This window comes from Leucopleurus acutus, assembly GCF_964270905.1.
Source record: "Leucopleurus acutus genome assembly, chromosome: 13".
Lineage (NCBI taxonomy): Eukaryota > Metazoa > Chordata > Mammalia > Artiodactyla > Delphinidae > Leucopleurus > Leucopleurus acutus.
Window position 1 is genome coordinate 63,373,786 of NC_139155.1, and position 105,183 is coordinate 63,478,968.

Below are 105,183 nucleotides of genomic sequence, written 5' to 3' on the forward strand. Positions count from 1 at the left end.
TGGTAAAAGCAACTCCAAACGCTTGAAAGAAGGTGAAAAATGTTAAAAGCAACCAAGAGCTGACAAGGTGGCGCAGGATTTAGCCAACATCTCAGAGAACACAGGAACCCAGAGAGGAAAGAGAGCAGAGTACAGCAGCGGCTCCTGCCTCAGGGCACTGGCCCATGGGGCAAACCGGGCTCTGGTGGCCTCAGGGGTGAGGGAGACAGAAGACACGGCCCAGAGCCGCCCCAGGACAGGGACCTAGGGTGGGGGGGTTGTATCCACAGCCACACCAGGACCGCAGGGGAGGCGCACAGAAGTGGGGGTGGTCCATGAGAAGCCCCATGTGCAGAGCTAGGCCACACCAGGGGTCCAGGGACTTGGTCTGATGGGTGCTTGCACTGGCAGTGCCCCTGGGCACCAGGCAAACCAAAGTTTTCCTCTTCATCACAGACTTCCGAGAAGTCTCACAAATAATTTCAAGAACAAAAAGCAGTACAATAGAAAGAACCACATAAAACAAAGCACCACAGCAAGAACCAGCAGTAGTCCCCACACGTCCCAAAAACCAGCCACTGAGTGCAGGAGAAAGGAGCTCAGGAATATCTGCAGGGAAAGGACATGATAAAGAGTAAACGGGGGGTCCACCCAGCTCCAGAAAGACCCTTTAGAAACAGAAGCCCCAGGAAGTACGACTTAAAACTTGGCAGGCAATGTTGGAGCAGATTAGGCACAGAGAATGAGAACCACCCAGAACGCAGTGCAGGGTGATGGGAAGCACCCTGGGCGTCACAGGGCCGGGTCATCCCACCCGTCCTGTGTAGCTGGCGGGGCTCCCAGCACCTGCCACATGACCAGAGTCCAGCGCAGAAGACACAGGTCCCCCACCCTGAAGGGGCTGGTCTCTCCCAGACACAAGGATGCTCCAGGCAAGGTGTCATCTGTGGCAACCAGGCTGGCCGAGGTCAATGGGAGAAGCCCTGCTGAGATCCCACCTACCCCGGCCCCTCCAGGACAGAGGGCTGCCTCACCAGGAACACACTACTCTGGGCCGTCAAAGGAGGCCAGCATGCCTGCCATCCCCCCCACGCCCAGCCCAGGCTGCATGACTGGCACTGGGTGAGGTCGTCGGCCACCGCTGCTCACAGGCCAGATGCAGAGCCCCCAACTCGGCTGCAGCACCCTGCCACCCTAGCTGGCCCAGGTGGGTGGCAGACAAGCCCTCCAGAAGGTGGTGGCAAGAAGGGCTCCGTGGTCAGAGGAAGGCTGCCGAGAGGTCTCCGGGCAGCTTGCTGCCAGAAGTGTGGGCGCGGAACCCAGGGCTGCGGCCTCAGTGAAGAGTGAAGACGCGGTCATTGGGAGGGAAGGACCAGAGGAAAGCCAGCCCCTGGGGAGGAGACCATCAGGAACTGCCTTTCTCTCCAATCCCTCACCCCCCACTCGAGCCAGGCCCGCTGCCAACTGGCCCCTCCCCTTCCCGCTTCACTCCCACCACCCCCAGCACCCTCCTTCGCAGGTCCTGTGGGTGCAGGGCCCTTCTCCCATCCTGCCCCCACCCAGGCCGAACTCCAACACCCTCTTCGGGGCCTGGCGAATCCTCCCTGACACCCCTGTGACTTTCGGGGCTCCCAGAGCAAGCCCTGGACACACCACTGCTGTCCCACCACTGCACTGCAGCGGGGCACTAACTGGGGTATCCTGCCTGGGGCGCTCCGCTGCTGGGAAACGCTCCCCTCCTGGGAAACGCTCCCCTCCGCTCCCAAGGCTTCCAAGGCCATGGAGTGGGAAGGTGAGGTGGGGGGAGCAGTTCAACAGGTCCCACTGCTCCAGGTAAACTCAGCGCTCCTCCTCACCAGGTGACACCTAAGCCTGTCAGGAGGAAGTCACCCTGAAGAGCACCTGGGCTGGCAGGTGCCGAGGAAGGGGGGTCGACCGGGGCAGAAGCGCGCCGGCTTTCTAACGCCATCCCCGCCCCGCCTGTCTCCACCTGGAGCCCGGGGTGTCCACACGCCGTCAGAGCTCTTTGGCTGCTGGGGCCGCCATGAGGGCCGGGTGGCCAGAGGCAGAGGCAGAGGCAGAGGTGGGCAGGAAGGTCCTGGGGCCTGATGAGGAGTTTCACCCATGGGCCTCAGCGACCACAGGGAGGATGCCGCCTGGAGGTGGGCAAAGCCTGCGGCTTCAAGCGATACAGGAAGCAGTGCCGGCCCAACGGCTGTGGAGGCCGCTAAGGTGACGCACACACCCTGCCAGGTGTGCGGATGGCAGTCGGATGCCACACGCCTGCCCTCTGCAGGTGAGGGGGCTCCCTCCCTCCCCCTCGCTTGGCCCCATGGCAAGCAGGATGGCAGTGGGGGACCCAGGCCAGGCGGGCAGGGCCCCCACCCGATGGGGCAGGTGACACACTGACCTGGAGGAGGCCAGGCTCCAGTGCCACGGGGCAGGGGAGGGACAGATGGGGACCCACTTCCCAGGTCGGGCACATCCTGGGCAGGCTCCTCTCTCACCAAGAGTTCAGGTGGTGCCAGAGGCCACACGGGGGCTCTGGGGGATGGGGGTGCCTGCTGGCTGCACTCGGGGTGATAGTGTGGGCACACGTGGGGTCTCCTGACCCCTGTACATGCTCTCAGGATGCCCCGGGCATTGGACCTGCCCATCTGCACCCCCTGGCACACAAACGAGCTGCTCCAGCCATGTCATGGAAATGCTCGGAAGCCAGCGTGCCCCTGAGCATCCCTGCTGACCCTCCCCAGGTGCGAGCAGCCCCCAGGAAAGCTCACAGTGGGGCAACCGGCTCCGTCCTGGCCACAGTCCTGGAATCACTGTGCCCATGTGTATCTCGCTGGGGGGCTGCCTTACAACTGCCTTGCATACAGGGGTGCAGCCAGGCTTCAGACGGGCCCCCACGGAAGGAAGACCCCAGACGGTGGCCTGGGCTGAGGGGAAGCCTCATGGGCAGCAGTCTTGAGGGGGCCTCCCGGGACCGGAGCATGCAGGCTGTGAGATGGCCGAACATCCTGACAAATGCCCGGGGTGCCCACGTGCCATGGCAGTGGGTCCCTGGGCCTGGTGGCAGAGAGAAGCCATCTTTGTCACCACTAGGGTTGGGGGGCATGTCATTTTGTGCTCACTGCAAGGCCCCGAAGGAAGGCCCCTGCCCATGGCTCCACGTACTCCACAGATGTATGCTCCATCACACGCAAGGACCCCGCCACCCTGTCTTCTTGCCACTTGGCCGTGCAGTTCGCCCACGCCCGGGGTAGCGGCGTCCCCCACCTGCCTGCTGCTGCCCAGGGCACGTGTGCCTTCTATCCACTCTTGCCATCCAGCTTCCACTCATGCAGAGCAACACAGCAGGGCCCGGCACGCATGTTCTACAAACAGGCTGAGGACCTTCCCGACAGGTGCCTTCCTGTCTCCCAGGCAGACACCCAGGAGGCGGAATCACTGGGCAGGGGGTGACGCTCTTAGATGAGCATGCCTGGCCGACTCCCTCCAACGTCTGGCGCAGGGGCGTCCAGCACGAGGGTACCCGCCACTGCTCCCCCAACCCTCACCACAGTGGCAGGAGATGCTCAGGTGGTCTGCTGGCATCCCCCAGCAGCCACTGGCACACCGTGCCAGGATCCAGGGCCTCTGTCCCACAGTGCGGTGGCATTGGGGTGGGGTGGCCCATCCCTCTGCCTGTGCTGCCTCCATTGGAACCCATCTGTCCTTCCACAGCAAGTCCCCCCACTTGTACTGCATGGCTCTTGCCCTCCTCATCCCAAAGCAAGAGCCCCTTTCTCTTGATTTCCGTGCGTGGTTGCGTTTGGGCTTTGTTCTAGGATGTATCCAGGGTCTGCCTATGTGGGAGGTGTGAGCCACGGACCCCCATGCTTCCCAGCAGACGGGCATGCTGTCTGCCACCACCTGGGCCACGCCCTGGACACCCCACCACTCGGCCCCTCAGCCCCTGAGCTTCAGCACATGCTGTGGTATCTGGAAGGTGAGTCTCCCTCTTGGCTTTTCACAGAAGCTTCTAAAACTCCGACTGATCAGGGCACCCGTGGGGCACCCTGTGGGGCACCCGTGTCCATGAAGTGACACAGACAAGGAAGTCCACAGCCTGGAGCTGGAAGCCAGGCTGTCTGTCCATAGCGGTGTCCACCTGCCTGAGCAGCATGGGGCAGAGCGGGACCCCACCCATCAGAGCACACCACTCGGTGCTTGTACGAGGCAAGGAAGAAGCAAGACTCATGCGTGGGTACAGAAGCAGGGCAGGCCACCTGGCCAGGGGACAATGGAGACCTGCAGGGAGACGTCTGGGTGCTAGTGACGGTGTCCACACCCTGATCTGGATGGCGGCTGCATGCTGGGCTCACTCTGCACCATCCCTGGAGCTGGACGCTGCACACTTCCGGTAGGGAAAACAGGATCATCCACCTGGAAAGCTGCCCATGAGGAGAACATGGACAGACCCTGCCCTCCTTCCCCGCTGGCTTTGAGTTGCTACTCTGGGTGGGGGGCACTGAGGGGCGAGGCAGGAAGAGCAATTCTCGGGAGACCGGGCAAGGCGGATCCAGTCCCAGCTCAGAGCTCCTCAGAACAGGATGGAGCGGCCAGGCTGCCCTGAGTTCTGCACAAGGACCCACACACTCAGGTGACCGCCGGGTGGGGTGGGGGCCTGTGCCCTCGGGGAGCACTTCCCTCTGTCAGACAGGGGAGCACGCTGGCCAGAGGCAGCGAGGAACGCAGGGACACGTGCGAGCAAGCAGGAACAAGGGGGCCTGGGCCAGCGGGACAGTGAGGCCCCGGGTCCCAGCAATCAGTCTCCTCTGGCTGTTCCTTAGGGCTCTGGGCAGGGGTGACGGAGCCCTAGAGTTGGCGGCCCCACTCCTTATGCCCAGCACCGCACACATGTGGAGGAACGCGGTCAAGGCTAGCCAGCCTGTCCATCTGCCCTTGAGCAGAGGAGCTGGGCACCCCACCCACCCTGCACAGGGCAGAGCAGGACAGCAGGAGCTGCTCTTTACAAGTGACGTGTGACGTCCCCCCAGGCTGCCAGCAGAGGAGGTAAACACATGGGAACACATTGTCGCTGTTCGGAGCCTTCGCTGAGAAAGCCTTGCCATCCTAATCATTCCAAGCAGCCCGCCGCCACCCCCCAAACACCACGCCCTCCTCCCCGCCCACGACCTAGAACTCCACAATCTACGCTCTGTCATCTGGCTGATAAGTAGCATTTCACCATGACACATTTTCTATGGCAACACTCTTTCCTGAGATCTTCAAGATGTCTTAGGAGCACTAATTCAGCCTCATACCAAGTATCATTGTCCCTTCAAGGTTCAAAAGGGCAACACAGATGAGGGATACAGTGAGCCACGGCGAGCTCTGGATGCTCCGCACCCCGGCCCCTCCTGGCAGGAACAGCTTCCCCACAAGGCGGGGGCCAGCCCGGCCTTATGGCGGCCCCTATAGCTCACATGGTTAATAGGGGAGGAAGGGGGCATTCCCACCAGCCCCTTGAAAGAGGGTGGAAGCAAATACTTATAGTAGGCATGGTCCTGAAGACCCAGCAGAGCCGCCCTGAGTACCAGGAGGTGGGGGCTGGCCTCTTTACTTTTAAGCGTGTATCCATTATTTCTGCAACCTAAAAAAAAAAGTTGAGAGGGAAAAAAAAAAAAGGCTTCATCAATACCCTGAAAAGGGAACTCAGTGGTCCAGGGGTGACCTCATTCTCTCAGAGCCCATCACCAAACCCCGAGGTCCAGACCAACAAACTGTCCTCAACACCGGCTGACATGTTGCCAAAGGATGGACCCAGTCCTCACACATCTGGGTTGTCAGTGACGAGTGTGGCCCTATTTGTAGCAGCCCGCCTACCTCCCTGCCCTGGGCTACTGACATCCTCAGAAGCAGCAGCATCCACGGACAGGCGAGTGGGACTGGGAGGCGCCTTCTAGAGCAGCAGCCAGCACAGGAATAAGTCCCCACAACACCACATGTGACTACACCCAGGGTAAACATGATCAAAGTGACAGCCCAGAAATGAAAACACAAAGAAAGCGTGAGGCAGTAATACGGCTCAGGGGCTGGGCAGCAGGGCAGAGCTGACAGCTAGTGGCCTGGTCTGAGGGGCCTACATTCTGCAGACACACCAGTAACACACAGCCACAGGACTGCAGGACACATGCTTTTGAAGTGAATGGTCAGGGGTCCAAGGGGGTGGGAGCACCAGGGCAACATGCTCCGCCCACTGGGAGCCCTGGGAACCTGGAGAGGGGGGAACAGAAGCTCTGCTGTGTCCACCTGCCAACACAGCCACCCTCCTGCAGCCCCACCCCACACGAAAGGTCACCCGACACAGGAAGGTTCTTGGGAGAGGGGCTCAGGAGGAGAGGCCAACCCTGGCTCTTACTGACCTTGGGAACACCATTGGCCCTCAGCCTGAGTTTTCTTTGTTGTGAACGGTATCTGGCCAACAAACACTTGCCGTGAAAGGGTGCCCAGAAGACTAAGGAACAAGCAGCAAAAAGCGATTCCCAAGAACTACCAGCTGCAGGCGCCCCATACAGCAAGCACCATTACTGCACAGCTGCCGCATGGAAACAGCAACAGCAAAACATCAGTGGGCAGGTCCGCAGCAGGATGGCAGCGGCAGGCCTGGCTGACCATGTGACATCCCCAGTGGAGGACAGACGGGGGCTTGAGCCTCAGGGACCGGTCCAAGGCCAGAAGGCCCACGTCCAATCTGTGGCCCAGAGGCGAGCATGGTAGCTGCTGGGCGGGAAGGCATCTTAAAGCCCAGAGGCTACAAGGCCTTGCCCAGCGTGCAGCCCTGACCAGTCCCCTCCCCTGACGCCCTGGGGGGAAGATCTGAGTACTGAGCCACCCCAGGAAGACCGTGTCCAGACGCACAGATGACCTGGCACTTGCTGCCTCCCCGGAGAGACATCAGCTGTCACCCGCAGCAGGGCGCAGGGAGGGAGCAGCGTGACTCAGGGCTCTGGGGCCGTCAGCCGCGTAGCCCACCCACCCTCGCCCCGCGGTGACCGCGCAGCTCCCGGCCGGCCAGTATGCCCCACCGAGGGACACCGGCCCTGCCTGCGGGGCCCACGCCCCACCCAGGCGGGGACACTGAAAACGCCTTCCAGGAATGGGAGGAACGCTCCTTCGGCCGGGGTTGGCTTGGTCTCCCCGGATCGGCCGCTGGATTTGCATTCACCGCCTCGAGAAGGGGAAACTGAGGCAGGGCGGGCTGTACGGCCGCTTCCAACTCCGCGCCCCACTTCCCGAGACCCGCTTCCCGACTCCAAGCCCCGAGCACCGCGGGGAACGCAGCCGGCCACCCGCCGCCGGCCACCCGCCGCCCGTAGTCCACCGCGTACTCACCGCCTCCGCCGCCGCCGCCGCCGCCGACTTCCGGGTGCTGCGCCCGCGCGCCGCCGCCACCGCCCAGGCCCCGCCCACACACAGTCTGCGCGCTCCCAATGGGCAGCGTGGCTAGGGGCGGGGCGGCGCGCCGCGAGCCGGAGCACAGTTGGCTGCGCGTACTATCGCTCCGGGCTGCACCTCCCGGCGCCCCGCCCCCGGGGCTGCGCCAAGCGCCCGGCTGCGCCTCGTGACCCCTGCAGCCTTCGCAGCTCGTCTGGTTCAGACACCGGCCCTGGGCCCTGCCCTCGAGGACATGTCACCTGCCCGCCCAGCGTCCCGCGCTGCACTGGGCCCTGCTGGAGGCTCTGCGGGGATGCTCACTGGTGGGGCCCTGCTTGCCCCCTCCATGCCTCTGAACTGGCCATCTTCCTCATTGCACCCCTAACCCGACATCCCTGCCAAACTCAGGACAGACCCTGGACCGGCCACTGCAGCCTTTAACCCACCTCGAGGCTGTTCTGCAGGGCCGGCCCCAGGATGAAGGGCTGCCGGCTCGATCTGCACCGGGTTACAAGTGAGCAAGAGGCTGGGAAGGGGCACTGACCCGGGCCCTTGCAAGAGGACAGAGTCGTTCACTGGGCTCCCTGCGCACATTTGCCTCTGGGCTGTGTCTGGGGTCTGAGTGCAGAGAAGGTGGGGAGTCAGAGGCCCAGGGCTTGCTCCAAAGTGGGCCCTCAGCAAATAGTTATATTAAGGTTAATAACAATGTGCTAAGTGCTCTAAACCCAGAGTTGCAGGACACAGCTCTCATTTATCCCATTTTACAGATGCAAACATCGAGGCTCAGAGCAGTATGTATGTCACTTGCTTGAAGTCAAAAGAAGATGGCAAGTAGCAGTGGCTGGATTAGCTCCACAGCCCTGTGTTGAGGTTTTAGGTGCCCTGATCCTTCCTTGGAGCACTGACGCCCTGTGAAAACTGGGGCTCAGAGAGGGCAAGGGCCTGGCTGGTAGTAAACAGAGACAAGAGTAAAACCCAAACCTGCATGACACCCCCAAAGGCCCATTCCACCCCACTCTCTTGCCATCTCATCTATGTTCCTCCCGGAACTCAACAAAAGCCCTTTACAGGTACGGAAGCCAAGGACTCCCGACGTCCAAGGACTCCCGACGTCCAAGGACTCCTGGCCAGCAGGCAGCAGACCCAGTGAGACACTCAGTCCTCCCTCCTGCCATCTGGCAAGAGAGTCATGCTGGGTGGGTGCCAGTGACCCCCTCCTGGCAGCTGGATCATGCAGTCCAGCCAAGAGATAGTAGTGTTGAATAAGCAGGACCTGGGGGCCTTGGAGGCGAGTGACCATGCCCTGGGGGATGGGGCAGCAACTGCAGTGGTCTGCCCCAAATCACTGGGCCAATGCCTTAGAGGGGTGGGACACAGACTGGTCAAGCCCTCCTGAGCAGTGCCTTCCCATTACCTGCAAAGGGGGATGCAGCCATGCTTGGGTTCCGTGGAGCTTTAAATCCCACCTTGCCATCGCCCAATGAGATGCATCTGGGTGGGGGTGGTCTCAGGACTACAAGGGGTTCACTGCTACCCCACCTCTAAATACATACATCCAGGGGCTTCCCTGGTGGTCCAGTGGTTAAGACTTCACCATCCAATGCAGGGGGTGCAGGTTCGATCCTTGGTCAGGGAGCTAACAAATTCAATAAAGACTTTAAAAATGGTCCACGTTAAAAAAAATCTAAAAAAAAATACATAAATACATACATAGATACATCCTTAGATGGGGAGCTCATTACCTTGTGTGGTCACCCTTTTGATCTCATGCATCTGCAACTGTTGGGAAGTTCCTCCTAATATCTGGCTGAAACCTTTTTCTCCCTGCAGCTTTCCTCACATGCCCCAGGTATGTCCCTACAGAGTTGGCCAGAAGCCAGGTAGAGAGGGCAAAATGGAGGAGACCAGGCTACTGGGCCCTGTGGCAGTGGTCTAGGGGTAGAGACCATCTCTTCTGCACTCTGTTTCTGACCCCCATCTGCAGCCTGGGTCATGGTGGGTCCTCGTGGAACTGGCACTGCCTGCCCTGACCCTCCGTGCAGCTGGTGAGCCAGCTTGACAGCAGACAGGTCTCTGGAAGCCTGTCAGGAGAGGTGGGGGTAGGGATGAGGGTGGATGGAGGGAGTCCTCACTTGGGCCGATCTTGGTACACAATTCTCCCCTTTGCCCTCTCAGCAGAGATCTGTCCAGCCCCTCTTGCCACCATCAGCAAGTGTGTGGGAAAGGGGTGGTGCTGGGCCACAAGGTCATTATGAGAGGAGGGGCTGCAGGAGGACCAGGGCCCAATGCCCTTGGAGAGATCCACAGAGAACTTTGGGCTAATTAAATCCACTCCTAAATACAGGAAAGGGTCTGCCATGTTCTGGAGAGGGACCCTTCATTCTGCCCACCCAGAGCTTCAAGCAATATCCCTGTGCCAGGGTGCCAAATGGCTGTCACTTCTAGTGCTGGTGACACCTCCAGTGCCAATTCCAGTCAGTTGGCTGTGGCTGCCTGGCTCTGAGTGGCTGCTGGGGGTTGATTTGTCATGTATGCCAGGGTACAGCGGAACCCAATGTGGTACCAGTGGTGAATTCTAGCCCCAAATCATTTCCATTTCTTCGTTCTGACCAAGGAACTTCTGGGTGAACACAGTGGACCCCTGATGTGGGTGGATAAGACATGAATGTCTCTCCCCCCCCGTCCCCCCAATTAGCACTGTGGTGGGCCATGTGGCTCTGTGCAGCCTTGGGGAATACGGTGAGCTGAGGATCTGGTCATCTCCAGGTGCAACCAGAGCAAGAACGGCTTAGAACCACGCACGAGCCAGGGTCACTGGTCAGGGACCCCCTGAAACAAGCCCCATTGGGCAGCATCCACACTGGTGCCCCCTGCACCCCAAAGTTACCTGGAGCTGGCCTAGGGCTGTGGTCCCATTTGTGGTCATGTGTGTGCCCTGTGTCACTGCAGGGACCAGGCGGCTGCTCTCCACCTGGCAGGGAAATGTAACCTGTGCTAAACCCAACTCGGGTGGCTGAGCCCCACAGGGATCCTGCATGACCCCAGGTAGGGTGGAGGAAATGGACACCAGAAAGCGGGGAAAATGCACACACAAACTTCTCCTCCCCAGGCCCAGACCTGTGGCCTTTCGGTGAGCCGCGTGAGGGAGGCCAGTCCCTGGGGCCCTGCAGGATGGGCTGAGCCCACGGTGTCTGTCGAGTTATCCCTGACTGAGGAGGAAAACCGCTGTTCACCGAGGGGTCCCTTTCTACCCTTGAAAAACTGCCAGCCCCACCCACTCCGGCCTCCACAGTGGGAACCCTGGGGCAATGAGAGTGGGAGAGCGCCCAGGCCCCGGAGTCAGATGGACTGGGTTGGAGCCCCGGTGACCTAAAGCTAGTGAGAACCTCTCTGAGCCTCAGTTTCCCGTCTGTAAAATGGGAGGGCAGCAGAACGCTCCCTCGCGGATAGTGGGGAGTACACACAACTGACGCTGAAGGGAGGGCGTGGCGCCCAGCGCCGGGCCAACAGCAGGCGCTGGAGCAGGATACCTGGGAACTGGGGGTGGTGAGAGAGGCGACCCGGCCCGAGTCCGGCGATGGGGCGTCGGGCCTGCTCCCTTCCCCGCTCGGGGCAGACGGTCCGGGGACGTCCTCCAAGGCGACCGGGAGGGGGCGACCCGCCGGAAGGGGCGGCCCGCGCCCGGGCCTCAGCCGCAGAGGTCCCGGCAGGTGCCCCGGCCTCCGCTACTCCACGAGGGGCCGTGGTCGGCAGAGACGGACAGCCGGAGCGCCCAGTGGCAAGCCGGTGTCTCCCCGCGCCCGTCCAATCGGTGCCGGCTGCCGGGCCTCCCGACCAATGGAAACACTGGCGGCGGCGGGGCGGGGCGAGGGTCGCCGCGCCGGCAGGCCCTCTTTGCGCACGGGCCGCGAGAGGGGCGGAGGGCTGCCACGGGCTGCACTGGCCTCGGGGAGTGAGTCCTGCACCGGTGCGAGCGGAGGCCCCGGGACAGTCACTTGCGCCCGACCGGGGACGCCGCGCGCCGAGGGACCCGGGGACGCCCGTCTGGGGCGGGGGCCGCGCTGCGGCGCCGCCCACGCCGCGCTCCAGGTAGGCTCGGGCCGGGGACCGGGGTCGGGGCCAGGATCGGGGCTGCGGGATGGGCAGGGGCCCGAATCGAGGTCCGGGCAGGGGTCAAGGTCGGGGGGTCCAGACCGGCTCTGCTTCACCCGCACCGAGCCCGCGCCGCGGTGCGCAAGACCCCGGACCGACGGGGGCGGGTCCCTTTGTGCGCAGCCTCGGGTCCTGCCTGACCGGCCGTGCGCTTCGGTCCGCGCGCCCCTCAGACCGCGGCCCAACATGAGCCGTGTCCTGCCCCTGCTCGACCGGGCGCCTGGAGCTGGCGCCGCTCAGCCACGGAAACTTTCCATCGGCCGGAGGGGCCCGGGGCAGGGGAACTTTCCTGGGGCGGCGCGCCGCCGGGAAGCACCGGCACGGCCGGGCCGAGGGATGTCCCGGCGCCGCGCTGCTCCCGCCGCCCAGAGGACGAGGGAGGGAACGCTGCCTGGGGTTCCTGCCCGGAGCCCCAACCTGGGTTCCCCTCCTCGCCACCCCTGCGCCCTGTCCCCTGGCTGAGGCGTGTCCCCTCCACTCGTAGTGGGACTCGGCCCAGGTTTGCCGTGGTGTTACCCTGGGCGGGCAGCCGGAGATCCCCAACCTTCCTATTTTAATCTTAAATAATTAAATATTGGGTTATTACAGTATGTCACCGTTTCTAACGTCTGTATAACGTGTCCCAGTGGAAACGGAACTTGGGGACTCCAGCGGCCTTTCCCTTTAGACCCAGGCGTGTTTAGGAACAAGAAAAAGAAAAGAACTGCCCCAAGGGTTTCATTCTTTAGAATCGATTCATTTTATAACCCCTCACTCACACCCCTTTCCCGAGTCACCGAGCAGGGCACACGGCGAGTCAGGGTTTATGAACCCAGGGGGTTGGATGGTGACCGGCTTAGCACCTGTGGGGCAACCTCCCCCGTGAGGACACACACAGGGCTGCACTGGGAACCTCCACTCCCAGGTCCAGGCTGCCAGAGGTCTGCCCACCCCAAGCAGGTCCCACCTGTCCTGGGCTCAGTGTATCTGGATCTGAGACAGTGCTGGACCCACAGCAGTTCCCGAGCTGGACCTGGGGTCTGGCCACAGCGTGTGGGGCTGTGAATTGGGCACTCGTGCTTCCCCCCAGCCTTGCCTTGTCCCATCCACAGTACTCTGTCTGTTCCCTGCCGCCCCATACCCCCAACTCTGAGGTCCACAGGCACCTAGCACAGGGCTGGGCACAGAGCACTTGCTGTGCTCAGGACTCTGGTCCTGGCCTGGGGAGGAGGTCACATAAGCACAACCCGGCCAGCCGTCACCCCATTCTCCTCATGGGCAGAAGTGCCTGTTGACCAGGTGCCTCCTGTGTGAGCTGGGCCAGCCCTCAGTCCTGCCAGGTTAGAGATGCCCCCCAATCTGGGCTGTGTGCCTCCCCCAGGGTGGCCTCTCAGGGCTCCCTTTGCATCTCCCAGTTTCCATGGGGGCTGCACCTCCATCCCTCTTTGTGCTGCACAAGGATTCAGGGGGGTTCACTCCCCTTCATCCCAGGAGACAGGCCTGGGACCACGAGCAGTGGGATCCTGCACTTCCAAGAGTAGCCAAGAACTGTAGCGCAGAGGGGGGTGGGGACACCAGGCCCAACAGAGCCTCGGCCAGCCCCTAGCATGTGCCCTGGGCTGGCGTCAGCAGAGGGAGGGAGGGGGCAGAGCTGGGGTGCTGTGGGATGCCAGGGAGGCAGCGAGGGGTTCTGGGACCTTCCCCAGCAGTGGCTCGGGTTGGGGAAGACATCTGTTCCCTTGCTGCCAGCTTCCATCAAGACTAGGATGAGGCCTCAGCCACTCTGCAGGAGCCCCAGAATCAGAGAGTAACCAAGAGAGACTCAGGGTCAGGAATTCCTTCCTGGGGCTTCCCGAATGGGAGAGCTGCACAGCTCAGCCTATTTCACAGGTCGGAAAGAAGAGCCCAGAGCTGGTGGACATCTACATCACCTACAGGGCCCCCAGCCCGGGCTGTGTGTGTGTGAGGCACAGCGCTTACCACTGCCCCAGTGGACCCTGAGGGGCCAGCGGCCTCTAGCAAAGCAGCAACAAGCTGAGTGCAGCCACCAGAGGGCACCCAGGACTGCCATGGCCAGCAAGACTGGCTCCACCCAGCTTCCCCCAGAGGTGGGACCCTTCCCAAGGCACCCGCCAAGGCATCCGCTGGGAGGCTGGAGTTCTGCTTTCTCCAGGCCCCCTGTTCAGGGTGGGGAGCTGGAGAGGGGCAAGGACCCTGGGCAACGCCCCTCAGTACCCTGTGCCCTCACCGCCTCAGTACAGCAGAGGGAGGCCGAGGGCTGGGTGACGGGGTTGTTGAGCACAGGCTCCAGCAGGGACCGTGGAGGTGGGGTCCTCCTTCGGGCGTGTGCCCTAGGCGCCTCCCTGGCCCCCATAGGCCATCTTGCCACTGCCCAGTGGTCCGGGCAAGGTCTCTGCGTCTGCCACTCAGCACAGGGCTGTGCCTCTCTCTGCCTCAGTGTCCTCTGTAAAACAAGGGTGCAGCCAAAGTGGTGCCTTTTCAAGATGTGCACAGAGTGACCAGCGGCCTGGAAGGGCACGTCAGGATTTGCTGTGGTGGAGCAGGACTCAAGGCTCGAGTGCAGAGCGAGCTCTCAGTCAGGCCGGCCTGACCCTCACCCGGGCTCCTCACCACCCACTGCGGCCCTGAGCTGCCTGCCCAGCATCCCCCCAGCCTGGGCCCTGTCCCTCCGCCAGACTTGGTTTGTACACATGGGGGCTGCCTCATGCTGTCAGACATCTGTGGTCTGTGCTGTTCTGACTCTTGGCCAGCCCTTGCAGAAGCCTCCTGCCCCAGTCGGGGACACAGCAGGCCTTTTCAAGGCTGGGGGTGGGTCCCTTGGCCCCGAGGCTCTTGGTGCAGGGTCCTTGGCCAGGACCACCTCTGAGGGATGCTAGAAAGGGCTCCCTGAGACAGGTACCCCCACCCTCTTGGCACAAATCCCATCAATGCTTCTACCTTCATATCTCAGACCTGTCCGTCTGTCTCTCCATGGCCCCAGGGCTCTTATGAGGTTCTGTTCCCCCCACCCCCCATCTGTACAGTGCTGCTGAGATGAGGCACCCTGGGGACACAGACTCCACCTCAGGTCCCACCACCACCCTGCATCTCCAGACCCTCCCTGCCCCCCTGCTCCCACCCTCCTGCAGGAAGCTCCCTCGGGCCCCCTCCCCACCTGCAGCCCTGCAGATGCCCTCCCACCCCCCACACTGGCATTGGCTCCCAGCCCTCCTCTGCATTTGTGGAGTTATTGGCCTGCTGGAGTCCCACGAGGCGGGAACCACGTTCTTCCTGTGGCTGGATTGGGGGGAGTGTGTCCTAGGGGCAGGAAGACCTGAGTTCAAATCCTGGCCCAGCACTGCCTTGCCTGGACCTGGTTTCCCCATCTGTAAAATGGTGTCCTGGGCTGACCCCAGGCCCCTAGTGAGAGTCACCGAGATGATGGGGCACAGCCAGCACTGGGGAGAGGCTGGCGATTATTAGGACTGATAAGAAAAGCACGTGGTTCTCCATGGAACAAGGTCTATGTGAACGTTTAAGCCAAAAGCAGACGTGCCCCAGAAGCATCACATTCTAAGCAAAAGCTGATCCCTGAGCCTCAGACCTCAGGGTGGGAGCAGCAGGTCCTGCTGTGGGTGGGGAGGGTGCAGCGGGTGGGTAGACTCCCAACCACGCCTCCCCTCCCAGGTGCTCACTCACACACGTGTACACGCATGCACACACACGCCTGTCTTGAGCTCCCCGTTCTTCCTTGCCTCTGGCCCTGGCATCTTGATCTCCCCCCATGATCCCACCCTGACTTGAAGCCCCTCCCCGTGATGAAGGGGCTACTGTGAGGCAGAGAGACCCACCTGCAGGCCCGCAAATGAGCCATGTCCACAAAGGAAGGTTGGACAGAAGCTTGGAAAAACCTGGTAAACACTGCAGAGCCAAGGGGAGAGAGCTTCTGCCACTGTGATCTGCCGGAGGTGGCCTCCAGCCTGTCTGTGGTGCCCTGTTTTTCATTTTTACAACACAAACACTTTGGCAACATCCCCAGACCTAGACACAAGGAGAGGGAACGTGTCCCCAGACCACTGGCCGAGACAGGAAGCTGCATGGTCCTTGGTCCAGGACTGGGAGGCTGGCTGCTGGCCTAGGAGGGACATGGATGGCGGCTGGCCTCGGGGAGCTTCAGGAGAGGCAGGCAGCCTGTGCCCCAGGGCAAGTGAGGGGGGCAGACCCCTGGGGGCCATGACCCGCTGAACAGGCCAGTGGGATCCTGGTGTGGGAGTTTATCACAGCAGAGCACACCCAACCTCTGGAGAAGGGAGACATTATCATCGGCTCAAAATGGTCAGGGTTTTGAAGGATAGTTAACAGCATAAGAAACGCCCAGGAGGGACCATGGCAGCCAATGCCAACTGTAGACGTGACAGTCCCAGTGGGGTGGGGGTGAGAACACGCACGGTCATGTGGGAGCGAGTCTGTGTTGGAGCACCACCAGACGCCCTTGGGTCAGGGATGACAGTGTCCAGCTGGGGCTCTGGCCCCATGCAGAAGGGACTTAACCCCGCTGGTTGGCTTCACCAGGTGCCCTCTGGTTCCCTGCAGGATGTGGAGCCAGCCGGATGGGTGTCTGAACATGCTGACCTCCTCCAGGGACGTCCCCTCCTCACACGGGTGGTGGGCCGGTGGGTGTGGTCCATGGAGGGATGGACTGTGGCCTGAGTGGTGTGTGCTTCCGGCCAGCCTCAACCCGGGTGGGCACAGGGCCCTGGGCTGGACAAGGCTGGACATGGGGCCTCCTGCCACCCCTACTTGAATTCACCGATGGCCTGGGTATGGACCACAGATACCGGCTTGAGGGACGTCTGGCTTGATGGACAAGCGTGCACTGGGGACAGCCCACCAGGACATTAGCTGGACTGGTCCACACCCTCCTTGACTTGGATGCCTGGCACGGCAGTGTCTGGTGTCGCACAGGCTGTCAGATTCGCTCCCGGCTCAGGGTAGTCCCTGCTGCACCAGGGAGGTTGGAGCTGCCAGCCAGGACAGGCAATGGGCCCACATGCTGCGGCTCCTAGAGGAGGGCACTGAGGCCGGGAGGAGGCTTTGTCTGAAAGGGCCAGATGGCCTCTGGCACACACAGCCACCCTGGGCCACCGTTGGAGTGGGGAGGGGCCGTGACTGCTGTGATCATGGCGAGGGCACGGGTGCTGGCCCTGCTGCGTGGGCTTCTCTGCTCATCACAGCTCCAGGGGCACGAGGCATGGTGCCCAGGAAGTATAGGAGGGACGGAGGCTGAGTGGTCCCTGTGGTCCCCAGGACCCTGTGTGGTGGGAAGTGAGCCCTGCTGGTACCACTCTGTCAGTTTGCTGTGTTGCCTGATTTGCAGAGTGTGGTGGCCACTTGTGCTGCCCCAGTGCGGGAGCCCAGGCCCCAGCCCGGCCCTCTGCCCCTGCCCCGCCCAGCCCCGTCTCCGTAGGAGGCTCAGCCCACCCAGCCTGTGGATTCTCAGTGTCCCTGGGTGTCCAGCGCGGATGGCCTGGCCCAGCCAGCACCTTACTTGGGTGGTGGTGAGAAGGCAGTGGCTACAGACTCAGGAGCCTCCAGACGCCTGAGTGTCCTGTGCTGAGGGCTGTAAGACAGGAGAGGGCAGGGGACCTGCTCCTTCCTCTTGTGTTCCACAGGACCTTGGGTGTGGCAACCTGCCAGCCAGGCAGGTGGGAGGACCAAGATCTGGCCAAGCATCTCAGTGGCCAGACTGCTGGGCCACATGGGGGCTTGTGGATTGGGATGAAGAGGCTCAGCCTGTGTCCAGGGCTTGCTGGGCCAGAGCACCAGGCCTTGGGACGTGGTGTTGCTGGTGGCACAGGTGGCATGGCATCTGGGGCTTAGGGTGGTAGGTGCTTGCCCCCACCCCCTAAGCTTCTGATGGACCACCGTGCCTCAGATTGGCAGGCCAACCAGACACCAAATGGCAGGTAATGAGGTCTGTGGGAGGCTGCCCACCGCCTCGCCTGCTGTGCCTGCTCTTGCTGCTCTTTTCCTGTCCCTGTTTCTCCCTCCTCCCTCGTGCTCCTCGTTTTCTCCCTGTTTCTCTCTGTCCCTCTCTCTCTGTCTCTTCCTGTTACCCCATCTCCTGCGCTTCTCGAGTCTGGTAACGGACTCTTCGTGTCTGCCGCAGGCACTTAGGCACAGCCTCGCGGGCACTGGTTCCACCAGCCTCACCCGGGCTGAGGGAGGCTGGGCCTCTGTGGCCGCGGCCCCTGTGGGGCCTCTTGGGGTCGCAGTTGCGCACAGAGTGGGTCCTGCCTTCATCCGTCTTTCTTCAGCCTTTTAATTTTTGCTTATGATGGCTTTCGTGTTCAAAAACTGTTCAAAGTTTTCACGTTTTGGTGGAATCTGTGGAATTCTTCCTCCTTCAATCCTTCTGTTGTTCCATGCGTTGTCTAGCACGTGGCCAGATAAACACACATCTGTCTTCTCCTGTCGGTGTTTCCAGGTCAGCGTCTACACTTGAGATTTCATCCGTCTAGAATTTACTGTGACATAAATGTGAGGCAAGGGCTGAACTGTGTTGATATGGTTGTATCTGAACAGTTTCTTGACTGATGTTTTCTATCACCAGGAACTATAAATGTGACATACCGCATCCTCAGGTTCGAGGTGCCTGTGGCCCTGTTAGAAGATCAGGTCGGGGCCTCCCCTTGACCAGTCTCTGTTCTGAAAAGTCACGGGCGGCCTCGCGCTTGCCCTGCAGATGCAAGTTGGTCCACACAGTCGGGGCCTCCTCCCCGGGACCCCTGGTGTGCTGGCCTGTGCGCGTGTGCATCCCGCTCTGGTTTCCCCAGGTCTCCAGCCCCCCTGAGCCTCCTTGGTTACCGAGAACAGGTCCCTGCTGTGGGAAGGCCCCTCAGAAGCCCCCACAGTGATCTGGGCCCCTTTGCAGCATCCGGCCTGTGAATGTGTGACTCCCTGTGGCTGGGAGGGCATGGGCTGTCCCATGCCCGAGTGGCTTTGTCATGCTGTGGGGGGTGAACGGGCCTCTTCCTCTAGGGTCACGGGCTTGGCACCCCCAGGGCCTCCAGTGGCAGCACCACTGGGCCAGGCACACGCATGCCTGTTTGTGTCTCAGTTCGGGTTGGGTTGGCCGGTCCACCTGCCTCGCAAGCATCTTGCCTGCGTTGCCAGAGAGCGAGGTGCTGGCCCTCGCCTGCGGGCGGCTCTCAGCCAGGCATCCAGGGGTCTCTGTGATTGGACTCGTGGGTCATTCCCCGGGTGGGGGGGCTCAACATGAGAGGCAGGAGTGAAGACCATGGCCCCAGGGACGCCCCCAGCCCCTTCCCACTCTGGAGCACATGCTTCTCAGGAGTAACATTCTACGAGGCGGAACTTGGGTTCAGACCTGGCTCCGCTTGCCCTGTGGGGCTCGCACAGGTGGCACTTCGCGCTGGCCGCTGTGTTGCTGTGCCAGAGCCATGCCAGCTTCTGGCTGTGCCATTCCTTGCTCAGGGTGCCTCCCGGCTGGTGGTGTGACTGCGCTGCGGGGCCCAGGCCGCCAGGAGGGACAGTGCCACGCCAGCCGTGCTGGCTGGTCTGTGCAAGCCTGAGGTGGCCACTGGCCTAGTGGCTCTTGGAGCAGCCCCTGCCCCTCAGCTCACCCCTGGGGCCTCTCCCTGCCACGCCAGCCACAGTCGGCTTCTGGCTGTTCCCTGGCTTGCTGTGCTTTGTTCTGCTGCCTGGACTGGACTGTCAGGCCGCTGAGGGGCCTTTCTTCCCCAGGCCCTGGGCGTCCGTCTCCGTCCCTGCGTGACCTTCCACCGGGGCACCCAGAGTCGTCAGTTCCGCCCTGAGTTAGGTCTTGTTCTGTGGGGACACCCCCCTGCAGCTCTGATTTGGGTAGGCTGAGGCCCAGTTTCTTTCGCCCACAGGGAAGGCTGCCCATTGTCAGGTGGAGAGAAGGAGACACTCCGCCCCACTGGCACATCTTGCCAGGTTGTCGTTTGCAATTGATGAGTTTGGTATTTCAAATATGCCTTTAGTTAAACTTTTTCTTTTCAAAATATTTTCACTCTCCATGAAATCCTAATTAGGCCATTCATTCGTTTGAATGTACTTGCTGCTCTCTGCATTTTGCAAGATAACGAGGCTTCGAGCGGGCTGCCAGCCAGTCCTCCAGGGCCTTTGCTCTGTGCCCTGCAGGGAAGGGAGAGGCTGGCGCCCTGTGACACCTGCACCCATGAGCCCTGGGCCGCAGTGCCTGCGGGACACCGAGTGTGCAGATGGGGACACTGAGGCCTGGGGTGGCAAATCGTCTCTGACAGCCCGGGAACTTTGCACGATGTTTCCTTAAGGAAGTACAGAGCTGGGTTTACTCTTTCAAGATCCCAAGTTAAGGAAGAAAGGGAAGCACCCTGTTAACAAAGCTGTCAGCTGGTCCTCGCTGTAGAAGAGCTTCTGCAAACAAGAGACGATAGCTGGGCAGCAGGGTCCTGCAGCTGACATCTGTGCCTGGATAACGTTCAGCCCCTCTGGGATGTGGGCAGCTTGGTGGCAGCGTGGACCCTCCTCAGTGCCGCCTTGGGTGTGTCCGGTGCGGGCCAGGCCAGGCGGCCTCCTTCCTGCCCTGTGGAGGGACAGCAGCCTGGAGGCTGGGGCACAGAGCCCAGGGAGAGCGAGTCGTAAAGGCTAGGGTTGACATGACTGCAGTCTGCTCAGCTTCTTTCTGGGCAGAAAGCTCAGACCCCAACCCGACCCCGACAGCCCTGCTGGAGGCCTCTGTTGGGGGTGGCTCCTGGCCATTTGTGGGGTCCCTCGGGGACCTCCTGTGCCAGGGGAATTTGTTCCCAGGATCCATTTTCCACCACTCCTGTCTTCCCTCTTGACACCTTTGTGTCCTTTTCTGCCCGTTTGGCAGGTCTGCCTTGGGTTTGCATCCTGCAGCCTGGGGACAGCGTCCCGGCTGCTGTTTAGCTTCCGCCATGTTTTTCTTCAAATCCCCACAGGATCCTCATCACCCATGATCGGTCCTTCTCCTTATAGTTTGTTCCCAGCTCATCAGTTCAAGGCCATCTTTAACCTTTTGAGGGCACATCAGCTGTTCCCTGATGTTTGTGCTGGTAAACGGCAGCTCTCCTGGGTCCCCGGGGGGCAGCAGGGTCTGCCCTGGGCCCTGGGGGCTGGGGCAGGTCTGTGCAGCCTCGGCGTTTCTGTCCTGGGTCCTGGCCCGGCCGTGGTCCCCACTCCTGTCACAGAGACACTTTGGTGTGGACTGAGGCTGGGCACCTTCAGGCTGTGGAGCCAGGGCAGGCCTGGCCTCACAGGTCTTGGCGGGGGCAGCCTTGCCAGGTGTTCAGGACAGGAATGCAGTCTGCCCAGAACGCTGACCCCCAGGAGCCTGAGTCCTACCTCCCCCAGCACAAGGACCTGTCAGGAGTGTCAGGTCACCTACCATCCATTTTCTGGGGCAGGTGAGGCCCCACAGGGCAGCCTGGGTGCCTCTGGGGTGTGTGTGCATGACTTTGTGGGTGGCTGCATGCGTGAGCCTGCGGGTGGATTTAAGGAGGTCCCCAAATTGTCAGCATACCAGCTGCAGTGTTCTGCATCCTGGCGGGGGCAGGGCACACAGACAAGTCCGATTCCCAGCAGGCTGTCATGGTATGTGGTGTGGGGGGGTGGGGAGCCAGGCAGGGACACTGTGGGGCCCAGAGTCTGCACTGGGTAGGGGTGGGGTGAAGCCCCCTGCCCAGTTCCACTGGGTCATCATTTGCATATAAAAGGCAGGACTTTGCTGTCTGATGGAGGCTGGTGGTGTCTGGACCTGTGTGCCATGGGCACTCCCGGGCTTCAGGAGCACTGAGTTGGCTCCCAGGCAGGTGAGGGGTTCTGGAGCAGAGAGACTGGCATCCAGCTCAGCTTCTGGGAGAGAATGGGAGTTCCCAGGGGCCCTGGGAGGAGCCAGTGCTGGAGGCCACACAGGACCCTGGGCAAGGGCAGACCAGAGGGGACCTGGCTCTTTGATGCTGTGGCTCAGGAGCAACGATGGAACCTCCCTCCACAGGGCATGCTCTGGTCTCTTCCCTGCACTCCCCTTTGATCCATCCAGGGCCAGGTGGCCACAGCTGCCCTGCCTCTACCCTTGGCAGCTGGAGGGTCTTCCTGACACCTGTCACCCCCTGGGCTGTGGGTACTGTGCCTGCAGGGCCTGGAGTCTCCCTGCTGGACCCCAGTGTTGTTCCCGATGAGGGAACAAGGGACCAGTTTCTCACTCTCACACTTCCCAGGGAACCTCCTTCTGGAAGCTGAGCCCCAGGCCCCATCTTCCTGGATGGCGAAGGCCCAGGCTGGGCTCTGTGGGGAGGTGGACCTGGTATTGCTGACGATAGTCTGTGCAGGCCCGTCCCAGTGCCCAGAAGTGTCAGCAGCTTGCAGGAATGCTGACGGGGAGGCAGGCGGGCGGGGTGTGGGGGCGTGAGACGGGGCCTCCGTGGGGTGCAGGGGTATCTCATCTGCTGACCACGAGGGGCACTGCCATGTCAGGGTTGGCCCCTTGGCAGCCCCCCACCCCCGGGCCCTGCGTGGATCTGCCCACAAAGAGGCAGATCTCTCCTGGGGCCTGCTGTGCCTCGTGCTGCCACCCGGGGGCTGTGACCCCCAGCCTGGGGGCTTAGTTAGCAAAGCCGCAGTGGGTCACATTGAGGTCACTTGGGGAGGGCTGCCCGGCAGGGCGCCCAGCATGTGAGGGCACTGCAACGTGCCTGGTCAGCAGTGGCCAGAGTGGCATGGGCCCGCAGACTGGGATGGGAAGGGGCTCCATGGCTGCGGTGAGCCTCCCTGACTGCGGGGCCGGGGCACAGATAGGGCAACACTCTGCGGTGGGGGCAGGGAGCTCTGCGTTCGGTCCCTGTCACTGTGCCCTGGACCCACATTGCCCTCAGGGTCCCATCTCCCAACCCCTGGAGTGAGCCCAGCCACAGCGAGGTTCCTTCTTGCCCAAACCTGTCCTGAGGTCCTGGCTGCAGCAAGGCTACCCCAGGCCACCCAGCTGGCTGGCTGTTTTCCCCCAGGGCAGGCAGGCGAAGATGGGGGGCCCTGCAGCAGGGCAAGGCAGGCCCAGATACATGGGCAGCCCCTCAGCAGGCCTGATGCCAGGCCGCGCCATCTGACCCACTTGCCTCCTGAGGGCTCCCTGTGCCTGCTTCCCACCCAGTCCTGAGTCTGGTTTCCCATCTGGCAGGGAGTTTCCCCACAGCCAGTGCCTCTTCCACTTATCTAGGGAGAGCATGTTTCTTGTCAAATGGCGGAAAGGCTGTGGGAAGTCCTCAGACCCCCACAGAGAGCCTCTCCTGGGGCCCTGGGGCTCATCCCAGAGACCCTTCCGTGGGCAGCTGGGCAGGTGGTGCTGGGGTGGGTGTCTCAGCCCCTAACCACCAGGCTCTCCTGCTTCATCTTTCTTGGCTCTGCAACCTTGGTGGGGGCTGGGCTGACGAGCCACGTCTTGCCCCCCAGAGACTTACTGGCCACAGGCTCCCAGGGGCTGAACCCCCACTGCCCCTCAAAGGGGCTTTGTGCCACCACAAAGAGGCTCTGTCCCTCAGAGAAGCTTGGGTGTTACCATGGTGACAGAGGGGGCCTGGGAAGAAGGGGTCCAGCGTCTTGAGGGAGAAAGGGTGTTCCAGGCAGACGGCACTGGTGCACACAGGCCACCGGCCCTCAGCCTGACCGGACAGCTGCCCCACCTGTGCCTTCGGTGGGGGGGTGGTCCTCGGGGTCTCATGGACCCCTTGGCCCCTGGGTAGGAGCTGGGCTCCCAGGCCCCGGTGCCAGTTGGATCCGTCGGGTTTGGTCCCAGCCTGGCTGTGAGCCTCAGGCTCCGCCTCAGGAACGCCTTGGCTCCTGTGCCCACCCCAGAGCACGGTGGGGTGGGGCTCTGAGCCTGGGCCCTCAGAACTGCCCCCTCGCTGCTCTGCTCTCCCTGAGATGGAATGGGGGGTTGGGGAAGCCACCTCCCAAAGGGACCCTAGGGGGAGGTATGGAGGCAACAGGCCAGCCCACCCCACACAGTGGGGCACCTTGGGGTTCCCCAGCCTTATGCCCGGGCTCCCCTATTGTGGCCAGGCTGGAGTGGGTAGGCTGCTGGTGTAGGCAGAGGGACCACCAGCCCCAGCCCTCCCTGCCCTGCCCTTGGGGTGCCCCTGGCCTGGCTGCTGCTGTAGAGACTGTGGAGGAGGTGGGTCCTCGCTGCCCAGACCCCACACTTGGAGCCTGTCAGGCATTGCCCTCTGGCTGCAGCTGCAGCTGGAATCTGGATCAGGTGCAGGAGGGGCAGCCTAGGGCTGGGGGACTGCTGTCCATTGCCATCCCACAGGTCCACCCAGAGAGGCAGGGAACCCGGAGACTTGGAGCAAGTGTCTGTGACCTGCCCTGGCAGGAATCTCAGACTGAGACCCTTTGGGGGCCTCTGGTGGGGGCTCCCTGTGGCTCAACCCCCCCACTGAGGAGGGGCAGCAGCTGGATGCTCACCTACACCTGGCCCACCCTCCTGCCAGGGCGAGGCCTCCTCTGCCATGTCCAGCCTGTAGTTACCTGGCCGTTTCCCAGCCCTGGCCCTGGGCCCGGCCCCAGGCCCTTGGCTCCCAAGACCTCGGGCTCCGTGGGCTCCCAGAAGTGTCCCTGCCTTGACCTGGCTCCGAGCCTCCTGCATCAGCCTCCCCATAGCCCCTGGTCCTCCTGGACCACCAGTCCAGCGGCTCCTGCCCTGGGGCTGACCAGTGCTGCCAGGGACCTGGCTCTCCCTTAGCCCAGGGCGCCCCATCAGTGCAGGGCAAGAGCCCCTTGGGAAGAACCGCCCAGACCGTTCCCCCTGCACAGAGTAGTTGTACTCTGTGTGGTCAGTGGGTGCTGCTGGGTGTCCACAGGGACGGTTTGGGGGCAGGAGGAGGTCACTGAGGGGCCATCTCTGTCCACCTCCCACCTCCATGGTGTCGGGTCCAGGTGGCGATAGGGTCACCTCCTCTGCTAGGGAAACCCAGTTTCCAGGCTGAATTCTGTTACAGTTCTCCCAGCTCCCTGAAAACCTAGCTGCTTCCCTCAGGTGGCGGGCGGCAACGCCCAAGCCCCTGGGGAGAGTTCCCTGGCCTCGCGCTCACTTGCCTGGCCTGCTGGGGTGGGGGAGGGGCACCTGCTTTCCCATTTCTTACTTGCCTCTCGCGAAGGCAGTAGCTCTTAGAACATGGGTACGTGCAGAACTTCGGACCTGCTGCAACCTGTGGGCCAGGAGCCCTCTACCCAGAGCACCGCTGCAGCCAACACGCCCTCTTTCCAGTGCGTGTGTATATGTGTGTGTGTGCGCGCGCGCGCGCGTGACCATTTCCACACTCATCCTTCGCACCTCATCTCTGGGCCACATGCCTTTTTGATGACCTTTTCCCACCTCAAGTTGGGGTTCGGTTTTTCCTACTGACTTATATAATCACCGTATAGGTGAAGGATATCACTTTTCTACTGGATGTTGTGAAGACGATCCCAGTACGTTGACAGTATTTTCGTTTTCTTTGTCGTTTTCTCCTACTTCCCATATCATGGAAAATTGCAAACACAACAGTGGAGAGTAGTGTGACGTGTCCCCACGTGCCCACGCATCTTCCGCAGCAGTGGAGCCGTGTCTGCATGTACAGTCCCACTTGTTGTCTGTCTGAAACGCTCGCTACACTTGAGAAGCAAGCCACAACCACAGCACGTGGCGCTCTTTCTGGATGTTTAGAAATGTTTCATTCTCACAAAGGCAAGCTGGTCCTTTTTCCTTGGCAGTTCCTTCCACTGCTTTAAGGTCAAGAACGGACTCTTCCCATCCAAGCCCCCCCTCACCCTGCGACCCCCGCATTACACCAACTACGGGTGACCCTGTGGTCCTGGCCGTGGCACAGTGCCCGTCCTCGTGGGCTTGGCCAGAAGCTGTCCCCGTGGCTGTGGGCACCATCCAACCACAGCAGGGGCGGTAGGGTAAAGATGGGCACTTGCAAGGCCTGAACAGTGCTGGGAGCATGGGGGGGACACCGTGCATTCCCAGGTGGGTGGCCTTCAGCACCCCTGCTGCCTACTTTCCTCCCCATCAAGTGGGTGGGGCCAGGGGTGTGAAAGGAGGCTCCACCCGTAGCCAGTCCCCTCCCTCCCCTTGTGAAGGTTGGGGCAGTGGGCGGTGTACCAACAAATGGCCGGCGAGGGGTCAGCACTGGAGCCCAGGCCTCCTGCCAGCCTGACCCGTAGGAAATTCCTCTAATTCCTCAACCCAGATTGGACTCTGTCCCCATAATTTCTGGAGCAGGGTTTGGCTGGACTCCTTCTGAGGAGGAGCGGCTGATTTAGCAGGAAGACGCTGAGTGTGGGCATGGTTTCGGGGGAGGGTGGGCATCTCCTCAGTTCCTCCGTGTGCCTGCACCCTCATGGGGGAGCAGGCGCTGGTCACAGTGGTGCCCCAGCGGGTTTGGGAGCCCCTTCCCAGGAGTGTTTCTCAGCCTCACCCTTGCTCACCCATTCATCCACCCAACTACCCGTCCACTCATTCCTCCTGCCCGCCTCCCATTCTCCCCCCACCCTGCTGCCTCCGTACCCACCCACCCTCCCATGCAGCCCCCTCCTGGCAGCCTCCATACGTCCCCTCACTGTTCATCTGTGTCCCTTTCCACCCGGTCTCCTGCCCTTCCATCCCTCCATCCACCCAACATCCACCCACCTGGGGCCACTCCTGGGGTGCCTAGGCCTGGACACGTGCCCCAGGACAGGCTGCCTGTGTCTGCATGGCACATGTGTCCCTGTCCTCTTCCTAAATCCACCCCATGGGTGACGGGCAAGCGTGGTGAGGAGCGGCCTCCACCGAGGACTCAGGAAGCTGGTGGCTTGGTCTGGGCAGGGGCGGGAGGGGCCTGCCCAGCAGGCAGTGTGGGGCCCTCGCAGGGGAACAGAGGCTGGGAAGGCATTGGCCAGAGAGGAGAGTGAGGGTCATTGAGGTCCCGCACATGGTACTTCCCTGGCGGCCCCCAGGCCTCCCGGGACAGCAGAGGAAGCAAGTCTGGAGCCGACCTCTACCCAGGATCAGCTGGGTAAAGCATCTTTGAAGTCTCATGGTCCATCTCAAAAATTCATGCATATTTTGCCTTCCATGTTATCACGTGGGTCTGCAGCCAGCCCACCACCCCCGTGCTGACCACCACCTCTCCCAGCAGGAATTCAGTTCGTTGCTGTTTCATTTGTGTGACAGGTGCTGGGGAAGTGGAGCCCAGCCCTGGACCCATGCTGGTCTCTTTCCTCAATGGGCCTTGATTTCCCCAGCTGTTGCGGGTGCTGAGGGAGTCTCTGTGCTGTCCTTTCACCTTGAAGTGCACCCGCACCCCTGGCCCAGCTGGCACTGGTATGGCCAAGCCCAGCGCTGACCCTTCCTTTCCAGGGCTCTGTCCTTGCGGCCGGTTCCCCAGGGGCCCATGAGCAGCAGAGCTGACCCTTCAGGGGTACTGCCAGCCATGCCCAGGCCCCATGTTGGTATGGCCTTGGCGGGCTGGCCTGGGTCAGGCTTTGTGCTGCACATGGAGCCCCCGCGTGGCCTGCGCCCCACCCGCTGCCATGCCAAGAGCCTGGGTCTGAGCACACATACTTCTGCTGCTCTTTGCCCACAAAAAGCAAACATGCTGGTCAGCCAGGGAGCAACTGGTAAGGAAAAGCACTGGCTCTGGCTCGTCTTTGCAGCTGCCAAGCTCCCACTGCCCCCACCCGCTCCCCGGGGGCCCACAGGGGCAGCGCTGGGCTGGGGCCCAGGCAGGCCTGACTCTCTCCAGACGCTGGGCCTCAGGCGCCCAGGCCCCTGCCCTCAGCCTCCTTCGGGGTCAGGCGTCAGGCACATGGGCCACTTCTGGACACGGAATCTCAGCCAGGCTGTATGCATGGGGTAGACACCGCCCTTGCTCCCAGCCAGCGTGGCTGGGAGTGGAGGTGGGACCACTGGTCTGCAGGCCCGCGTCATCCCCGCACCTGCCTAGGTGGCCAGGCACCCAGTGGCTGTGGAGCAACTTCTCACTCCCTGCCAACTAGTGTGCCAGCTCTGCCGTGCGAGCTGTGTGGCTACAGACAGGTCCCCCACCCTCTCTGGGCCCCAGCGCCCACCTCAGTGAGATGGGCCTGTGCTGGTGCCATGAGGGTGGGGTGAACTGGCATGTGCTTTGGACAGCAGAGGGCCTGGGAGGTCTGAGAGCTGGTCACACCAGCTCTTTCTTTCCTTCCCTTCCCTCCCCTTCCCTTCCCTCCCCAGCAGGCTCTGGGACACCCATGGTCCGAGGTTCTGCTGGGCCTGGCAGGAAGCAGGGAGCCCGGGTCAGAGCCCCACACACCACAGGGAGGGAGCCGGCTGCTTCCGGCCAGCCTTGGATTAATGGCTTTTAATTTAGAATTTAATCAATGTGGCTTCTCTCCAGAGAGCTGGATGCTGTGGTCTGGGAGTGAGTCATGTGATCTGTGAGTGGGGTGGGCAGGGGGCCCACGACGGCCTCTCCAGTCCCCCGCCCTGGCCCCACCCTGACTTGCTCTGCTTTGCCTGCAGTCAGCCAGCATCCTGGTCATGGAGGACTGCAACGTGCACTCGGCTGCCAGCATCCTGGCCTCAGTGAAGGAGCAGGAGGCCCGCTTCGAGCGGCTGACACGGGCATTGGAGCAGGAACGGCGCCATGTTGCCCTGCAGCTGGAGCGTGCCCAGCAGCCTGGCATGGGCAGCAGTGGCGTGGGCAGTGGGCAGCCCTTGTCGATGGCCTGGCAACAGCTTGTCCTGCAGGTAACAGCCCAGGGACTCAGGAAGGGTGAAAATGGCCAAGTGGGGAAAAAATCAAGGGGCCTAGGTGGACCACAAGCCAGCATGCAGTGGCTTATTGCACGACCTGGGGCCTCTGGGGAGGGAAAGAAAGTGGGATTCCAACCCCCTTGGGTATGCAGGGCATCATGTGACAAATGGGCAGGACACAGCCCAACCCTCAGAACAGCACTTTCCACTTGTGTGAGCCCTCAGGGCCCAGACAGCTGGGCAGGGTCTGTTCTGGGAGGCTCAGCAGTCAGCCTGGTGACACTGAGGGTTTTGCTTCCATGGAGTCTCTCTGCCTTCGTTGCCTGCATCAGTCAGTGGGTCAGCCCTGGGGGAGGCTTGAGCAGGGCTGAGGCTCTGCCTGCAGCCCAGCAGGTGACTGGCCATTGCCCCTGCTCAGCCCCAGGAGGTGTAGAGCCCAGTCTGCTCTTGGCCAGGCCCTGAGAACTCTGAAGTTGGGATGTACAGTGAGGTCAGGAGGCCTCGTGGGGTCCTCCCGACACGAGCTGTGCCCCAGTACCGAACCTTCAGATGGGGCAATAGCGCCTGGCTCCTGGGGTGCTGGTGGGGGAGGAGGGAGTTTGCTGTGATTGTTGCAGTTCCTGTGATTGACTGAGATGCAGGGCAGGGCACGGGCAGAGCTCCAGGGAGCCGGATGGGCTGCTGGCTGTGGGGCCCCGGCACATATGTGCTGGCGGCTTGGGGCGGCCTGGACCTCTGTGGCTGGAGAGAAAAGGAGGGGGTTACGGGTCTTGGTAGAGACTGGCCCAGTGCGCTAGCTTCATCTAGCCTGGGCGTTTGGGGCTCAGAAGCAGTGGTCTGTGTCAAGCTGGGGGACCTGGCCAGTAACTGCCCCCAAGCCTTGATGTCCTCATCTACCAGTGGGTGATCCATACGCACGGCCCAGCATGGTCCACAGTCAGAGCTGAAGGCGCATCTTCAGTGGGCCCATACACACTGGGTAGCTGTCTTTCCAAGCCAGCTGGTGCTGAGGTGGCCGCACAGCCAGTTCATGGGAGGCTGGAACTGAGGCCAGGTGGATCTACGTATGAGGGCCACCCCTGTGGCCCCCTGGACCCCAGGCACTCCAAAGGGTGAGGCCTGCACCCCCAAATTTGGGGAGCAGAACAGCCCGCTGAGCCACACAGGGACAGTGGCAGCCCATGACCCCAAGGCCACTCTTTAGGCTCCAGGCCCTCTTTCCAGCCCTCCCAGGCCGGAAAGGGCTCTGGCTTCCAGCCCAGAGGGTGCTGCTGAGGGTCAACGCCCCTGTGGGAAGACATTCCCATAGCCTGGAGCTGCCCTGGCCTCCTGAGGGCTGCAGCCTGAAGATCAGGCCACCACCCTCCCTGCCCACTACCCCTCCCCACCCAAGGCCCTCCAAGACCTGCCCTTGGTTTTCTCTCTTGGGAGGAGATGGTTTCTCAGGCTGAGATCAGAGAGAGTGTGTTCCCAGGGCTGTGGCTGGACTAGCGGGGCTGATGGGGAGGCAGCCACATCCAGCGGGCCAGGCCTGGCAGCCTCCATGCCAAACCTGCTTCCCAGACCCATCTCAGCAGGAGGTGCCTAGTGACCCACCTGTGAGCCACGGCTGCCTGGACCTGGTCCTCGGTGTCAGAGCCTGGATCTGTGCAGCTTGGAGGCTGGTGGCAAGGCAGGTAGCTGGGGCTGGGGAGTCGAGAGTCTTGGGGTGCTGCTCCACAGTGCTGGCTGCCTGCCCTTCATCCTCTAGCAGAAAGGGTCGCCTCCTCCAGACACCTGGAGCAGGCTGGCTGGAGCAGGACTGACCCTCAAGCAATGTATGTGTGTGTGTGGAGGCGGGGGACACCTTTAGGGACCTGGCCAACTTTGGGCTGGGCCAAGAGGGAGATGAGCCTAGGGCAGTAACAGATGGTGAAATTTGGGAGAAGACAGAAATGACTCACATGTAAGCATCCAGGCCAAGTTCTCTCAGGGCAGCGGTACAGTCTTCTGCTCCTGCCCCAGGTAGCTCCACGGACGGAAGTTACAGGGGGTCCAGTGGTAAGGACAACTCAAGGGAAACTGAGACTCAGAGGAACATGCAGTGGGCACCCAGAGTGCTTGAGCATGCTGGTTGCATGGCCTATGTGCATGGAGTGTCCTAGAAGAGGAGTGGGGTCTGGGGAGAAGCAGGTGGGAAGCAGAAAGCCAAGGCTAAGGCCCCCTCTCTTGCCCAGCCTGCTGAACCTTTGTGGGCCGGCCCAGCTCTGTTCAATCCAGAGCATAAGTCTCTTGTTCTTGGTGTGAGAGCCGTTGGCTTGCGTTTGCGGGGTATGACCCGAGAGGGCCCCAGCCCAGACCCTTCCCTGTGTCTACGCTTCCCTTTGGCCAAGCCAGACCCCCAGGGTGGCTGCACCTCCATGCCAGGCTGCTGGGGGTGGGGAGTGCACCATAGTAGGAGAAGCCCTGATTAACCGTCCCCTCTAGCTACCACTTCCCAATAGGTCAGAGACATGGAAGGGAGAGGATCTGAGGCCAGCTGGGCCCCACAAGCTTTCGCCCAGGGTCACCCAAGAGTTGTGCTCCCTCCCCTCCCTTTGATCTGCTCTGACACCTCTCAGAGGATGGGGGACCCCTGTGCCTCTGTGACTTGATGGGGAGAACGCAAGAGAAAGTGGGTCAGTGCAGGCCCGGGTTGAGCTCTGTGGGGACGCTTACTGGGGAGGTGCTGGAGGGTTGGCAAGAGCCTGGAGCCAGATCTAGGAAACCTGAGCGACATCGCCGTCAATACTCTTATAGGCCACCATTTCACAGCTAGGGGAAACTGAGTCGCAGCCGGGATGGGCAGCTTGTGCCAGGAGGGTGGTCTTGCAGGATGCCTTAGCCACACTGGCCCCTGCATTGCCAGAACTGTTTCCTCAACTGCAGGGGTTGGGCTGTGGGCTCTTTTACTGGGGGTAAACCGAGGCCTGGGAAGGAGGACTCGGCGGGAAAATGCTACCTCCGTGGTACGGGGGTGGGGAAGCCCTGACTGACCTGATCGCAGGGGCAGAGGGCGACCCCGGCCCAAGGCTGCAGGCAAGACCCGCTCCGCGCCGGTCGGGGCGGGGCTTTGCCCCGCCCAATTGGCCTCCCGCCGCCCCGCCCCTCCCGGGTGAGGCCCCAGCCGATTGGCTGCTATCCACCCCGCCCCAGCTTGGCCCCTCCCGATTGGCTGCTCGCCTCACCGTCCCGCCCCTCCCGATTGGCCGCTGGTCGCGCCTAGCCAGGTCGGCCCCGCGGGGAGCGAGTCCGCCTAACCCGAGCTGAGCGGCCGAGGCACCGCAGCTGAACCCAGTCCAGCCGCCGCCACCGCCGGCTCGCGTCCCCCGCGCCCGGCCCGATGCCGGCCGAACTCAGACAGGTTGGAGGGAACTTGGTCCCGGGCGGGGGCACTGTCCCAGGGGCCGGTGGCGGAGGGCGGGGCGCCGGCCCTCCGGGAGGACCCGCTTTTGTTCGTGGAGCCGCCGGCCGGAGGTGGCTATTGTCTGCGCCCCCGGGCCGGGGCCGGGCGGGGCGGCGAAGTGAGCGCGCCACCGGGGGTGCGGGGAGCGGGTGGAGGGGTGGGAGCGGGCGCACCCGGGCCAGCGCCCGGGACAGGTGCCTGGGACGGGGTGGTGGGCAGGGCCTTCCCGAGCAGACCCTCTGCGCAGGTGGGAGGCCGAATCTGGAGAGGGCGGCGCGACTAGGCCTCCCCCAAATTCACAGGGCCCCGGCTCTGGGGGCCGCGCAGGAGCTTCGGAGCTTTAATGCAAGCCGGGTCTGCCGCTGCAGCGCACGTGGGGAGAGGGCTGGGGGACTGCCCTGCCCACGTGCGGAGGCGGAGGGGGGCTTCCTCCCAGCACCAGCATGGGGGAAGGCTCGCGGGCAGCCTGCACTCTTGCTCAGAGGGGCGGGGTCCCCTAACAGGCGGGGAAACTGAGGCAGAGTGGAGGAGCAAGAGGTAGGTCTCCTACACACCTGCTCACCTGGACAGCTAGGTGCCTGCCTGCCCCAGAGATGGAGAGGCCAGTTCAGGGGAGCTGGGGGAATGTGGGGCCACTGTGTGCCTGATGGGTGTGGGCTGGGCTTGGGAAAGCTAGGGTGGGTGATGGCCTACCTTGCCGTCGCCCACAAGCTTGCTCCCCCAGTCTGCTGGGCACCTACTGCCCCTTGGCCTCTTGGCCATTCATCCTGGGTCTGCGCCCTTGCAGGTGGACTGCTGCTGTGGAGCGGGGAGCTCCCGGTCAGCCAGGGCTGGGTTCGCCACTGTGGGCACCAAGGGAGAGGACGTCTGTAATGGCCAAGGACTTGCTCCCTGGTGGGAGATGCTTGCCTGGCTTGGCCTGGACTTCATCCAGGATGGCCGCTCTGGATGGGGGGCTGGTATTCCTCCACCCCTCGGTTCATTCATCCAGAAGCAGCCGTCTCGTGCTCTCTGAGAGCCTCGACAGGGGGTTGTGGGAGCCAGGGGTGGGATCCCACCTTAATCTATCCCTTGCGTGTGCTGGTGGGGCTGTGGACAGGGTGGGACAACCACCCCACATCTTGTTCTTCGTGATCCAGACCATGGGTGCTCATCTCTCAAGGGCAGACATTGCAGGTGGATCCATGCCTCTGGGACCCCAGTCCAGCTCCCCACCAGTGGTGACTTGGCTTGTTTCCTCTGTCCCCTCCTTCCGCCATTCCCACATGCGCCCCCAGAGGCTGCTGTGGGCTTTTGCCCAGGGGTGGCCCCTCTGTGTCTTGTCCCATGTCTCAGTTTTCTGAGCCTCACACACCTTAGATCTGGTCACAAAGTCAGGACTGGCACTATCCCACCTGTCCTGTGGCCTGGACACCCCGGGTCCTTCTTGTCTTCATACAAGAAAGCTGAGCCTAGGTGTGTGACAGGGCCAGAGCCCTCCAGCTCTGGGCCTCTGGAGACCCTCTTGAGAGCAGTGGTTGGGTCCACCTTTCTGGGATACTGGTCACTCCCGCCCCTGCTTGGAGTCCTGGGCTCGGCCCCTCCCACAAGTTCACAGGAGCTCATGGGAAACTCCAGAAGTGTACAGCAGCCCCTTGCTGGTCCAGACCCAGGGCCCCTGGACCAAGTGGACCATGGATGGGAGGACCATGGGACAGATTTGGGCCCTGGGGAGAGCTGATGGGAGGCTGGACAGTCATCCCAGCGAGAGAGGCAAGGATGGTGCCAGGGCAGAGGGAGGGTAAGGCAGTTGACAGGACTTGGCGGAATTTGGGGTGTGGGGGAGGCTGCAGGTGTTGTTCATGTCTAGGGTATGAGGGAAATCTGGGACTGCAGGGCTGGGGGTTCCTGAGGTGGGCCAGCCTGGGTAGGTGGCCATGGGACATGGGGCCCTAGAGCAGGGCCTTGAGGCCAGACGAGGATCCAGGCAGCCTGGTCAGCAGCCTCTGTTTAGAGCTGACTGTGTCCTGGTCAGTCAGTCTGTGACCCCATGTTCTCACCCCAAAGACATTTCAGAGGCCCAAGGCAGGGGTCGACCTTGGGCTCCTTCTACCCTAGGCCTTGGATCCCCCACCTGCCAGCTCTGAGACTCCCATGGTAGATGCTGCATAGGTGGTTGAGGAAGTCTGGACACGCAGGTAGAAGGCAGGAGGGGATGTCGGTGCTGGGTGCTGTCGGGAGAGCCTGTGAACTGACGTGCCTGGGCTGGGGAGCTGGGATGGGTGTTCGTGCACATGTGTGTCCAGGTCCCTTTCTGCATGTGTGTGCCCAGGCGTGTGTAACGGGGGCCGGGCCTCCCTGTGATCGCCGGCTGACTCACGCTCCCGCCTCCCTGCCCACCGGGGTGAAGTCATCACCATTTTTAGCTCCCTGAGGTCATTTGCCAGTCAGGGCTCTTGGGGCCTTGGGATCCCGCTGCCGGGCTGCCTGGGCTGGGTGTTGGTGGCTGATGCTGCAGGGTTGCCAGGCCTTGTTGGGCCCCTGGCTCTCCTGGACCCCCATCCCCTCTTCCCCCCAATTCTGCATTGTGTCTGCAGGCTGGAGTGAGAAGCAGCAGCCAGGCCCCCCTGGCACTGAGATCCAAGATGTGCACCCCCTGTGCCACCCTCTAGCAGCCCAAGCCTGGCCAGGGGGTAGTGGCTCTTCTCGGAGAGGGTTAAATGTATGCAAATGTATGCATACCTACTAAGGGGTTCGTACTCCTGGCAGTGTCCTGGACAACCTGGTCTCCTCCTGTCAGTCCTGCTCCCTGCACTCCCTGTTCCCTGTGCTTTGTAGCCATGGGGCCTTGCTGCTCCCCCGCTTCCCCGGCTGAGCAGAGAGCTCACTGCCAGCCACACTTTTGCTCCCACAGTTGCCAAGTGCAGATGGGGCGGCCGAGGCCCCAGCAGGGGCATGCTGTCCCTGAACCTATGCTCCAGAACCGCCCCAGCTCCCCAGTGCCCTCAGAGAAGGGCCAGGCCACCCTGCCCAGCCGCATACCAGCGTGTCCCCACCCCAGGCCTCAGTTTACTTCTCTTTCCCAAGGAACAGCATCCTTCCTTCCTGGCCAGGTCCCCGACAGGCATACTACTTGCATTCTAGGACTGAGAAGGCGGCAGCCAAGGCTGTCGCCCCAGAGGGGTGACATGTGACTGAAAGCCCTTCCCTGTGGATGCCTGAAATCCCCCGTTAGCAGTTTGTGCAGTTCTGGGTAGTCCTTTCTCCTCTGTCAGGCCTCAGTTTCTCTTTTTCATAAAATCACACATTGTCCTCTGAAGCCCTGCTTCTGGGGGAGGGGGCACATTCTGTGACCTCTTCCTCTGTCACCAGAGCCTGAGGGATGCTCCCAGCAGGTTGGTGCAGGCTTCTGGGACCCCTGAAGAGGCTGCAGGGGCCCAGAACCTTAGCACTGTGTGTATTTGGGGGGACATGCATTCCTTTAGGACAGGACCCCAACCTGGGGAGACTTCACACCCGAGGCCCTCGGGAGGTAGGCCCCGAGGGCAGCCCTGGGCACCTTGCCTTGCATGCTCCTGGGCCCGGGGACGGGAGCAGAGCAGGGCTCTGGTGCCAGGCAGATGCAGGTTGAGCTGCTGGCCTTTCCTGGGCCTCAGCTCCCTGTCTGTGCAGGCTTCAGGGGCCTGGGGCCCAGGCGGGGACCCATCCCACAAGGCACGGGCCTGGGCCCTGGAGCAGGACCTGTCCTCCTGCTGACCCGGCCCTGGCTGCCCGGGAATGTGCTCCCCCGCGCCCGCCCACTGCAGCTTGGGTTTCAGCTCCTACCCGTCCTGGCCAGACGCTGATCCTGGGATGTTGGCATGGTGGGGGGGGACCCAGGTGGTCAGAGGCCTGGGGTCCCCATGCCACTCAGCATAGCAGGGGTCCAGCCCAGCTGTGCTGTGGGCTGGCCTGTCCTCTCTGAGCCTCAGTTTCCCCACTGGTGAATCTGGCCAGTAGGCCTGTGGGCTTTAGAAGAGCCTCTCTCCAGCACCATCTTGCCTGTGGGGATGTTGGCAAGGGGGGCTGAGAGCTGAGGGCCAAGGCTGGGGAGACCCGGGGGTGTGTGGGGGAGGGGACACCAGGGTTCCCATCAAGGATCAGCTGGGCCCACATTGGCCTGAATCCACCCTCTCTGGGCTCTCTGATATGACACCCAGGGCCTCAGTGAGGGGTACCAGCCACTGGCCCGAGTGAGATAGGGCCAGGCCCTGCCCACTCAGCACCCCAAGAGTATCTGGGCCGGAAGGGGCAAGGGTATTTTGGTGTTCTGAGTGCGCAGGGCATTCTGGGAGTTGGGTATTTCTGTCCTGCGAGGGTGTCTAGCTGGCCTTGGGGATGGTGGGAGCCTCCGTGTGGCCACAGGGTGAACAATGCTGAAATTGCCACCCCCTGCACCCAAGGTTTCTGGGGTGGGCAGGGAGGAGGCACAGGAAAGAGCCATCCTTTAGGGAGGGCACAGGCAGGGGTGATGAGTGACGTCAGGAGAGCGTCCTGTGGGTGCTTGGGCCTCCAGGAGCTGTGGCAGCTGGGCTTACAGCTCAGACAGGGCTGCCCAAGACTGCGCCGCTGGGCCCAGGGCCTTATCCACTAGATCAGCCCGAGGAGGACCTGGGGTGGGGCCCAGCCCCTCGGCTTTCAGAGGCAAGAATGTGCTGCTGTCCTCACCAGCCGGGGCTGAGACAGGCCCTGGGGCAGGGGAAGAAGGCCCTCCTGGCGTCCAGGCCAGCACGAGCTTCCTTGCCCCAGGGCTGCTGAGCACGGGGTCCTCCCACCAACACCTGCCCCCTTGCCCAGGAGCAGAGCCCGGGCAGCCAGGCCTCTTTGGCCATGATGCCGGAGGCGCCTGAGGTGCTGGAGGAGACAGTGACGGTGGAGGAGGACCCTGGCACCCCCACCTCCCATGTGTCCATCGTCACATCGGAAGATGGCACCACTCGTCGCACTGAGACCAAGGTACACCTCGCCCTGGCCTCCTGCAGGCCACCCATTATTCAGGTGGAGGGCTGAGGCCACCCTGGCCTTTCAGGCTGCCAGCCCACAGGCTGCCCCCTCACCCACCAGGTCACCAAGACAGTCAAGACGGTGACCACTCGAACAGTGCGCCAGGTGCCCGTGGGCCCTGATGGCCTCCCCCTGCTGGACGGTGGCCACCCACTGGGCCCCTTCACCGATGGCCCCCTGGACCGACACTTCCTGCTGCGCGGGGGTGGCCCGGCGGCCACTCTCTCCCGCACCTGCCTTGGCAGCGGAGGCGGCTTTCCTGACGAGCCCCGCGACGTCCCCAGCTATGGCAGCCTGTCCCGCGGGCTGGGTGTGCGGCCTCCGCGCGGAGGCCCCCTGGGCCCAGGCCCTGGTGATGGCTGCTTCACGCTGCCCAGCCGCCGGGAGGCCTTCCCCGCGGGCCCTGAGCCTGGGCCACCAGCCGGCCGCTCCCAGCCCGAGCGGTTCCAGGCAGAGCCGTATGGCTTGGAGGACGACACTCGCAGCCTGGCTGCTGAGGACGAGGGGGGCCCGGAGCTGGAGGCTGACTGTGGCACAGCCGCACGGAGGAGGCCAGACTGTGGGCGGGGCCTGCGCACCAGGTGAGCCCCCATGCGCTCTCACTGCCTCCGGGAAGCCTGCCTTCCACTCCTTGCAGAGTACCACACGGGTAGTCTCGCTGCGGTGCTGTGTTAATAACGCACACGTTAGTTTGAATTGGCCTTGGCTCTTCTCAGGGACAGCGGCAAGGGCGGGCTCTGGGCTGTGGGATTGCACTGGGCATCCTCCCTGTGGGTCTGGAGCAAGAGAATCTGGTGATGCGCCCATGCCTGCTGCCCCTGCTCCAGCCAGATGGCCCGGAAGACACAAGCCCAAGGGACCCAGGGCATTTTTCTGAGCTTGGGCCCCAGCCCCTTCCCCATCACAGGAGCACCCAGAACCCAGGCCCTCGGTCCTTCCCTTCCCTCTGCAGCCTTTGGTTCTGTCTCCCCTGCCCTCAGCTTCTCTGTCTGTCAGGTGGGAACATGACCACTGCCTGGGTCTGGATTATGCTTTGTGGCCACAGGCGAGACACTCGCCCACCCCCAGCCCCAATCCCTCACCTAGGAAGTGGGTTTGACATCTTGTGCCCTGGAGAACTGGTGGCCTGAGGCCCCTCAGATGGTCCTACCAGGCTGGCTATGTGCAAGGGGTGCACTAGCCAGACATGGCCTCATGGGGAGGTGGGACCCCAGTCACAGACAGATGTTTCGTAGACACACATTTAGCTGGGAGTCAGGGAAACTGCCTGGTGATGGGAGTGAGTGAGCTCCCATCTGGGAGGGATACAAGTTCTGATGACATTGGCTGGGGTTTGGCTCTGTCACTGGCTGTGAGTTAGTTCTTGCTGGGTCGGGTATGACCCTCAGCACCGACGATGCTCTAGGCTCAGCCCTGCCCCATGGGTTCATGGTCCCCCGGAGAATGTGTGATGGGGCCGCTTGGGGGCAAGGCCAGCCAGCAGCCGCGAGAAGACGGTCATGCACCGTGCTCACCTGCACAGGGCCTACGAGGACGTGGCGGACGATGGCGGTGAGCTGATGGAGGAGCGGCCCCCCTTCCCAGCCACGACGGCGCCCCTGGCCCAGCCGGAACATGGCAGCCTGGGCAGCCTGGACCGGGCAGTGCGGCGCTCACCCTCGGTGGACAGTGCCCGCAAGGAGCCGCGCTGGCGGGACCCCGAGCTGCCCGAGGTGCTGGCCATGCTGCGGCACCCCGTGGACCCCGTGAAGGCCAACGCGGCCGCCTACCTGCAGCACCTGTGCTTTGAGAACGAGAGTGTCAAGCGCCGCGTGCGGCAGCTGCGGGGGCTGCCGCTGCTTGTGGCCCTGCTGGACCACCCGCGGGCGGAGGTGCGGCGCCGGGCCTGTGGGGCACTGCGGAACCTCTCGTATGGCAGGGATGCTGACAACAAGGCCGCCATCCGGGACTGCGGCGGTGTGCCTGCCCTGGTGCGCCTGCTGCGGGCTGCCCGGGACAGCGAGGTCCGCGAGCTCGTCACAGGTGAGGCGCCCGGCCGCCTGCGTCGCGGTTCAGTCGGGAGTCAGGCTTAGGCACTGTGTCAGGTCTCTACCGCTGGACTTGGCCGCCACAGGTGGGGCTGGCACTGGCCCCCTCCCCGCCAGCTCCCATGTCCCCACCATGACTACTCTGGGTCCTGCCTCTCTGGCCCCCCCAGCAGGGCAGTGGTGGGGACCATGGCTGGTCAGGGTCATGTGATGATCCCCTCTTGGCGTGGCCCCAGGAGCATAGTCCCACCTGCCTGGGTGGCTGGGAAGGGGTGGGGAAAAGAAGGCACATGCCAGCTCCAGGCTCCCTGCCAGCCCCTCCTATGTGTCCTGGCCTCTAGGGGGCTCCTTCCCCGCCCCGGGGAGCCCCCTCTCGGTGTGGCGTGTGCATCTCACCCACACCAGAGCAGCACCCAGGGCCTCTTGTGGCTTTTGTCACTCCTGTCTTCCGGCGTGAGCTGGGGCCCGAAGAGGGCAGGGTGGGTCCTGAGCTGGTCCTGTGGGGACAGTGCCTGTGGTCAGCACTGGCGGGTCGATGGCACCCTGCAGGCACACTCTGGAACCTGTCGTCCTACGAACCCCTGAAGATGGTCATCATTGACCACGGCCTGCAGACGCTGACCCATGAGGTCATTGTGCCACACTCGGGCTGGGAGCCAGAGCCCAACGAAGACTCCAAGCCACGGGATGCTGAGTGGACGACTGTCTTCAAGAACACATCAGGCTGCTTGAGGTGTGCGTGGGGCCTTGCTCAGGTGCCCCTCGAAGCCTCCCAGGGCTGTTCCCACCCGAGGAGGCAGGAGCCAGGCACCAGAGCCTGCATGCACACCTGGGGACAGCTGTCCTAGGAATAGCCACGTCCCTGTGTCCCAGATAACATGGAAGACAGCTAGCCACCCAGGCCTCGGCGTCAGAGCCAGGGCACAGTTTCTGCCCGAGTCCCGAGAATGTGCCTGATGGGGCTGTACTCACCCCCACAGGCAGCCTCTGGATGTCTGCCACCCTCCCATGTACCCCTGCTCCATCCCTGCCCAGCTTCGACCCATCCCTGTGACACCCAGGGAAGGGGAGCTAGGATCCTCCTCTCCAGTCTACCTCAGAGGCCTCATCCCACCTCCTTGTGACCCCTGCCCTCCCCCCACCACCCTTGGAGGCCCTGCAGAGACCCCACAGGCAGTCCTGCGTCCCCTCGGTCCTGCCTGTCCATCAGGATATGCCCCCATGGCCCTCTGGGGTCCTTAGCACAGGGTGGAGCCCTGAACTGCACAGATTCAGGCGTCTGGATCCACTTCTGTTCCTTTGCAGTTCAGCTGAGAGTCAGGGGACCCCCCACCCCACACAGATGCCAGGCCAGGGCCCCCTCCTGGGGTCTCAGCAGTCAGGCCATTGCTGCTTCACCTTCACTGCTAGCCTCTTGTCATCTGCTAGCAGCCCTAACGGCATGGCACAGAGCACGTTCCGCAGATAAGATGAGACCCCGGAGCTGGAGCTGGGGTCACAGGGCTTGCTCTTGGCCACACAGGAATGTGAGCTCAGATGGTGCAGAGGCCCGGCGGCGACTCCGTGAGTGTGAGGGGCTGGTGGACGCACTCCTGCACGCCCTGCAGTCGGCCGTGGGCAGGAAGGACACGGACAACAAGGTAGGCAGGGAGGCCCTGGCAGGCCCCAGGCAGGGTCAGTATCGCAGCCTCCCATGAAGGGTCGGGGAACGGAGCAGGAGCCCTGGACTATCCAGGCGGCACAGGGGACGGGTGTGTGGTGCGGGGCAGCAGGTGTGCCCTGAAGCCCTGGACCAGGTCCCGCGTGTGGTAGGTGCTCCCCCCTCCTTCCTCAGCCCCTCCCTGCGTTTCCCCCGAGCGGGCCCCTAACCCAGGCCTCCCCATCCTACACCCGGTCCCTTCTGCACTCATGAGCTGTGGCACCTTCCTTGGGGGAGCGGTCAGTGTCCCGTGCCCCCCAGCGGTACCCTAGCCCCCTCTCCCTGCAGTCAGTGGAGAACTGCGTGTGCATCGTGCGGAACCTCTCCTACCACGTGCACAAGGAGGTGCCGGGGGCTGACAGGTACCAGGAGGCTGAGCCCAGGCCCCCGGGCAGTGCCATGGGTGCCCAGCGCCGGAGGAGGGAGGACGCCGGCTGCTTTGGTGGCAAGAAGGCCAAAGGTGTGTGGGTGGGACTGGGGTACTGCTCTAGGACCCCCGACCCTGCCAAGCCGAAGGCCCTCCACACCCACCGGGGACACATTCAGGGAGCCAAGGAGGGTGCCCAGGACCACCTGTGCAGTGGTCCCCCCTGGTGCCCGGACCCAGGCCCTCAGCTCCAGGAAGGGCCTGGGGGCCCAAGTTTGGAAGTGCCGAGGACAGCGCCGCCTCCTGGCATTGGCAGGACACCCGAGGACCCTGGGGAGCCCAGGGGGCAGCACCCCACCTGCCTCACGCCGTCCCTACCTCGGGTGCAGCTGCCAGGGGGTCTGTACACTGCCTTCACCTGCCCCACTGCGTTGGCCTTTTCTGATCCCCGTCCCACTTGTGGGCACTCAGCCCCCAAAAGTAATCGGGGTGAGAGTCCCCGTCCCTCTGCCCTACATTTCCTGGGAGGGAATGGGGGTGCTGCCCGCTCAGCCTCCTCTCCTCTCTCCTGTGCTTCCTCCGGCCGCCCAGAAGAGTGGTTCCATGAAGGTAAGTCCCTGTTTGTCCTGCCGTGCAGGCCTGGCGGGTGCAGTGGGCACCAGGGACCCCTCCCCGCCCCCATTGCTCAGGCAGTCATCTCCATGACAACTGCAGGACCTTTCATCCTTGGGAAGTCCCGATCCCAGATCCTTCTCTAGGCAGCCATCTCCATGGCAACTGTGTGGACATGACAACTGCAGGAATGTCAGCCTGGGGCTGGTTGGGAGGCCGAGGGGCTGTCCCTCTGTAACCTCAGAGCCGAGGGTGGATAGGGCCTGGCCATGTCCATTCCCAGGGGCACTGGGGAGCAGGGTCTGCCCCTCTGATGGGATGGGCCAGGTGTGGCTCAGATGGAGGGACCATGCAAATGCCCCAGGAGGCTGGGTAGGGCAGGCCCCTGATTGTCTGAACTCAGCTCTGCCTTCCAGGAAAGGGAAGGTTCCTCATCTGAACGGGAGGGCAGCCAGGAGGTGGTGAGCTGGCTCTCACGGAGGTGTGCAGGCCGAGGCTGACGGGTGTTAGGTGGGGCTGCTGCAGGGGCCTGCGAGTGGGGGGGTCTCCTGGCCAGCAGAGCCCAGGGCTGGGTCCTGGCCCCAGACAGGGGCCAGTTTCCCCATGAGTGGGATTCTTGGCTCCAGCCCCGCCTCACTGTGCAGCCAGGCAAGTCCTGTCCCTGCCAGCCCTTGGCTTCCCTGTCTGCACCTCCCTGCCCCAGCCTGGGCTCCTGGGCCCCTCAGTTCACACACATGGTGGGCCCAAGGAGCCCATCGGGAGGATCTGTAGTGCAGCTCCCAGCACCCGATGGAGGATGAGTCCTGGCAGCTCAGGCAGGGCTCGGACCTCCCTAGGCCTAACTGCCACCACTGCCCTTTGGGCAGAGCTGCCTGCCTGACTCAGAGCAGTGCTCTGTTCCCAGGCCTCTTGGTGCCCAGTCTTGGATGTGGGGGTGCTGTCCCCGCCCCTCCTGACACATACTTGCACCCTGCAGGGTCCACCTCACCTCCCACTGCCCTTCTGTTCCAGGGAAGAGGGATGGTGAGATGGACCGGAACTTTGACACTCTGGACCTACCCAAGCGGACTGAGGCTGCCAAAGGTGAGCAGTGGGAGGTGGAATCCAGGCCGAGGCCTGTCCAGGAGTTAAGCTTTGTACCACCAAGCGGCTGAAGGGCCTTGGGGATCTCGTGGGGAAACTGAGGCCTACAGGTGTGGGGTTCCTCGGAGGACTGTGCAGTCCCTGGGCACCTGCTCAGGGCTCAGAATCAGGGTCTGTGCCACAGGTCATTTCAGGCAGGGTGTGGGCGCAGAGGCAGGGAGGAGCCAGGCACTTGCCAGGTCACATAGCACATGAGAGGCTGGCAGGGATTGGAGTGAGGGCTAGCTGGGCAGGGCCTCCTGTGCCAGACGAGGAGCCTGGGTTCACTCCTAGGGATTTTGGAGCCCCGAGGTGCAGTCAGATCCAGTTGGGAGGCTGGGCAAGATCACCCAGGTCATGTGGGGGAGCGGTTCAAGCTTCTCGCTCCCTGTGTCCATCGGAGCCCCACTCTGTGTGGCACTTCTCTGTGCACTGGGAATCCAGCCTGGGCGAGAGAGGTCTGCCCTGCAAGCCCAGATGCCCAAGAGCAGGGTGCAGCAGCGCAGCCGTGGAGGTCTGGGGGGAAGCATCACAGGCAGAGGGACCAGCCCATGCAAATGCCCTGCAGGGGCAAGTGCTTGGAGCATTTGGGGGACAGGAGGCTGGAGTGGAGGGAATATGGGACATGAGAACTGGAGAAGGAGTGATGACACGTGGGGCGTGCGGGGGAGGGGAGGAAATGTCCAGGGACACAGAAGCCTAAATGTGGGGGCAGACTTGGAAGGCTGCTCCGCCCTCCTCTCTGGAGCACTGTGGGGTGGCTCTGCTGCCAGGCTGGAGCCTCAATTGATGAGGAACGAGGAGTGGTTGAGTGGCTCTGACAGGGAGGGTGGGCCTTATATATGGGTGGGGGGGCTGTTGCTAGGGAGTCTGAGTCCTGTTGCTAGGGGAGCAGCTGTGGTTACTGCCTCCCTCCCCACCCCAGGCCTCCCGGAAGCTCCAGCATCAGGCAGGTCCCATTTCTTTGGCAGTGGAGTCAAGGAAGAATGACCTCGCCTAAACCCACTGCTACCTCAGAGCTTGGGTTGATTGCCTTGTGAAGTGGGAAGGCTTTTTACTCTTCGGTGGCTAAGGGGTGAACATGTTGCTGCTAAACATTCCTGATGATGCCACAGCCATCCTGGGCCACAGCTCGCCCTTCCCTGGGAGGGCTGAGGAGGGGGTAGGGGGTGATGGGGCGGCCTGGGTGACTGTGGGCTGCGGGTGCTCCGTGCGCAGGCTTCGAGCTGCTGTACCAGCCCGAGGTAGTGCGTCTCTACCTGTCCCTCCTGACGGAGAGTCGGAACTTCAACACTCTGGAGGCCGCAGCCGGTGCCCTGCAGAACCTCAGTGCCGGCAACTGGGTGGTGAGAGGCCAAGCCTGGCAGGGAGGAGGCCGAGGGAATCCCAGGAGCATTCCTGGTGGAGATGCTGGGGGAGCTGCTGGGGGAGGGCTTTGTCAGGCGGGGGAGAAGAACAGTCCAGCCGGAGGAGCGGTCAGGGCTCAGGTAGGCGAGTGTCTGGTGTGTGCGGCGCGGCCAGCACTGAGCACACCTCGCACCCCCACCGCAGTGGGCCACGTACATCCGCGCCACAGTGCGCAAGGAGCGCGGGCTGCCGGTGCTGGTGGAGCTGCTGCAGTCGGAGACCGACAAGGTGGTGCGCGCCGTCGCCATCGCCCTGCGCAACCTCTCGCTGGACCGGCGCAACAAGGACCTCATCGGTGAGGGCGGGGACGGGGGTCTGGGGCCCGGGCCACCCGCTCCTCGCGGCCCCCCTCCTGCCGGCACCGGAGTGTCCTTACAGCCCCTGCCTGCAGGGAGCTACGCCATGGCCGAGCTCGTGCGAAATGTGCGCAGCGCGCAGGCACCTGCGCGGCCCGGGGCCTGTCTGGAGGAGGACACAGTGGTGGCCGTGCTCAACACCATCCACGAGATCGTGTCTGACAGCCTGGACAACGCGCGCTCGCTGCTGCAGGCCCGCGGCGTGCCTGCGCTGGTGGCACTTGGCGCCTCCAGGTGGGTGGGTAGGGCTTAGGTGGGCAGGAGGTGCCCCCAGGTGGGCGGGGCGGGGCCTAGGTGGGGCCAGAGCAGGGCCGTCTTGGCCAGACACTGACCCCAGCCCGGACCGCAGCCAATCGGTGCGTGAGGCGAAGGCCGCATCCCACGTGCTGCAGACGGTGTGGAGTTACAAGGAGCTGCGTGGTGCTCTGCAGAGGGACGGCTGGACCAAGGCGCGCTTCCAGGTTCGGCCCACCCGGCCCTTCTCTCTCACTTCGCCCAGGCTGGGTACCCCGTGGGAGCACCCCGACCCACCCCGTCTGTTATGTGCCCTCCTCCCCCTAGTCGGGTTCTGCTAATGCCAAGGGCCCCAAGGCACCACCGAGTCCTGGAGGCTTGGACGATAGCACACTGCCGCTGGTGGACAAGAGCCTGGGTGAGTATGAGGCAGGGGTCCATCCTGAGGTTCAGGAGTGTCCTTCCACCCTGCTGAGGGGTAGAGGGAGGCCGACCTTCCTCCAGGAAGATGGCCCCCTCCTTTCCCCTCCCCAATCCTCTCCACCCGTGGTGTTCACCTTGGCACCAGGCTGAGGCCAGCCCTGGTCCCCTGCCACCGCTGCAACCAGCCAGCCACCCGCTCGTACCTTGCAGACGGTGAGAAGCCAGGCAGCCGGGACGTGATCCCCATGGAGGCACTTGGCCCAGGTGAGGGCAGGTGCAGGTACAGGCTGCTTATAGTCTGTGTGGGGAGGACCTTCCGAGGAGGTGTGGTTGGAAAAAAGATTTGGTTTAGGGGTGCTCAGGGGTGAGGGGTGGGGCAGCCAGGGAGGGGTCACTGCCCAGCCAGGGTGTCCTGTCTGGCAGCTGAGGGGGCAGCTGGAGGGTTCTGAGTTGCTGGTGGGGAACAGGGGAGAGGCTGCAAGGCCCACCGCACGGGAGGGGCCGTGAGAAGGCCTGGCTCAGAGTGGGCTAGGTGGGGGCCCTCTCCAGATGCATCCTGGGCTGAGAGGGAGATCCATGCCTGGTGCCTGCCTCAGAGTCCTCTCCTGCCTCCATCCCACAGATGGATACTCCACCGTTGACCGGAGGGAGTGCAGGGCTCGAGGAGGTGACCCTGCAGGGGAGGCCTCTGAGAAGGAATCGTTGAAAGTGAGTGGCTGTGGGCAGGTGTCCAGGGAGGTGGTGTGTCCGGGGGTCACCTGGAGAGGGGCCCAGGCAAGGTTTGGTCTGGGGCCTGGGGTGGGGCTCACCTGCAGGGCAGTTGGGCTAGGAGACCCGTTCGGGGTGTGGCCCTTCTGCCTCGGGAACCTCACGTCAGAGCCAGCCTGTGGGTGCAGGTGGTTAAAAACTCGCACCCACTGGGAGGGAGGGGGCCCGGGACAGAGGGCGCATCTGCACCCTCCTTTGCATGGTCTTGCCTCCAGGGCAGCCCCTGCCATCTGCTCTGTGCCAACCCTGCCTCTCCGAGCCCCGCTGGTTCAGCTCCCCCGGCCCTCAGGCCTCTCCTCGCGTGCACCCCGGCTCTCACCCTGCCCTGCTGACCAGCCCAGCCCCAACTCACCAGCTCGGACTAACCTGCTCTGTTCTGCCTCTAACGCCCTCCTGCCCACCGCCCTGCAGCCCGACCCCGGCAGGAAGGTTCCTCCTCCCGGGCCCAGCAGACCCGCAGTCAGGCTGGTGGACGCCGTGGGGGACGCTAAGCCTCAGCCTGTTGACTCCTGGGTCTAGCTTGCATGCCTGGTACGTTCTTGTTCTCATCTGGTGTTCGTCCTCTGGGTGGGGCCTTCTCTCCATCCCATCTGCCTGCCTGCCTGCTCCACTCTCCGCACGCTCCCCGCAGGGCCACCTCGAGCTCAGCAGGCCTGAAGGCCCAGCGGAGGGATGCCCAGGCTGGGGGCTGAGGGAGGGGCCCCCTGGCCTGCAGCCTGGCTCAGGCTCTGTGCCATCAGGGCCTGGAGGTCACGGGGTGAGAACAGGGGTGGTCCACACCTTCCAATGCCCCCAGCACAGGGCCCCCCGAGGACCACCCGAGGCTGCCGCCTTCACCCACGCGTCCATCGCCCTGCTACCAGGCCTGCTCAGCCTTCCCCTCTTCCTCCTCAGGGCCTGGGCCCAGCCGTTTGCTCTTAGGGTCGGATCTCGGAAGAAGGGACCTCGGGGAAAGGACCTCCAGGCGGCCTGCGCAGACCCCGCCGTGGAGCTGGGAGCCCCTGGTGGCGGGGGTAGGCAGCTCCTCTTTCCCTGGAGCTGTGGGTTCTGGACACGCCTGCCCTCCCGCCCTCGCTCCCCCCTTCTAACTCCCAGGCGAGTTAGTTTACTGATATGGTGCTGTGTGCCAGTGGGAGCCCGGTGGGGCCCAGGGCCGGGCACCTGGCTTTGCTTTGGGGCTGGCGGGGCCCCTGAGGAGCTGGGTGGGGGTGGGCCCCTGGGGCCCCGCAGCCAGGCAGGGAGGGGGCTCAGTGAAGGGAGTCTGAACCCAAGGGTGGAGGGGCTTCCCTGGGTCCTGAGTGGGGGGCGACCCACAGAGAGGCTTTGGAGGGCCCCGCCCAGCCCCGGATGCCTGGAGCGCCTTCCCTGCTCGGCTCTGGCCCCTGAGTAGCGCCTCTGGGACTGACCTTTGGCAGCAGCAGTGGGGGACTGCTGTTCAGTGCCTGCTGTTTGTGACTTAAAAACAAGAAAAACACTAATGAAAACAATTAAAAACAAAACCAAAATAAGACTATGGGTAAACATCTAAATTTTTGTAAGAAAAATTAAAAATTAAAAAAAACAACAAAGGAACCTCCTGTCTTCCGAGGCTCAGCTCTCTCCGTGAGCTGCTCCCATCGTTTGCTGGGTGTCAGAGGTGGCCCTCGGTGTGTCTGCTGTGTCCAGCAGGGTTTCAGCTCCGAGTCCCCAGGGTTGTTTTCCCACACAAAGAGGAGTGGGCTTGATCCTGGGTGGTTAGCTGGGTCCTGAGGCCTGGGGTGGAGTCCTGGCCAGTGGCTGGTCTTGGGCACAGGTGGGCCTCAACCAGGAGGGGTGATCCTGGGGTCTAGGACCCCACCCTCTGCTGGGGCCCAAGGGAGCCTCCGAGGTGGCCAGAGGTCCAACCACTTGGGGGCCTTGGGGCTGGAGCACCAGGTCAGAGCTGGGGGCACCTGTGGATTTAGGTGGATGCAAACCAACTCTGCTTCATCCCTTGCCAGCTGGGCACATGCAGAAGTGCTGCAGCTGGTCTGAGTCTACTCTCTCTTCCCCAAACAAGGCCGAGTGGGACTGGGGACGGTGCTTCCCCTCAGAGCCACACACGGGCCCCAAAAGGCTGGGCACTGGACAGACCACATCTGGCACTGCTGTAGGGCCGTGTCCACCTTCCCCAGCACCTGCTTGGTCAGAGATGGACCTGCAGGCGGGCTGACTGCCTGGTTCCGGTTTCCCAGGTGGGGGTCACCCCAGCCTGCAGACATCCCCATGGGGCTGTAACAGGTGCCCTCGGCCTGGCCACGGGAGCAGTACTGAGCAAGGCCGACCTCCGGCACTGCTGCGGCCAGTCTGCAGTGTTAGCATCTGGCCAAGGGGAGCAGCTTGTGTTTGGTGCAAAGCTGGAGGACGCCAGGGGAAAGCAGCAGCATCACAGTGGCTGAAAAGAAGCACTCAGTTCATCTCTTACCTAAATATTTAGATCTTTAATTTCTATTTTACTATCTTTTAAACATGATATTGGTATATAAGATTGTTAACAGATGATTTTAGTAAAGAAGTGGCATTTCGGGCTTCCCTGGTGGCGCAGTGGTTGCGAGTCCGCCTGCCGATGCAGGGGACACGGGTTCGTGCCCCGGTCCAGGAAGATCCCATATGCCGCGGAGCGGCTGGGCCCGTGAGCCATGGCCGCTGAGCGTGCGCGTCCGGAGCCTGTGCTCCGCAACGGGAGAGGCCACAGCAGTGAGAGGCCCGCGTACCGCTAAGAAAGAAAAAAAAAAAAAAAAAAAAAGAAAAAAAAAAGAAGTGGCATTTCATTCTTAAAAAGGAAGTGAAAGAACTCAGGAGTCCGAAGTGTGGGGTGAGTTGTTGGTTATGGTGCCATCACTGAGGCATTGCTGCCACCTGGTGACGGCAGACCTCAAGGGCAGGCTGTGTGAGTGCACAGCCCCAGTTCCCTGACTTCTGACTTCCTGAATCAGAAGACTGACGAATGCTGGGGGGTGGGGGTGGGGGTGTGACACTGTCATGGACACCACCTGCCTGAGCTGGCCTTTACAGTCAGATACTTTTCCAGATTTACTGTAGTGATTTTGCAAGGTGAGCTGGTAGCGCTTGGGGTGGACCCACATGCAGGGGCCAGCGCGGGCAGGCCTGGGCCTCGCAGGCCTTGAGGGTGTTGCACTGAGGACAGATGCACACATTGCAGACACGGGGCAGCTAGGAGTAGGGCCACCACACCCTTCAGAATCCAGCTTGGCCAGGGAGCTGGGGCAGGGTGGGCGGTCAAGGCTGTGGAGGGCTGCCCGGGCCCTTGTAGACGACCTTCTCCAGGCCATCCACCACCTGTGAGTACTCAAGGAACGAGCTGAAGTGCGTGCACTCGAAGCGGCTGTTCCCACGCACGTACTCCAGGAACTCTGGTGTCCCCGGACAGATGACGTTGTCGGCCAGCAACACTGTCCCCTTCCGCAGCAGGCCACACTCCTGCAGGGACAGACGGACGGTTGGAGGAGGTGAGGGTGGCCTAACCTTGGGTCAGCCCTGTACCAGCTCCTCACTGGCAGCAGCCACAGCAGGAAATGGCTGTGCTGGGCCGGGGTCTCCTTGCTCCTCCTGCATCCTCAGTACAGCAGGTGCTTACTAAGCACTAGCTGGAAGTGTGAGTGGAGGAGGTGACGGGGCCAGGATTGGGAAAGCCACAGTGGTGACTGAGGCCAGTGGGTCCCTTGGTCACCGGGTGCCAGGAACACGGGGCTCCTCCAGGTCAGATGCCTGGTGCCCAGTGTGTGGGCTGCTGTCAGCGGTCACTGGAGGTTCAATCCGCCCTGACCAGGGTGACTGTTGGGGGGCAGAGATGGGGCACACCTCCCCACCCACCCACAAGCCTGGCCCTTGGGTCCACTCTGAGGCACCCCATTTCCACCAGCGCCTGGGGCCTGGGCAGCTGGCCAGTGTTCCGGGCCTGGGCTCTGCAGAGGGAGGAGCGGCTGGACCTCCCGGGTCCCTCTGCAGTCTCTCTAAGCTGGGGGAGGAGATGCTTAGATTACATCAAAAATCAAAAGAGGAAATACCTCGAGAGGAAATGTTTGTCTGGGGGAGGGGGTGAAGGGACAGCCCAGTTGTTCTGTTGGTAGCTCAGAGTTTTCTTTACATGATCATTAAATAAAAGTGAGAAAAAAAAAAAGCAATCCCAAACACAGAAAGCAAAATCAAGCAAGGGCCCCAGGTGTGTCTTAAGTTGCCAGTTGCCAGCCGGACCACAGGGACAGACGGGCACCCCCTGGTGACTTAGGAATGCGAGGTCCACTGTGCAGCCCTCGAGTCTCCCTGGTGGTGGCTGCCTCCCTTCCGGCCCATGGGCTGAGGGGGAGGCCAAGGTCCCTCAGGCCAGAATGGAAAACACAGCTGTGAGATCAGTGAGGCTGGGACAACCCATGAGCCAGAATTTGAACAAAGTACCTCTATTGAATCATGGAGCATTTCTCTTAGAAAAAGAAAAGGAACTTCCCAGCAATCTTGATGAGAAAGGGCAGCCTGGGAACAGGCGCCCCCCCACCCCCGCCCTGCCCAGCCCCAGGAGGGCATCTCAGGTCTGGGCAGGAAACGCCCAAGGCGAGCTGGAGCTCGTTCTGAAGGACGCAGGTGGACAAGGTAGGCTCAACAAGTCAGGCGCTAAACCCACAGGTTACAGAGGAGGGATGCAAAAGCCGGGCCGCCCGCCTGGGGACAGAGCCCTGGAGAGTTCTGGCCAGAAGCCCACATCCGAGTAAGACTGTGTGCTGGCAGCAGGGAGGGAACGGCACTCAGAGGACCAGAGCCAGGTCCACTGTTCCCTGACCCTCCCTCCTTCCGCCCAGGGTGTGGGCTGGGCTGAGACTCTGGCCACTGTGTGGCTTCTGTCTGTCTCTGGCTCTGGGGGAAGCCAGCTGCCCTGCTGGGAGGACACCCAAGCAGCCTGTGGAGAGGCCCGAGCAATGGGGGACCGAGGTTGCCTCGAAGCAGGTCCTGGTCTGAACGGCCACCTTCCCTGCCAGCCCCTCACCCCAACCCAGGGGGAGCAGCCAGGAAGAGCCCAGCTGCAGGGCTTCAGAGTGCACGTTCCCAATTCACAACTTTTCTTCTTTTGAGATAATTACCAGCTTTGAACAAGTGGCACTGAGAAAACTATTAGTTTCCTAGTTACTAAGGGCAATATTTGCTGCTTTTCTATCAATGCAGGCCCCGTAATTATCACACACCCCAAAGCTGCTGAAACCTCCCCTCCCGGTGACGCAGGCCCAGCTGCTCAGTTGCCCAGATGTGCTCCCTGCAGCCGCCCCCGCTCTGGCTCGAGGGCCTCTGTGCCAGCCCCCCCACTGCCACCTGTTCTCAGCCAGCACAGGTCCCCGTGCAGCTCCTGGTCTGGGTCCCCTGCACCGCCACCCCTCCCCACTCCACACAGCCAACAGGATCTCTCCGGAAGACAGGTCTAGCCTGCCCTCACCTGCCTGAAGCCCTCCTCCGTGCCCTGCCTGTGTGGTCAAGCCCTCCACACACAGCCCTGGCCCACTGCCCCCATCCTGCCCAGTCCCAGACCATCCTGCACCCTCTCACACACCCCCAGCCAGGGCTGGTTCCTTCTCACCACGTCCAGGCACCAGGCCCACCACACCCACGCCAACACCACTGGTGCAAGGTCCTGCCTGGCCCCAGCTATGGCTCAAGCAGCCGTGCCCCCCACGCCCACAGTCCCCCTGTGCCGGGTGATGCCCGGCCTGTGGGGGAGCTGAGGTGGGCGAGCAGGGGACTGACAAGGGTCAGCCCCATGTGGCTGCCGGGCTGGAGGCCGTGGTGGGGCAGAGCGTCCCCAGCTGCTGTGTCCCCTTGACCGCCCGGGAGGGACAAGGTGGTGGTCATCAATATTGAGCTCCACTCACCTGGCTGCGAGGCAGCCCCCTGGCTACCATGTGGTGCCGGAGGAGCAGCTGGCACTGAGGCTGGACAGCCTGGGGGTGGGCACGGGGGGGGGGGGCCGGGGACGCAGGGGGCGTACAACAAGGAGTCTGGGGAGGAAGGTGGGCAGGAGACGCGTCTTTCCCTGGCCAGCACCTGCCACCCAGTCAGGAGAGCCACGTGGCCACTAGGCTGCCTCCCTCTTGCCTCCCCAGCCCAAGCCCTTGCAGCCCCAGGTGTTCACCCCTCCCAGCCACCCCGGCACAGGCTGCCCTGCAGGGATCCCCCTTCCTCCAGTCTCCACCCCACCCAGGGCCCCGCACTCCCCTCCATGTCCTAAATGCAGGCAGGCTGGCCCAAGCCCCCTGGGCCCCCAGGGCTGCCCTTGGCAGGGCCCATTCCGGCCAGGCGGGTGCAAGGCTCCTGTCAACTATGAATTGGCATTTTCCATTGGCACTTACCATCTACCTCTACAAGGATTAAATCATTTACTGCTGCAGCTGCTGACTGTCAACACCCCCTGAAAGGAGTTCAGGTAGAGAGCTAAAATAAGGCACTCTGTGCTCTGGGAAAAACTGGCAGAACAGGTCTTCAGATAGATATTTTCAGGAGAAGATTTTATGAGCCCAATTCTTGTATCTCCTTGTATCCAGAAAAACACTAAAATCCTTCATGGTGATGACTGCTCCTCGTGACTAGCAGAAACATTTGGCAAAAAAATATGCACTCGATTGCATGTACTCCCCCTTCACCAAAATCACATATATACTGACCTTCCCCCCCTACCTCTTTGGAACAGTTTCTCAGAGCTATCGGGGGTCCTGTCTCCCAGGCTGCAGCTCTCATGTAGCCCCAAATAAAACTTAACTTGCTACTCTCACATTGTCCAATTTTTTTTAAGTAGACACTCACCTCCAGGAGGAGCATGTCTGGCAGGTACCGGTCCTTCCAGTGATCGAGGAAGACCATGTCCACAGTGTCCACGTCATATTTCTTCTTCAGTTGGGGGATGATGTCCTCGGATGCCCCGACGACAACGGTCACCTGAAACAACAGACCCCCACCCGGACCCCTGAGAGTCCAAGTGGCTTCTGGGAGACAGGTTCCTGCTCTGCCCCTCCCTCTGGGGGCCTTGGGAGTCTCCTGCTCTGTGGACTGGGGCTGTGGGCCAGCTGGGTAAATGTGGCCTTGAGCCGCCGGGGTGTGGCCCAGGCCCTTCCTGCCCTCCTGGCCCCTGGAAACTGTGTCCACATCTGTCACCCTAGGAATGGTGCCGCACCCTGTCCTGCAGGCCTGCGAAGTCCACCATCTGCTGGGTGATGGCGGCGTAGTCAGGGTTGAGCTCAATGGTGAGCAGCCGGGCGCCGGGCAGCAGCAGGCGGGCCATTCGCACGGCCGAGTAGCCACAGTAGGCACCCAGCTCCAGCAGCACCGAGGGACGCTGCTCCCTCAACACGGCGTCCACGATCTGGCCTACGGAGGGGAGTGGGGTGAGCAGGCAGGGGGTGACCCACCCCAGTCCTGGCCCATCTCCTTCCTGACTGAGCAGCAGCCCCTCCCAGTGCCTGGCCCCTCAGGCCTCTGCTTTTGTACACGCTGCTTCCTCTCTTTTCCACCATTCCTCCCTGCCCCCAACTTGTCCTAACCCAGAGCTGCCCTCTGTGGAAGCCCCCAGACGTGACAGACGTGACAACCACTGTCCAGCCCCCACTCTGCCCCCAGGCTGCACTCCGAGCCTCCCTGGCTCCCTTGAGCTGGACACTGTCAGAAGGTCCAAGGGGGCTGGACAGTGGCTGTCATGTCTGTCCCCAGGGCCTGACTCCAGGGGGTGTAGTGTGGCACTTGCCTGTGCCCCAGGCTGGAGTCCAAAGGTCAGGAGGCAGCCCGGGGGGCTGGTGCCTGTGCCTGGCAGAGTCCAAGGGTCTCCATACACCGTCAGGCCCAGCCAGGACAGCCAAGGACCCACTACCCACCCTGTGCTGACACCTGGCTCTGCCTGACGGCCTGCGAGTGCAGGGCCCACGTGGAGACTCTGCTGTTGCCTCTGACTGGCGATGGCAAGGGGCCCCCTGAACAGCACCTCCTGGAGGGGGGGTTTATCAAATGTCCCACCCTCCCGTGGGGACAGTGACGTGGGCGTCGGGGCTCTGCACAGCCCCTGACCCTCACCTGTGCCGGTCGCACTGCCCACCTTTCTTGTCGCCCACGTTCATAGCCCACTCCTTCTGTGAGCAGTAGGCGTCGATGGCGTCCAGCACGCTCTGCGGGTCCCCGGCCACAGCGTGCTGCAGCACATGGTGCAGAATGCGCTGCTCCTTGCTGTTGCCCATGAGGAGGTTGCGGACGGGGTGCAGGACAAGCTCGTTCCAGCCAATGATGAACAGGCCCCAGAGTCGCAAGGCCTGCAGCAGCCACAGCAGCGCCAGCAACACCAGGCCAAGGGCGCCAGCTGCCAGCAGCAGGGGTGGGGCCTCCAGCATCTGTGATGGGGCAATGGGCGGGGCTCTACCCGGCGGGACTCCTGGGAGCACGTGGTCACCACGGTGTTAGTAACCTGCCCTCCTGGCTGACCCACGCTCTCAGTCTGGGGGTGCTGCCACTGCCACCCCCCCCCCGCCACCCCCCTGTGCTGATGGGGGTACAAGGTTCAAGAGGCCAGCCACATGCCTGGTGGCCAGCTCCAGGTGAGCACAGCCACAGCCCCGCCCACCTGCAAACCACTTCCTGCTGGGGCTGCGTCCCAGGGGTCGGGAGCGGGCGTGTCTGGCTTCCCCCAGCCCCGTGGCTTCCCAGACAGCCCTGACAAGGGACACAGCTGGCCTGAGGCTTGTTTACACAGCACAGGGGAAGCCAGCCTCACGCACAGCCCCCTTGGGCACTCACACTCGGGACAGTCCAGGAGCTTGTGTGGCCCTGTGAGTTTCCAGAGAAGGACACGGGAAGCCCCCAAGTCAGGCACACAGGGCACAGCCCATTGGCTCTTCCCGTAGGGGACGACCACACAGGGTCAGTCTGTCCCCTCTTCCCCTTTGAGGAGGAAGGCCACCCTGCCACCCACACCACAGTGGAAGCGAGACAGGCCTCCCCCTGGCAAGTGACCCTTTGGGCAGGTAGCTGGGGTCCCAGTCAGATGAGGGGCCCGGGGCCCCTGAGACACGGCAAGGCTGAGCTGGCACAGAGCAGAGACCTTAAAATGGAAAAGAATGAAAGACAGAGGAAGGTGGGAAGCTTCCATCGGGGCTTGCGGTCACGCAAGGGTCATGCACAGGAAGGGGCCACACAGGACCCCGCTCCCCGAGAAGCTCCCATTGGGAAAGGCACATGGGAAAGCGGGCAGGCCAAGGATCTTGGAGGGGAGACCCCTCGAGGACAGCTCAGGGCTTCAAACCCCAACGCCCTGGACCACGAGGAGGGGGCCTGGTGGGCAGAGCAGGGATGAATAGGGGAGCATGGACATCCAGATGTCTGAGTGGTCTCAGGCCACATGGCCTATTTACACCAGGTACAGTGAGCACGTGGTCAGCAGGTCAGAGTCTGCACACACAAAGACCCAGGTGGGGCCCACGCCCTGCTCTGCTCCCAGGCCACTGACCAGACCTGCCTCCTCAGACGGCTCTGCCCACCACGCCCCTCCTCTGAGCTCAGCAGCAAAGCAGATGGAATTTGTGCGGGGTTCTCCTGCCTTTAGGTAATTTAAGCAGGAACCATAACCTGAAGGTGACCAGAGTCCTGGCACGTGGGCTCCTCCCGGAGGCCGGCCTGGCCCTCAAGTGAGAGCAGAGAGGCAGTGAGACATAGCCTGGAGCGTCCCCCAGTCCGGACACCAGGGACAGCCTCCCTGGTTTCCCTGGTCCTGGCACTGCCCTGCAGGCTAAGGAGGCACATGCCCCATGGGGCAGGACGCACCACCACCCAGGAGGCAGGTGGGGGAATCACAGGGGTGGCGCCGTGGGTTAAGGCACAGCGCTTTCTTCCAGGGACAGGTGACAGGACTCAACAAGGAGGGGCCGAGTGGCCTGAAGTGACCAGAACTGCTCACTGTGCTCCTTTCTGCGGGCTTAGGAGCCCCTAACCACACCTGTGTTGCTTTATGTATCATGACTATCTTCACTAGCGGTGGTGAGATGTTGGATCATTTTGATTTATTCTCTGGGTTGATGAAAAAAACTAATAAATGTTACACATAAATATCAAAAATAAGAAAGAATATTCCGGGGACTTCTCTGGTGGCTCAGTGGCTAAGAATCTGCCTGCCAATGCAGGGGACATGCGGGGAAGATCCCACATGCCGCGGAGCAACTAAGCCCGTGCACCACAACTACTGAGCCTGTGCTCTAGAGCCCGCAAGCCACAACTACTGAGCCCATGTGCCACAGCTACTGAACCCCACGTGCCTAGAGCCCGTGCTCCGCAACAAGAGAAGCCACCGCAATGAGAAGCCCATGCCCAGCAACAAAGACCCAACGGGGCCAAAAATAAATAAATTTATTTAAAAAAATAAAAAGAATAAAGCCACTGAAGGAAGCCACACTTGGAGGAAGCGCTTCAGGGCCGTGGAGAACCCTCTGTGGGGAAACAAAACATGGAGGGCTCCTCTTGTTTCAGGTCTTCGTACCCAAGTGTCTTCTGCTCTGCCCTTCCAAAGAGCCACGGTGAGGTCACTCGGTATACCCAGCAGTGGCCTTGGGACCCTAGGATCCCAACACCCTGCTTGGCTCTGGGCCCAGGGTGGGAGATAAAGAGCCCCAGTTACCCTGAGAGGAGGACAAAGGGGCCGTTGGCCAGAAGGTAAGAGCCAATGACCGAGGGGCACCCTCAAGCCCTCTGTTTCTGTGTGTCCTAAACACGCATGATGGAAGGTTTTAAGGGGCTTGCAAAGTGCACTTTCCAAACATGGTTCCCGACCGCAGTGAGGGGAAGGGGCAAAGCTGTGCAGGATGCTGTATCCTGTTCCTGGTGGCTCTCGCCTCAGGACAGGGGCAGTCCTGGGAGAGGCTGCCATGGAGATCCGGTTTTGCTGAGGAGGCAGGACCTTCATGAGGCCTCCACAGGTGACACATTTAGCATCATGATAGCGAGAGGGAAGTTGAGGGAGACACAGATAAATGAAAAGACATCCCATGTCCATGGACTGGAGACTTGACATTGTCAGGATGTAAACAGTGCCCAGCGTGACCCTCAGATACAATGCCACTCTCACCAAAAAAGTCCAATAGCATTTTTGCAGAAATAGAAAAATCCATCCTAAAAGTCATATGGAATCTCAAGGGACCTACAATAGCCAAAACAATCTTGGAAGAGAACAAAGTTGGAGAACTCACACTTCCTAATTTCAAAACTTACTGCAAAGCTATAGTAATTAACACACTGTGGTACAGACACATAGAACAAACAGACAGAACTGAGAGGCGGGAAACAAACCTTCACGTCTATGATCAAATGATTGTTTTACAAGGTGCCAAGACCACTCCATAGGACATGGTTCTGGGACAACTAGAGTTCCACCTGTGAAAGAATGAACTTGGACCCTTACCTCACACCATATACAAAACTAACTCAAAATGCATCCAAAACCTAATTTTAAGAGATAAAACCATAAAACTTGTAGAAGAAAACGTAGGAGTAAATCTTCATGACCTTGAATTTGGCAATGGATTCTTTGATATGACACCAAAACCACAGGCAACAAAAGAAAAACAGATAGACTTTCATTAAAATTAAGAACTTTGTGCATCAAAGGACACTATCTAGAGAGCAAAGGACAACCCAGGGGATGGGAGAAAATATTTGCAAACCACATATCTGATGAGGGTTTAAAATGCTGAATATATATAAGAATTCCTACAACTCAAAGACAACAGCCCAGTTAGAAAATGGGCAAAGGACATGAATAGACATTTCTCTAAAAAAGATACACCAACAACCAATAAGCACACAAAAAGGTGCCCAACATCACTAGTCACTAAGGAAATGTAGATCAAAGCCACAAGGTACAACTTCACACCAATTAGGATGACTTCCCCCAAAAAAGGGAACATAATGAGTGTTGGCGGGGATGTGGAGAAATCGGAAACTCGTGCACGGCTGATGGGAACGTAAGGCGGAGCAGCTGCTGTGGAAAAAAGCTGGTGGTTCCTAAAAATGTTAAATATAGAGTCACATATGACCCAGCAATTCCACTTCTGGGAGTGGACCCAAGAGAAGTAAGAGCAGGGACTTGAACCTGCACTTGTCCACCCACGTTCTGAGCAGTGTGAGTCACAGCAGCCGAGGGACGAACGAATGGAAACGGACGAACGGACAAAGTGTGGTCTATCTGCACACTGGGGCATCACTTGGCTATTAAGATGAATGCAGTCCTGATTCATATCCCACAAGGAAGGAAGTACTGACACCCTGCTACATCACGGATGGACCTAGAGGACATTATGCTCAGTGATATAAGCCAGACACAAGAGGATAAATACTGAATGTTTCCACTCATATGAAATACCTACAAGAAGCAAATCCACAGAGACAGAAAGCAGAACAGAAGTTGCCAGGGGCTGGGGAGGAGGAGGGTAATTACTGCTGAATGGGGACAGAGCTTCTGCCTGGGATGATGAGAAAGTGCTGAAAATAGCGGCAATGGTTACACAACTATGTGAATGCACTTAATGCCACCGAACTGTATGCTTAGAAATGGTTAAAATGGTAAATTTTAACTTATGTATGTTTTACTACAGTAAAAACAGTGGAAAACCAAGAAAACAAGCCACCTTGTTTCTGGTCCTCCCTATTCCAAAAAGAAAAAGGGACACACCACTCCTCACTAGGAAGCAGGATCCAGAAAAACCAGCCCAGCTCCCAGTCTCTCTGTCCTCTGGCCACCTGCCCCCTGAGACTGGGTGCCTGGCGGCAGCCTGCTGCCCACCCACAGTGCACACTCACCCGCTTCTGGGAGGAGGGGAAGGCCTTCTTGTCCTGAGCTTCCTCCGACACCTCCAGTGTATGTACATACCCTGCATCCATCTCCCCAGAGACAGCACGTGGACCTGGGTGAGGGGCAGGCCCTCTCTCCCAAAACCACTACAGCAACAGCCCACCCCGCAAACCTTCCTTATTATAAGCCCCTTATTTTTATGGCTGCATTGGGTCTTTATTGCTGCTCACGGGCTTTCTCTAGTTGCGGCAAGCAGAGGCTACCCTTTGTTGCGGTGTGCAGGCTTCTCATTGGGTGGCTTCTCTTGTTGCGGGGCCCGGGCTCTAGGCACACGGGCTTCAGTAGTTGTGGCTCGCGGGCTCTAGAGCGCAGGCTCAGTAGTTATGGCGCACAGGCTTAGTTGCTCCGCGGCATGTGGGATCTTCCTGGACCAGGGCTCGAACCCATGTCCCCTGCACTGGCAGGCAGCTTCTTAACCACTGCGCCACCAGGGAAGTCCCAAGCCCGTTATTAAGTGTTCTCCCTGCAACCCCCAAACCTCGCCCTCCCTCATCTCCTATCACCACTTATCCTCCTGGAGATAATCCCCCTAAGGGCCCAATGCAGACACTGGCCAGGGCCCTGGCCCCCCTCAGACCCAGGTGGGGACCGGCATTCTGGGCACGGACAACCAGAGCCATGGGATCTTCAGTCCCGGGGTTCCAAGGCTTGTCTGAAAGGTCCATCAAGACACTGGGAATGCCTCTGGCCCCTCTGCAAAGAGCTGAATGTGCTGTGGCACCCGGGTGGCCCTCCCCCTGTCTGGAGAGCAGCAGACGCCTGGGCCTCAGCCACACTCGTGGGGAAGCCGGGGGGGGGGGCATATGGCACTTGTGTGGGGCCTCCAGGAGCCACACAGGCCCGGCCAGCCTCCCGGAGAAAGGGCTTGAGAGGCGCAGCGTCCCCAGAAGGCAGGCCTCAGAGCACAGGCAACAGTTGGGGACAAAAGGGTGGGTTGGCCAGGGTCCTTGTGAAGGGGGTCCAGGGGCTGGCTGCCCAAGCTGGGGGTCTGTCGGGGACACGCAAAGCTGTGCGCTCAGGCACTGCCCGTGTACACCCCGTGGGACGCGGAGGCCCAGGGACCACAGGCTCATCTCCCTTCCTTGTGATTCTGGCTCCAGACATGTCCGCAGACCACAGTGAGGACAGGTGCTGCCCCTGAAGCAGGGGGCAGGGGAAGGCCAGGGCACCTCCTGGGCTGGAGTCCCTCCTGGCCCTTGGGGGCCACTCTGCTCCTCCCTGGGGACTCCCTGCAGCCCCGCTGACGGAGCAGCACTCGGGCTGCCTCTGCCCACTTCCTCCTGGTCAACACAGCATCCTTGCTAAGGATAAGGTGGTCTGAGTGGCTCCCCTTTGCACTCCCTCCTCCCCCAGCCCCTGCCTCCTCTGCTCTCTGTCCCTTCCCAGCATTTTCCCTCCCCCAGCCCCTAAAATCCCCCAGTCCCTGAAACCTTGGGCCCTGCCCCACTGGGGGCTCTCAAGGGACTCAGGGACCCCGGAAAGCAATCACCTGAGGCTGAAAAGGAAAAAAAAGTGAATTGGAAACATTTAGTCTACGCCTCCCTACGTATATATCAGTGAAGAAAAAGTCTTAAAGGTGTCCCCACAGATGCTGGTGGGAAGCTTTAAGGCCTCATATGGAACAGGTAATTAGCCTGCCCCACCTGCCACAACATGATTCGGATAAAAATATAAAACGAAGCAAAGACAAGGTCCAACTCTTATATAAACTAGTGAGTTTTATATAATTGTATTTATGCCTGACGCATAGCTAAAATTTTTTTTAAAGAAAACCATCTCTGTTTGCATCTGTCTGTATGTTTATGTAAGATTGTATGTTTTTATATATATATATGATATTTCCCTACCTCCAGATGGTATTACCAAATCATGTTATAAAATTCCTTAAAGGAGTTCTATCCTAATTGGCTTCGAGAGGAACAAGCACTTACATAAATTAAATCTTCCTAAAACTCCCGAAATATAAGAACCAACTCAACTGTTTTACCCGTAATTTGGTAAATCTTTGCTAAATAAAGTTCCCGTAATTTGTTAAATCTTTGCTAAATAAAACTAGTTTAATATTGTTCATTTCATAAAACAGGTGTATCTTTAGAGTTGTCAACATTAAACATAGTGCAAATATACATTTTTATTCTACTTGGTTTACTGGTCAAATAGCTAATATTTTATCCACTGGACATTTAAGATTTTACACATAAGTTTGATTTTAATCAAATCTAGTCACTATTCTGACAAACTTTATTTCAATAATAATTGTGTTTTATAATGTGTCTGCCTAAAAACAGTTTCCAAAATCTTTTTGGTAACTTGCAACCTTAGAGTTATGCCAAGTTAAGTTAAATAACAGATATTCATTGAATATCTAAATAATTTCTAAATAAGATAAAGTGTTGAGGATTTCCCTGGTGGCGCAGTGGTTAAGAATCCGCCTGCCAATGCAGGGGACATGGGTTCAAACCCTGGTCCAGGAAGATCTCACATGCCGCGCAGCAACTAAGCCCGTGCACGGCAACTACTGAAGCCTGCGCGCCTAGAGCCTGTGCTCAGCAACAAGGGAAGCCACCGCAACGAGAAGCCCACGCACCACAGAGAAGAGTCGCCCCCACTCGCCACAACTAGAGAAAGTCTGCACACAGCAACAAAGACCCAACACAGCCAAAAATAATTAATCAATCAATTAATTAATTAAAAAAGATAAAGTGCTGAAACATTCATTATTAGGCATAAGTTTATATACTTTTGGCTTCTCATGTTTATATGATACAGAGAAGCTAAAGACATTTGGGTGTGTTAATAAACATATTCTTGCCACAGTTAAACAATTTGTACTGTCAAAAGCATCTACGTCCAGATTACGAGATGTTATATTCATAAAATTTGCTAATCTGCTATAGAATACTGGGATATGACAGACAATTTGCAATTGCCTACTTCCTAGTTTTCTCTGTAAAATAAAGGTTGCTAATGGTTAAAAATTATAATCAATGTGTGAGAATAAAACTACTACTAGATACAAAGCAAAGGGAAACAACTTGGTACACAAAGTTGGAAAATAGGATATGTTCTTATGTGAAAAGTATGCAGAGAATGTAGGATGTGTTTTTGTTAGGGAAGGAGAGTCATTTTGTCCTCAAGTAAAATAAAAAAGAGGGAAACAAACCTGAATGGACATAGAAAGTGGTGGAAGCTTTGTGGAAAAGGAATTTTGTGTTGTGAGGTTACAGCTGGCTAAGGTTAAATGGATTTGTATACGAAGTTTTCTTAAATGAGCTTTACCATCAATAGCATACTGATACAAAACTAGAGCTTGGTTTCCTCTCTGTTAAAATGAGATTTCTTGGATTATTGGTCTGCTTTTAATAAGAGATTGTAAAAGGTTTCTCTCTACCTTTTGAATAATCTTCCTAGGAAAAAAATCTGTGTCTTAAAATAATTCCCTGTACCCCTAGTTGCCACTCGGGAGAACTGAGTGTCCCCCCTGGTCAAAAACCCAGGTCTGCAGTCCTGTTTCCTCCTGTTCCTACTTGTGAGCTCCCGTATTGTCACTTGGTTAAGGAGATAACTGAGTCTTGTTCTGCCATGAGCTGGGATCCTATTTAATCAAGTGTTCAAACCTTCTGACATTTGGGACAACTCTGTCTTCCCCAAATCAATCCTAAATGAAGTCTGGATCTCAAAATGGCTTTGGGATTTCCCAGAGGGTCCTTGGAAAATCTCAGTGGTTTGTACTTTTACCTTGTAAAAGAAGGGATGTTAAAAATAATTAGGTCTGTCTGTTATGGTAAACTGCATGGGAAGCACTGTCAAATAGAAGTGAATCTTAACTTTCCATATGTTATATTTGTACAGGTAAACGCTATTAATATAAATATTTTAGAAATTTTCCTTGTTTTCCATATGTTCTGGTATAATGTTATCACTCATAATTATAGTTAATATTTAAAATGGTGTGTATGTTACAGAAACACCCAAATTTCCTTGTCAATTGTGTTTTTATGATGATCTCTCATCAGTTGTTTTTTTTTTTAGTTTTTAGTTTTGGGTGTGTTGGGTCTTTGTTGCTGTGCATGAGTTTTCTCTGGTTGCGGTGAGCGGGGGCTACTCTTTGCTGCAGTGCACGGGCTTCTCATTGCAGTGGCTTCTCTTGTTGCGAAGCACAGGCTCAAGGCATGCGGGCTTCAGTAGTTGTGGCATGCGGGCTCAGTAGTTGTGGCACGCAAGCCCTAGAACGCAGGCTCAGTAGTTGTGGCACACGGGCTTAGCTGCTCCATGGCATGTGAGATCTTCCTGGACCAGGGCTCGAACCCATGTCCCCTGCACTGGCAGCCGGATTCTTACTGCACCACCAGGGGAAGCCCCTCTCATCAGTTCTTTAACCACAGCCATTTTAAGTCTTTTGTCAGCTGCAGGTAACTTTGTTTCACTCTGATGTTTCTCCAAAGCATTTGTAATCAGCTACAGGCCAGGGGGCTTCATCCTCAACAAAAAGGGCCTGCCTCAGAGACCTGCGGAAGGACTGGGCAGGGACCTCGGGCAGCGCCATCCCTCTGGACTAAGGATCAGAACCCAGAACCCAGAACTCTAGTGGAGAAACCCATGGGCCCAGGAACTGCTCTCCCAAGATCAAGCAGAACGAAAACTAACTACATGACACAATGTTCATTGCAGCTCTATTTACAATAGCCAGGACATGGAAGCAACCTAAGTGCCATGGACAGATGAATGGATAAAGAAGATGTGGCACATATATACAATGGAATATTACTCAGCCATAAAAAGAAACGAAATTGAGTTATTTGTAGTGAGGTGGATGGACCTAGAGTCTGTCATACAGAGTGAAGTCAGAAAGAGAAAAACAAATACTGTATGCTAACACATATATATGGAATCTAAAAAAATAAAAAAATGGTTCTGAAGAACCTAGGGGCAGGACAGGAATAAAGACACAGACGTAGAGAATGGACTTGAGGACACGGGGAGTGGGAAGGGTAAGCTGGGACGAAGTGAGAGGGTAGCATGGACATATATACCCTACCAAATGTAAAATAGATAGCTAGTGGGAAGCAGCCACATAGCACAGGGAGATCAGCTCGGTGCTCTGTGACCACCTAGAGGGGTGGGATAGAGAGGGTGGGAGGGAAATGCAAGAGGGAGGAGGTACGGGGATGTACGTATATGTATGACTGATTCACTTTGTTATAAAGCAGAAACTAACACACCATTGTGAAGCAGTTATACTCCATTAAAGATGTTAAAAAAAAAAACTACATGAGACTAAGTAAACTGACAAAGCATGATTATAATTTTTATGGCTTCTGTTTAGAATACTGTAGGCTCTTTTCTTTTTTAAGAGTTATTTATTTTTTAAATTATTATTAATTTGGTTGTGCCAGGTCCTAGTTGTGGCAGGCCAGCTCCTTAGTTGCAGCTCGAGGGATCCTTAGTTGCAGCTCACTGGCTCCTTAGTTGTGGCATGAGAACTCTTAGTTGCAGCATGCATGTGGGATCTAGTTCCCTGACCAGGGACTGAACGCGGGCCCCCTGCATTGGGAGTGCTGAGTCTTATTCACTGCACCACCAGGGAAGTCCCTTGTTGGCTTTTTAATGTCCCATTTTCTGGATATTAGAGAAAAAAAAAAAAACTTTCCCTTTTCTCTTAAGCTGTCTATGACTCATAACAATCTAGTAAGTTATACTTCTGTAAACAAAATTGAAGCATTTGTTTTTCTCTGCACCTGATCCTTCCAAAAATCAGAAACTATTATTGGGTATCCTTATTTTCATGGCAATATAGTTATTTGCATAGGTTTAATAAGACTGTCTTCTTTGTGATAGGACATAACTGAAAACATTGGTTGTATTACCAAGGAATGTCATGTTTGAAAATGACACATGGATTCAGCTATGACCAGACGGTTCTAAGGAACTGCAGTCACTTTATGGAACCAAGGCTTAAAAAGCCCTCTGGGAAAACCCAGCCTGGTGCTGGGCATCCAGGGTCCCCAGTCTCCCAGGGAGCAAGGAAGGTCGCCTCCTACAGGCCTAGGAACCCTGGGATATTGGGGGAACCTTGAGCAGAGAGGAGTTCACTCGAGTCTACAGGTGAATTCTACTGGCACTTTCTTGACTTCCTAGTCTTGGAAGCTTTTAAATGTCCAATCTGAGATTCCCTGCAAAAAATTCCACGAGGCAAACTTTAAAAGGGCTGTGTGTCAACCATTATTCTTGCTGCACTTACATAAAGAATCAGCCCAAATCTAGTGAGACCGGAGCTATTTTGTAAACAAGAATAATCTTACTTTATCTTTGATCAAAAATGGAAGTGACTACAGACAGAAATTTTGTCTCAGTGGAGAAAATAATACACCTTGTGGGTCATCAGAGTCCAGTCCTGTCTGTTGCCTTTGAGGTTTTATTATCCACCTGTTCGCTGGACTGCACTGCCAACTTACACATTTGTCAGCATTCAACAGATCCCCAGGCCTTTCCATTTCCTTCAATATCTGATACACCTCTCCAAATATAAATTTTTCCCATTTTCCTCCCTCTCTCCTGGTGTGACTGCCCAGACCCATCCTGGTACTCAGGTGTCGTGTAGCTGCTCTTTTCCTCCAGGGTCTGAAAAAGCCCTGGAAGCTGAAGGGAGATAAGGTGGCAAGAACTTCAGAGAACCGGTCACCACTGCCCATCACATGTGGGCCACTGTGTGAGCCCACTGGGATGCCCACGTCTCCCGGGCTCTGCTGCGGATGGAAGTAGCCTTGCCTGCGACTCTGAGGTCTCCACGTCACCACAAACATTCACAGGCAAACCAGGAAATCTAGTGGACTGCCACCGCAGCCTCACTCCACCACCTAGAGACTTGAGAGCTCAATGTCTAAAATCTTCTCAACTGGCCGGCCTCAGGACTCAAAACCCAGGTTTATTGTTGGCTCCGACCATTCACTAAGGAGACGCTCCCTGACAGAACCCAGCCAGGCCCCTCTGAGCCCTCTTCTCCAAGAGTCCTCTTGTAAAGACTGGTACAAACACTGACTGCGTTTCACAGCTAGAGGACACTTCCCTACAATGCCCTGGCCCCCCACGGTGCCCACCTGACAAGCTCATTGCTTCTAGCAACACCGCCCAGCTTCTGCAGGAGGGCAGGAGTCCAAATCCAGTTGGCAAGCTCAGGTGGGAATCACATGGACCCACTCCTCTTAGCACTTTTTGTATTTTCCACCCCCTGAGTCTCGAGCCCCGATGCCCCCCCACCCACACTTAAAAGGCCCAGTTGCCTCTGAGCAAGTTTGGAGGGTGCTGGGGTCTTTCCCCAACTGTGCCATTACCAATGTCCTCTGTGTTTATCTGACCCACTCTCCTGGCAAGCCCCTCGGACCCCTCCAGTAGTGGAGGCAGCAGCGTGCAGGAATCCCACTGTTCAAAACTCAAAGGTTGGTCTGGGGCAGGTCCGGGCCCAGGCTTCCCCTTCCTGGTAGGGCCACCATTCCCACAAAAGGTAAGGCCCCAGGGCACCCCGGGGCCTGCCAGAGCTGCCAGTTGGCTGAGCCCCTCGCCCAGGCCCCCACAGTTCTCCCTCTCCGAGGACCCAAGGACAGTCAGACCCTGACTCTGCAACCCACTCCCATGGCCAAGCCCTCCCAGAAACCACCACGCCTGGGGTCGGGGTCTCCAAGCCCTGTGGTGGCCTCTGTGCCCAAGTGGACTTTCTCTCTGCAGCACGACTCCCCCTTCCTCCACCAGCCTGGTGCCACCGCCCCCACCCATGTCAGGAGACCCCACCGCTTGTCCAGAGAGCCCCTCACCCCAGGTCCTGGGACCCCCCCCAACACCCCACTTAAGGTCTAGAGACTCCACCTCATGTCCGGAGACCCACTCCAGATCCGGGGACCTCGCCACCCTAGGTCCCGGGACCCCACCCCAGGTTGAAGTCCCCCTCCATATCCGGAGACCCCGCCCCAGATCCGGGGACCCGCCCCCCCATTTAGGGTCCGGAGACCCCCACCTCACCTCCGGAGACCCACCCCATGTCCAGGGACATTCCCCGCCCAGGTCGGAGCCCCCACCCCCAGGGGGATACCTCCACCCGGATCCGCCCCCCATTCGAGGCTCCTCGCCCCGGGTCGGAGCCCCTCTCCCCGTCCGGACCCCGCCGCCGGGTGGGCCCCTGGCCGCGCACACCAACCTCTCGCGTCTCCGTCGGTCGTCGGCGCAGGCAGCGCGGCGGGCAGCCCGACACGGCCGAGGCCCCAGGCGGCGGCGGCGGCGGCTATGGCGGCGCTGCTGGGACCTGTCGGGCGCTTCCGGTGGCGTGTGCGGGCGGTGCCGGGCGGAGCGCGGGGCGCGGCAGGTCTGCGGGGCGCGGGCTGGCGGGCGCGGGATTGGGGTCCGCGCGAGGAGGCGAGACGGGGGCCGGAGGGGTCCGCGCCGGCGCCCTTACCCGCTGGGAACAGCGCGGGGAGAGTGGCCGCCACCCGATCCCCCGGCCCAGCATTACCTGTGGTCCCGACGGTGGCTCATCTCCCGAGGTCACCAGGTTTCGCGCCCTGCGCACCCCACTAGCCAGACCTCCCACCTCCTCCCCAAGGCCCCGTGGGCGCACACAGCAGGTGCTCAATAGATGCACGTGCAGGGAATCAAGGAGGGGACGCTGAGTCCGGCGGTCTGCGCTCTGGGTGCCATGGGGGAGCGGAGCACACTGCTGGTCCTCCTGGAGCCACCAAGGGTCATGGACCAAACCAGACAGCAATCCGATGACCGCAAGTGCTGGGCCTGCTAGGGTCCTGAGCACCGGCTGGGCACACAGGGCGTGTGTGGGGTGGGGTGGGGTGGTGGTTCCCGGTTGGGGGGCTCCCCCAGAGCTGGCCACAGTGCCACCATATCTGCCACCATAGTGTGGCCGGTCCCACGCATGACAACATGCTCCCCACCACATCCCTGCAGGGACCATCCCCCAGACCCTACCCCTGGACTGCCCCACAGGGAATGAGTGCTGAGGTGCTGGAGCAGGGACAGGGGGAGGGCTCCTTCACGGATAGGGTGCTGTGGGAGGAATATTGGCAGCCCTGGCCAGCTGTGTGCCACCCTGGCCTTGGGGAGCAGGGCTAGGTAGCCCTGCGGAGTCTGGGGAGGCGGTCACCAGCTCCTGAGGTGGGGACGGAGGGCTGCTCTTGGTGGCTTTGCTGGCCCCTGGGCCCCCCCTTGCTGCACGTGTCAGGCAGGACCTTCACGATTAAAGCCCTCAGCCCTCATGCTGCAGCTGCTGTGACAGCCCAGACCATGCAGGCTGGCAGGAGGCCATGCACCCAGAGTTCTGCCCCCACGCTCAAGGGCAGAAGGGGGACCCCCAGGGCCAGGGTGAGGAGGAGCCAGTAGGGCCTGGGGACGGTGCCAACACCTAGTCAGCAGGGTCTGATTTTGAGCCTCAGCCTCCACTTCAGCCCCGGAGCTCCTGATAGGAACATGCCTGCCCCATCCAGGCAGGGGGGTGGCAGAAGTGGCCCCTGAACAGGAGCCAGAGTGACCATGATGCTGGTGTCACCTGCCCCCGAACCCCTGCTGCCAGCAGAGAGCGAGCAGGGGGGACAGCTATGCGGACGCTCCCCCAGGTGGCTCCCGAGGTGGCCAGCGGCCTGTGGGTTCACGGGGGCCTCCACCTCCCCAGAATGCTGTGCCCGAGGCCTCGCCGTCCTGGCGGGGCTCCGCTCTTTTCAGGCCCTGTACCAGCCACTGAGTTCAGGAAGGAGCAGAAAATCAGAAGAGGGTGGGCTCAGGACACAGGGGCAGACACACCTTCCCGGCTGAGCCCCTGCATGCGGGGAAGGGAGCCAGGCTGTGAGGTGCCCCAGGGTACCCCATAGAGTGCACGGGTGCGTCCCCAGCTGACACCCTAAGGGCAGCACCCGCCCTGCCCGTCTTGGGGTCCTTCAGAGTCCTTCCTCCTCCACAGGCTACCCAGACCCCCCAGGTGTTTAAAGGCAGATATCCTGCAGTGGAGCCTACAGAGGCCCCACGGAGGCCTCTGCCAAGTGCTTATCAGACAGAGAGGGCTGCTGGGTGTGCACGTGGGGAGAGCCCACCGCCAAAGATAAGCCCACAATCCACGCGGCCAGCTGCTCGTGCTGCCCTCTGCCTGATAGAGTGGGGCTGTGGGGTGACACAGCCTAGACCCTGTAGTGGCGGCAGGAGGGATGGGCATCTGCCATGGAAGGTAGGGATATTCTCCTGGTCAGAGCCTCCCTGAGCAGCGGATATGAGAGAGCACCCGGATGCAGCCCCTAGCTGCCTTGACCTCCCCGCCTCCCTCCCCACGTCCTGATGATCTTCTGTTATTTCTTCCTCCCTCCACGGGGAGCAGGCCGGAGCCTGGTGCTGAGGGTCCCCAGCTCGGGGCTCTCACAGGTTGGCCACACCTAAGGACACACCTGCCCTTGCCGTCCCCCTGCTTCAGTCGTCTCTGGCCTGCCTTCTGTGCCAGCATTTACAGGAGACGGATAGCGGCTTCTGCAGGGAGGAAGGACTCCAGCGGCCTGTGTGCCGGGGGCAGGGGTGGAGGGTGCAAATGGCCTCCAAGGAACCCAGAGGCGTTTCAGAGCCGCTGTCCTGCCAGGGCCCTGCCGGGCACTGAGAGAGGCCAGGCCGTGTTGCCCAATGCAGGGGCCGCCCTTGTTCTCCCTCACTGGTGACAGAGGGTGACCTTTACAACGGAAAGACAGGTGGAGTCAAGACAAACGTTTTAATTCCGTGTCTACTAGAACGTTGGGTGAAGTTGAGTTCAGGGCAGTCCTGCCAGTTCAATTACCTTCCTGATGTGGGGAGGTGGGGACTACACCCCTGCCAGCCTCACCTGCTTAGTCTCGGGATCTGGGCAGACAACATGCACCCCGTCATTGTCTCCTGCCTGCTGGGGGATGTGTGGTCACCCCATACCATCACAGGACGGGACTCTGATCCCCTAAAGTGGACCCTGTACCACACTGGAAACTGTGGACTCCTGGGATCGCACCCCAGGCTGCTCCTGGTCCTTCCTTCTCAACGTCTCCCCCTCACCCCTGCAGGGCGGCAATGCTATGACCTCCTGGTGATTGGCGGGGGATCCGGCGGCCTAGCCTGTGCCAAGGAAGGTACGTGTCCTGTGTCCTGCATCCCGCCAGCATGGCAGGGCCTCCAGGCTTCCGGGTCCCCTGGCGAGGGCAGTGGTGCTCTCCGGGCTGGGTGGGGATCCTCCTGAGCAGCTACGAGCTGCATGCATTGTCTCTGCAGTTGGCCCACTCCTCCCCGCTGCAACCCCGGACAACCACTGATCTGCCTTCTCTCATTGTAGATTAGTTTGCATTTTCTAAAATTCTGTCTAAGTGAAATCATGCTGTGTGTATTCTTAGTTTCCGGGCTTCTCCCACCAAGCACAATTATTTGGAGATTCATCTGTGTTGCTGTGTGTATCTAGAGTTCACGCCTTTTCATTACTGATAAGTATTCCACTGTATGTCTAGACCACGTTTGGTTGGTTCATTAGCCTGTGGATTGGGTTGTTCCAGTTTTTGGCTGTTGTGAACAGTGCTGCTATGAACATTCGTGTGTGTGTGTGTGTGTGTGTGTGTGTGTGTGTGTGTGTGTGTGTCTTTGTGTCTTTGTGTGGATGTGTGTTTTAAATCTCTTGGATAATCTCCTAAAAGTGGACCAGCTGGGTCATGTGGTGTATCTCTCATTTAGGTATTTTTTCATTTCTTTCATCAATATTTTGTCATTTCAATATACAGGTCTTTCATATCTTATGTCAGATTTATCCCTAGTGTTCATATTTTTAAAACAGCTTTACTGGGCTTCCTTGGTGGCGCAGTGGCTGAGAGTCCGCCTGCCAATGCAGGGGACACGGGTTCGTGCCCCGGTCCGGGAAGATCCCACATACCGCGGAGTGGCTGGGCCCGTGAGCCATGGCCACTGAGCCTGCACGTCCGGAGCCTGTGCTCTGCAATGGGAGAGGCCACAACAGTGAGAGGCCGCATACCGCAAAACAAACAAACAAACAAAAAAACCCCCCAGCTTTACTGAGGTACAAGTCACACACCATACAGATCATTCATTTAAACTGCCTATTTCAGTGGATTTTATATTCACAGTTGTGCAACCATCACCACCACCAATTTCAGAACATCTCATCACCCCCAGGTACTCTGTACCCACTGGTAGTCACCTGTCTCCCTCCCCTCCTCAGCACCAGGCTACCACTAGTTTCCTTTCCGCCTCTATGGACTGGCCTGTGTTCTGGATGTTTCATAGAAACGTGTGGTTTTGCTCTCCCTCAGCATGATGTTTTTAGTGTTCATCTGTGATACAGCGTGTGTTAGTACTTCGTTCCTTTTTTAGGACTGAATAGTGTGGATGAACCACATTGTGTTTATCCACTTGTCCGCTGGTGGATGTTTGGGTTATTTCTGCTTGGGGCAGTTATGAGTAATGCTGCTCTGAACATTTCTGCAGATTTTGTATGGACGTGTGCTTTTATTTCCCTTGAGCAGATTCCTAGGAGTGGAATTGCTGGGTGATAGGGTAGCTCAAGGTTTAACCTTTTGAGGAGCTGCCAGACTATTTTCCAAAGTGTCTGCACCATTTTATATTCCCACTAGGAAGTGTGGGGTTTGAATTTCTCCACATCCTCGCCAGCACCCGTTACTGTCTTTTCTATCGTAGCCCATCCTAAGTAGGTGGGAAGTAAGTGGTATCTCATTGTGGTTGACTTATATTTCCCTCATGGTTAATGGAGCATCTTTTCATGTGTTTATTGGCCATTTCTGTATTTATGGAGAAATGTCTATTTAGAACCTTTGCCCACTTTTAAGTTCGGTTGTCTTTTCATCATTGAGTTATGAGAATACACACACACGTATATTCTGGATATTAGATCCGTATCAGATGCATAATTCTCATTTACTTTCTCCCATCCTAGGGGTTATCTTGTCACTTTCTTGATGGTGTCCTTTGCAGCACAAAAGTGTTTAATTTTGATGAAGTCAGTTGATCTGTTGTTTCTTGTGCTTTTGGTGTCACATCCAAGAAACAGCCGATCCAAGGTCACAAAGACTTAGGCCTGTTTTCTTTTGAGAGCCTCACAGCTTCAGTTCTTACATTTAGGCCTTTGGTACATTGTGGATTAACGTGCAGACGTGGTGAGGTCATTGCCTCCGGGTTTGAGACATGCACCTTTCCATGTCACGGTCCCCCTTCAGGTGACACTCTCCCACCAGTCACGTTCCACTTCTACATGTTACAAACCCCACAGCACATTGTACAATTTTTGTTTAAACAGTGATCTTTTTTTTATACTGATTATTTTTTTGTTGTTTTAATTTTTATATATTTATTTATTTGGTTGCGCTGGGTCTTAGTTGTGGCAGGAGAGCTCCTTAGTTGTGGCTTGCCGGCTCCCTAGTTGTGGCATGCAAACTCTTAGTTGCGGCATGCACGTGGGATCTAGTTCCCCGACCAGGGAACGAACCTGGGCCCCCTGCATTGGGAGCGCAGAGTCTTAACCACCGCGCCACCAGGGAAGTCCCTAAATAGTGACCTTCTGAAGAGATTTCAGTGATAAGGAAAAAGCTAACACATCTGCCCATGTGGTTGTCATTTCTGGGGCTTCCATTCCTTTCTGTGGATCTGAATTTCCACCCGGCATCATTTTCCTCCTACTGGAAGGACGTCCGTGAACATTTCTTGTCGTGCGGCTCTAGGGGTTATAAATTCTTTCAGCTTTTGTGAGTCTGAAGACATCTTTACTCTGCCTTCATTTTAAAAAGATATTTTCTCTGAGTATAGAATTCAAGGGAACAGTACAGCCGGCCCTCTGTATCCACAGGCTCCACATTCACAGATTCAACCAACCACAGATCAAAAAAATATTTTTTAAAAAATTCCAGAAAATTCCAAAAAGCAAAACTTGAACTTGCCACATACTGGCAACTATTTATCATTTACACTGTATTTACAACTACTTACACAGTGTTAACGTTGTATTAGGTGTTATAATCTAGAGATGATTTAAGGTAAAGGTTACTGCAGATACTGCACCGTTTTCTATAAGGGACTTGAGCGTCTGGCAGCTCTGGGTTGTCCCAGAGCTCATGAGAGCTCTTGCCATTGTGGATAGTTTCTATTCCTGTTTTCAAATTCACTAATAAAAGAGTGTGCGACGTCTACTCGACCATGAACCCCACTCAGTGCAGTATTCATCTCTATAGTTCAACTTGGGTCCTTTTTTCTATCTTCCATGTTACTTCTTGACTTTTTGAACATGTGGAATACAGTTAAAACACCTGTTTTACTTTTTTTCCCACTAATTCTGATGTTGGTGTCAGTTCTTGGTCAGTTTCCATTGACTATTTTTCCCTTTAAGGGCTGTATTTTCCTGCTTCTTGGCGTGCCTGGTAATTTTTGTTTGAGTGCCAGACACTTTGGACTTTACCTTGCTGGTTTCTGGATATTTTTATCTTCCTAGAAATATTTCTGAGCACGTTCTGGGATGTAGCTGCAGACAGTTTGATCTTTTTGAGACTTCTGCTTAAGATTTGCTAGGCGCTCTGGTGCTGTGCCCAGTCTGGGCTAATTATTCTCAACTGCTGAGGCATGACCTTCCTAATGCTCACCCAGTGCTCCAGGAGTTAACGTTTCTCCAGGCTGGCTTCTGGGAGCAGCACTGTCCCGGCCTTAGGTACTTTCCCCTCTCTCTGCTCTGTCCCAGGAACTCTCAGCCCGAGAGCCTGCTGGGCCCCCTCCATGCTGTGTCCTGCAGACTCCCTGGTCGCGGGGCTCACCTCGTCCCTTTCCTGTCTCTCAGAGATCGCTGGCCTTTGTTTTCGTTTATTCAGTTTCTTGAAACCATTATTTCACGTATTTTGTCAGGATTTTTGGTTATTTTGAGCAGGAGGCTAACTCTGGTCCCTGTTGCTCCATCCTTATCAGACCTGGGAGCCGGGCGTTGGTATGTCTGAGGTGTCCCCTTGGCCGGAGACTTCAGATCAAGCACTGGGATCCCATCTTGATTCAGTTGAATGAAATGGTTTTGTTAATGAAGACTTCTAAAATTTGGTTCTAATCTTGGTAGCTGGTAGCCATGAATCAAGCACGTTCTGTAGTGTTTCAAACACTCGTGGGCTCGTGACATACAAGTGGGGCGTGCCCTCGGGGCCGTCACGGCCAGGGACCAGGGCTGGCTGATGCAGTGCCACAGGCGAGCCAGCAGGAAGCCCATGATTAGTCCTGGCCTCAGAACCTGGGGCTTGTGGCTGGGGGAGCCTGCTGATAGCTGGGGGCTCCAGGCAGGGGTGCAGTTTGGAGCCCTGGTCTTGGGGCCTGGCTGACCTGAACCTGCCATTTGACCTCCGAGCTTCCATTTCCTCACCCTGAGAGGAGGCAGCAAACGTCCACCTGGGGGCTCTGACCAGCGTAGACCGAGGGCCACCCCACATGGTGTCTGGGGAAGAGAGGAGTAAGGGAGGGCCTGGGGAGTGAGCCGGGGGCCTCCCTGTGATGCCTCCAGGGAGTGTGCTTGGGGTGGGCCCTGGGCCTGTGCTGGACCTGCAACCAGGTTGCGGGGGGGGGGGGCGGGCGCATCCCAGCACTGCTCTGGTGGGTGGTGCAGAGCCTGCGGTCAGGAAGAGGTCGGGGTGCCCATCTAGGGGCAGCATAGCTGGGAGCAGAGGCAGTGGGAGACCCGGCTGCATAGCTCATGGGCGGCTGCTGGCCTGGTCCTTCCCCAGCCTCCTCTGGGCCTCATGGGCTCCTGGGGTTCCTGACCCTGAATCAGTCCCTGGTTGTACTCACCTGCCTGTTTCTCTGGTCCTTCCAGCCGCTCAGCTGGGGAAGAAGGTGGCCGTGGTGGACTATGTGGAGCCTTCCCCCCGAGGTAGGCAGCCCCTGCCGGGAGCCACGTGTCCTGGGGAAGGTGGGGGTTCACATACAGAGGGTGGCTGAGCCCTGGACTGCTGCCCAGTCTCCGGACAGCGTCCTGCTTCTCGGGGAAGCTGCCATCACTGTAGGTTCCTCATCCTCCTCATTTAAACCAAGTCTGAATGCAACTGCAGCCGGCGCGCCCACACGGCAGGTTCACCTGGGCCGCGTTGGAGTTAAAGCAACTAAAAGGAATTGGAAACAGCTATAGAGCAGGGCTGGCCTGGCTCACCTGAACCCTGTGTGCTCTTCCCACCTCCCCAGGCACCCGGTGGGGCCTTGGCGGCACCTGCGTGAACGTCGGCTGCATCCCCAAGAAGCTGATGCACCAGGCGGCGCTGCTAGGGGGCATGATCCACGACGCCTCCCACTACGGCTGGAAGGTGGCCCAGCCCTCGCACGACTGGTGAGGGCGCATGGGGGACGGCCGATCCCATCAGCCTCGCAGGAGCTGTGGGCGCGATTCTCACCAGGGGGCACCTCTGGGCCCCCAGCAGTGGGCAAAGTCTAGAGATGTTTTTCGTGATCTCCACAGTGGGGGCTGCACATCCCCTGGGTGGAGGCTGAGACGCTGCCACTTGCCCCACGGCGCCCAGGACACCCCTGGAAGGACGCTCGGCCCAAAGGCTGCAGTGCTTCAGGCCTGGCGGGTGGCGCATGGTCCTCTTGGAGCCCCTCGGTCTGAAGCCCCAAACCTGGCCCGGGGGCGGCAGCCGTGGGGACAGACATCACCTTTACCGCCTTGAGAAACCCCTCTGCCTCTGGGCATTTCTGTTAAGGGCTGTTTGCCTCTAATAATCTGTGGCGGGACCCGCAGCTGACACTTGTGTGGTGGCTTTAAGCATCGTGCTTTGTGTCAACAGGGGGAAAATGGCAGAAGCCGTTCAAAACCACGTGAAGTCCCTGAACTGGGGGCACCGGGTCCAGCTGCAGGACAGGTACTGACGCCGCGCTAGGCTCTGGGCGGGTCCTGGGGCACGTGAGGACTCCCCAGGAGGAGGAGGCGTGAGACCCGGGTTAGAAAGCCCGGCCACCCTCGCCCCTCGCAGTGCCTGTTATCCTCACTGTCCCCTCCCTGCTGGGCACCCCCCTCACCAGCAGGAGGTCCATGGGTGTTTTGGGGGGAGGGTAACTGGGTGCATGTGGGGGCCTCCCCTTCCTGGTGGAGGGTGTCCAGGTGACAGGACTGACCTCGGGGGCGGCCCAGCCACCTCCGTCCTCACACACCAGGGCTGAGTTTGGGCCCTTAAGACGCCCCTGCATGGCAGCTGTGGTCACCACGTACCGAGGAACCCTGGGGAGACAGCAGCCGCGCCCCATGCTTCCCGGTGCGGGTCCGCACACTCCTTTTGCCCCTCGTGAGCCGTGGATGGCCCGAGCTCACATTGTAGCCATCTGCCTAGTGCTCCCTATTTAATCCTGAGGTGATGCCTCATTTGCAGAGGAAATGTTTGAACATCCTATTTTTATTTTGCAGAAAAGTGAAGTACTTTAACTTCAAGGCCAGCTTTGTCAACCCACACATGGTTTGTGGTGTCTCAAAAGGTGGGGAAGAGGTGAGCGCCCTCCTCCCGGGGCCCCTGGGGCAGCACGGGCCAGTCCGTGGGTCAGTCTGTGGCCCAGGCGGGTGGACCTCAGCTCTGCTCGGTCTCAGTGCTGTCCTTGGAGATCAGCACTGCTGGGATTGATACGACGTTCCTCTGGGCTGAGGCCAGTCTAATTCTTTGTGAAGGAGGAAGTGACCACGCCAGGCTGCCCGCTGCTCGGGCGGCTGCAGCCCTGCAGGGGTTTGCGGGGATTCCAGGAGACCTTACCACCCGTGCAGTGCTGTGTAAACTGTGAAGTGCTTGGACTTAGAGGCTCTCCTGCCAGTGTCTGGGGCTGCTGCCACAGGGTCCACACTGCAGGGCAGAGGCTGTGATGGGGAAGCTGGTGGAGCCCTCGAATGGGGACTGCAGGTGACCTGGGTGACTGTGGCTTTCTCGGTTTCTTCTCAGACTCTGCTTTCAGCCGACCGCATTGTCATCGCCACCGGAGGGCGGCCGAGGTACCCCACGCACGTGAGTGTCCTCAGGAGCCCCCACCCCCCCACCCCGTTCATGGTCTGGTGACATGCACCTCCCACTCGCCCCTGTCCTCCAAGTGGCCCTGTGCTCACAGCTGTCACTTTCCACTGCCCATGCTCTCGAGTGCCCTCTGCTGAGCCAGGTTCCCACATCCCCACTTGGCTGAGTCCCGAGAGCGGCTCAGCTGCTGGGCCGGCCCCCGCCTGCCCTCTTCCTGTCCCCACATCACTTCTCCTCTATCTCCCTTGTTGATTCCTCCTTTTTAGCCTCAGAATGTTGGAGCCTTCGGGACTTAAGCCTGGTTCCTCCTCCCCCAAACCCAAATCTTGTTCTTTAGTTGATGTGAAACTCACATACCATAAAATGCACCCTTTCAAAGGGTACAGTCCAGTGAGTTCCAGTTTATTCAGAGTCGTTCACCCGTCGGTCCCACTACTGAATCTCAGAATGTTTCATTCGCCCAGAACGAAACCCTGGCCCCATCAGCCGTCGCTCCTGCCCCCCTCCCCCGGCCCCAGCAGCCTGCTCTCTGTCTCTGTGGATTTGCCTGTTCTGGACGTTTCACATCAGTGGGATGAGATGCATGGCCTCTTTGACCAGCTTACGGCTGAGTGATGTTCCGCGGTGGGTGTGCCATTCTGTTGTCCGCTTGCGTGGTGGACCTCTGGGTTGTTTCCACTTTGTTATGAGTGATGCTGCTGGGAGCCCATGTAGATGCGAGTTGTCCCTTCTCCTGGGCAGACACCTGGGGGTGGAGGTCCCAGGCCCCCGGAGCAGGGGGACAGCCTCACCATTTACATCCCCACCTGCAGTGCGTGGGGTTCATCCTTTTTGGTTTCTTCTCGTGTCTTGTGATGTTTTACTGAAAAGTGATCATTTCAAACAAAATGACATGTTCACTCTGGAAGCTAGGATCTCCCTCCACTTTGGGATTTCCTTTATTGCTGCTTGTCTGTTGGGTGATTTTTCTGGACCGATTTTGTAAACTTTTTATTCTGTGTCCTGTGAGGCTACTGAGGTCTCTGCTCAGTGGCCAGCCAGTGACTGGGCAGAGATGTGCTTAAACACCAGACCCAGGAAGTCTCCCCGTCTTTGCGAGGCTCCCCACCCTCAGTGCTCAGCCTGATGGGGGGCGCTCTGCCTTCGCCCCCACCACCTGCTTCTGCGGGGCCTGGAGGCCAGTGCTCAAGGCCGCCCCAGACCCAGACATAGGCCCAGACAGGTGGATGGGGAGGACCAAGGGCGTGGTTCTGCCTCCTTGCAGACTCTTAAATCTGAACCTCTGTCCAGTTCTGTGCTTCCACTGGAAACAGGAGCTGGGAGGGTGCCAAGGCAAGTGCCCACTCCAGTCCTCAGACCGCGACGTGGCCCCTGCCGCTGTCAGCCCAGCAAGAGCAGCCTCCAGAGGGGACCAGACAGCTGTGCCAGGTGGCCCTGGGCAGGATGTGTGGCTCCGTAGGAGGGGAGGGCTCTTGTTCCAGTAGCCACACAGACAGGGGCCAAGTGGTGACCATTAGTGATCCTTCACCCACAGCTGGGCCCACATTGGCTCCACTCAAAGCCCCTGATGGTCGAGGTCAGTTCCTGGGACCCAGAGATCAGCTCAGCTCCACCCTGCACGTGGCTGCCAGAGTGCCTGCGAGGAGACTCGCCCGGCCTCTCCCTGCTGTCCGCTTGCCTGAGGGGCGGTGGGGGGTGGGTGAAGTGGGAGCCTCGGGTCCTGGGGAAGCTGCTCAGTGGCCACTCTGCTCTTGGCTGCCCGCCCCAGAGCCTGCCAACACTTGTTGTGTTTTAGTCCCTTTGATATCCAGACCTTTCGATCTTCTTGAGCAAACTTAAGAAATTCCTGACTTTATTTTTTTTGCCAATTGGAACCGTAAACTGTTTGAAATCCGTTTCCTCTCTCCCAGCACATCTGACTCTCAGGGGCCATAGAGAGGACGTGTCCTGTGTCCCCCACCTGCTGGGGTATGGGGTGACCTGGACAACTCCCGGGCACAGGGCCCACCATGCTGTCCCTCAAGGGCCCCCAGTTGGTCGCATCCAGCCTCCAGCCTGGCGCCCTGGGAGCCGGCCCACCCCGCTTCACCCCTTGCTCCCCACAGCCCTGGGTCTGGATCTGGAGGGAGTCCTGGAGAGCGAGAGGAAGGAGCTGCTGCCCCGGGCCCCCAAGGGAGCGGCCATATCCCCTGTCCCAGAGGCCGCACCCGAGGAGGTGCAGCCACATGTGGGCAGGTGGTTCTGGCCCAGTTGTGTCTACAAACTGGGCGTCCTCAGAGGGAGCCCCGGGGGCAGGCGGGGACGCGGGCCTCACATTGACCCTTTTCCCGGATAGATCGAAGGTGCCTTGGAATACGGGATTACGAGTGATGACATCTTCTGGCTGAAGGAGTCCCCTGGAAAAACGTAAGCCCTGGGGGTGCCCAAGGGGCCCCACTCCCCTGTGCACACAGCCAGGCGGGGAGCACATGCTGCTGCCCCTCTGTAATGCTTTCTTTCCCACCTACCTGAGGGAAGGGCAAAAAGCCTGGCCCTGTGCCCATTTGGGGCTGACACTCTCCCAGGACTGAGTCACAGTGCGTGGCCGTTATTGTCTGGGACGCAGGTTTTCACCAGGGTTCCCAGGAGCCGCAGGTCCCAGTGGGTCCTCAGGGCCATCTGGGTATGCGGGTAGGTGGGTGGGCCCTGGGGGAAAGCCCTGGTCCCCCTCCGGCTCCAATTGAACGTCCCCGTTTTCATCTGTTTGTCACCTGGGCTTCCCTGAAATCAGCAAAGGCTCGGGCTGCCAGAAACCAGAGCCCAGCTGTGAAGCCAGGCCCGCAGCGTGACTGGCACCCCCGTGGCCAAGGGCTGGGTTCACTCCTGGCATGGGGTCCGGGTCTGGGTGCTGCTGCCAGGGCACTGAGGAGACCTCATGCTTGCAGGGACCATAGAGGCCACCAGAGGGCGACAGAGGCTCGGCCGTCACAGTGCTGGGCTGCGGGGGACCAGCTGCCGATGGCCCGAGGGCATGCCCCGGGGTGGGCAGGCGTGTGCAAGTGTGCATGTGTCAGCATGGGTGAGGGCATGTATGTGTACATGTGAGCACTGTGTGAACACGTGAGCACACGTGTGAGAACTTGCGCGTGTGCTCGTGCCGCGCTCTGCTTGTCCCTGCTATCCCAGCCTCACGAGGTGTCCTTTTTCAGGGCTGGGCACGGCCCCTGGCATGGGGGTGGCTTGGTGTGACCTCCCACCACTCGCGGCCACCTCTTTGTGAAAGGCTGCAGTGAAAACCCCGACGTGTGTCTTCTTGTTGTCTCAGTGTTTCTTATGTGTCGTGTGCGCAGTCAGGGCTGTGTCCACAGTAGAGAACTGCGGTCCCTGCTGGGCGCCTGTGCTGCTTTCCCTGCCTGATGCTGCCTCGGCATTTCCATGGGGCCTGAAGGGAAGGGAGCCTCTCCTGCTCCCTGTGGGGGGGCGGAGGGAGCACAGCCACTTCCATCTGCGGTCAGGCTCCTGGCCCTGGCCACCGCCTCGCCTCCCACAGGGCCCCCAGGCTGTAGTTGGTGCTTCGACTTGGCCATAGTTGTTAATTTTTCTGATGTCACATTTATCACGTTTTCTCTTTACGCCATAGTATCTGGGTTATTTGTTGTTTTGTCTCTGACTAGTAGGTTAAATGTGGCCTGGTTTCATTTGCATTTGCTATTATGTGGTCTTTTGTGTAATTATTGGCCGTTTAAAATTGAGTGTGTAAGTTGTGAGTGTGTGTCTGTGAGTGAGCTTGTGTCTATGTCTGTGAGTGTGAGTGTGTGTGGCTGTGAATGGGGGCTGCTCACTCCTGGGCCTTCTCTCTGGCTTTTCTCTTTCTTATCTTCCCGCGGGGTTTGCTGTCAGGGCTGAGATCCCGTGTTGTTTACAATTGCAGATTTTCTCAGCTTGTCCTTTTAACTCATGTAACATACAAATGTGACATACAAATGTTTTGGTCTTATTTTTTTTAAGTGTAGCTTAGGCTCTTTTACACTTAATGGCTGTTAGATTTATTGCATGTTCAGGAGGGCCTTTCCCCACCAAAGTCTTTTTTGACAAAAGCCCTGGATTTCCTGTGGGTCCCAGGGCCTTGGGGCGTCTGCAGCACATCTGTGGCAGAGACGGGGTCCCATGCGTCCACCACCAGCCCCTCCCACCAGCCTGGAAGCTCCTCCAAGCAGAGCCCAGTCCTGCTCTGGCCCTGATTTGGGGTCCCTAACGCTGCGCAAGTGCGCAGCGTAGTCTTCAGACCTGCGTAGTTATCTTGCGCATTGATTTCTCTGGGTCACTGAGGCACTTTGCCAGCCTCTCCGAGGTGGACTGTGGAGACCGTGGTGCCAATAGCCTTCAACCTGCGGCCGCCTGGACACTGGCTCCCCGCTCAGTGCTTCTGGCCTGGCCGAGGCCACCCGTGTGGCCCGGTAATCTCCGCCCATCACCGAAGGCCAGCAGTTTCTGAATCCTGGTCTTTTCTTAAATTAGGCCCTGTGTGTTTTATTTTCTCTTGTTTGCTATTTGCCCGTTACATTTTGAGAGCCAAGTCCACCTCCAGGGGGGCCGGTGTCTGGCGGCTCTCACTGCCCACTGCTCACCGGAGGCTGGTGTACAGAGAGGCCGCACAGGCCGGAAGGAGGCCCGGGCGCAGGGGCCCCGCGCAGCTGCCCCCAGTGACCACGTGCTGGGGCAGCGGCCTGCGCGGCCAGGAAGACAGCCCCAGATATTGGGGTCAGGAAAGTGTTTATTTTCTTCAGAAAAAAAAACGTTTAGAAGACTTTTTTTTAAAAAGCTCTTTCGTTTAGAAGGAATCTAGGTATGTTATTGTTTAAGGAAAAAAGTGTTTGCAATGTATCAGTCACCCGTTCTATTCTGAGCATGATTTATGTGAGGAAATGGTTTTTTTAAAAATTAAGCTGGAGATATATCCCTGTACGATGCTTCTGTGAAACGCAGCTTTTGTGCGGAGCTGTGGATGCAAGTTGTAACAGTGTGATACGGGAGTCAGTGTTTACTCCTTACATTCCTGCCCGCAGTCAAAATAAGCCCGAGGGTCTACAGTAGCATTTCTGTATTTTATCAGCTTGGGCTGGGCCGGGGGGGCCTCTGCTCACACTCTGAGGGGCTGTTTCTGCCAGATTTATTTGCCTTATAAATATTCCCCGTGTTTATTTTAACTCGCCTTTAAAATGGAGCTGAAATGAATATGGACCCGAGGGCTGCCCCCGGCCCTGGAGGCCTCCCGAAGCCGGCCAGGACCTTCCCACTTGGCCCCGGCCAGGAGGCCAGCCGGCGGCTGAGGGTGCCCAGTGTGCCTGGCCTCGGCCTGCAGCGGTGGAACCTCCACTAGCCGGCTCCCAAGGGCCCATGGGCTCCGTGGCGTCCTGTCTTCCTCCCCACGATAGGGTGCGGGCCGCGGCTGGCGGCTCAGGGGCATCTGCATGAGGCTGGTGGCCAGCAGCTCAGGCCTGGAGAGCCGGCCCTCAGCCTCCGCTGTTGCCCCACCTGCCTTTGCCCCCGAGGGTCTTGGTGTTTTCTGGACATCCTGTGTCCAGCTGCTCCTGGGGGCCCCGAGCTCTGTGGCCCCAGCATTTCCTGTGCTGGCGGGACAGCTGCAGGGCCCCCACGCTGTGTGGGTGCACCCCCGGGGAGTGGATTGGGGCCTTCAGACTCAAGAGGCAGGTGGAGAGCTCTTTAAGCTGGGGCTCCAAGGCCTGAAGGAAGGCTTTGTTTCTGCTTCCTCCCCCTTCAGACTTTAAGGAGAGAGCCAGCCCTGTGATCAGGCTAATCCCACGGCAGTTACACCTTGGAGTACAGTGTTTGCAGCACCGAAGGGCACACAGGGGGGCTCCCCGAACACACAGACAGCTGAGTGGGGCTCTGGGTGCAGGTGGAGCCCCCGTGGGGTGTCCTGCTGCAGTGTGAGGCCGTGTGTCCAGTCCTCAGAGGCCCCGCCGCCCCAGGTCCTCCCTTTGCCAGCAGGGCCTGCCGTGGGCACTGTGCCTTGGCACCAGCCTCAGCCCCACCCAGGCTGGGGTCTCCTAGGTGGCCGGCAAAGCCCATCTGCAGCTTCAAACCTGCCAATAAAAACGCAGCGTCCCTTCAGGGCTGCCTGCACCCCACCTGCAGGCGCCAGCTCCGTTTTTGCTGTTTTCTTACTCCAGTCCATTTGAAGGGAGTTCTCTGGTTGAGACCTTGAATCCTGCATTTTTCGAAAAATAATACTTATTTGATGAATTGGGGGCAGGGTGGAGTGAAAACCAACACTGTTGACCGTCTTTCCTCTTGGAGACAAGATGAGGCCCAAGGTGACCATCAGGGCCAGTGGATACCTGCCCGCTCTGAGGTTTCAGCCACCCATGCTTGGTCAAGGACGCCCACTGAGGCCCGGCCTGGCTGGTGCCTATCCCCCAGATGTGCCCTCTGTTGGTGGCTCGGAACCAGTAGCCTGGGGCTGGGGGTACCATGACCTGGAGGTGGGAGTGGGGGGCCCACCCCGCCTCCCTACCCTGCTCCCTGCAGGGCTTGAGGAGGTGCCCAGGGGCTGCAGGAACAAAACGCTTTTGCCAAAATCAGGAGACCATGTTGCTGCCTTGCCTGGAGCTGGGCTGTGGGCTTCAGGCTGCAGCCACCGCCCACCCCCCCACCCCCCGCAAGAGGGTCTGCTCTACGGAGACAGGAAGGCTTGGACAAGCAGGACAGCCCAGCAGGCGGGCAGTGGGCTCCCCGGCACCTGCATGTCACGGTTGCCCAGGCCATGGCCACCCTGAGTGGGAGTACAGGGCACTGTGAGGTCCACACAGATGCTCTTCATTGGTCCTTGCATTGGGGCAGGATGTTCAAAGCAGCTCAAGCCTGTTTGCATTTTAAGTAACTCGTAGTTTCATATTTTAAAGAAAGGCTTGTCCCCTCCCCCATACACGTCGAGACTGAGGGAGGGCAGATTGTGTAACGTTGAGTGTACCCACACGCAGACATGTGCATTGTGCCTATGTGTGTGTGCCTCACACGCTGAGCTCTCCCCACTCACCCTGCACAGGATGCCGGCACTCCTGTCCCAGCTCCTGAGAGGAAGCCGTATGCCAGTTGCTTCCCGCAGGGCATTGGCAACAGTATTCCCAGAGATGTGCCGCTGTTTGAAATGGAATTATATCATTAGTACCTGCTGGGATCAGAGCTGACATTTGCTTATCCATCCTTGCATCACCTCCTCTCGTTCAAAGGCTGAGGGGTGATCTGACAAGCCCACCCACACGCCGCCCGGGCTGGGAGTCTCCACTCTGTGTTCAGTTCTGTTCATGTGTACACGTGTGCAAGTGTGTGTGTGTGTATGCACGTGTATGCATGCAGAGTGTGTGCAGCTGAATAACAGGAGAGGATCTGCTGGCTCCCAGCATCCTGTGTCCCTCTCCCTGGCTGCCCTTGCTCGGGGAGCTGACTCTCCCAGCCACAGGCCTGTGTGCAGTGGGGCTGGGTGGGCATGGGGTGGGCCGTCTGCCTGGGCCCCGTGGTCCCAGAGTGTTCTGCCCACAGACAGGGCTTCCAGGAGCCGCCCCACGTCTGGCGCCTCCCCGTCTGTTTCCAGCCTGGCTGCAGGAGGTCCAGAGGAACCCAAGGCAGAACTTTCCTTAGGAGAGAAGGAAAATCCTCCTGCTTCTTCTGACTGGGCTTCGTCCATGTTTGTCCCGCCTCCAGTCCCATCCCCGGGACGTGATCTTTTGTCCCTGGCCACTCATTCCTTCGCCACCAGGCAATTTCCCAAACCAGCAGCTCTGTTTGTCATTCACAGCTGGAGCTCTGGGAAGTGGGTTTTGTACATTGGGACAGCCTGTTTGAACAGTTAGCCGCAGGGACTCTGCAATAGTGACATGTCAGCTGACAGGCGCCCTGCATGAAGGCTGCAGGGCCCCGTCCCCCTCAGAGCCCCACCAGGGACGGCTGTGTGCATCATGGCTGCCACGTGTGAGACTCAATTTCTCTCTCTCTGTCCATCTTTCTTACAGGTTGGTGGTTGGGGCCAGCTGTATCCTTTGCTGCGTGCAGGTGACAGACAGATAGACAGCTGTGTTCACCATCCTGAGAGTGGAAGCTTGGGCCCCAGGCCCACCTCCCCCCGTCACTGCACTCTCTCCCATGGGGCTTGCCCTCTGCCACCTGGAACCAGGCACTTAAAGGCACTTACAGGCCCACTCAGGGCGGATGACCTGTGCTCGAGGGACAATTTGAGGTTGACCTTTGAGGCTGGGGCTTCCTGGAGGCTCTTCCTGAGTCACTCGCTGGCTGGGCAGCTGGACACAGCCGTGAGGCAGACGGTCCTCCCTGGAGAGCAGCCCCACTCAGGCCGGTTCCTTAAGAGGGAGCAGTAACACCAGGGAGGGTGGAGGGTGTGTCTGCAGGAAGATGGAGACACTGAGGTCTGGGCACGTCTCCTGTCCTTCACCACACAGGTCCCTTGGTTAACCTCCAGGGAGTCTGGACAGAGGCCCCGTGGAGGCAGAACCCGCCTGGCCTGTGGGTGCTGAAGGGAGCCTCCACCTTGCCCTGGACGTGTGTTTGAGAGATGGGGGCGGTGGGGAGAGTGTCTCTGTGGCCAGTGTTGGAGACTCTTCTGGGCTGCTGGGGACTGGTGGAGACGGGGGCTGATGGCGGGGGCACCGGGGGTCTTGCTGCCTAGCTTCCGTTAGCGTTCCTTAGCCTGCTCTGGCAGACGTGGCCCTGGAGTGTGCTGGCTTCCTCACTGGGCTCGGCCTGGATACCACTGTCATGATACGCAGTGTCCCTCTCCGGGCCTTCGACCAGGTAATGCCGGGCCGGTGTCCCCTCCACCTGTGGCCCCCCTGGGCAGGTGCAGGTGTGGGCTGGGAGCGAGGTCTCAGTCTTTAGAAACTGGCCCTTGAGTCGAATGAGGAGATTGTTGGCAAAATAAACACCTGCCAGCGTATTGCAGCAAGGGTCAGCACGTGGGGAGCGTGGCAGGGACCAGAGGGACACTGTGGGCACGCTGGCCAGCTCACGGGCCGTGAGGTCAGGTCACCCAATAGTAAGCAGCCGGTGGGCAGAAGTGCTGTCCTGGCTTCCTCGCTGAGCCCCCTGAGGTCCGAGGAGCTCCACTATCCAAGGGTAGCATGGACAGGGAGCAGGCGGCAGCTGGTGAGGCCCTGGGTGACCGTCACGGGAGATGGTGGCCCGGCCACCATGGACTGGAAAGACGTGATGCTGAGCCAGGCCACTGCAGCCTCGCCACCTCCCCGTCCACCGCACGGGGCAGCACCGGCCCTGGGGCACAGACTCTCTCCCTGATGGTGGATGTGCCCACATAATGAGCGCGTGGAGTTTTTTTAAACCAAAAACCCTCCGAGGAGATGTCACTTTAAAATCCAGGTCTGGGTTGTCATTGTCAAGACACCAGGCTCCCGGTGCCCTGCAGAGATGGGCACTGTCCATTGCACAGCTCTGGGGCAGTGCACCCCTCGGTCCTGTCACCTGCTCAGTACACATGCCCGAGCACCTGTCACGGGGACACATGTCCAGGGAAGACCTCGAGCCTCATGCGGGACGCAGGTGGAGATGGGGCCCGAGAGGCAGAGGCCCGCAGGGACGTGGAGAAGGGGGCCGATGAGGCTGAGCTGGAGAGCCCAGTTGGCGGGTGGTCATGGTAGCAGGAGAGGGAGAATCTGCATGTGGCTGGCACACAGAGACGGTGGGGTCACCAGGCTGGAGTCGGGGGAGCGGGGGGAGAGCAGGCTCCAGGTGAGGCCTTGTCGCCTGCCCACCTGTTCCTGGGGCACAGACAAAGCTCCTCATGCTGGGGTGGCCCCTGAGTCAGGGGAGTTAAACAGTGACTTGTATTTTCTCCTGATGGCTTGTTCGAGCCCCCACCATGGCCCTGGGGGCACAGCTGCCTGGGCTGGGAGGGAGGAACCCCCTGCAGCGCCTCCTCATGCCATGCCACCTCCCCTAGCAGTTCTTGGTGGGAAGCGGAGGTGCCCACCTCCACTCCCAGCTACCCCACTGCTGACCCAGGCCGGGGGGCCAGGCAGGCAGAGCCCGGGAGAAGGGGTGCGTCTCTGCCATTTCAGTGAAGACTCAGTTAACTAACATCTAAAGAGAGTCCAGAGATCACATGCACCCTAACCGAGGGGCTTGGGTCCTCAGATTTGGAGGGGGTCGGGGCGCCAGAGGCTCTCCCGGCTCGGCCCTCAGCTCCGTGGAAAGCAGGGCACTCGGAGCGGGGCGGCCTGTGTGAGGCATCCTGGAAGAAGGCGTGGGGCCCTGACCTCTTCCATTGGACAGACTCCCCTGGGGCCCCAGGCCTTTTCAGGCTGTAGGCCCAGGTCCTCTCCACAGGCCTCAGCAGTGACACTCCCACTGCTGCCCGGTCCTCAAGGCATGTCCTCTTGTGCTTTGCAGCAAATGGCATCCTTGGTCACAGAGCACATGGCTGTTCACGGCACCCGAATCCTGAGGGGCTGCACCCCCTTGAGGGTGGAGAGGCTCTCAGATGGGCGACTCCAGGTCACCTGGGTGGACCTCGCCTCCGACAAGAAGGACACAGGCACCTTTGACACCGTCCTGTGGGCCGTAGGTAAGGATGCTCAGGACCCCGTGCTCCTACGCGCACTCAGGGACCAGGTTTTCCTACGCACACTCGGGGGACAAGGCGTACCGCCTTCCCCTCCATTGGGCATCTTGGCCCCCTTCTTGCCACTCCTGGCGCTCGTCACCCTGCTGGCTCTTGGGTGGGGGCTGGATAAAGGCCATGAGGCGGCGCTGACCAGCCTCGCTCCTCCTCCGTCCGAGCACACTGTGCTCTCGTGGTCTTTCTTCCCCAGCGCTCCTCGTACTGGAAATGAAAACCAAGGAAGAGCTGTGGATGGTGGGTTGCAGGCAGCTGGGTTTTCGTCGGGGAGACTAGTTAGTCCTATGGGCGGTTTATCGAGGCCTCGCGTACATTTCCTACTAACTTTAAACCTTGGTGTAGATGTGTTTTTTTAGTAAATTAGACTTCTTTTCCACCGTAGCTTCAAGATAGCTGTTTATAACATACAAACGATAACGGAGTTTTTACCTTTTTTTAACTGTTTTAACGTGTGAGAAACATAAAATTTACTATCTTGGGCTTCCCTGGTGGTGCAGTGGTTGAGAGTCCGCCTGCCGATGCAGGGGACGTGGGTTTGTGCCCCAGTCTGGGAAGATCCCACATGCCGCGGAGCGGCTGGGCCCGTGAGCCATGGCCTCTGAGCCTGCGCGTCCGGAGCCTGTGCTTCGCAACGGGAGAGGCCACAACAGTGAGAGACCCGCGTACTGCAAAAAAAAAAAAAAAAAATTTACTATCTTAACCATTTTTAAGTGCTCAGTTCAGTGACATTAAGTACATTCACACACACCACCCTCCATCTCCAGAACTTTTCATCATCCCAAATGGAAACTCTGTCCCCATCAGATAACCCGCCACCCCCTCCCAGGCCCTGGTCCCCACCCTCCTACTTTCTGTCTCTGTGACTCTGATGACCAGGTCCCTCAAGTGAGTGGGACCCTACAGTGTTTCCCTTTTTGTGTCTGACTTACTTCACTGGCATTGTGTCCTGGAGGTTGTCCGTGTCATAACCTGTGAAGGTGGGCAGTGCTGCATATGGCACACTAGGCTCATCCGGGCATTTGCCAGTGGACACTTGGGTTGCTTCTATCTTCTGGGTGTCTTGGAAAATGCTGCTGTGGACAGTGGCATGCAGAAGCCAGCTGCTGTTAATACGTGAACGTAATGGAGATGCGAACGTAATGGAGACGTGTAGCTTCTAGCCAGCTTCTTGTTGCTTCTGACGCGTCCCCCTGGCTGCCTTCAGCTCTGTGGGTCATCTCGTGTTGGGAGTGGGTGTCCTCCCGGCCTTACCAGAAATCACACTTTGCAGATTTGCAAAGGCAGCGTCTAGTGATAGGGCAGAGGCCCCGGGCCTTTCCTAGCAGGCGTGGGCTGGCCGCCACCCTGCCTCCCGTTCCCCGAGAGGCATGGGTCCACCTGTTTGTGGGGGTGAAGGCTGAGCAAGTGTGGCCATGCAGAAACGGCTTGTTGGTGACCTTGTCGGGCACACTCCCTCCCAGGCTGGGCTCTCCCTGCACCCGGCTGCCCCCACAGAGAAGGGGAAAGTGGATTTGGGGGGCCCCTGCCAGGGCTGGGACGGTCAGCCTGGAGAGGAATGGGCTTTGAGGGTGGAGCAGAGAGTGCAGGTGCTGCGAGGGGCTCCCCACAGAGGGGCTGCGGGTCCTGCTCCCGAGGGCGTGTGGGCTCACCTGCCGGGACACCCACCTGCCTTGGTGCCTGTGGCCCGTGGGCTTGGGACCCTTTTTCCTGATCTGTCAACTTGCATTTTAAACGTAGGGACGGTCAGTGTCTTCGTTCTCCCGTGTTTCCAGCCCGTGGGTCTCTTCGTGCTGAGCCCGGTCACTCGTCCCCCTTCTGGGCCTGGGCTCTGAGTCCGTGTGGTCGTCAGACTTGTTGTCCGGCTCCACAGCACTCGGCGAGTGTGCCGAGCCCTCAGAGGGCCTGTCCCCCAGCGTTTGTCCACCCCGGCTCTCCAGGCCCCCACGTCCCCGGAGGTGGGCCCGGGCAGCAGTGCACTTCTGAGAAGCTGCGGTGCTTAGAGTAGTGGGAAATCAGAAAATGAAATAAACTCTGGAGGAGTCAGCAATTCACTTCTGAGGAACGAGGCAAAGGTCTGAAATGCCCCGGAGTGAACTTACTGCCTCTTGACCAAGATCCGCTAGATTACCAGAGGAAATGTTCTTGACCAAATTGTAAAAGTAAATCTTACGTAGGTTTATTTTGATGAACGCTACTCAGACCCAGACACATAAACTGATTGTTATTAATTTAAAATCCGTTCTAACTGGCGAGGTGGCTGGTTCCCCCTCCCACTCGCACCCCATCCTCCCGCTTGGTCCCCAACGCCTTTGTACTGAGGCGCGGGCCTGCACCCAGATGCCATCAGCTGAGCCCACGCTGCTGGCAGCAGCCAGAGAGTGAGGGGCCGGGCCCTCGGAAAGCCTCAGGGTCCTCCCAGCGTCCAGACGACCCTGGTGGGCGGCAGGCAAGGCCCCGGGAGCCCTCCCCAACTGGTTTTGTTTTCTGTATTTTCAAAAAGAGCATCCCCCAGACAGTCTGCCGGGCGTGATTGATGCTGGGGGTGGAAGCTTTTCACAGTCCTTGGCCTCTGACCTTGCTTTCCGAGGCGGCGCTGCGGTGGCGGGTTCCTGGCACGCCTCCTGGGTCTGCACGGGCAAGTGCTGGCGGGGCCACTGCTCCCGCCGGGTTTTGTAAACATTCAGGAACCATTTCCCAGTTTAACAACCGGGAATGTTCTCCGCCCGTTTACCAGGTAAGCCTTGAACCAAGCGTTATTCTACTTGCAACAAAGGGTGATCCTGGAGGTCAAAATACAACGACCTGGGCGGCACGGCCGAGGAAGCAAAGAGCTCGCAGACTGTAGGTCTGCCCAGACGCCAGTGCTGCATCCACACCGTCTGGACTTGACGTGTTAAAAATGAAAAGGGAAAGATGCGCCTCGTGCCCTGTAGACGGTCCACGTGGACGGCCTTGGCCACAGCCGACGAGGCTCACAGATGCGGGGATGGGACGTGGGCCCTGCAGTCTGCCAGCCTCTTCCTCGGTGCAGCCTTGATCTCCACGTGGTGGATTAAACACATTAGCAGCTAAAGCAGTTAATTGCTGTGCAGGGGGCCGGCTCATTGTTTGTCTGTGAATCACCCACCCACACCAGGTGTCTTAGATAACAGGCTGGGAACTCGCAGGAGGAGGATTTCCTGTCTGCAGATGTGCCGATTACGGTGCTGAGTGAAGACAGTCAGCCCGCCTGCCGCAGGCTCGTGTTCACCCGCACAGTTAACCACTTGTGGCCTGGAACCTGGCTGTGGTGGTGGTGGTGGGGGGGTGGTGGGAGCAGGACTGGCTGGCCCTGAGTGGACACCTCCGAGCAGGAGCCTGCAGCTTCCTTGTAGCTTCCTCTTATTTTAAAGAATGGCTGGAGCACCATGACCTCGGAAAAACCAGGAGCTGAAACGGTCCCAGGCCCCTCAGCGTCTCCAGCCTCCAGGGAAGGATGAAGGCTCTGGCACGTCCATCCCTGGGCCACAGGAGCCCTGCCCAAGTTGGAAGAGCCCACCCAGGTGGCCACTGTTATGGGGCCCAGAGTGCCTGCCTCGAGACAAGGCAGGGGGAGTCAGCCCCTGAGGCCATCTCCTCTTCTTCAGGCTTTGTCTTAGCAAAAAGCCATTGCCGTTTACCTGTGTCACGTTTGAGCCTCAAACGTGGGAAGAGGGAGCTCGTGAGATCTGGCTCAGGACTGGAGGCCAGCTTCCCAGCAGCACCCAACGACCACACTGAAGCCCTTGGGCCCGAGGACACAGCCCCTTGTGTGGCTGTGTTCTCTTAGGTGGGGACCCCACAGTGGCCTGGCTGTGCCCCCTGGGAGGGTCGCCCAGGGTGGGTCCCTGCCTCCCGGCACTTTGCCCGGGCTGCCTGTGCACCCTCGCTGCGGTCTGTCTGACCACAGCCTGTGCTCACCATTCACACTCCTGCCGGCACTTAAATCTTCCCTCATTACACGATCCCCCTGCTCGTCGGGAAGTGTGCTCCAAGGAGGCATGAAGTTGGAGGGAATGCCCGTCTTCCTGTAACGGGAGGCAAGGGGCACGTGAGAGGACGTGTATCTGGTTGTCTGCGTCCCCGTGTGCTGAGGAGCAAGTAGCCATGACCAGCTGGTGGTTCTCCCAGCGCGACCAGAGGAGGCTGGACTGGCCCGGCCGCATCGAGCGCTCTCGGGCGCAATGCTGCCCTGGGCAGTCGGCGCTGGGAGGGAGGGCCATCCCAGCTTCGAGGCACCGGAGCTCACACAGTCCCCCCGAGGGACTCCGGCCAGCAGGCGAGGGGCAGCTCCAAGGGCAGGGTGTGTGGACATCGCCTCCAAGGAGGAAGCCGGGTGTCTGCTCGTACGTGGAGTTCTAGTGCTCTCGTCATTTGTAATAAGCACGGCAGCAAGTCACGTGGGTTTTAAGGAAGAAACTCTTTCAAGGGAAGAGAATCACGAGGATGCGTATAAATGAATGAAAAGGGCAGTATCGGACATTCTCAAGAGGAGATACAGCTAATTTAACATGTGGCCAAAAAAACACCGAATTTTACTAGTAGTCAAAGAAGCGCAAATTCAATCCTCACAGTCCCCCCTCCACCGCCCTGCAAATGAGCAGAGCCCACTGCCACTGAGGAGGGGGCAGCCCTGCCTGCGCCCCGAAGCCCCCCTGAGGGTGCCATCCTCATCCTGGGGGCCCACCAACCCCGTGCAGGGCGAGGAGCAGGCAGCCCGCGTGCCGGACAGGGCAGTGTGTGACCGTGACATGCAGGGTGACCGGGACGGGCCTCCACCAATCGTGGGAGGAGCACTACCTGCACACAAGGTGCGAGGGAGGCAGTCGGAGGACGACGTGACCGTTGCCATGTAAGCCCAGCCTGGGCCTGAGCTGGCGCCCGAGCGACCAGCCACTGGGTAGCCCCCCGGACCCCACACCCGTTCTCCATCTTCCTCTGGGGCTCTGGGCCTGAGCTGAAAGGGAGGGCATGACCCCCTGCTCTGAGCACAAGGGGGCAGCGCGGCAGAGGGCGTGGGCCTGTCCCTCCCTGTGTGACCCCTGTCGAGGGCTTGCCCACCCCAGGCCTCACCCGCAAGGCCCAGATTCCAAGCCCTGAGGTGCCCGCGGCTGCCCCTGGGGCTTCGCCTGCTCCAGCCCCTCCCTTCCTTCACTCTTCATTCTGGAAGCGTCAGTGGACTGCCTGCTGCATGCGGCCTGTTCTTCACTGTACTGCCCCCCACCCCCCATGAACCATCCATTTATTCTTTTTACCAGTGGCCTGGCTCACACATCCCACATACTTTCCAAGTTCATGTATGCAGAACGTCCTAAAAAATCCTGGCTTCAAAATGGACTGCAGAGGCCACCTAACTCCAGCATATATTACCGTCTCCTGTTACTACTTTCAAATTTATCTTTATTTCCTTCGGGATCTGGGATATGGTTTGCTGGCATCTGCAAGGTGTGTAGTTACCATGGTTACCACAGGCGCAGGAGGAAGCACTCTTGACCTCCTGTGACCAGCCAGGCAGGGGTGCAAGGGAGAGCCTGGGACAGCATGGCCGGCGTCAGAGCAGCTGGTCCAAGTGCTGCCGGCTTTGCCCTCGGACTCTCCAGCCCCAGCCCAGAGTGTCACCGGGAGGCGCAGGGCCCGGGGGCCTGGGGAAGAACCTGAGGACTGAGCTATGAGCCCCTGCATAAGGGACTGTCGCCCACTAAGCCCATGCCCTCCAGTCCTGCCTGTGGGGCCAGCTCCCTCCTCTCTGGGAGCACAGTCCAGTCCCCTCCCAGGTGCCCATTGGGTCCCCAGGCACCTTGGCAGGATGCTGGGCAGGCGGCAGGTCCCACTCTGCACTCATGGGTCTCCATCAGGACCATAGGGCCAGTACTGGTGCCGTCAGAAGGTGGGGCCCTCCTGGCCTTGCACTGCCCGTGTCCAATCTGACGGCGAAGGGCGCCAGCCCTCAGCCCCCGATTCCTGGGGCCGAGCCGAATGCAGAGGCCGGAGCCATCCGCTCAAGAAGCAGGCTTAGCTGAGCCTGTGTTTTGACTTCCCGCCAGGAGAGCAGCTGGAGACTTAAGGCTCCCCTCCCCGGGCTCCACCAGCCACCGCCCGACCTCTGGGGCCTGAGCCATGGAAACTGTGGGAACTGTGCCTTTGAAGCCATGCGTCCTGCCGTCGGGATCCCCCAGCCACGGTGACGGGGGCCACCCGCTGCCCCCCTGGGGTCGGGCAGGAAGAGTGGCCCTTGCCGCCCTGGCTCGACGAGGCCACATCGTCTGAACTGGGAGAGAAAGGGTGGTGAGGCAGCTCAGCTGTGACGGGGCCCAGGCTGTGAGCACACGGAGCCGGCAGTGCCTGGCACTTCCCCTTCTGGCCTCTCCCCCAAGAGCAGGGTTCGTGCGCTGACTGCCTGCAGGGATGGGTGGGTGTGCAGTGCAGGCCCTGAAGGTCTCGGAGCTGGGGCTGCCCGGGGAGTGGGGGGGTGAGGTTGTGCGCACTGTCTGCCTCCTTTGGGTCAGCTCATGCGCCACGGGTGCTGGGGGAACGGCCGCTGCCAGATGTGGGGACACGAGGCCACAGCCTGGTGGCAGAGAGAGGTAAACCCACGTGGAGCACCGTCCTGCCTCGCACAAGCTGCAGGAGGGGTGTCTTGGTGGGGGCGGAGGCCAGCCCGGGGGACCATGTGAGGACCCTGAGACACCCCTGCCGGGAAATGCACACAGGCATGGGGCCCCAGTGTCTGTGAGGCCTGGGTCCTGTTTCCGACTTCCCCTTGGGCTGATGCTTTCAGAGGCTGCAAGGTCCTGTCGGGCTGAGCCTGCGGCCGTGCTGATCCTTCCTGTCCATCACTTCACCATGTGGCCTGGGGTACCTGGCCCCGCGGAGTCCGGCCCCTTCCGCGGGGAGGGGCTTAGGGATCACAGTCTGGGGCTGGGGGCACATCGCCCTTGGTTGCTGCTGCTTCTACACTGTTTCTGTGGTCAGAGCCAGGAGCCTTGTATTTTTAAAAAATCATGAATTTCCAATTCAAAGTTGACGTTACGGAGTTTGAACCATCCTCTTTGAGTGACACGGAGGACCTGTTAGTATCTTCACTTGTGGGAACGTGACCCTCGGAGGTACAGTTCCAATGTGGGTTCGCAGGGTCTCCCGAGTTGTCTTTCCACGTGTTCTGTTACAATAGGCCCCTTTGTTTTAGGTTGTTTACAGGTTATAGGGATTTTTTTCCACGTTTAATTTTACTTTTTGAATATGTATATGTATAAACTGTGTATATGATTTAAAGAAACAAAATTGTATCATAGGATGTGTTGAGGAGGGTCTTGTTGCTGACTCCCCATCCACCCCATTTCCTCCCCATTCCTGCTCCGTCCTTTCATTGAGTCTCTATGCAGGTGTTTGTGCACATGTATACACACGTGTGTGTGTACGTACATACATGTGTGAGCGCGTGTTTGAGGCTCTTGGCACTGTTGGTGCTTGATGTCTTACCAATTCTAAGTGGACATTCTGAGAAGGGTTTTAAATAAAACAAGGAATCTCAGTCAGAACCACTAACGAAAACCTCCCAGCCTTGCTCTTTGTGTCCTTCAGGCCGAGTTCCAGAAACCAGAGGTCTGAATTTGGAGAAGGCTGGTGTGCGTACCAACCCCAACACTCAGAAGATCCTGGTTGATGCCCAGGAAGCCACCTCCGTTCCCCACATCTATGCCATTGGAGACGTGGCGGAGGTACGGCCTGCGCCACTGCCTGCCCCCACCCCGTCCCCCGACCCTGTACCCCCGCCTTGTGGCTCACACGGGCTCTGCGCTGAGCCCCAGGAGGACTTGGCATCACCCCCGCCTCCATGCTCCTCCTCTCTGTGGACGGGTGGGCGGACAAGGGGGCACCGTCCACAGATCCTGCCGTGAAGCTCCTCACGGGTCAGCTCTGAGGGATGGTGTCTGTTTGCACACCATGGAGTGGCCTCGACCTCCTGGCCTCGGTTTACCTCTGATCTTGGGCGGTCCGCATCCCCATGAGCCCGGCTTGGGAGGCATCTGTCAGTGGCCCCCCCCTTAAGGGCCCAGAAACACCGGGGGCTGCTCAGCTATGAGCCCTGGCGCCTCAGGATCAGTCGGCCTGTCCTGCACACGTGCATCGCGTCCCGAGGAGGGCAGCCAGGGCAGGGTCCCAATCATAGGCTGGGCCCCCAGACCTAGCAGGCCTCTCCACGGTGCCGCCACAAAGCGCCACGAACTGGGTGGTCAGAACAGCAGAATTTGTTCCTTCCTGTTCTGGAGGCCCAAAACCCGAGGTCAAGGCATCAGGGCTGTGCTCCCTCCTCTGGGGAGGACCCTCCTCGCCAGGTCCAGCTTCTGAGGCCCCGGGTATCTTCACAAGCATCTCCTCTGGGGCCTGCCTGTCCCTGGATTTAGGGCCACCTGAATCCAGGCTGACTTCATGTCAATCCTCACTTTAATTATCCCTGCGAAGACCCCAACTTCCCAGGAGGGCACAGTCTGAGGTACTGGGGGGATATGAGTTTGGGGGTGCTGTGAAACCCACTGTGGTGTTAGTTTATGTTTATTCTTCACACATTGAGCACCAGGCACTTTTCTGGGTTCTGGGGTCACTGCAGGAACAGACAGAAGTCCCAGCCCTCGTGGAGGTGATGTTCTGTCACAGTCACAGATGACAAGCAAATGAGCTATTTCAGGTGTCAGGAGATGCTCAGTGTGGGGGTCAGAAAGGTGGCAGTCGTCATCGATGCTGTGGGACCGCCCCTCCCTCAGCCTCCCCAGCCTCTGCTGCAGCTTGTGATAGGTGGGGGGCTTCCAGAGAGCCTGGCACGCACGTGGAGATGGGGCAGGGGGCGCGGGGAGGCCATGCACGGCTGGGCCTCCCTTTGTTCCTGAAGGGCCAGCCTGCTCATCTGGAGACAGTCTGTCCTGCACTACAGCCTGGCCCCGGTGTCCCCATTGTACCAGAGGGGCCGCCCCCGCCGTGGCCAGTGCTTGAGCCTCAAGCCCCCCATGAACCCAGGCTCATGAGATGCTGTGTCGGAAACAGCCCCCTGTGTCGCGACCACGGGGACAGCCCGCTGGGTGCGTCAGAGCTCCAGCCGCCCCCCCCGCTGGGTCATCTGGCCACCTAGTCGACCCATGGGCGTGGACGAGGCTTCATGCTTGCTCACTGCCCTGGGGACCTGGCTGCTTAGCTGGGCAGTACTGTGTCTCAAAACACTCAGCCTGCTCCCTCAGAAAGGCCACTCTGAGCAGCAAGAAGCGTTAACCCCCAGGGGTCTGGCGAGGGGAAGCTGTGCTTCAGGGAGACCTCGTGTGCCGTGTGGGCTGTGTCCCCGTTAGTCAGTTAGTCAGGCCGGTGGAATGCACGGGCTGCCTACACAGCTTTATCGCTGCCGATCTCCATTCATTTCTGGAATGTCAAACAACATCTGCATTTCCTGCTGCTGCAGGGGTGATTGGCAGCCAGCCCCAGGCCGATGCGTGTGGGGACACGGGGGCTGTGCCACCCCCTGCTCCCCGGCAGGACACACCCTGGGGCAGAGGCCTCCATGAAACGGCGTCCGATCTGGGCTCGGTAATGGGCTTGACGTGCCAGACAAGCTGCGTGTCGGAGCCCACTGCTGCTCCCAGGGCCCGTCTTAGCCCGAATCCGTTAGTGCGAATGGGTAAATGGTGGCTGGGTCCCTTTTGAGCTTTGTTGTGGGGGCAGCTCTGCAAAGGCACTGACGTGAAGAAGGGGTCCTGAGAGAAGTCACAAGTGGGTACGGGCGGTGTGGCCAAGCTTGTTAGCGGCTCACCCCCTTTTCCAGGGAAGGGGCCGTGACCACAGCTGTCTCCCCCACGAGCAGGACAGAGGGGAGCATGCGGGGACAAGTAGAGGCAAAATGCGTCTGGGGGAGACGCCCCACTGGGAAGGTGGTACCCCCACTGAGGGTCAAGCCGAAGTAACCCCGTGCTCCCACCTCCCAGGGACGGCCAGAGCTGACGCCCACGGCTATCATGGCCGGGAGGCTCTTAGCCCAGCGGCTCTGCAGTCGGTCCTCAGACCTGATGGACTATGACAACGTGAGTGCCCCTCCTCTTCAGACGCTACTTCCAGCCTGTGGGAGCTGCAGCTCGTTCTGGGGGTGCACGTGTGTCTGTGCATGCGAGCATGTGTGTGTGCGTGTGCACCTGTGTGTGAGGTGCAGCCCGGGAACAAGAGAGGGGGTTGCCTGTCCAGGGACTAGCCTGCAACTACCGCTCTCGGTGTACCCCAGTGGGTCTTCGCTCTGGTGCCTAATCCTGGCCCACCCTCCAGGTCCCCACGACGGTCTTCACACCGCTGGAGTATGGCTGTGTGGGGCTGTCAGAGGAGGAGGCCGTGGCTCGCCATGGAGAGGAGCGTGTGGAGGTGAGTCAGGGCCCCAGGGAGGGGGCTGCCAGGACACAGGCCTGTGTGGCCCTCCACCCCATCATAGCTGCCCCCCACAGAGGCCTGCGGCAAGCGGGAGTGTTGGCGTCCTGCTTCCCGGGGCCTGCAGCTTAGCAGGGCGGGGCGTGGGGCCCGGAACGATGGCTGTGAAGGGCTGGCGGTGCTGGCGGGCAGCCCCGGGAATGATGGGGCCTTTGGGCTGCGGCCCACCTCAGGGGGGTGCATGTCTGCCTTGACCTGAAAGGCTCCTCCTGCCCTCCGACCTCTGCTCGCCTCCACCCCTGCCCTTCTGCCCCCGCCTGGCCCTGTGCCTCCTCCACGAGTCTGGTCCTCGTGGGCCTCTATCAGCCCAGACCCAGGCACCCACCCCGGAGGGAGGGGTTTGTCATCAGACGGGGGTTTCTCTGGGGTCTGCCTGCTGGGCTGTGGGTGCTGTGGCAGCTTGCAGGCGGGCTGGGAGAAACCGGACCCACGTGGCCACCAGAGTGGCCAGGGGCCCTTTGGGAATGAGCGCCCCGGGCTCCAGTGCCTGCCCTGCATCCCTGCGCCCCGGTTCCCTCCATCAACGGCACTTTATTTGCTATTTTTGTTCGATTCATCACAAGTGCCCTGGGACATGTGTCCGTGGCATTCCGTGATGTTGTTTTATGTTTCACAATGTTGAATGGCCAAATGCCCTTTGTTTGTTTTCTTTTCAATTCTGTCTTCGTTAGAACAATATTCTCTGAAGCTGCATTAATTAATAATGGCTGTGCAGCACATGTGAGGGCTCTGCTCATTTTTTACTCGGCCGCAGCCCCGAATGCGCTATTGGCCCTTCTCAGGCGCTGAAAGCCTTTGTCCAGCAGCTCCGGTGGGGGCCGCGCCCGCCCCGCCTCCTGGCTCGAGTGAGGGCCCGGCAAGAACCGAGGTGCCCGAGGGAGGCCAGACGGGCGGCCGGGCCCCCCTTCCACTGCCTGCGGTCGCTCCGTCCATTCTCTGCAGCGTCCACCTGGGCTGTGCTCCTGGGTGGTGCCCGTGCCTGCACTGAGCCTCGGGCTCTGGGGCAAGTCAGAGGGTGGCCAGTCTGGCACCCGTTCCGCTGCTGTAGTTCTTGGGGGTCTTGGGCCTGGTGGGAGAGCGTCTGTCCACAGGCTGCCGTGCCAGGAGGAGAGGGGTGCCTCCGAGGCCAGCCGAGCCTTGTCCTTGCCCCAGACCACAACCTGCAGGCTGAGCGGGCAGTTCCGGCCCACCCCCCACTGTGCCCACAGCCTGTCGAGCTGTAAAATGCCCCCGGGGCTTATTTTGCTGCAGCCGCTGACCCAGGAATCCGTGTCTTGTCACCCAGGTTTATCACGCGTATTATAAACCACTGGAGTTCGTGGTGCCTGAACGGGATGCGTCCCAGTGTTACATAAAGGTGAGCATCCATGTGGGCCTGGCCGGGATGAGAGAGAGCCCCCACGGCCGCGCACGCCCCTGCTGACCGTGTGCCTTTCAGATGGTGTGTCTGCGGGAGCCCCCACAGCTGGTGCTGGGCCTGCACTTCCTTGGCCCTAATGCTGGCGAAGTTACTCAAGGATTTGCTCTGGGGATCAAGTAAGTCCACAGGAATGTGGGCCGTTACGTGACACTCAGGCTGGGGTCCCCCGAAAGTCAGCGGCACCGCTGTCGGAAGTCTGCCACATCAGGGTCACTCGTGGTCATGTTTTCAGAGAGTGTCTGCCCAATGGGACGGGTCCGGTCGGTCACCTGAGAGGTGGCCATGTCCATCTCTGGCCGGGCCAACCGGGGGGAACAGGCTCATGTCCCCAGCCAGGCCTGAGGGGCACAGTGGGTCTTCTCTGCTCAGAATGAGGGTTGGGGGCTGAGTGCCCAGTCAGTCAGGAGCAGGGTCTCGGCATCAAGTGTGCTGGGAGGGCCTCCCGGGGGGTACGTGTCCTGTGGGGCCGGTCCCAGCTGCAGGCTGTGCATGGCGGGGCCCCGGGGCCCATGCTGTGGAAGCTCTGGTGGGGGTGGGTTTCTGGGTATGAAGAGGCCAGGCAGCTGGTGAGGGGCTGTCAGAGGCAGGAGGGCTGGGGTGAAGCAGAGGGAGGGGGCTGAACTCAGAGAGGAGGGCGAGTGGGCCTGTGCCTGGTGGGCTGGGGGCAGCAGGAGGCCAGGCCAGGCAGGTGGGAGGTGGGCCCCAAGGTGGGGCTGCCTGGCTGCTGCAGGCTCGGGGTGTTTGCTCCAAGGGAGGTGGGGCGGGGCCAGCATAGGTGTTGGCAGGTGTTCCTGGCTGCCAGCTGGAGAAGAGAGGAGGGGGGCCAGGGCTGGGGGACGGTGAGGAGACCGTGACCTCCCAACTCTCCCCCGTGTGCTACCACCTGAGGATGGAGGCGGGGGGACTGGAACACGCCTCCCTGCACTGACTCGTCCCCCGAATCCCCTGTCCCCGGCGTGCAGGTGTGGGGCCTCCTACCAGCAGGTGATGCGGACGGTGGGCATCCACCCAACCTGTGCCGAGGAGGTGGCCAAGCTGCGCATCTCCAAGCGCTCGGGCCTGGACCCCACCGTGACCGGCTGCTGAGGCTAAGCGGCCATCCCTAGACCCAGGGTGCTCAGCATGACTTCTGCCCCCACGGCCAGGCTCAGCAGAGGCTCAGAGCCAGGTACGCATGCCAGGTAGGTCCTATGTTTAAGGGGAGTAGGGTGCCACTGTGAATTGCTCTGCAGGTGCAGGAGAAGCTGCACCTGCCGAGAGGGCCCCACCCCCACAGGGCACTCCAGACCCCAGCCGGGTTGCTGCTGCTCCTCATGTACAGGCGGTGTCTGGGGGCCGGGGTCACCCCGTAGCGCCTGTCCTGGGGGCGGGGGCGTTGGGGACTCAGGGTGTGGAATGCTCAGTGGGCCTCCCTACCACCTGCCCCGCTCAGAACAGCCCAGCTCCTTTCTCTATTGCCCAGAAGGTGGAGACGCAGCCTCGTGCTCAGAGCCGCCCGCAGTCTGGTTCTGTTAGACTTTGCAAAGCCGGGCTGAGTGGGCTGCCAGAAGCCCCGGGGTGTGATGTTTGTCCTGAGACTCATCTAGGAGGAAATAAGCAAGTCCCTGCCTGACCCCAGCCAAGGGGATGCCTGTGGTTGGGGCCTTTCCGCCTGTCAGCCTGAGAGGGGCAACCCCTGGCCGTCGGCTCCTCCTGGGTTGGGGTCCCGAGGGCCCCGGGGGACTGTGGACAGAGCAGTGAGCACCCACAGGATGCCCACAGGTGGGCGTGAGGGGCCAAGCCACGGCAGAGGATCAGTGGGCCAGGCCCAGAGCCTCTCCTGGGGCACCCAGGGCACTGGCTCCTCCACACCTCCTGGACGGGGCTGCCTCTGATGAGCTTTATCATTTCAGGGTGTTTCTAACAGTTATGCACGACCTGGTGGGGCAGGGCCACCCCTTGGCTGGTTTCTTCTCTGTCCCCCGAGAGTCCCTGTGTGCGGGCGGGTGTGGGGACGTGGGGCCACCCCATGCTGACCCCCATCCTCGGCAGGCAGGATGCTGGAGGCCGAGCCCGGGTGAGCCTCGCCCCTGCCCAGTGCATCTGGACCAACCGCCGAGCACCCTGCAGGGATGGCCCAGGCCTGCATCTCGCACCCCCGCCCATGCCAGATGATGACGACTTGCTCAGAAACCCCCCGCGGGCTGCCCACGTCTGAGTTCACTGGCGTTTCCAGGGCACAAATAAAGAGGGTGTTTTCCGGAAGTGTGCCCTGCCCATGATGTCCCCGACGCACCCGGGGTGGCCGCCCATCCGTCACCATAGGGAATCCCTTCCGAGTCATACTGTGCTGGGGTCAGTGTGCGGGGGCTCCCCATCACCCCGCCCCGGAGGACCCTGCCTTTCCTCCTGGAGCAGAGCCTCCTGGGAACGCAGGCTGTGTTCCAGAGCCACCTGCCAGTGTCATGGCCGGTGACAGGAGTGGGATGGTGCTGAGGCCCTGTCCCCCGAATGTTCCGCTTTCCCGGGCCCCATCCAGCTTGTCGGCTGGGCTCAGGCTAATCCTGCACATGGAGGCTGACGGGGAGGGAGGCCCCCAGCACCTGTCAGTCACCGCGGAGAGGTGGCGCGGAGAGGTGGCGCTGACAGCGACGGGCAGGGCCCGGTATTGTACTGGGGCTTTAGCGGCGGTTAATCTCGTGTCTTCCCAAAGAAAACATCACTTAGTCTGCCGCCGGGGAGCCCTGGGTGGGACCCTGCTTGTCAGCGAACAAAGGAATGTCTTTGCGCCTTAATGGGCCTGCGGGAACTCAGACGCCGCTCGCGTGAAGCGTGTGCAGCGGCCCTCAGACGCCCCATTGAGACGCCAAGTGCCGGGAGGGGCCAGGCCTCTTGACAAATGCAGCGCGATCAGCCGTGTCCCGTTTAACGCCCGGCTGGTGGCCCCGCGAGGAGGTTCCCTCTGCGCTGGGCATGGCCTCCCAGCCTTGGAGGCAGGGGGCGGGCTTTGCGGGGTCAGCTGACCAGGATGGAAGGGAGGCCCTGGACACTGGGATGGCCGCATGGGGCCAAAGAGGGACCTGACGCGGCCTCGCGGCTTACTGTGATGCCGGGTGATGCAGTCGGGCTGAGAGCCCCACGTACCTGACAGGCGGCCGCCCCACGTCGGTGCCCCTGCAGCCCCTTTCCCAGGGCAGCCTCGATCCAGCTGTGCCTGGGACATCCTGTCTCTGGCCAGTTCACGCAGCCTGTGTGGCCACCGAAGGGAGAACAAAGCCCCCACGGTGCTCGGGACAGCCCTGGGGCGCCGCCAGTGTGGAGGCCCCTCCCCCACGCGGGGCTCACCCCCTCCCCGTCCCAGGCAGGGGCCTGGCCCTGTTCCCAAACATCAGGAGCCACAAAGGGCCTGGCCATGTCCCCCATCCCCCTGCCCTGGGGGCTCCAGTGGGGTGGTGTGTGCAGACCCAGGCTTCCCTCGCTGACCCCCAGTCCCCCGCCCTGCACTTGGGGAGGCACCTGCTGTACTCTTGGGTCTCAGGCCGGAGCTGGGCACAGGGCATTCTGTCCTGCTTGTGTGTCCCTCGGGCCTGCCTGGCTCCAGGTTCGCTCACTGCGTGGCCTGAGACCCCTCCCTGGGCAAAGCCCGGCTCCAATCCCTCCTCCCAGGGAGCATAGGGAGGGGCCAGAACCCCACAGGCCAGGTGCTCTCCACCTGGGCCCAGGGCCGCCTCCTGCACCTTGGCATGTTTTTATGGTGCAATGAAAATATGACTTTAATTCCTCGGATTGTTCTGTGTAACCTACAATGACCCCGCGATGTCCTGCACTCATCTGTGGCTGCGAGTTGTGCAGTGACGTGGGGGAGCTGCCGCTGGGGCCAGCCCACCCCTCCCCTGCCTCTCCCTCCGTTGGGAAGCCCTCTGCCGCCACCCCAGTCCTCTCCCAGCCCCCTGAGGTGCTGTCCCCGAGGTCCTGGGCCCCCAGGGAGACGGATACACAGGGGAGGGTGACCAGTCCTCAAGGGCTGGGCTGAGGGCTACACACCCTCCGCAGGCCGTGGGTGCCCCCCAGCATCCCACAGCCGTGTGGTGACCCCCAGTGTTGCTGGGTGGGTAGCAGGGAACACCCACCCCACACATGCCTCAGCCATGGTTTCACGCGGTGGCAGGCCTGGCTGAGTAGGTGACCGCCAGGTCCAGCCAGGGGTCCTCCAGGCGGAGTTGCCCTGTGAGAAACAGCCATTGTCAGGTGGTGCCCATAGGTTGGGGCATCTGTCCTGTGGCCACAAGCCAGGCAACAGCTCAGAGACGTGGCTAGTGTCCTGGCCTGAAGCAGGCCCTCACCCACCACTCCCTGCCTGACGCTGAGCTTCCGGGAGCTGCCGCGGTGCAGGTGGCCCAGGGCCCTGCAAGAGGGATGCCGTAGGCTGGGCAGCGCACTTGTCCAGAGGCCCAGGGCCACCAGGCTGAATGACTGAGCCCTGTGGACCCTGTTCAGGCTCTGGGCGCCCGGCCCACCCCAGTCAGGGCACCGCCCACAGTGAGGCCTCAGTGCCCCACACTCACATCACTCATGGAAGCATCTGGTTCTTACGAGTCCACCATGAGAGGCTCCTCCGTGCTGGCCGGGCCTGGGCCAGGCCACCAAGAGCCCCAGGCTGCCCCCACTCATCCCTGAGCCCCTCTGGGAGCACAGGGCCCCTGGCTGCCCTCACCTGAGCCATGGCCTCTTCCTGCCCAGCTTGACCAAGCCTGCCCTGACCTCCACTGCCCACCTCCTTTCTGGTCAGCGCCCACCGGTCCTGCTCGGTCCACCCTTGGGTCCTAGTCCGGGTGCACGTGAGGGGACGCTGTGGGCCAGTCACTGCCAGAAACAGGTTGGGAGATGCCCCCACACCCCCCCGGGGCAAACAAGCCCAGCAGGGTGCCTGGGCCCGAGGTGGCCACATCACAAACAGCCCCATGAGTGTCCCCTGCCCTGTCTCTGCTGTAGTGCCAAGGTCCCACAGCACATCCCTCTGCTGGCCCAGTCCTGTCGGGATGCATCTTTGGTGGAAGTGATGCCTGATCCCAATGGCCACAGATGGCATCCCCTTGGGCGGGTGCCATGGTGCCTGGGGACAGTAGCTGGGTTGTCCGCCCCGAGTAGCCAGGGTCCGGCAGGAGACCCGCTCCTGCTGACACACCGGATCTTTTGGGCAACACTGGGAGGGAGAAGACTGTTTTATAGATGCTGCTTCTTGGTCTGCAGGAGCTCGGCCTCAGGACAGGTGGGCTGTGGCCTTCAGACCTGGGTCTGACGTCTGTGGGGGGAAGCACAGCCTAGTCTGCCCCGAGGCAGACTCCTGCTCTCCCCGTTTGCTCTCCCCAGGCCCACTCCTCCCCATTGGCCGGCCCTCCCTGCGGCCCAGCTCCTGGAGATCTCTCGGGTTTCTGGGCCTGCCCCGAGGGCTCTGGGAACCCTGCACGTCCTGGGCCCCAGCCAAGCACCTGTGCCTTCCCAGGGCCAGCAGAGCATCTTAGAGCTGAGCCCGCCTAATCCCAGCCAAACGTGGCTTATGGTGCTCGGGTGTCCCTAATCCTGAAACCCAAGCCCGGGTCCCAGCAGCCATACCAGCACCGTCCAAGTGGGCAGCAGGAGGACCACCTCCCTCTGCGTGCCTGTTATTTGGAGCTGACCCCCACTGGGGACAGGGCACCCACAGGGTGAACACCCAATCCTGACGAACGCAGGTGAGCTCAGGAACCACCGAGCCCTCACTGCCTGGCTGGTCCTGCTCCAGCCTTGCCCCCGGGCTGCCCAGTGGCGACAGCAGAAGCAAACAGGAGAGGCAGGCCTGGCTAAAGCCTTGAGACTCTGGCCTCTAGGGTTTCATGGGACAGTGATGCAGCCTGCAGTTCCATGAAATTAAGTTTGTTGGGGTTTTATTTTCCTAATAAATTTGGGATCTTTATGGCATAAATCTGATGATC

General features: G+C 60.0%; 3 protein-coding genes across 5 annotated transcripts; 2 read left to right on the forward strand and 1 right to left on the reverse strand.

The window, feature by feature from the left end:
* The first annotated feature begins 28,102 nt into the window (after window positions 1-28,102).
* ARVCF (ARVCF delta catenin family member) lies at window positions 28,103-46,776 on the forward strand. The gene is made up of 18 exons (XM_082853554.1): window positions 28,103-28,327; window positions 36,573-36,731; window positions 36,840-37,360; window positions 38,302-38,801; window positions 39,356-39,539; window positions 40,329-40,446; window positions 40,794-40,965; window positions 41,464-41,481; window positions 42,496-42,567; window positions 43,825-43,952; window positions 44,158-44,308; window positions 44,405-44,603; window positions 44,719-44,830; window positions 44,931-45,021; window positions 45,237-45,290; window positions 45,649-45,734; window positions 46,206-46,325; window positions 46,689-46,776. The coding sequence occupies exons 1-17, from the start codon at window positions 28,118-28,120 to the stop codon at window positions 46,311-46,313; spliced, it is 2,883 nt and encodes a 960-aa protein (XP_082709680.1). The 5' UTR covers window positions 28,103-28,117; the 3' UTR covers window positions 46,314-46,325; window positions 46,689-46,776.
* Window positions 46,777-48,572: 1,796 nt separating this feature from the next.
* On the reverse strand, window positions 48,573-66,950 carry COMT (catechol-O-methyltransferase). 2 transcript variants are annotated; one of them, XM_082853799.1, is made up of 5 exons: window positions 66,872-66,950; window positions 53,893-54,222; window positions 52,981-53,174; window positions 52,614-52,745; window positions 48,573-49,253 (listed from the first exon to the last, which is right to left on the reverse strand). In XM_082853799.1, exons 2-5 carry the CDS (start codon window positions 54,179-54,181, stop codon window positions 49,053-49,055), a joined length of 816 nt encoding a protein of 271 aa, XP_082709925.1. In that variant the 5' UTR covers window positions 54,182-54,222; window positions 66,872-66,950; the 3' UTR covers window positions 48,573-49,052. The 2 variants fall into 2 exon arrangements, with proteins under 2 accessions (XP_082709925.1, XP_082709926.1); XM_082853800.1 differs by having other exon boundaries at window positions 53,893-54,181; window positions 66,872-66,941.
* TXNRD2 (thioredoxin reductase 2) lies at window positions 66,886-101,358 on the forward strand. 2 transcript variants are annotated; one of them, XM_082853797.1, is made up of 18 exons: window positions 66,886-67,036; window positions 69,744-69,809; window positions 74,528-74,584; window positions 74,893-75,034; window positions 75,492-75,566; window positions 76,106-76,184; window positions 76,626-76,688; window positions 79,030-79,100; window positions 84,707-84,726; window positions 85,411-85,502; window positions 87,114-87,288; window positions 94,942-95,078; window positions 97,326-97,421; window positions 97,657-97,749; window positions 99,098-99,169; window positions 99,251-99,348; window positions 100,195-100,413; window positions 101,264-101,358. In XM_082853797.1, exons 1-17 carry the CDS (start codon window positions 66,958-66,960, stop codon window positions 100,316-100,318), a joined length of 1,539 nt encoding a protein of 512 aa, XP_082709923.1. In that variant the 5' UTR covers window positions 66,886-66,957; the 3' UTR covers window positions 100,319-100,413; window positions 101,264-101,358. The 2 variants fall into 2 exon arrangements, with proteins under 2 accessions (XP_082709923.1, XP_082709924.1); XM_082853798.1 differs by having other exon boundaries at window positions 101,268-101,281.
* Window positions 101,359-105,183: the final 3,825 nt, after the last annotated feature.

Bases quoted from the DNA above. Each gene is read 5' to 3' on its own strand.
- ARVCF (XM_082853554.1), top strand. From the start codon at position 28,118: ATGGAGGACTGCAACGTGCACTCGGCTGCCAGCATCCTGGCCTCAGTG. The intron at 37,361-38,301 runs GTGAGCCCCCAT...TCACCTGCACAG, and splicing joins GGGCGGGGCCTGCGCACCAG to GGCCTACGAGGACGTGGCGG. The intron at 45,291-45,648 runs GTGAGGGCAGGT...TCCATCCCACAG, and splicing joins CATGGAGGCACTTGGCCCAG to ATGGATACTCCACCGTTGAC.
- TXNRD2 (XM_082853797.1), top strand. From the start codon at position 66,958: ATGGCGGCGCTGCTGGGACCTGTCGGGCGCTTCCGGTGGCGTGTGCGG. The intron at 84,727-85,410 runs GTATCCTTTGCT...CTGCTCTGGCAG, and splicing joins GTTGGTGGTTGGGGCCAGCT to ACGTGGCCCTGGAGTGTGCT. The intron at 99,170-99,250 runs GTGAGCATCCAT...TGTGCCTTTCAG, and splicing joins CGTCCCAGTGTTACATAAAG to ATGGTGTGTCTGCGGGAGCC.
- COMT (XM_082853799.1), bottom strand. From the start codon at position 54,181: ATGCTGGAGGCCCCACCCCTGCTGCTGGCAGCTGGCGCCCTTGGCCTG. The intron at 53,175-53,892 runs GTGGGCAGTGCG...TCCCCTCCGTAG, and splicing joins GAACGTGGGCGACAAGAAAG to GCCAGATCGTGGACGCCGTG. The intron at 52,746-52,980 runs GTGCGGCACCAT...CTGTTGTTTCAG, and splicing joins TCGCAGGCCTGCAGGACAGG to GTGACCGTTGTCGTCGGGGC.